The 144,179-nt window shown below is 45.6% G+C and overlaps 1 protein-coding gene across 14 annotated transcripts; it reads left to right on the top strand.

Annotated features, from left to right (window-relative positions):
* Nucleotides 1-39,163: 39,163 nt before the first annotated feature.
* On the top strand, nucleotides 39,164-131,799 carry TNC (tenascin C). 14 transcript variants are annotated; one of them, XM_064579907.1, is made up of 31 exons: nucleotides 39,164-39,447; nucleotides 40,936-41,142; nucleotides 66,546-67,139; nucleotides 69,720-71,129; nucleotides 72,410-72,673; nucleotides 74,093-74,208; nucleotides 74,922-75,078; nucleotides 78,494-78,763; nucleotides 79,774-79,959; nucleotides 80,211-80,300; nucleotides 82,723-82,986; nucleotides 91,048-91,320; nucleotides 91,894-92,166; nucleotides 92,766-93,038; nucleotides 95,674-95,946; nucleotides 98,491-98,763; nucleotides 99,936-100,208; nucleotides 102,681-102,956; nucleotides 106,226-106,498; nucleotides 108,039-108,311; nucleotides 113,754-113,876; nucleotides 114,760-114,903; nucleotides 116,984-117,103; nucleotides 118,892-119,035; nucleotides 119,782-119,912; nucleotides 123,149-123,281; nucleotides 124,892-125,043; nucleotides 125,960-126,056; nucleotides 126,975-127,136; nucleotides 129,109-129,272; nucleotides 131,058-131,799. In XM_064579907.1, the coding sequence occupies exons 3-31, from the start codon at nucleotides 66,683-66,685 to the stop codon at nucleotides 131,166-131,168; spliced, it is 7,155 nt and encodes a 2,384-aa protein (XP_064435977.1). In that variant the 5' UTR covers nucleotides 39,164-39,447; nucleotides 40,936-41,142; nucleotides 66,546-66,682; the 3' UTR covers nucleotides 131,169-131,799. The 14 variants fall into 14 exon arrangements, with proteins under 14 accessions (XP_064435977.1, XP_064435976.1, XP_064435978.1 ...); XM_064579906.1 differs by lacking the exon at nucleotides 40,936-41,142; XM_064579908.1 differs by lacking the exons at nucleotides 40,936-41,142; nucleotides 99,936-100,208 and having other exon boundaries at nucleotides 39,167-39,447.
* Nucleotides 131,800-144,179: the final 12,380 nt, after the last annotated feature.

Here is a 144,179-nt window from a genome sequence, read left to right as displayed (position 1 = left end):
ATGACTAGCCACTAGGAAGAGAGGTTAGGGGAGGTAGACCCGAAGGCACAGGGAGCACAGTTAGATACTGCCCCAGCCTGCTGTGGCACACAGTAGCACTCTTCACCCACCCTGTGCCTCTTGCATGGAGGACTGTTCACTCTCCCCCTATAAATTTTGGCAGAGTCATGTGACGTGTGTTTGGCCAAGGAAGCATGAACAGAAGCAACATGTGTCACTTCTAGGAAGAAGCTTGTAAGAGCCCAGGTGTGGCGACTGGGTTCTCTGTTCTCTATGTTAATGCTCCAGATAGAAACTGCTCACCCGGCTTGGGTCCCAGGCTGAGGTTAAAATGGAGCAAACCTCAGCTCAGCCAAAGGCCACATAGCCTGAGAGAGAAATAAACTCTGTGGTTGCACGGTGAGACTTAGGGGTCATTTGTTATCTGAGCATAACCTAAGCTACCCTGACTTTCTCTGACTCCCTTTTTGCTCTCCTTCTCCAACCCAATAAAGTGGGCCATGTGCTTCCTCTTCAGGTTTTCTGAAACAACACCTGTCCCCCATGTGTACTATACCTTAACATGTACTATAGCAAATTGGGATGTGGTTATGTGGGATATCTATCCACCAGCCCTCAGGTTCTATGTTGCTTGATCTGTACCTACACAGTTCCTAGCATATGGGCCTCACTTACTGAATGCCTATTGAAATGAACTGAATGTATTTATTCCTGAAATTCATACTTTATGTTATCCCTTCTTTGGGTATAACACTGTGCTCTACACTCCTATCAGTGGTGCTTTATAAAGCTCCCAGGAGAGCAGGGATGATATATGGAACACACTGTTGGTTGACTAAGCTACACACATTCCTGGTGACATTCTCCCTTACTCATCTCCTCTATAGAAGCTGGAAAAGCAAATAAAAGTGGCCATGTGGGCGCCTGGGTGGCTCAGTTGGTTGGGCGACTGCCTTCGGCTCAGGTCACGATCCTGGAGTCCCAGGATCAAGTTCCGCATCGGGCTCCCTGCTCAGCGGGGAGTCTGCTTCTCCCTCTGACCCTCCCCCCTCCCATGCTCTCTCTATCTCATTCTCTCTCAAATAAATGAATAAAATCTTTAAAAAAAAAAAGTGGCCACGTAATTTGGTTCTAGATAATAAAATGTAAGTGGAAATTTGCTGGGTATTCTAGGAAACTCTTGCTTTTCTGATAAAAGGATTGAGTGTAGATAATGTCACCCATCTCCTTTCTTCCTGACTTGAAGGTGGATGACATGCTGGGAACTGTTACTGCCAATATGTTGTTGTTATGGAGGAAAAAGTGCAGACCCCAGTCCCAACATCATTAGGGTGAGACATCTGATGGGTGAGAAAAGTAAACACAGAGTTGTTTTTCCCATTGTTAGGTTTTTTTGGTCACTGTCAACCAACTACATCCTAATTGGTAAAGGAAGTAAGTTGTTTATTTTTGAAACATCAACCTTTGCCACTTGCCTTCCTTGTCTAACTCCTACTGACCCTTCAAGACTCAGCTCAGTCACTATATCCCTCCTGAAGTCGAGTTTCTATATCAAAGCACAAACCCTACATTCATTCTTCCTGGATCACTGAAACAAGTTCATTTCTAAGTGGATCCTTTTGCCACATGAATTTTCTATAAAGAGCTATTTGCATTATGCCTATACTTCTTCTTAGTGACAAGTTCTGCTCAGATCTTTGATGTCTGCTAGGTGTCACCAGTGAATCCATTCTCTCCGGATTGCACATTGTAAGCTTTCCCCCAACAGAACTTAAGTATCTCTTCTGTAAACCGCAAGGGGTTTGGCTGTATCCTGGGGCCAACCTGGGACACCAGGTCAGCAGCAAGATCTTCTGCATCTATCACATACTCCAGGTTGCTGGTTATATTCAGTCTCCAGAGATGTCTGTGAGGATGGGTCTTAGTTGTTGTACACTACTGGCAAATTCCTGAATATTTCCCCAAGAATCATCTCTCTCCAGTTCTTCCTCTTGGTGCAGGCCTGGGACTAAATGTGCCCTCTGTGTGGCTTCTGCAAAGGCTGTAGACTACACTGCCTTCTACCCCAGCAAACCCTCCCCCAACTGAGTCATCCCAGAAAATAAACACACATCTCATTGTGTAAAATGGTCTTGGAGAGGACCTGGGCTCAAACCCTACCACAGTAGATATAGAACAAAGAAAGGAGTGGCACATCCAGAAGGGGGTAGGAGTATAAAGACATCTTCCAGATCCTTATGCACAGAGGTGATGGTATAACCCAGGGCTAATGGGAACTCTATGGACTCAGATAACCAGGACTTAAATGTTGACTCCACCACTCAATAGCTATGACCTTGGAGAAGTTAACCTCACTGTGCCTCAGCTGCTTATCTAAAAAGTGGGGATTATAACAGTACCTACCTCTTAGGTTGCAGTAAGAGGATCAGTTCAGCCAACACATGCAAAATGCTTCACACATTGTCTGGTGCATAGTAATTGCTCAATAAATTCTAGCTGACATTATTAAACTATAAAGGTAGAGGTAAATTGGTTGGTCTCCAGCATCAAAGCTGGCGGCTGCTGTGAACCTTCTGAACATGAAAAATGCATGCAAACAGACAACCAAGAAAAGCAATCAGGGAAGAAGAAACATAATATCAATAACAATTAGATCAGTCAGAAGACAATTCTGAAAGCCAGATTGTTAACTCATAGGAAATGTCTCTGGCAGGGGATCAAGTAACCCAATTTGGAGAAATAATTAGACGGCAGACCAGAAACAAAAATGACTAAAAGGAAAAGGGGGTGAGCTCACTGTCGTAGTTGAGAGAACTTCCTCATTACACAATGTGCCTTCCCTGGGATGAGCTCAGTTTGGGATTAAGAATTTGGTTCCCCCCACAAAGATGCTGAACAGCTGCAATGCATTTTCAATTCCTGTCAAAGCAGTTGGATGCAGGAAGCTGGGGCAGGAGTACAAGGATGCGACACTGATAGAGGCCATATTCACCAGGGGACCATGAAAATGAGGTAGATACAGAGGCATCCATGATTTCCAGACTGAAATGTGAATTAGGAAATCTTCAATGTGGTAAGATGAATGGCTCCAAGTATTCATTTTCTCTGCTCCAACTTGGAAATGGGTAAGGCGCATCATGGTTGGGTTGGCTAGATGTGTGGGTCTGATCCCAGGGCTGGGAGACTTCTCCCCCCAGCTAACTTGCTAAGTGACCTTGAGTAAATGCCTTCCCCTCTCTGGGCTTTCAGTTACCCCAACTGTAAAGGACATGAGTTGGATCATTCCAAATCTTCTTACAGCTTTATATGGACATGATATGCGGCCATAAAGAAACCAATAAATAACTGACTCTTGTTGCAGTTTTAAGAAGCCCAATAAATAATACTCCATCCCTCTCTCCAAACTCAGCACCCACTGCATAATTGAAATTAGAGTCATATTTAAACAAGAGAATCCAAATGCCAACTTTATTAGATAAAAGTTTGGTTGGAGAACATGGTGTAGGTGTGTGGAGTCATCAGCTTCCTAACACTGCACGTGAAATTAGCATACGGGAACCCTCAGTCATGGGCAACTCTGCTTAACTTCATGTCCTCCCCCCACCCCACTGGACAGACTCGGTTTTTTTTAACCAAACGGCAGAAAGCAGACCAGAATATAGCTCCTTTGCAGGCAGGCAGAGCCAAAGAGAGAAAGGTGAATTCAGCTAACTTGAGGTCAAGTTCGAGGAAACTTGAATGAGCATCACAGCCATTCAGTGGGCAGTGGGCTTGTTAATAGACAGATGGTTGGGCCCACTCCCAGAGTTTCTGGTTCAGGGGTGGGGGGGTGGAGCTGAGAATTTGTATTTTTAGTATGTTTTCTAATGATATTGATGCTGCTGGTCCTGGGACCATATTGAGAACACTGAGCTAAGCTAAGTGTGCTCAGTAACCTCTCCCAAACTCAACAATATGATCAACTAGCTTCCCCCAACACTGGGAGTCAGGGGGGAGGAGAGTCCCCAGGAGCTCTAGTGGATACTTCCCCACATGTAGTGAGGGATGAGTGCCCCCCAATACTAACTACTGAGTTTTTAGTGAGACCTATTCATGATGTAGTACTTACTGATTTACTGACAAAAATAAAGAAAAAAACAATTCTATTATAATTGTGCTTTATTATATTAACTATAAGAATTGACAATTCATTAGAAGACTGGCGTAATTCCTAAGAATAATTATATTACTCTTCCAATTAAAGTTAAGTAATTTTCAATGTGTTAGCCTACAATGGAATAGCATAATAAAGAGACCAGGAGGAGAATTTGTATAATTCTTGTCTTTGAGATTACAGCAATGTTGAATTAGATATTGCCCTGGACCTTACGCTTGTGTTATTGATTTAAAAGGTTGCAATCTTTGGGGCACCTGGGTGACTCAGTCGGTTAAGCATCTACCTTCGGCTCAGGTCATGATCCCGGAGTCTGGGGATGGAGCCGCTCATTGGGCTGCCCCCCTGGCAGGGAGTTGGCTTCTCCCTCCACCCCTCCCCCTGCTCGTACTTGCTCTCTCTCTGTCTCTCTCTCTCTCTGTCTCTCTCAAGTAAATAAATAAAAGTCTTTTAAAAAATAAACTAAAGGTTGCAATCTTTATTAAAGAAACATCAAGGGCTTATTATAATCTGGTATGCTGTGTGCAGGCAAAAATCATTGTACTAAAAATTACAAGATCAGGATTTATAGTACCACCTTGGCTACTATTTTAGTTGGGTGACTTTGGGCATGTCACATCTGCCTTCTGACCCTCTTCTTCATCTGTAAAAATCACAGATAATATCTGTAGACAACTGGAAGATCTGCATACTGTTAACTTTGTTCAGCCTTGAGTGCTTTCTATTTTTGTGTGACTTCAAATGTGTAACTTCTTTTGGTGCTTGTTGATTGAGAGCCCTTAAAATCAAGCAACTCATCTCATTCAGTAAAGCAAGAAAAAATTATAGATGCTTAGAGAGGTAGTATGCTAGCAAAATACAAGCTGTCAAGTTGGCCTTCTTTTCAGCCTAAATTGATTTGATTAAAGGAGAAGATAAGAGTTCTCTCACCCCCAGGTCTAGAGAAGAGCTCTTGATGCTAAATAGGCAGCTGGAGGGAGTTTAAACATTCCCCCAGCTTTAGAATTTCTCTCAAGGTTGAAAAAGCTAAATTAAATCAAAATGTGTCATCATCAAACTTCAAGAGGAATAATTTCCATCATGCAATTACTAGGAGAGCATGGTTTCTCTGCCTTCTTAAGGAAACAGCTACCAGGAGGATTTGGAAACAGGTAAAGAAGAACCAGTAGATGGGTCTACTTTTATCTAATGAGGCTGACATCAGGTTTCTCTTGTATAAATATGACTCTAATTTCAATTTTGCACTTGGTTCTGAATTTGGGGAGAGGGATGGGATGTTGTTCATTGGGCCTTTTAAAACCACAATAGTCATTTGTTTCTTTTGTTTTTTGTTTTTGTTTTTTTATGGTCATGTATCATCTCCATCTAAAGCTGGAAGGAAATTTGGAATGGTTTAATTCACTCACTTTACACTTGGGAGTATCTGAAGCCCAGGGAGGGGAGGGCATTTACTCAAGGTCACTTAGCAAGTTAGCTGGAGAGAGAAAGTTCCAGTCCTGGAATAAAAATAAGGAGGTACATCCTTATTTCACTTTGAAATCTCTTAATCAGATGAGAGTGTGGTTTGGCTAAAGCTTAGCATTCCAGGCCCACAGATAGGAGCCAGCTGTTAAGTCTGGGCAGAGCATAGAGGTGTGGAAGCTATTAGAGCCAAAGCCCAGGCATGGATGACAACATGGTGGCAAATGAGGATGGAGCTAGAGAGAGAAGAGTGCCAAAAACACACTCCATGGGAAGTCGAAAATTTAAGAGAAAGAATGGCCAGCATTGTTCAAGCAGAAGAGTGGTGCAAACAGATACCAAAAGGAGATGTATGTTTCAGGAAGGACCAATTAACCGGATCCAATCAATGAAGAGGTCTGGTAAAATAAGAACCAGAAAGAGGAGCACTGGGCTTGGTAATATGAAGACTGGATTGACCTCAGTGGGAGCAGACTCAGGGAAGGGGGGTGGAAGAAGGAGGCTGATTAAAATGAACTGACAAGTGACTATGGGATGAGAAGAGGTAGTGGGTATAGACTTTGCAGGGATACGTTTAACAGAGCCTGATGCACAGTATGTGATCAGAAATAGGGGAATAGAGAAGAAAGAGAAAGATACAAGAAAAAATAAAGAGGAATGTATATCCCAGGATGAGAAGAAAATGTCATGCAGGGCACAGCAGAATAACAAAGAGGCTAAGGTTTCTATGTAAAACTTTTAGGTTAATTGATAGTTATGTATTATTCAAGGATATGTATCCATGAGTTAAATTACAAGCCTGAAGAAAACAAAGAGAAGTCTCTTCTCCCTCTGGACAGATTCTTTGCATCTTTGGCACATTTTCTATTCAGTCTAAATATTTACTTTACTTAGAGTTGCACCATCTCCTTTAAGGGATGTTAGCAACATGACAAAGAACCAGAGAGAGAGAGAGAGAGATGATAAATGTAGGATGCATGGTGGGGTGGGTGGGGATGCTGGGGCCAGGGGTTCTGAGCTCTACATTTTCCAGAGAGATGTTTTGATGGAATCTGACCTATGGCAGGAATGTATTAGTCATAATCATAGGATGGGCACCAGAAGAATTCATTTGCTATTAGCTTTACCTTTCTCTGTGTTGATATCATGGCATTGTCAGTGATGCCTAGCAGGAAGGAAAAGATTGGAAAGCCCTTTTCCATTTGACCGCCATCCACTTACCTGTGACCTACACAGTCTGTGATCTGGTCCTTACCTACATCTCTATCCCCATCTCCTCTGACAGTAACCCTCACCAACTCCACTCTACCCATACTGGCTTTTGCTATTACCCAAATACACCAAATTGGTTCTGACTCAAGACATCTGTCCTGTTTTTCCCCTCTGCTTGAGAAGCAGTTGTCAAAGGTAACTGAAGTTCTTCTCCATTAGTTCTCCGATCAAAAGACATCTCTTGAAGAGGCCTTCCCTGGCCACTCTTTTTAAAATAAATCCCCCAGGGCACCTGGGTGGCTCAGTTGGTTAAGCGACTGCCTTCAGCTCAGATCATGATCCTGGAGTCCCAGGATCGAGTCCCACGTCGGGCTCCCTGCTCAGGAGGGAGTCTGCTTCTCCCTCTGACCCTCCCCCCTCTCATGTGCTCTCTCTCTCTAATAAATAAATAAGATCTTTTAAAAATTTTTTAAAAATAGGGGCGCCTGGGTGGCTCAGTTGGTTAAGCAACTGCCTTCGGCTCGGGTTATGATCCTGGAGTCCCGGGATCGAGTCCCGCATCGGGCTCCCTGCTCAGCGGGGAGTCTGCTTCTCCCTCTGACCCTCCCCCTCTCATGCTCTGTCTATCTCATTCTCTCTCTCAAATAAATAAATAAAATCTTTAAAAAAAAATAAAAAATAAATAAATAAATAAAATCCCCCAACCCTGTATCATTCTCTAAACCTTTGCCTTGTTATATTTTTCTTCATTACTGCTACTTTGAATATTTTGTTTATTTGTATGTCTCATCTCTCCCATTAGACAGAAAAATATTTTGACTTTCTTAGTGCTGTATCCCCTAATATCTGGAAGAGGACCCGACACAGAAGAGGTACCAAAAAATATTTCGTGAATGGGTGAAATCGTTAATCAATTTAATTCATTAATCCTCCAAGAAGACCCCTCTATTTTCCCAGACTGGGGAAGGTACCCCTCATCTCTGCTTCTATAACCCCAAGATGATGATATAATGTATTAAAATGAAATATTCTCATGTCTGGCTCTCCTGCTTGTTGGCAAGTTCCTGAAGCTCACAGCTGATTTTTCTTTGCCTCCCCAGTGTGTACAACAGTGTTGCTGTTCACTGGACTGAAGGGGAAAGATTTTATACATTAAGTGCTGATAACCACCCAGAAAAAGAAACGTGGGACAGAAGGTGGACTCTTGGGATTTAGCAAGGACTTGCCTAGAAGAAGGAGAGATTGTGCTTTCATGAATTACATTTTTTAAAACTCAACCAGCACTTACATAATAAGTGCCCATTCAGATTGATGTGCCTGATCAGAAGAGAGCATGTTTTTGGGGGTAATATATTTTTTTTTGATGTAGCGTTCCATGATTCATTGTTTGCGTATAACACCCAGTGCTCCATTCAATACGTACCCTCTTTAATATCCATCACCAGGCTAACCCACCCTCCCCACCCCCCTCCCCTCTAGAACCCTCAGTTTGTTTCTCAGAGTCCATAGTCTCTCATGGTTCGTCTCCCCCTCCAGTTTCCCCCCCTTCATTTTTCCCTTCCTACTATCTTCTTCTTCTTCTTTTTTTTTTTTAACATATAATGTATTATTTGTTTCAGAGGTATAGGTCTGTGATTCAACAGTCTACACAAGTCACAGCACTCACCATAGCACATACCCTCCCCAATGTCCATCACCAGCCACCCCATCCTTCCCACCACCCACCACTCCAGCAACCCTGTTTGTTTCCTGAGGTTAAAAATTGCTCATATCAGTGAGATCATATGATACATGTCTTTCTCTGATTGACTTATTTCGCTTAGCGTAATATCCTCTAGTTCCATCCACGTCGTTGCAAATGGCAAGATATCGTTTGTTTTATGGCTGCATAGTATTCCATTGTATATATATATACTACATCTTCTTTATCCATTTATCTGTTGATGGACATCTTGGCTCTTTCCATAGTTTGGCTATTGTGGATATTGCTGCTATAAACATTGGGGTGCATGTACCCCTTCGGTTCCCTACATTGGTATCTTTGGGGTAAATACCCAGTAGTGCAATTGCTGGGTCATACGGTAGCTCTATTTTCAACTTTTTGAGGAACCTCCATACTGTTTTCCAGAGTGGCTGCACCAGCTTGCATTCCCACCAACAGTGTAGGAGGGTTCCCCTTTCTCCGCATTCCTCACCAACATCTGTCATTTCCTGACTTGTTAATTTTAGCCATTCTGACTGGTGTGAGGTGGTATCTCATTGAGGTTTTGATTTGGATTTCCCTGATGCCAAGTGATGTTGAGCGTTTTTTCATGTGTCTGTTGGCCGTTTGGATGTCTTCTTTGGAAAAATGTCTGTTCATGTCTTCTGCCCATTTCTTGATTGGATCATTTGTTCTTTGCGTGTTGAGTTTGATGAGTTCTTTATAGATTTTGGATACTAGCCCTTTATCTCATATGTCATTTGCAAATATCTTCTCCCATTCTATGGGTTGTCTTTTGGTTTTGTTGACTGTTTCCTTTGCTGTGCAAAAGCTTTTTATCTTGATGAAGTCCCAATAGTTCATTTTTGCCCTTGCTTCCCTTGCCTTTGGTGATGTTTCTAGGAAGAAGTTGCTGCAGCTGAGGTTGAAGAGGTTGCTGCCTGTGTTCTCCTCTAGGATTTTGACAGACTCCTGTCTCACATTTAGGTCTTTCACCCATTTTAAAAGAGAGCATTTTGAACTGAGAGTCAGGCAGCCTCTATTCTGGCTGTGACCTTTATGTGAGGATGAGTAGGGATGATACCCTTTCCCCTCTGGGCCCATTACTATCTTTACCGTGAGAAGATTAGACCATGGGATGTCTAAAAGTGCTTCTAATCTTGATGTTCCAGGATTCTACATACCTAGGACAGTGAATATTGCACTCAAGTAAAAAAAAATATGTAGAATGCCTAACCCTGCCCTCAGGAAAGGCAACCATGCACAGTTTGGAGTCAAATACACTTGAGTTTGAACTCTGACTCTGAAACTTACAAAGTTGGTGAATTTAGGAAATTTTAAACATCAGTCTAAACCTCTATAAAATTGAAATAGTAATTCCTAGTTTACACTCAGTAGACTGTAGCTGGCTTTGTATTTCTTCATAGATCCCACAACTAGTCTTTTAAGTGGAGCTGATTTAAGAATCAGACGATTTTTATTTATTTATTTATTTTAAATAAACACCATCCTAGCAGGTTGGGTATCTCAAGCACTACTACAGCTTCAGCTCACCCCAGCACTAGAGTAGACAACCTCCATCACAAGGCTAAAGTTTTCCAGATCCCCTTTGGGGCCTCTGAGCAGACTCCGTTTGTGTACCCAGAAGTTTCTCGAGCCATTTCTTTTGCTAGAATTCCATGGTAAACATTCTTACAGATGATTTACCAGCAGTCACAACACTGCAGTTCCCTTTCCAGAAAGAATTCTTACAGAATGAGGTCAATCACTTACTAACCATGACTTCCATTTTTTTTTTTTGCTCCTTTTGGTCTTGCTGTTAAGATGCTGAGCAACTCCTCTGACTACATCAGTGGGTCTCTTCCAACCGCTGTGGGAGCAAAATGTTCTAGCAGTGTAAGACAGACTCTGGGTCTGCTGGGGGAAATTCCAAGTTAGTAGATCCAATAATTGTGAAGTAGAGTTAATGAGAAGTTCTTAAGTATGCTTCTAGAGGATTTGGAAATGGGGAACATGTGAAGGTATTTGTCCTTCCATAGGCATACTTCATTCATCAATGGCCCCATAATGCCAGGGATGATGTTTCTTCTTATACTGTGCTTCAGAAATGTTGGAGACCCTTTAAAGAATTGAGCTAAGCACACTGTAGAGTGCATGGAACTCCTTGCTTAGCAGTGTCAGCAACTCCCTCTCCCCAGGCATGTCGGAGCACAGGCCAAGGTCCTTCAGGTAAACATCTCCCACTACTCTCTTTAAGAGGAGCATGAATGTCTCAGGGAACATCAGAATGTGGGCACAGGCATATGCTCACCCTCATGCACTCATATTGCTGAATTATGAATAAATTTAATAAAATACTTAATCTTTTATCTCACATAGTTAATGCTTATGCATGATGGGTGCAGAGGTAAGTGTTGAATAGATTGAAATAGAGACTCTTGGCCAATATAATTTAGGAAACTTCTATTTCTATCTCTAGTGGATGATAATTTCCCTATGACTTCTGATTAAAATAACATTTCAGAAACAGCAACAGAGGAACCCAATTTCATTTGATCAGTCTTCTGTTCAGTCATTCAACAGACCTTTACAGAGCCCCTAGGAGAAACATAGGCTCTGAAGCTGTGTTAAGCTGAATTTCGGCCCCAGCCTCTTGAGCTAGTTACTTAATCTCTCTGAGCCTCAGTTTTCTATATCGCAAAATGGAAATAATAAAAGAACCTATCTCCTTGTCCAGAAGAGTGAGTCAGTCACGTAAAGTACTGCTTGACATTGACCAGGACCTCAGCAGGGATTAGCTATGGTTTCTGGGAGTAGAAGTAGTAGTATAGGAGTAGTGGTTGTAAAAACACAAAGTCAGCAGAGAACATCATGTATTGAGGGCTTTAGCGTTCTCAAATGGTTGGAGGAAAATGGATCTGTGTGGGTTTGAGTAGGGAGATGGCAAGGGGAGAATCAGAGATGAATTTCAAATGTCCCTCTGGTCCACTGGAAAGAATCCTGGAGGGAGAGGAAGAGGACCGGCATTCAAGCCCAAATTCTGACAGTAACTCTTCAGGGGATCACATGCGGGTCATCTCATTTTTCTTGACCTTAGTTTTCTCACCTCTGTAATATGGGCTGTGCACTAGATAGGGAATGAGATGAGAACAGTGATGCCAGGAGGGAAGAGCTGTCGAAGAGGGACTCACAAGGTAGGTGTGGCTAGCAAGAAATGCTTTGCAGACCACAATACTCAGTCGGCCAGTATCAGAGACCATGAGCTCCCAAGAAAGGGATTCTATTTTATTTACTACGAGGCTCTTCATACTCAGCACCATGTCTAACACGGAGTAAGTACTTAATTAGAATTTGTCAAATGATTGCTTGAATGAACAAACAATGAATAAAGAACTCTTTGGAGGAAACTCCTCCCTTTTTTAAGGGTTTCTATCATTTCAGATGACCATTTCATCTCCAAATACTGCAAGTACCTCTTTGGGGCTGACTTTCTCCAAAACACAATCTTTTTCTTTTTTTCTTTTTTTTTTTTTTTAGATTTTATTTATTTGACAGAGGGAGAGACAGTCAGAGAGGGAACACAAGCAGGGGGAGCAGGACAGGGAGAAGCAGGCTCCCCGACGAGCAGGGAGCCCGATGCAGGCTCGATCCCAGGATTCTGGGATCATGACCTGAGCCAAAGGCAGACACTTAATGACTGAGCCACCCAGGCACCCCCAAAACACAATCTATAAGGCTTTTTTCTTTTTTTTCTTTTTTTAATTTAATTTTATTTTTTTTAATTTTATTTTATTATGTTAATCACCATACATTACATCATTAGTTTTTGATACAGTGTTCCATGATTCATTGTTTGCGTATAACACCCAGTGCTCCATTCAATACATGCCCTCTTTAATACCCATCACCAGGCTAACCCCTCCCCCCACCCCCTCCCCTCTAGAACCCTCAGTTTGTTTCTCAGAGTCCATAGTCTCTCATGGTTCATCTCCCCCTCCGATTTCCCCCCCCTTCATTTTTCCCTTCCTAATATCTTTTTTTTTTTAACATATAATGTATTATTTGTTTCAGAGGTACAGGTCTGTGATTCATCAGTCTTACACAAGTCATAGCACATACCCTCCCCAATGTCTATCACCCAGCCACCCCATCCCTCCCACCCCCCACCACTCCAGCAACCCTCAGTTTGATATTAAGAATTGCTCATATCAGTGAGATCATATGATACATGTCTTTCTCTGATCGACTTATTTCGCTTAGCATAATACCCTCCAGTTCCATCCACATCATTGCAAATGGCAAGATTTCATTTTGTTTTTTTTTATGGCTGCATAATATTCCATTATATATATATACTACATCTTCTTTATCCATTTATCTGTTGATGGACATCTTGGCTCTTTCCATAGTTTGACTATTGTGGATATTGCTGCTATAAACATTGGGGTGTACGTACCCCTTCGGATCCCTACATTTGTATCTTTGGGGTAAATACCCAGTAGTGCAATTGCTGGGTCGAAGGGTAGCTCTATTTTCAACTTTTTGAGGAACCTCCATACTGTTTTCCAGAGTGGCTGAACCAGCTTGCATTCCCACCAACAGTGTAGGAGGGTTCCCCTTTCTCCGCATTCCTCGCCAACATCTGTCATTTCCTGACTTGTTAATTTTAGCCATTCTGACTGGTGTGAGGTGGTATCTCATTGAGGTTTTGATTTGGATTTCCCTGATGCCAAGTGATGTTGAGCACTTTTTCATGTATCTGTAGGCCATTTGGATGTCTTCTTTGAAAAATGTCTGTTCATGTCTTCTGCCCATTTCTTGATTGGATCATTTGTTCTTTGGGTGTTGAGTTTGATAAGTTCTTTATAGATTTTGGATACTAGCCCTTTATCTCATATGTCATTTGCAAATATCTTCTCCCATTCTGTAGGTTGTCTTTTGGTTTTGTTGACTGTTTCCTTTGCTGTGCAAAAGCTTTTTGTCTTGATGAAGTCCCAATAGTTCATTTTTGCCCTTGCTTCCCTTGCCTTTGGTGATGTTTCTAGGAAAAAGTTGCTGCGGCTGAGGTCGAAGAGGTTGCTGCCTGTGTTCTCCTTTAGGATTCTGATGGACTCCTGTCTCACATTTAGGTCTTTCAATAATTTTGAGTCTATTTTTGTGTGTGGTGTAAGGAAATGGTCCAGTTTCATTCTTCTGCATGTGGCTGTCCAATTTTCCCAACAATGTTTGTTGAAGAGACTGTCTTTTCTCCATTGGACATTTTTTCCTGCTTTGTCAAAGATTAGTTGACCATAGAGTTGAGGGTCCATTTCTGGACTCTCTATTCTGTTCCATTGATCGATGTGTTTGTTTTTGTGCCAGTACCATGCTGTCTTGATGATGACAGCTTTGTAATAGAGCTGGAAGTCCGGAATTGTGATGCCGCCATCTTTGCTTTTCTTTTTCAACATTCCTCTGGCTATTCGGGGTCTTTTCTGGTTCCATACAAATTTTAGGATTATTTGTTCCATTTCTTTGAAAAAAGTTGGTGGTATTTTGATATGGATTGCATTAAATATATAGATTGCTCTAGGTAGCATTGACATCTTCACAATATTTGTTCTTCCAATCCATGAGCATGGAATGTTTTTCCATTTCTTTGTGTCTTCCTCAATTTCTTTCATGAGTATTTTATAGTTTTCTGAGTACAGATTCTTTGCCTCTTTGGTTAGATTTATTCGTAGGTATCTTATGGTTTTGGGTGCAATTGTAAGTGGGATCGACTCCTTAATTTCTCTTTCTTCTGTCTTATAAGGCTTTTTTCTAAGGACTTTTACAAAGATTCTCAGTTTCATGGAGTCAGACTGGGGACATGTGTTTGGCACTTTATAGATGGGAAGGGGGGAAAGGCAAATTCTGGAGAATCATCAAGCTGAGCCCAAGTGATAAGAGAAATGGCTAGAGAAGGAACAACATTAAAAGGAACTTTTTGAAACTACAAGTACATAAATCATCCCATTGCCATGCTGTCCTGATTAAAAACCCAAAATAGAAAAAAAAAGGCATTTTCTTCTGTGCTAATATTTCATTATAACTGCCAGCTCAAGACCCCTGGGAGCCTAGAGTTTGTGGATCTTTGAGTCGGGAGCTGAAAGAACTGATCTCAGAGCATTACCTTAGAGCCAGCTCTCAAAAGGAACCACAGCACTGAGTATGGGCTTCCAGAACCCTTGTGGAGATCTCTCATTCCAGCACAGCGTTTCAAGGAGAAGACAGAGCTCCCTCAGGGGGCTGGCCAACAAAAGGAACAGTTAAAGGATAAAGTCATACCAGGCATGATGCCAAACCTCAAGTAGCCCTGGGGGTCACTGGCTGAGGACCAGGCTGTCAGGGGCCTACCAACCGGTCATTTATGCAGCACCCTCTGTGCCTATGACTGTACTTAGTCAACTAAGACCACAGTCCCTGCCCAACACTCAGGGGCATGGTGAGGAGAAAGAGAAGAGGCTCTGGAGATAGAAAGCTGTAGATTCAAATGTTGGTCCTACCATTAAGTATCACTTACCCAACCTAAATCTCCAAATTCTGATGAAATAAAGAAAGAGAAAGAGGAAGGGGGGAAGGAAAGAAAGAAGGAGGGAAGGAAGGAAGGGAGAAAGAGAGAAAGTAAAGTGGCTGTTATGAGAACTAAATGAAATCACATATTTAAAGCATGATTCCTTGCACACGACATGACTTTTTTAAAATATTAGTGCCCTTCCTTACAGCGACTCACTGTTAACATAGGATCCCTTTGTTACTCAATTCAGAAGTCCCAAATTTGTGCAAATTCACATAAATTAGTGCTACTGTTGTCCCCAAATGAATATAGATTTAATAAACACTTAACATGTTAGGAGTTGCTCACCATGGTGAGGGCAATGAGGAGTATCTTCTCCTGTTGAACACATCATGTTCACCTGCAACTGTCTTTGATGACCATGTCCCTCATTGCTTGCAAAAGCCTTTAATATTTTTGACTTTAAACTTTCAAAAATCAGAATCCTAGTGGCCTAGAAGATAGGTTTTCGGTCAGTCAGGCCTAAATGAAAATCTTGGTTCTACCAGTTACCAGTTGTGAAGTGTTAGTTTATCTCGAGACCCAAACTCCTTAGCCATAAATGAAAATATCTATACCTTATGAAGTTTAAATATTAAACGATATCACATACATGAAATGATCCAACACAGGAGGTACTCATTAGCTTCATTCATTCATTCATTCAACAAATATGTATCAAGCACTTTCGGTGGGCCATGAGGTACTCTGGGGACAGATGATACAGTTGTGCACTGAACAATGCCTTGCCCTCCTGGAGCTTTTACTCTAGTAGGGGAGCAGGCAGTAAAAAGATAAACAAATAGGTTTCTCCCAGATGGAACAAGTGCTGTGGAAAAAAAGCAGCAGAGTAATAGGATGAACAGTGATAAGATGGTGATGCTAGAAATAAACATGAGATTCTTTCCCCTTTTGCTCACATGGTTCTTCTCTTTTTGAATCCCAAAGTCTCCCACCCTCTGACCACAGGCATCCAGGAAGGATAGACAAGAGGTTATAGTCTGTTGAATGGAGTCATCTGACATCTTTTAAGTAAAGTTGTGGACACCAATAGAAGAGTCCGTGGTCAACAGGATGGACAGTTTGGGGGTCGCTTTGGAGACCCTGGGAGACTCGTAGCTATGCTATCTCTGGGCTTGTCATGGTTGACACTACAGAGGCAATTCTTGGGGAATGACACTTCCCCCAAAGGAGGCCGTCCTCAATAATGCCATCTTTGTTGCAGCAGAACCTCAGTGACCTTGTTCTGAGCTGGGTCCAAGCTGAAGGGAAAGAAGGGAACGGCCAGCTGTGAAAAGATCAATTTGTTTCTAATCCGCTCTTTCTTACCGTCAGAGCGGCTGGCTCCCCACATTGGCTGGGTCTGTCAGGGACAGATGCCAAGTAGGGCACAGACTGAAGAAACACCCCCTGTTCCCACTGAAGCAGGAGCATTCAGCCTTCTGAGCAGAATCTGTGGCATTAGCCATCACCCAGCTGTCTTGCTTTGGGGACACCCAGACTGGGGCAGCCAGGAGGGAGGCTTCAAGTCTAAGTCAAAACTCTGACTATTCAATTCCTGTTATTCACATTTGAAAATACCTAGGGTTGGCTGGATATGAGAGATTCAGCACTCCCATATACTATAGTTTGGAGTGTTAATAGGTGTAACCTCTTCAGAGACCCATGTGACAATATAAATGGGAATTGAAAGCTTTGTTGCAACCAGTCCACTTCTAGGAATTTATCCTTCAAATAAACTCTCAGAAGTACACCAAGATGAAGTCACAGGGATGTTTACTGCAGCATTGTTTGCACTAGCAAAAGCCTGGAATCAACTAAATGTTATGTTATAGCTAAAAAGAATGAGGCACATGTAGATTTATGTAGAAAAGGGTCCAAAAGAAAAAAAGAGTAAGGCAATATGGATGGTAAAATCCATTTGTTATATATGAAGTTAATCCCTCCATCAGTGTATATGTTCTGTTGTATCTCTGCTTATACTTCTGTGTAATTCCACTCCAATCCTAGGATCTGATAATATTCATGTGGCAAAAGGACTCATGTAGGGTGCTATGAGTGTGTGGGATGCTGGGGATGAGTGGAAACCAGCAGTAGATATAACAGTACAGTAAGAGGCCTTGCAAGCCTCTGCTAACTCCACTCTGCATCTGTTTTCCTGGGCCAGGGTGACATAGAATCCAGAGCCAAGCAAGTAGAGGGTTGCTTATATGGTTTTGGCTTTTCCTGAGCTCCTTCTGGATGGGCAACTAAGACCACCCAGTATTTTCAGCATCCTCATAATGGTTGACCCATTTCCTTCTCTCAGCAAAGAGCACAGAGAACAAATGTGAAGGAACCTAAAAGCTCCCTAAAAGAAAGAAAAGTCCATATTTGCACAATAAGAATTTTCTCCCTTCCAGCTTTAAAATATCCAGACACTTTCCAGTTGCAAAAATGACCAAACTTATAATGCGCACCAAAAGTTGAAGAACAAATAATTCTTCCCACCCTGCCACCAATCAGCTGTGGAATTTTGATCAAGCTTCCTGCTCTCACTGGGCTTCAGTTCTCCCTGTGGTCCCCGTGACATGCCAGGCATGGCTTATACAGAGCACCCACACCAATTCTCGCCCTGCTTTCACTGACAGGCATGACTAATCAATCACAGCATTCTCTCCTACAGATCCCAGAGGATTCTTGTGAATCCTTCCTGATACAGAACTCCAAACAGACATGAACGATTAATCCAAGCTGATATTAAAGATAACGTTTCGTTGCTTTCTCCAGACTAGATGATCTCTAAACTTTACTCCAGATTTAACATTCTGTTTCCATAATTCAAGGATTTATATGAATCCAAGCTTGTTCACGAAGTCAAGCCAGATTGCAGAAACACAAGTTAGTTTTTCTCACTTCTGAGTTATAGAATCTGGTCCATGTAAAGTCAGTATGAACTTGACTTCTGGCTGCTTTGCATTGTTATCTCATTGTTATTACCTGTACAACCTTGCTGCCTCTCTGGGGAGACTTAATTTAATTATCAAAAGGGTATCTCATATAACAATTTCCAAACTCCAGTATGCTGTACCCACAGAGGTACTCAAGGATTTTCCAAGGTCCCCGGTTGGCAGATTTAAGGGAATTTTTAGATTCTCAACTTTCATTTGCACTTCTTTCTCAAGAATCTGAAGATAGGGATAATCTCCTTTTCATAAATGCCTATCACCCACTTTACAAAAGGAAGCCATACCTCTCACTCATCTTGAGTTGCCTGGGGCTATAAATTTATCTGGGAGACCAAACAAAAGTACAATTCAAAGTTCTATGTAACTGTTGAGAAAGTGAATCACTGATGATCTAGGAGCAAATCATTTTGCAAGTCAGATGACTTCCAGTGCTTTGGTTACAACAAAACTAAAGGGGAACTTAATTAAAATGTCAGTTAAAATTCATTAAAAATGCTTTTTAATGATTATTCCTATGTGATTTTTGGCATACAATGTGGTAAAAGATTATAACACTGCTATAACAAAAGTCCTTCTTTTCTCATCTATTTATTTCTGTGAATGGGTTGCTCAGTGCTTACAACCAAAGTGAAAACTAGGAATGAAATTTATATAATACCATCTCATGCTAGTAATAATGTATATTCCTTAACAGATATATGATCTAATTGAAGAAAATCCGTATCATTCAGAAAGCATTTCCAAGGGCACATGGGTGGCTCAGTCAGTTAAGCATCCAACTCTTGATTTTGGCCCAGGTCGTGATCTCGAGGTATGGGATCAATCCCTGCATTGGGCTCCACACTGGGCATGGAGACTGCTTGGGATTCTTTCTCTCTCTCCCTCTGCCCCTCCCCTGCCTGAAAGAAAGAAAGAAAGAAAGAAAGAAAGAAAGAAAGAAAGAGAGAGAGAGAGAGAGAGAGAGAGGAAGGAAGGAAGGAAGGAAGGAAGGAAGGAAGGAAGGAAGGAAGGAAGGAAGGAAGGGAGAAAGAAAGAAAGAAAGAAAGAAAGAAAGAAAGAAAGAAAGAAAGAAAGAAAGAAAGAAAGAAAGAAAGAAAGAAAGAAAGAAAGAAAGAGAAAGAAAGAAAGAAAGAAAGAAAGAAAGAAAGAAAGAAAGAAAGAAAGAAAGAAAAGAAAGAAAAGAAAGAAAGAGAAAGAAAGAAAGAAAGAAAGAAAAGAAAGAAAAGAAAGAAAAGAAAGAAAGAAAGAAAGAAAGAAAGAAGGAAAGAAAGAAAGAAAGAAAGAAAGAGAAAAGAACGAACTTCCAATAAAACTTTGTTTCATGTCATAAATATTTATCAAAATTTTACTAAGTATATAGTGGATTTATCAGTTAAGTACTTTGAATAATTGTTATGATAGTTCAATCTAGAAGAAATTGTCTTGTGCTAGAACCTTATACTTACAGAACATAAAAAAATAATATCAATTTATATACATCTTTTGTTTTAGAGGAATAGGATAACATGATCAATGAAAGACTTTAAAGTATAAAAATACCCTACATATGATAAACTCCTGTGGAGGAAATGAAATGGAAATACACATTTAAAGAGGAAAAGAAAGAATGTAAGTTTTCAACTGTTAAGAAAGATCTTATTCATGTATTTCTTAATGGGTAAAAAGTACCAAATCAGTATGGAATTTAGATTTTGTGAAATCTATTTGAAAGAGTTTTATTTTTAAATGGTATATATTTTTTAATATCCTTGAAGTTATATCCTTTGCAACTACTTAAACATACAATAAAAGCATTTGTCAACTTAAAAGGGAAATGGTTTTCCAAGATCATTTTAGGGTACAAAGCAAACTCTTGAAAACTACTGTATTTACCACTGGAAAATTTACTGTATTTACCACTACTGTGTTTTGCGATCTCTTCAATAATTATAAGAGGGCAGATCAAATGGTAAGTGTTTAAAGGGACCCTATTTGCTGATAAACTTTCTGTGTAAAGGTGGTGAGGATGACACATTTTCTAAGTATAAATGTTGCCTGTCACGTTGGGCTGAGATTGGACTAGATCTGGGCCTTTTTGTCAATCCCAGTCCAGTGTTCCTGTCCCTGAACCCATGCTACCCTTTGTAACTGGCACCATAGCTTGCATTAGGAAATTGAAATTTTAAACCCTGGGTTTTTGTTGAGAGATTAAAAAAAAAAATCTCTTTAATTACAAAATATAATACTGGCACCTTGGAATCAATGCCTTATCTGCCTTTGCTTATAAGCAAAGCAATATATATTTTTTGAAGATTTTACTTACTTGTTTGTTTGTTTGTTTGTTTGTTTGTTTGTTTATTTGTCAGAGAGACAGAGAGAGAGCACAAGCAAGGGAAGCAACGGGCAGAGGGATAAGCAGGCTCCCCACTGAGCAGGGAGCCCGATGCAGGATTTGATCCCAGGACCCTCGGATCATGACCTGAGCTGAAGGCAGACACTTAACCAACTGAGCCACCCAGGTGTCCCAGCAATAAATATTTTTATATCATTTTTTAGGATGTTCTTTCCTTCTTTGGTCAATTCCAGATGCTTTCCTTTCTGGGCAGATTGCTAAACTGAAGTGAAGGCAAGTTAAGGAGGTGGAAGGAGGAAAAAATGCATATTGTCTATCTACTGTTGCTTCAGTTTTAAGTGGGATTTATTTATCCATTGACTCATTCAATAAGCCCTACCTAAGCACCCAGTCTGTGCCAACTTCTGGAACTTCCAAGGCCAGAAAGATGCAGGTTCTGCCCTGAAGAGCTCAGAGTTTACTAATAAGGGAAAGGTAAACTCATGGACAAATAATTAAGATACTCTGTAGTAAGCATTTTATTAGAAGACCCATCAAGGTGCAAGGGATCAGAGAAGAGTGGAGAGACCTATCCTGTAAGAGCTGGTGATGTTTGGGCAGGTTTTAAATAAGGGAGAAGTGAAAGCAGTTCTAGTAGGAGACACAGCACATACCTTGACACGGCAGAATATACCATCATGACATTTGAAGAATGGAAAACATATTGCGGCTAATGCAGTGGGTAGAATCAGTGTGTAGGAGGTGGGGACAGGAGATAAAGCTCAAGAAGGAAGTTGGGAATAGGTCACAAAGAACCCTGAAAGCCTTATTGAGACTTGATCCTTTGAGCAATGGGAAGAAGCATGACTAGATCAGGATTCTAGGATGATGATTCTGGGTGTTCATGGGCTCAAAGATGTTAAAAAAAAATGTGTAGCCCAGCACTGGATGCAAACAGATTCTCCAAAAACCCTTAGCTGACCTCTCAACAATGTTTTCTCCCTCAAAAAAAAGGTGGGGGGGGGGGGTCCTGAATCCATGGCATTCAGTGCATCCAGTCAATGTTTTATACGAAGAGGAGGAGGGAAGGAACCAAGAAGAAGATAGCTTTTCATTTGTTTTATCAATATTTATCAGGTGCCTTCTCCCTTAGATGTGGTTCTATACATTTTTTCCTCTCTACAATTTTGTCAAGTGGAACTATGATCCCCACCTTCCTAATGTCTACCCCACCTTCCTAATGTCCACCCTACCCATTGACCTGGCTGAGTAATTTGGCCAAGGTGACACTGCAGTAAGAATTAGATTATTTGCAAACCCAGGCAGCCTGGCTTACATGAACTATTTCACTGTGCTGGACTGGGACAATAAAAACACATCAAACCAGTGAGGAGAGCCCTTTGAGGGATGAATTTGGCCTATCCTTGGCTCCATTGCAAGTGAGGGGGTTCTATGTATATGAGCTCACAGGCCAAGTCTGGAGATGAGTGGAACATGGGCACTACGTCCTGCTGAGGCCAGGGTCACAGAGAAGTCTTTTCACAGCTATGGCTTCTGTTCCTGAGCTGCAACTTCCAGGTCCAAATGGTGGTGGTCATCCTCATTCTTCTCTTAATCCCACTTCAGTAAATAGCATCACCATCTGCTGGGCCCCCACCTCCAGGATGCTGCTTCTCTCTATTTCATTCCCCATATCTGATCGATCACCAAACCCTGGCAAGCTTATCTTTAATACTAAAACCTTCCACTTCCTTCCATTCCCACAGTTCCAACCCTGGCCCAAACCACCATCATCTCTTGCTAAAATGACTCTGATGGCCTCTCAGTGGTCTCCCTGACTCTAATTTGCCTTCTTTTTAACTCTACTTCATTCTGCAGCCAGGATATTTCTACAGCATGAATCTACCCTTGTCCTACCTTGCTGACATCCTGAAATGGCCTCCCATCACCTAGCTGTAGGAGAGATCAAAATCCTTCACATGGCTTTCAAGGCCTGCATGAGAACCTACCAACCTTGCCCTTCTCACCAGCCCAACCTCAGTGATCCCTCTGCCCCCCTGCCAGCATTTCTAGCATATACAATGCTGTTTTTCATCTCCACACACTGAAAAGGCAGATCCCTCTGCCCCTTTCCAGCTTCCTTCCTTCTTTCCTTCCCCCTCCTCTGTAACTCTAAATCATGTCCAAGACTCTGTTCGGGTGTAACGCTCTCCAGCAAGCTTCACCCCCACTCCCACCCACAAATGTCTTCTACCCACTCTTCCAAGGCACTCATCACATCAGGTCAGAACTGTCCCTTTACTTGTCTGTCTTCTCCCTGGGCTATAAGCCTTTTCAGGGCAAACCCTGTGGTTCATCTAAATTCCTCACTGCCCAGAACAATGCTGAATATAGAACAAGTGATCAGAATATATGTATTAGATAAAGAAATATACTCATTTTTATCTTCACCTCATAATGGATACTATACATTCTCATGGTAGATGCTGTGTTTGCAAACAGGGTGATTGCAAAAGTTAAATGAGCTTGAACTTTGTCATTAGCTCATTAGGGCTACCCCTAGCCTCCCTCTCCTGGGGTTGGTTAAGATGGCTTCATCATCTCTGTGAGATCATGTTCCCTTAGCAGGGGAACCAACTCATTCAGCTAATTGGAAACAGAGGCTAACAAATGCTTTCTCCACAATTTTAAAAGTCTGAGCAGACCTTCTGACCATGGATGAGAACATAATGGATGTTTCACACCTGCTCTTCCAAAAACAGAAAGGAATCCACTCCAAGCTCTGCAAAAGAAGAGCTCTTATAACATTTCCTTTTTTGGGGAAATATTCCGATACTGTGGGCCCCAGACTACTGAGTGGAAACCAGTTCCTCACTTTTGCCTCCTTCCCAACACACACTCGCGCGCGCACGTGTATGTGCACACGCGCGCACACACACACACACAGACTGAAGCAGGTGTTTGAAGATTTCCCTTAACCAGGGATTGACCCAAGGAAGGGTTGTGTCTCGCAAGCTCTTTAAAGGGAAAGGCACCCTGGGCTTGCTAAAGGTCAAGAAAGAAGATGAAAAAGGGCAGGACACAGGGTGGTCCAGATGCCAAAGCCCTTTCTACACTGTGACACACAGTTGTTTTGGAGTTTTGCAAATCTGATCCTAAAATATATCGTGACGTCACTGAACATTCTTCGTATCATGATGAAGCACAGAACAATACATGTCCTATGGTAAATGCCTGTGGCAGAAGGCCAAGGTTTAGTGCTTTGACTCCTTGGTTACACCACTGTTGAGCTTTCCTAGTATTTGTTTTCTAATATAAAACAAGCCTTGGATGGATATTGCATTACTTGGGTAGGGAAAAGAAGAATTCCAAGGATATTTGTTCCTACCACTTTCAGAACTGTTATGACATATCAATGTAGCATGCAGAACAAGATAAAGGTGTACATTTTTTTTAATTTTATTATGTTAGTCACCATACAATACATCATTAGTTTTTGATGTAGTGATCCACAATTCATTGTTTTCATATAACACCCAGTGCTCCATGCAGTACGTGCCCTCAAAGGCGTACATTTTTAAACCCTCCAGAGCTTACCATCTAGGAACTTCCATCTACTCACTTTTAATATGGAACTAGTAACATCTGCCCACAGTCAATTTGAGAAGATTCCATGAAAAAAAAAATGTGTAAAATAATTATCCCAGTGCCTGGCACATGCAGGCTCATAATAAATGTTACCTTATTTTATAATCTCATGAGAGGCACATATGGAAGGAATTATTTATGATCCTGGCAAAGGGAGTAGTCAAGGAACAGAGACACAAGTAAAATATAGAGAGGCGTTCTGAGTGGAATATCGAGGAATGACTTACAGAGCAGGTGGCACTCGGGCTGAGCATTGGAAGATGAAATGGCATTTTAGATAAGATGACAAGGCTGTCTTCCCAGAAGTCTGTGTAACTGAAGCACATCACTTGAGTGAGGGAAGAAACATTTCCTGGCTCAGCTAGTTACTATTGTGTCATTTGTTAACATTATCAAATCTCTTCCATGTGTTTCTGCTTCCTATCCAAAAATAGATTACAAACGATAAACTGAGATTCTAGTTCCCAGTGCATCCTCATAATTTGTCTCTTTCATGAATGCCAGTGACTACAGGGTGTTATGTTGCTGCAGAGTGATGATATGATGACTCAATCTTTTTCTCTGGAGACTAGAAACAGCCATCAGTCCCCTGGGGATGGAGGGAGGAAGGACATCATTTTATGGGTGAGTCCTTGGGAAAACCAAGCATGGTAACCAAGTGGGTAGAGAATCAGTGCCCTCTCTGGCACACATAATTGCTATAAGAGGCTAGAAGGTGTAGCAGAGATTGTGTGTGGACTACAGCTGCAAGGGGACATGACAAGAGGAAGTCCCTAGCCTAGTGAGGTGCACATGGTATGCTGATGGTGCCCAAGTCATTATGGACAAGCAGCAGGGTCTCACCAGAGCCAGCCATGGGCAGTTCCACTGTGTTCCATGAAACTCCCTATTCCCCAGTGGACACTGTCCTTTCCAGAAGGTCAGGAAAGCTGAATAAATGCATCCTCCTCTGCTGGGCACATGGTACTCATCATGATCTAGTCCAACCATGTCTCTCCCTCATGGATCCTGTATCCATCCCTCCAGAACTATTCACTGCTCCTGAATGTTCTTCCGTGCCTCCTTACCTTTGCACATGCTGTGTCTTCTACCGTCTTCTACCAAAACATCCTTTCCCAATTGCTTTGCTCTGAAGATGTTTTAAGACTCAGTGTAGAAGTAAATCAGCTAATCCTCTATCCAGCCTGGGTTAGATGATCCTCATCTAGCTTGTACCTATCTCTGCCACAGGACTCATTCTGCTAGATTGTAACAGCCCCATTCCTCATCTTTTCTACACTTGAATGTAAGCTCCCCAGTAGCAGAGGCTGGTTGTTTAAGTCCCCACTGCCTAGCATTATACATAGTATGCTCAAATGAATGTGGAATAAATGAGTCAATGAATTAATTACAATATGGGTAGACTCACATGGAACAGAGAGATAAGAGGGCCCCATTGATCCTTCTTCCCAAAGAGTTCTATTTTCATCCTATAAATTGGTCCGACCCCCAGGGGAGTATTGTTCACTGCCTTGTCCCTGTCACCACCCAGGAGAAAGGTCTATACATAGAAAGAACTAGTCATCAACTTAAAGGTGAGATCTGAGGGGCATGGCCAGATCTGTTACCTACCAGAATTTCTTCTAAATCCCCAACCATCTCTTCCAAATTCAGGAACAAGTTCATTGATCCCTACTGTGGCAGGGATGGTCTAGCTCTTCATAAAATTTGTTTCCTCACTTTCCTAAGACCCCTAGATAAACTTGCAGTTAAGTGCAGTCCTGTGATTAGGTTCTAGCCAATGGAATGTCACTACTGTGTCTGTTCCATAATCCCACCCATGCAATCCTCCTTGTTCTTTCTACTTCTGCTGGCTTACTGCAAGTAAGCACGATCTCCATGGAAGTCAAGGTTGTACACCCATAGATGGAAATATTCTGGTATGACTGCTTGGTGGAGAGTCAGCCCCCTAGCAGGGCTCTGCCTGAGCAAGATACAAATTTCCATTGTGTTAAGCCACAGAAATTGTGCAAGTTGTTGTCGTTGTTGTTGTTTCTGTACAACAACTCTTTTACTTCTACCTGCAGATGTGTCATCATTGAGCCTATGATGCTATTCATCAGATAAATATAAGAGCAAGGAATCTGGGAGCATGGGCTACAAAGAGGACAGAAAACACCCAAAGCTTGAGACAGAAGGCAGCAGCAGCATGGCCAGGTGAGAAATGTGTGCCCAGGGGAGACATAGGACTTAACTGCACCTGTTCTACCTGTTTGCTAGAGAGCAGTGCCAAGAGGAGTCCTAGATCCTTCCGTCACTCCTCAGTGGCTGGGATCCTTCCATCACTCCTCATGTAACTCCTCTTGGTTTAGCCAGGCTTTCTGCACTAGTGAGGGGCATCTAGCTTGATGGTGAAAACTCAGGCCTTGAAGGAAGTGAGATCTAGGTTGGAATCCTGGCTTTGTCACTTAGCAGCTCTGTGCCTATGGGTCAGCCAGCTTCACTCGCCCTGTATTCTAACAGCTGTCAAGTGGAGATGCTAATCTACACATCACTGTTTCAGAGTTACATGAAATAATAGTTGTTAAACACATAACAGTATCTGGAATATTATAACCACTCAAGAATTAGCACCCATTCTTACTCTTTCCTATGAAATACAAACTCCTGCAAGATTTCTATCACTTACATGTTTTTCTTTTTTTTAAATTACAGACTACTTGCCACCTGGTGTGGTAAGCACGAGAAATACACACAGAGAAACACCCAGTCTCTGCCCTCAGAAAAGGATACCAGCATCCTTTGGCTTTTTTCTATTTCCCACCTTTCTCTCCTTTGATAGATAGAGCTGCAAACAAACCCCTCTCCTTGCCTGTCTTGGGATATGTTTGCGTTTGGAAGGTCATAGGCCAGCCCAGAGAGCACCAGGCAACTGTGGGTCTCTTAGAGCCAGAGCTGCTGTGGATGTAATCTGATCTGACCACAGAGAATGTGACTAAGTAAAACCCCATCTGCTACAAGGCTTCCGATGTTCCCAGGAGGGATCAGAGCAGGATATGAGGCGGCGGCGGTGATCCCGAGGTGAGGGGTCTGTGCGGAAATGGTGAGATTCCCCCATGTGTAATGTGTCTCACCACAGGCCTGTGTGGGTCTCCCCCAGTAGGACATCATCCTGGAGCTCACCAGGACTCAGATCCACACACTGTTCCTTCCATGTGCACAGGGGACTTGGGGTGCACATAAGTGTGAGCATGTCTGTGTGCAGTGTGTGGTGTGTGTGTGTACGTGCGTGTGTGTGAGGTGCTAGAGGGGATAAACCAGGGCACCTCAATCTTAGCACTATTGATGTGTTTTACCGCCTAAGCCTTTGGTTTGGGGGTGGGGGGCCGTCCCGTGCATTACAGGATATTCAACAGCATCCCTGGACTCTATCCGCTAGTTGCCAGTGGCGCTCCCACCCAAGCTGTGACAGCCAAAAATATCTTCAGTCATTTCCAAATGCCCCATGGGGAGGAAAATCCCTTCCCTCCCAGGTCAGAGCCACTGCCATAAACCAAAGAGTGAAACAAATTGGACTCCTTTATATCAAAGCAGGGGAAAGAATTCAAGAGGAAAATAAAATACGGTAAGTCCCAGCTCCTTATCTAGTTTTAGAGATGAAGTAAAAGCTATAAGGAAGTTTTGTTCAGATGATATTTGTTCAATAAAGGGAAAATCTGGAAGCAATAATAATTACCAACTGTTTAGCACTTCCTGTGTCCTAAGCATGGTACTGAGAGCTTTATCTCACTGAATGTAGCGGTTCTTACCTGCATTTCATGGAGGAAAACACAGAGGCTCGGGGAGGTGACCAGTCTTGCCCAGGAGCATGCAGCTCAAAAATAACAGAGCTGGGATTTGAACCTGGGTCCGCATAATGTAAAACCCAAACTCAGAACCAGTGGGTTATCTTAGTGCATTATTTTGGAGTGTGTATGCAACATCTTAAAAATTTCAAAGTCTATGATTTAAACCAGTGAGTATTTAATGAGAACTTCTACATACAGCATCAGCCTAGACAGAGGTGGGTGGATTTGAGTGGAAGAATCAGACTTCCTGTGCTCTTACTGAGACAAGACTAACCAACTCATGTTTATAAATCAACATGAGATAGCACATAATTAACCCCTAAGGGGTGGTACATTTTAAGGCATATAAAGTAAAGAGTAGGCTGAAGAGAAAGCATGTTTCAGTGGCTGTGTTTCTAAGATTCTGTCCCTGAATGGGGTGGCCCATATGCCATGAGCCTCCTAAGTGATGACATAGACCTGAAGGCTTGTACTTGGCTTTGGACGGTGCCAGGATCTAATTCCAGCTCTGACACTTATCAGCTATGTGGCTTTGGGCAAAGCACTTTATAACAGGGAGCCTCAGCTAACTCCTCAGCAAAATAGAGATTAAAATACTCAGTTCTCATGCCATTTAGACGGGCACATGTCGTAGTTCATTTGCCTTGGTAATTCCTCAAGGCGTAGCAGTGTAGTGGTTATAAGTAGGGACTCTGGGGGCCAGAGAGGCTGGATTTGAGTCCTGGCTCTGCCATTTATTGGTTGAACCACCCTAGACATGTTATCTAACCTCTCTGAGTTCCTGACCTATTTCCTTAACTGTAGTGGGAATAATAGTGATGATAATAATACCTCTCCGCGGGGTAGACGAACCATGAGAGACGATGGACTCTGAAAAACAAACAGGGTTCTAGAGGGGAGGGGGGTGGGAGGATGGGTTAGCCTGGTGATGGGTATTGAGGAGGGCACGTTCTGCATGGAGCACTGGGTGTTATGCACAAACAATGAATCATGGAACACCTCATCTAAAACTAATGGTGTAATGTATGGGGATTAACATAAAAATAAAAAAAATAATAAAATAAATAAATAAAAAATAATACCTCTCCGCTAGGTTATGAGGATTAAATGAGCTTACCACCTGTGACCCACTTAAGTCCATAGCACAAAACAAATATTATATAAATATGTTTTAAATGAGTAAAGTAAAAATTCACATCCCCATTGTGCAAATTGCAAAGGAAACCAATATCATTGATAAAGAAAAAAATAGCTTGTTATTTTTTTCTATCAATAGCAAGGTATTTTTAAATGGCTAAGTATTTTCTGCAGAAATTAGTTTTGTCTACAAAGAGCGACTAAATTATTTTTTAAAAAATACAAATTTTAAAAAATACTCCTCAGGATCGAACTAAGTCCAAGAAATGGGAACCAATGTAGAGCATCAATAGTTCTGTACTAGATTAAATTGGCTGTTTTTATAAAGAAAAAGCATGAGCCAGATTTTTCACATCCAAGCTTGTGTTTCAAAGATAATTAGATTCAAATATTCATAAAACAAATATCTACAGAGTGCTTACTGTGGGCCAGTCACTCTTCAAGGTGCTGGTTAAATCTAATTGGATCATTCGAGACCTAGAGAATGATTTTGCTGTTAGGCATTCTTCTCAGCTACCCAAAGGAAACCAGATGTTTGGGTTAGAGAGAACAAAAGGACTCAGAATTCTGAGAGACAAACTGTCCATCCTCTGACCTCAGCACCTTTGGAGAAGGGAACAGCTGATGCACAAAGAAAATAGTTATTAGGGCGCCTGGGTGGCTCAGTTGGTTAAGCGACTGGCTTCGGCTCAGGTCATGATCCTGGAGTCCCTGGATCGAGTCCCACATCAGGCTCCCTGCTCAGCAGGGAGTCTGCTTCTCCCCTGACCCTCCCCACTCTCATGCTCTCTCTATCTCATTCTCTCTCTCAAATAAATAAATAAAATCTTAAAAAAAAATAGTTATTAAGTCACAGATACTTCCTAACCAGAAGGTAGCCTCCAAAGCAGGTGTCTGGGCATTGAGAAGTCTGGCAGACTTCTAGGTCTCATCTCTCCAACCATCATGTAACTCCGCTGAACAGCAGCTTCCTTCATTACTTCATTTGTGATTGTTCTCCATGGGAAGGAAGAAGGAAATTGGCATTTTCTGTGGCTGACCATAAGCTGGTAGCTTTATGTCTATAGCCCTGGAGTAGATCTAATACTCTGCAACATTGGTGCATAAGAAACACGGCATTTCGGGGCGCCTGGGTGGCTCAGTCGTTAAGCGTCTGCCTTCGGCTCAGGTCATGATTCCAGGTCCTGGGATCGAGCCCCGCATCGGGCTCCCTGCTCCACGGGAAGCCTGCTTCTCCCTCTCCCACTCCCCCTGCTTGTATTCCCTCTCTCACTGTGTCTCTCTCTCTGTCAAATAAATAAATAAAATCTTAAAAAAAAAAAAAAGAAAAAGAAAAAGAAACACGGCATTTCTTTATTTCTCTTCATTTCTCTCAACCCTGCCTTTCTGCTCTATGTCCTCACCCAAGTAACTGGTAAAATGAAAATAATAATAATAATAATAATAAAAGTCACCAAGTATCTGGTAAAATTCAGTCTCAGCTCTGGTGGGGAGTTGTTCCTGGTTCATTCAAGTGTCCAGGGGTCTTACATGTCCCAGATTATCTGGGAACCACTGCACGCCTCCTTCGGCTCTGGGCATGGCAGATATCCTCACTGGGCCAGCCTGCATCCCTAGAATTGAGTGGCTGTGCTCCGTGCACACCCAGCTGTGGTGCTGGGATCTTAGCAAAGCCTGAGTTCACTAGCTGAACTAATATGTAAGTGCCATCTTTGTAGGTCAAAGGTAGTCGAATACCAGCAGTTTCACATAAATCATCTGTGAGATTCACTGTGTGCAAACAAGACTGCAACTTGCTGAAGAGCCAAAGTACTCCCACTTCCTTTACAAGCATCCATTCACTACTGATTTCTGCTCATTAAACCAGGCTCCCAGAAGATCTCTCATTGGCAACACTATACTAACTCCCGACGAGATACTGGCAGAACATACTTCCAAGTAAGCACCCCTCTGCTGGTCTTCTACAATGCAGCTGTCGCACTGATTCATTCTGGCCCCCACCCCCTCCTGTCCATGGGGATTATCAAGGCTTCGCCATAACTTCCTTATAAAGTATTTCCAGGGAGGAAGTCTTCTATCATCTACTTCAAACAGTGAGTCATGTATCTGTACTTATTCTAGCGCACTCCCCATGTGCCATCCTTTTGCGAGTCAGGATCATTCCTGGCCTGGGCAGGTAGGTGTTCTGAAGAATTTAGAAAGGCTTTGAACTTCCCCTACAGAGGCGGGTCTCTGAGATGGTGTCCAAGAGACTGGCTTGGCATCTCACTATGGGCTCCTTTGGTCCCCAGATATCACAGCTCCATCTGATATGGTCACTGAGTGAATTGGAAACCTGAGGGAATCAGATGAGAGAGGACTTGTGGATTGTGCATGGAAGCAGGGAAGCAGAGCCGTGCCTGGCCAGTGACCCTTGCTCTTCTCAGCCACCTTCTTACCTCTTTTCTTTCTAAGTAGAAGAAGCTCTGTGTGGGCGCCTGGGTGGCTCAGTCGGTGAAGCGTCTGCCTTCGGCTCAGGTCATGATCCCAGGGTCCTGGGATCGAGCCCCACATCGGGCTCCCTGCTCGGCGGGGAGTCTGCTTCTCCCTCTGCCTTTGCCTGTCGCTCCCGCTGCTTGTGTGCTCTCTCTCTCTCATGCTCGCTCTCATGCTCTCTCTCTCTCTCAAATAAATAAATAAAATCTTTTTTCTTCTTTTTTTAAAGAAGCAGCTCTGTGTGAAGAGTTTTCTAAGAAATAAATTCCTCTGGCTTCTGTGAGTCTTAGAGAAATCTGGACAAGTTGCTTCCTCCATATGAAACATTGCTCTGAGAATCAGCAGAGCTGGATTTTAGCCTCAGCTGACACAATTCACAGTGTGTGGGCAAAGCAGACCACTGCTCGGAGCCTCCTTTTCTTATCTCTTCTTTGAGTACGCTGATCTCTTAGCTCTTTCAGCTTGACAAAGTATGCTGCAGATGAGTCCTCGGAGTTATAGATGAGCAGATACCGAGATAAGCCTGACACTTATGAGGGTCAGGCTGACTCTGGAATGATAAGGATGTGATGTGTAAGTCCAGTTTTACCCCTGTGTCTGGACTAACTCACTCAACACTGCAAAACTCCCACATCAAGAGGCCACTTCAAAACTGTCAGGCGAATGGGGGAGGTTGAGCTCCCTCCAGCTTCCATTGCTTTCCCTGTCTTCCAGACAGTACCTAAAAAGTCATATCCAAGGAGCTGCTATAAGAAGATACTTGAAAATCCAGTGATATGGAATGACCGTTTTTAAGGCCCTGCTGTGCACCAGGCAGAGACATCATCCCATTGAGTCCTTGTATTCGCTTCCTATGGCTACTATAACAAATCAGCACCAATTTAGCGGCTTAAAAGAACAAGAATTTATTCTCTTACAGTTTTGGAGGGCAGAGTCTAAAATGAGTTTTATTGGGCTAAAATCAAGTTGTCCGCAGGGCTGGTTCCTTCCGGAGGCTCCAGGGGAGAATCTGTTCCTTGCTTCTTTCAACTTCTGGGAGGGGCCAGCATTCCTTGGCATGGGGCCACATCATTTCAATCTCTGTTCCGTGGTCACTCTGCCTTCTCCTGTCCCGCAGTCAAATCTCCCTCTGCATCCCTTTTATAAGGTCACTTGTGATTGCATCTAGGATAATCTTATGACACCATCCTTAATTTAATCACATCTGCAAAGTCCCTTTTGCCATATAAGGTAACATTTATAGGTCCTGGGGAATTAGGTTGTGGCCATCTTTGGTGGGGGAATCAGCCCACTATAGTCCTCCTGTCCACTGGATGAAGTGAGTATTCTCACCCCCCATTTTACAGGCAACAACCCAGATGGGGCTCACAGCAGTGAAGGCATTTGAAACACTTCACACGCTAATAAATGGCAGAACTGGGATTAAACCCAAGTCTGTACAATTTCAAGTGATGGGCTTCTTCTGTTATGCCTCTGTACCTCATAAACCTGATGAAATAATACTCCATATAGATGGTTTCCACAGTGGAAACCAAGGAGCCCAGTATTTTGCCTGGGGAGACCCTCTGTCAACCCACGCACTGGTTATGTGACTTTAAGCAAATCTCTTGACCTCTCCTCACCTCAGTCCCCCCCCCGAATTGTGTCAGCTGAGGCTAAAATTTAATGCTTTGTAATATTATTAGCAAATATAAGTGGGTGTATTTGCCACTGCTCCTGCTGTTGGGAGGCTGTGGCATAGGGAAGGACTAGAGGTGAGACTGCCCAGGCAAGACAAAGGCCAGCCCACAGGTGCTCCCCATGGAGGAGAGTGACCCCATACCCCATACTAGTCCATCAACCTCTAGGCCCTGCCAAGGGAGCTTCCAGCTCTGAGGCAAGTGATACCATCCAGCTGACTCCAAATAGGGGAGAGTTTTCCAGCATCACTGAGGAAACAGAATGCGCAAAGACTTGGAAAGCCATGGCAGAACAGGGGCCTTAAAGCCCACTACAGAAGGGATAGGCAAATGTAGTTCCACTACTCAAAGGAAGTTAACACTGTTTCTTCCAGATAATCTCTCAAACCAACACTAAGCATCCCTTCAGGAAAATACTCCGTGAGCTTCTGTGTGTGTGTGTTTTGCATGTGCCTAGCAGGGTGGAGGGGAAACCTATGTGGGCTGTTTGAGTAAATAAAGTAACCAGTGCACTCAGTTTGGTCAACCCAGGAGTTTCAAGGTATATCTCAATCTCTATACACTCTTTTTGTGAACCCTTTTTATTTTAGGACATGGCTCTGAGATGATCTTTTCTATCATTTAAAGATGAGAAAGTAAAGGCTCAGAGTAGAGTAAATGACTTGTCTGTAATAACCGATGACCACCATTTTGAGATTACTCAGAGTGTAGCAAGCATAAATATTTGACTAAGTGTATTTCCTTTAATCCTGAGAGTGACTCTAAGAAGTATCAGTTCTTATTGTGCCCAAATGAGGGACCTATAACACACAAGTTACGTAATATGGCCCAGGACCCACTTCTTTTCATAGCTGGTTAGTGGTTGAATTAGGATGGAAACCAAATCCATGCCATCCCTTTGTAGGGAATCCACAACTTTAGACCTTCCAACTTAGCATGGGCCAATGCTAATCTTTTGAACCCTCCCTCTTCCCCTTGGGCCTCCAGCTAAGAAGCCCTCTTTAGAAAGTGTTAGAAGACAAGACAGCACCAGGTGGCTTTAACTCCCTTTTCTCCCCTGTTAACCCTGGAGAAATACTTGAGATAGAACGTGGGATTCATGCTTCCATAAGTGCAATTCAGTGATGCAAAGTGTGAGCTTTTGATTGGGATTTTAGGGGGAAAAATCATTCATTATCCCCCAAATCTGTCTAAATCATCACAGTTTCTCTTCCACTCTCTTCCTTCATCTTTAAACCAACGCTGGGAGGTACTAGGGATAGGAATTTTATCTGTCTCACTAATGGGGAATCTGAGTTTCAAAGAAGGGACATGATTTCCTCAAGGTAATTCACCTTGTAAATGGTCAAGCTGGTGAAAACCCAAATTACCAGTGTTATGCCTTTTCCATCATCTAGTGAATCAGTTTAGTCAGTCATTTTATGGGAACATTAACTGACTTCCCAGTGCTTTGGGATGGAAAGCTGAGTTCTTGTCCCGAAGGAGCTCTCACAGTCTCAGTGGGGGAATAGATGAGTAAATCAGTGATAATAATAAAGTCTCCAATCATCAAGTAAATCATTCCAAGAAACTTGGGGTTTTTTGTTGTATACCTCCTATATCTACTGTGGGTCTGTGCCATTCTAAGAACCATGATGTGCAGGAATGATATTCACAATAATTAGCAAGTGACATGGCATTAAGAACCAACCATGAACAGATCTGTTAATAAGCAGAGGAAAGACATCGTACGTACCCTCAAAGTGTTCATGGTCTAATGGGGTAAAGTGTATAATGTGCTAAAAATGAAAAATGAAAGTCTGAATGAGAATAGAAAGGGGCCCTTCTCTCTTAATGGAAGGTCATGGAAATGTTCTTGGAAGTACTACAGAGTAAATCTTGAGAAATAATAGAGGAATTTGCCATGTGGACAAAGTGGGAGGAAGATTGTTCTAGGGACAGGGAATTGAATGTGCAAAGTCTCAGAGCCCTCTAAATTATTTCTTTGAGTATTTTACTAAAAATTTTTAAGTTGCTAAGATCCTTAGGGTGGCTCGTTTGCTAACCAGGACACTGAGAGCTAAGGCAAGGAAGGGATTTGCCCAAAGTCACACAGTAAGTTGATGTGCATCAGGACTCGAAACCCACTCTAGGGGCGCCTGGGTGGCTCAGTTGGTTAAGCGACTGCCTTCGGCTCAGGTCATGATCCTGGAGTCCCTGGATCGAGTCCCGCATCGGGCTCCCTGCTCGGCGGGGAGTCTGCTTTGCCCTCTGACCCTATCCCCTTTCATGTGTTCTCTCTCATTCTCTCTCTCTCAAAATAAATAAATAAAATTAAAAAAAAAAAAAAAAAAACGAAACCCACTCTAAGCCAAAGCTCCATCCCTTCTGCAATGCTGACCAGACAATCTACCTACTGATTGATTATGCCCTATCCCGTCAAGCAGGAAAGCTCTGCTCTAGCTTGAGACTCATTCAATGATGTCTTTGAGCTTTTTTGTCCTTTGTTGTCTTAGGAAAAATGAGAAGAGATGGCAAAGATCACTGAACAAAGACTTGCAGACAGCAAGTTGGGGAACCTTGACTCTAAACAAATGCATCTAATTGAATGACTAGCCCATTGTGTTGGGTCAGAGCTCCTTCGTTGCTTTGGGAGAGATTTCTGGCAATTGTAGAGTCACATGGGATTTCTGGGCAGGAGTTAGCACACTAGATGAATTCCAAGAAGAGGAGAAGGTTGGAAACAGTGATGGAGTGGCTAAGCAGGTGGGAAGCAAAGGGTCCTGTGGGAAGGGGGTGCCAGACTTCTCAAGGAAATAGATGCCTGACTGCTTCAGATAATGCTAGTCCTGGCCGACATTGCACTCACTGGCTGATCTATCTGGGAAAAAAAAAATTACGTTTCACAGACCTTCAAAGAAATGAGAATGATCTCAACTGAGGCAAACCCTTATGCTTCCTCTGGCCTCCAAACCACAGCCTCCACTAGCAGCCGGTGAGGGAGGATTACAAACAAGCAACAACAGCATCAGTCTTTGGCGGAGGACTCCATGCAGAGGTGTTTACAAGCTCTCACTCCACTCTCTCACAGGGAAGAAAGCGCTTACAGTACTGAGAAGGACAAGACCGGACAAGACCGTAAGAGCTGGATGCCAAGAGGTGTGGCTCTGCCCAACAGGAGGATGAATGGGTATTAATTCTAGAAACACCCTCTGCTGTGATGTCTAGGGTGGAAAGCAAGTCATTTGGGCAAGTCATTTCTGGAATCCCCTTTCCTCATCTGTGCAATGGGTATGTTGGACACGATCATCTAGTTTCCCTCTCATGTTCTAGGAATGAAAAAGGATGATTTTAAAATGATAAAACACAGCATGTCAGACATTCACTTGTTCCTCCATTACTGTATTCATTCAATAAACTGTATTTCCTGAGTGTCTGCAATACCCAAGGCTCTGTACTAACCACAGAAAAAGCAGGCGTGATCCATGTCTTCTGGAAGCCTAGAGTGTAAGGGGGAAAAAACTAGACCTCCATCTACCATGTACAGATAATGAATGTCCTAATGGAATTCCCACATGCTACGGTGCTTGGAAGCACTTCTTGTGGACAAAATTTAGAAAGCTCTATGGTGAAGTTGGATCAGAACTGGATGATAAGCCGATGTGAGGAGGCGGAGGTGAGGATTCTAGGTAGAGTACAGAATTAGCCAAGGTTCAGCTATGGGAGAGCATATGCAGACCCATGTGCCTGGAACGGAGGCAGCAAAAGGCCCAGGGATGGAAAATGGAAAGGAGTCCTTGTCTGCCCCCCTCACTTACTCAAAAGCCAGGGTGTGGCTCAAGATACCACATGGGTTTTGGAGAAACTTCCTAAAATTCCTATCTCTTCTAAAGATACATAAATAAAGCTAGCCATCTCTTTTCTATGTTGTCAGAATATGCTTCCATGATAGTAACTTAATGCGTAGTCGTATTCTTATGTGTTTGCTCCACTGGCCTATTCCTGCCTTGAGGACCAGTCTGGTGATATTTGGCTTTGTTTTCCCTCTGATTGTCTAAGCCACCTGTAGTTGATCCCTAGTCAATGGCTGTGGAATAGTGGTGGTGGGGGGGGATCGGTTTTGGACGTTCCCAGAAGTCATATTTATTACCCAGTTTTCTAGCATGCTTATCGCAGTTAAATACGCACACAATCGCAAATATATATTGATTACGTGCTGTATGTAAATATAGCCTATATGCCATGTGAAATGTATTATATACTGTTCTAATGTTTTATTCCCTAACCCCGGGAGATAAACTTGGTCGAATCTGGGAAACCAAGAGGCAAGGAAGCATTCACTACGAGTTGAAAGACACAGCCTCGTGCTACTGCAACATACTTTGGCTAAAACGCAGAATTAAAAACTTACGAAACAACCAACATTTGAATCAGCCGAAATGTTCAAAAGTTCAAATGAGCTGTTTTATGACATGACTATTTATGGGCTTTCTTGCTGTCCGGGAGGGTCACTTAAGCAGAGAAACCAGAATGCCAGAGCCATAGCAACCATGGGGATGACCGAACCTCGTGCCGCTTTTTCCAGATGGTTAAACTGAGGCCCACAGCAATAATAACAAGTATGGGAATTATATCCTTCATTATTAAAAACAGGCAGATGATTGAAGTCACCATTATTAGTAATGAACCAAAAAAAAAAAAAAACCCACAAGGATCTCCCCTTTAGCTCTTATGGAACAAAGAAATATATTTTCCATATTTAAATATGGCAGTGATTTTTGTACAAGCAGTGTTATAATTCAGTAGGGCATAAAACATTTCAATATCATCTGACAATGTTCCTGGACAGTGGTGCACAGTAGAAAGAACTATGGAGTCCGGTGTTGTCATCTAAACCCTTCCCAGGTGTATTCCCTAAGTGGACTTACATTACTTCTCTGAACCTCCATTTCTTCGCCTGTCAACAGGGCTCAACACCTGCTTGGTGTGAGTAAGCCTGTAATGAAATAATATCCATCAAGTACCTCGTGGAGCAGCTACTATAGACTTAAGAAGAGTGGGTCCAATGATAGCCACAGGTTACATGATTTGTCCTTTCCCTCCACTATCCCCAAACTGCTGTGTGTTGTGACAAACTGAAACGTGGGTGCCGTCCGTGCCCTCGCTGCTTCCCCACTGCCTCAGATGCCTGTGTGTGCCCTGCGGATCCTCAGTGCATGCTAACCACCAAACGAATGGATGACTCAGAGCTTGGAAAGAATCCACAGCAGGCTGGAGAGCAAAGGCACAGCTCATGTCTCAAAGATTAAGTTGTTACCTTTTTTTTTTTTTTTTTTTGCTTTGTGCTGGACACCTTTCCGCACTGAGCACGGAGAAGAAAACTTGAGAGAGCTTTCCCCAGGAGGTGCTGCTTAGAAGATAAGCCCACTCACAGGGCATGGGCATTGTCCAAAAAGCTGCCCCTGGTAGGGCACTGGGGCAGGGACGGTGAAGCCTCTGGGCAGCTGGGCATGGCTCCCTCCCCGAGAAGACCAAGCCCGGCAGATCTGCGCTCCCCGCACGCCCCACCTGCTGAGAACTAATCCTGGGTTATCTCTCCGCCTGCCCAGCGAAACCCAAACCCCCAGGCTTCTGAAGGGCTTTATCTCCTCTTTCCAGGAACTGGGCTCGGCCCCTTTCCTCTCGGAGGTGACGCTGGGCAGCTGCTGCCCAGAGCCCAGGCGAGCCGTGGCTCGCGTTTCCAGCCCGCCTGAGTAGGAGAGCCAAGGGCTGCCGATCCTGCTCCCCCTCGCTCCCTGGGCTTCTGTCTCACAGTTAGAAAATCCGTTCGGGGAGCAAAGCAAAAATCACACCTAGCTAACAGCTGCTCTGGGTCTGGGTCGGGGGTGGAGAAAGGGAGGCGGCAGAAGGCAGGGGGAGGTGGAATTCCTACTTTCGCCGTAAATTGTATGCAAATGGGTTCCTTTCCTGGCAGGCAGCAGGGAGTGAGTGCGTCTTTCATGAGCTAACCCTGTTCCGCTGGGAGGGCTGTTCCTTTAATTCACCAACTGAAAAAGTAGGAAAGGATGTCTGGAGGCGAGGCGTCCCATTACAGAGGAAGGAGTTGCTATATAAGCCAGCCAAAGCTGGCTTCGCTGGCCACAGCCTGCCTACTGTCACACGCTCTCCCGCGAGCCGAGCGCAGACACACACCGGCCGGCCTCTCTTCCGCACAAAGACTGTGCGGCTGGGGGTGACCCTAGGGGCAGCGCACGTGGGAGCCCCGCTGCTCACAGCCAGGTACTGACTCCATGCAGCCGGTTCATTCAAGGATCTAGGTCCTTCCCAACTCCGGAAAGGTAAGTGGGTTTCACCCCCATCACCAAAGATCATTATGGCACACTGTTTGCATTCCTGGTACCAAAGGAGTTGTGGGTTCATAATTGTTAAACTTTCGCTGTGTCTTCGCTGCTGGCAAAATGGGGTATTTGTGACGATCAGATGCACGTTGACTGTCTTCTACTTACCCCTTCCAGTCTTGTAGATCTGGGGGGTTTGTTTGAGTTCTGCGAACAGTCGCACGTGGAAGGAACTTTCTGTAAAGTTTTTATCTCTGCGTTCTCCAGAGGAAAAGTAAGAATCTTCTCTTAACTCCCTGCCTGGCTGATTCACCTGTGAATATTTTTGTTTTAGGGGGAGAGAGGTAGAATTTGAAGGTGGAGATCGTTCATGGCCTTTCTCTGGGATAGGTTAAGGGAAGGTTGATAGAGGATGATGGAGAGAACGATAAAACTGTCTATCTAAACAGCGCTCACCTTGCAGTTTACAAAAGTTTTGTATCCATCCCTCATCCCACCACATCCTCCCTGTGGTAAGACACAGAAAGGATGAGGGCTGGAGGACAGAAGGGAGGAAGGGACTCCTAGGGCCAGACTACAAGGTGGGAGGGGTGGACACCAGCTTCCATTCTGAAGGGCAGGGGGACTCCCCGTGGGTATCTCGCGATTCAATGATCCTTGGGCTGGGTACCTGTGCATGTCTGGGGGTGCTTGGGGCCAGCAGTACCGCGAGTCTTTCTAGAATCGCCTCCCCCCTCCTCGCCTCTCATCACAGAAAGCCCTGAGAAACCCCTTGCCCCAGGGTTGGGAAGCTCTACCTGGCAGACTCTGAGAAGGGCACAGGGGCTCCTCTCTTTCTTCATCGTCGTAAGGGGATTCAGAGCTCGGGTTTTGAAGGCAAGGGTCAGTCATTTTGGTGTCCCCACCACCACCATCAAAGATGAGAATCTGCAACCTCTATGAGCCTCAGTGTCCACTTATCTAAAATGGGGACAATAACTTCTGTTGTCATTATGAGGAGGAAATGGGGCATAACGCATTTGGGAGAGTGAGTGCTCAGTAACCGGAAGTTGGGATAATCATTGTCATTTGTCAAACACTGCCATCACCTTGGAAGTTAAAAGAGGCGATCTTGGATTGTTTCTCATGTGTTCCTCATCCTCTACCCCAAATCCCCTTCTTTCTATCTCACTGGTCTGAGGGTGTCTCAGTGGGCTGACAGGTCGGAGACTTGGCCGTATTTTATAAGCAGGAGGTTGTTTTGACACAAGTTAAGGGGAAGGGAGCAGCCCAGGGCTGGATGTAAATGTCGAGTTCTGACTCGAGAATGCACAAGGTTTTGAGTTTGGGCGTTTGCAGATTCTAAAGCTGTCAGCTATGAAGTACGGTGCTGCCGGGGACTCCTTGGAAATGCTTTCCGTCCAGAGTGAGAGCGGGACAGGGAGCCCCACTTGAAGAATGAATGCCTCTTTTTCATGTTTTGTGGACCTTTTCCCCTTTTTTATGCAGCTTTCCCATATGTGCTTTAGAAATAAAACCTGCTACCCACCCCAGCCAGCTTTCTGCCTTGTCCTTCAATATGGTAAGCCCAACTGAGGACTGGGGAGAGGAACTTTAGGTTCAGCGCTAAAGAAATCTCTGGAAAGTTTGCTGGCATCGTGTGCATCTGAGCCCACTGCCGTAGATGTGATTGTGCTTTGACCATACGTGTTTCAGGTAGGTGATGGCGTTTTGGGGAAGAAACGTGCAATATGAATAATCTCTGGTTTGCTCAGAACAGTGTGCATCAGATAAGGATTAAAAGGGGTATTACCAACTCTACAGTCTTTAAAGATTTTTTTTTTTTTTTGTCTGTGCTTTGTTTGAAAAACCTAGCTTCCCTATCTCTTCTTCTAGCTGCTTGTCTCCTCCCCGCCAAGGAAGTTACTGATCTTCCAGCCCTCGGTATTGTTGTCCATATAAAGAGAATGACAATCTCTATCTCTCAGGACTCTTGTGACATCCAAATGAGATAATATATGGCAGACTCAGTACCTGACACATAGTAGGGGCTCAGTAAATGGAGATTTTTCTTAGTTTTCTTGCTTCTCAATTTATAAGGACTTATCTGAAATTCATGTTCTCAGACAGTGGTTTTCAAACTTATATTTAGCCATGGAAATATTCATTAAATGAAATTGATGGCAGGACTCCAGTATGACCAGTAGATGTGGGGCTACTTTGGTTGAAGCGGGAGGGGAGGGTCTGAAACTCACCCCATGGTTCTCAGCCCTTGGGACATTTCCACAGAACCTTGAATGACACAAATGCAGTTAAAAATCATGAAGCAAGGCAGTGTACATTCAGGCCGCAATCTTGCACTTCAGTGGGGATGTTTGCCCCTCCAGGGCCCACCTGGAACAGGAATCAATACTATTCCCCGAGTAGGACAGTAGACACGAATGTGGGAAGTATAAAATGCTTAACAAAGGACGCTTATTTTAATTAATTTTAATGATACCAATAGCCAAAATATATGGAGAGTCTACTCTTGTGTATGTCAACTCACTAAACATCCACAGCCCATCTCTGAGAAACGGGCCATGCCTATTGGGCAAAGACATAGGTTGAAGAGTAGAGAAGACGAATAACGTTTCTGGAGTCCTAGAACGCAGGGTGATGGAGCCAGTTTTGAGACCCAGGTCCCGATGACCCCCAAATCAGAAGCACATTTCACCGTGTTCCTTCTGAATGCTTCTGCTTCTTGCGCTCGCTGCCTGTAGAAGGAAAAAAACTTCCTTTCTGACTAAATCTATCCCTCCAGCCAGACTGTGGCCACCCATAAATACAGCAGTAGCCTGATCATATAACCAGAATGGAATTTGGAAAGGGAATTCAAGCTGACAGAATGAAAAACATATCCCCCTTAATCCTACCCTTTCTGAGGCTCACAATGAACTAAGAATACCTATTCCCTCCTTCCCCTGGGTTTCTATAGACACACAGCCATGTTTTGTTACAGGGAACACTATCTAGCTGGTGTAAAGCACAAGGCCCTCCACACTGAAGTCACTTTAGTTTGAAAAGTAGAAAGTAGGCACCAGACATTTAGCTCACCCCAAATACACAATTCCTTGTGGTGAGGATAAAACACATACACACGGTAATTAACATTGAGGGCTAACTGTGTATCACATGCATGATAGGAGGGTTTGTCTGTCGTTCCTCATCTAATTCTCACTCTAACACTGCAAATTATAAATCACTCACTCCATTTTATGGACAGAGAGCAAAAGCCCCAAGAAGGTAAGTGGCTCACATGAGGGCTTTCCGTAAGTGAGGAGCAGGGTTGGCTTTGAACCCAAACTCTCTGACTAAAACTCTACTGTTCTTTCCACTGTGTTGCATTGCTTCCCGAAGTCAGGCAGGGCTGACCCCATGTAGAACCTTGAATGATCTCTTTCAGTGATTGGCCAGACTGTAGAGATGCCCCCGACTGGCCTTGGTATCTGTTGACCTTACAGAATAGCCCTGCATATATCATTTTCCCTGGTGCTCAGAAAAGGTCAGCTTATAGTGGTGCAGTTCTCTGCCTGGAAACAGAAAAGTTCGAATTTCAGCCCCGAGAGAGAGAGAGAGAGAGAAAGAACGACACTAAAGGAGGCGGTCAGGTCATTACTGTTGGTTTTCATCCCAGGAAAGGAGGCACAGACTTTGCTGTGCTCTGCAAGCTGGAACTCTGCTTGGAGAAGCAGCACCGTCCCTGCACCCGCACCCTCTCCGAGAGCCAGGTGAACCGAGCACCTGGTGTAAAAGGGCTGATGGGGGGACAGAGCGAGATCAGTGTGCCCGGCCCTGGGGCAGTGAACCTCAGGACGATCAGGAAATAAAGGGTTGTAGGCTCCAAGCCCCAAATTCCCCTGAAGTCTTAGAGATGAGGGTGATGGTTCAATCACTTCTCGCTTTGAGAAGATCACAGGGGATTCCCGTGCATCTAAACCCGGCCAATTTGAAGATCTTCAACATGTGGGAAACATGAAACAAAGGCTCCCTTCCAAGGGGGAAAACCCCATCAAAATCCTGCCATCTCCAGGCCGTAATCCCATCCAAACAAAAGGCAGCAGTGGCCTTACCTACCGTAAAGGGGCTGCACATTCCGTGTGGCTTCTTGGTAGAGGGGAAGAGTCTGTGTGCCTACCTGATTCTAACCCTGGTGACCAGACTTTTCTTTCAGTAATGCCCTTAAGCCTAGAATTGTTTTTCTGTTTCCTTCTGCCTTGTCTCATATTTCTGGCCTCTATTTAGCAGCAACCTCATTCGGCACTATCATTGCATCCTCTGACCCTCCATCAAGGAATAAAAGCAAAATGCCCACACTGAAAGCACCCTATGTGAGGAAAAGCCCTTTCACGTGCATTTCTAGTCTATTTGTGAATGGAAATGAAAAAAAAAATCATGCCAAATTGTCTCAGATTTTTTGAAATTTCCTGAAATTCACAGGTTCTTAATTATGTAGCCATGGTAACTTGAATAGTTTTGGTTGGTCCTTTAACATCCACCCCCACCCCCCAAACACCCTATGTCAGGAGCCAGAGAGATTTTGTAAGCTCTGAAAGTCGATAGCTTTGCTTCAGAACTAACCAGTGGTTAACTCTTGCCCTGGAGGAGATCAGTTGGCTGCTATGAACTTCTACATGAACAGGTCCAAAAAGGTCTTCTAGCTGGGGTTTTGGGGTGACTGTAATAGCTAACATTTCCCAACAACTCTCCAGGCATTTTGCCTTTGAATCATCAACCATTCAGCCAGTGTAACTGCCCCCCCGCCATTCAAACATGGGGAACCTGATGCTAAAAACATTTAAGTAGCTTCCCCCAACCACACAGAGAGTAAATGTCGGAGCCAGAACTCAAACCCAGCTCCAAGTCCTGAACACGTGGTTATAAACATTAGGATACGCAGGTCACGCTCCGCACCTTAATTCTATTTCATCTTCTGACAACAGAGAGGGCTGGACACCACAAAGCTAAGAAAGAATCAAAAGCTCGTCTTTCAGACCCCCGTGTTCTTCTCTTCGGCATGGCAGCCGCTGGTGGTATCTCTGACTTCCCCCTTCAGAGAGGCCGCAACTGTGTCTTGCTGGTACTCATTTTCCCCAAGGAGTCTAGCCACCTGCTGACAGGTACCAGGCCCTCAGTAAGTTATTGTTGAAACTCTCTGCCGTCCCAAAGGAAATGGATCAACAGCACAGCGCTGCCTTACTTCGGGACTGTGTTCCATGGCTTATGAAGCATTTTCCTCTGCTGGGTCAGTTTTTAACAAAGTAGGATGCACAGAAGTTTATAAATGTATAAAATGACTTTTCCGTGCCTCACTCTCAGATTGTCCCAGCAACTATAGATAACCTTACAGGTGGGTAAACTGAGGCCTAGAAAGGTTGTCATTTGCAAAAGTGAAAGAGGTGGCGCGCCCATCTCCCGCAACTGCGCCTCTTTCCTGTGCCATTTAGCCCTTCAGATCTTCTTCCCATTGTTCAGATAAGGAGGTTAAAGACAGCAGGCTACTTTCCAGAGGAATATTTACATTTTTAAAGGGTAGCTCAGTAGAGAGGGCAATGCTTAACGGATAAGAGAATTGCCAAAGGTGGATTTCAGGCAAGGGGATCCTTGGGAGGAGTAGGAGAACTCAAATTTTATCACCCAGGGATGTGTTCAGGGGTAAAACCATACTTGACAGAAAGAAAGATGGTGGGGACTGAGTATTGAGCGCAAGTCAGTATATTTTTGTTCAGAACTCTAAGCCTACATGTGCAGCATAAGGCACTCCTGGCTCATAGCAGTGCACTGGGGAACTTTCTAGGCATGCGGTCCAGCAGGAACGCATGTGGCCTCCCTGCAGAAGTGACACACGAGAGCCAGAACAAGAGAGCCTAAAGCAGCCCTGGACTCTCTGCCAGGCAGAACCTCTCCCAAACACTGCATCCAGTCTAGGCACCAAGATACAAAATAACAGCAACAACAGCAATACCAATAAAGCATGGGAATGCATCCAGACAGGAAAGCCATAACTTCCCACTTAGGGAAGAAACAGTCTGGGAGAGGCAAGTACACAAGGAGCGGGAGAGAACCCACCTGCTGGGGAGCTCAGGGAAGTAAAAATCAGCTCATGCTGGGCACTTGCACCTTTGCTGCTGCCCCCAAGGGAAGCTGGCTGCTCTCTGGGAAACTTGTGCCCTGGGTCCTGGGATGGTCATACAGAGGTGGCTTGATACAGAGATGTCACAGTAGAGTGTTCTAACTTATAGGTAGTTTGTTAAAAAATTTTTTTCCTGAGAACCTATAGAATGTTGAAATTGAAAGAGCTCTTCAGCAGCTTCTAAGCAAGGGGCTTGGAGACCGGATTGAAAAGACTCCTCCAAGGTGATTTGGGGGCTGCCGTGGAGAGAGGGGGAGGCCACCCAGGGGCTCCATTCAATCTTATTTTAATTTAAGCCCCTTCACTTTTATCTGTTTTGTGCACAGAGCTTCCTCATGAAATGTCATTTGATGAAAGAGTTCTGAGGCAAAAAAAAAAATTAAAGTTTTTGCAAATTGCTGGCCTGGTTTAACTCCTCTTATTTGGAAGATGGTAAAACTGAGACTCAGAGGAGGAAAAAGTCCTTCTAAGATCTCACGCCAGTTGGCAACAGGGTCAGGTCTCAGTCCGAGGTCTTCTGACTCTTGCTCTTGGAAGCCAGGGACAATATTAAAAAAAAATGTCAGAGTTAATATATTATTTAAGAAGGGAAAATTAGCAGAGTCTTATTTTCTGAACATCTTTAGCACACAGGGGTTGAGGCAAGCGTCCACTATATTTGTTATCTCTTGCATAACAAATTGCCATGAAATTTGGTGGTTTAAAATAACACCCATTTATTATCTTACAATTTCTGTAGGTCAGGAATCTGAGCATAGCTTAGTTGGACGTTTTATTTTTTTATTTATTTATTTTTTATTTATTTTTTTTTAGAGAGCAAGCGAGAGAGAAACAGCATCAGAGGGGAGAGGGTCAGAGAGAGAAGCAGGCTCCCCGCTGAGCCCGGAGCCCGATGCGGGACTTGATCCCAGGACCCTGGGATCATGACCTGAGCCGAAGGCAGATGCTTAACCATCTGAGCCACCCAGGCGTCCCTAGTTGGACGTTTTAGGTCATGGTCTCTCTTGAGGCTACACTCACAGTGTTGGCCAGAATTGAGGTCTCATCTGAAGGTTCAACTGGGGAATTATTAGCTTCCAGGCTCACTTACGTGGTTGTTGGCTACATTCAGTTTCTTGAGGTCTGTTGGCCCAAGACCACTCTCAGCTCCTTGCCACACGGACTTCTCCAACATGGCCATTTGTTTCATCAAAGCCAATGAGAGAGAGAGCCTGCAGGCAAACAGACATCACAGTTTTGTACAGCTTAACTGTGGAAGTGATATACCCATCACCTTAGCCATATTTTGTTGGTTAGAAATAAGCCACTAGGCCATCCCACACTCAAGGGAAGAGAATTGCACAAAGATGTGAATAGGAGGGGCAGTATCATTGGGGCCCATCTCAGAGCTTCTCTGCCATTCCAGCACTCCAATGCCACCTATTTCTGACAACTTCTTATCAATAACAAGTTCACCCAACCCACACCTGCACTTCTGTTGATGGGCAATCAACAATTATGGCAGCCACTAGAGTGGGCTGTATTTTATTTAAGCTTTCCATCATTTATAAGGTGGAGCCAGGTGTTTTGCATTAGATGTCCTAGTTCATTGGGGAGGCATGATTCCCTTGAATATCTCAGGACAGGATCATCCAAGGCAATGGCTTCAAATATATTTCATTCAAAGGCAAGACATTCGAAGTGACAGAATCTGAAACTCATCCATTGTCTCCCCTCCCCAACCTATTTCTCTTTTAGCAGATATAATGAAGACTAAAATTTAGGATTAATTCTTTCTCCCTTTCCACTTTGTCCTTACTGCACCATCCTATTCCAAACTTGTGGATTCTGTTGCCTTAACCAGTAAATCAGTTCACTGCCTCCCCACCCCCTCCCTCATCATCCTAGTTCAGGTCGTGCATCTCACAGATGGACCATAGCAGTAGTTTTCCCACTGGTTCCCATCCCACCAGCTTTTCCTTTCAATCTATCCCTCAACCTGGGTTGTAGGTCAACATTCCCAGGCTTAAAGATTTCCAAATGATTCTCTTCTGGCCACAGGAAAAATTCAGATCTCCAACGTGGAATTCAGTTTCTTTCATGGTCTGGCTTCTGGCCTCCAAACAGACCTTGTACTTCAGCTGTAATCCATGCGCTCAACACCAACTATTTCATGCTTTTTATACCCTGGCAAATGCCACTCCCTCTTTCCTAGAATATCCTTCCCTGTGTTTTTCATCTACTCATAATCTTTTAAAATTCAATTCAGGAACCACCTCCCTCCTCCGGGTAGATGAATTGTCCCTTTATTGTCATCCCATTCTACCCCATATCTTTTTGTGTCATCACCCTTATCATTCTGGAACTGCCTGTCTGCTCATAGTTCAACTGCTCCTGCCAATGAAGTTCTTGAAAGGAGAATTTATATCTGGTTCATCTGAAGTTGAGCACAATTGGAATAAAATTAATCTTCAACCACAGACAGGAGTTATTGCTGGGTCCCAGATTTGGACTTCTCCTTCCTCACTAGAGTTTATTTAGAAAGCCCAGAACTTGAAGTTGTTTTCATGTCTTGGCCTCTGGGCTTTCAACTGTGCAGAGTGATGTCATGACTTATGACAGCAGGAAGCCAGCCCTGTTCTGGGACAGGAAACCATCTCAGGACACAGACTTCAAGGAATGGCCTTGCTTTCAGAGGAGGCTTCTGGGATCAAAGCATGCCCTGCCTGGGATTTGGAAAAACCAGTACCAAGGACAGAGGAGACCTGTCTAGGGATTTGAGGCTGAGTCACAAGAGATCCTAGTATCTGAAGGTTATAACAAGGATCAGTCTACAAACAGAAAGGGAAGGACTCAAGGGAGGGATGGAGACAAAGAGCTCTCTATCTTAGGACATGGAGAAATTCACAGCACAGGGGGAGGATCGGCTAATGGTTCAGAGTATGGCTTTGGCATTAGTTCTGGGTTCAAGTGCTTGCTCTTATCAACGTGATCTTGGCCAAGTTACTCAACTTCTCTAACCCTCATTTTCATCCATAGTAAAGGTAAAATAGTAGCACCTACTCCAGAAGGTTATTGTGATGATTAAATGGTATAAGGGTGAGTGCATTGCTTAGCACAAAACTGACACTTCGGTATAAATGTTTTAACATATTTTATTATTTATTTATTTTATTAACATATAATGTATTATTTGTTTCAGGGGTACAGGTCTGTGATTCATGAGTCTTACACAATTCACAGCGCTCACCATAGCACATGCCCTCCCCAGTGTCCATCACCCAGCCACCCGTCCCTCCCATCCACCTCCACTCCAGCAACCCTCAGTTTGTTTCCTGAGATTAAGAGTCTCTTATGGTTTGTCTCCCTCTCTGGTTTCATCTTGTTTCATTTTTCCCTCACTTCCCCTATGATCCTCTGCCTTATTTCTCAAATTCCACATATCAGTGAGATCATCTGATAATTTTCTTTCTCTGATTGACTTATTTTGCTTAGCATAACACCCTCTGGTTCCATCCACATCGTTGCAGATGGCAAGATTTCATTTTTTGATGGCTGCACAATATTCCATTGTATATATGGGTATAAATGTTTTACTGTCGTTGTTGCTACCTGTTACTGAAATGGTCATGGGTAATAAGGTTCCATTAGACAAACAGTTCCCGAAACTATGGCCTGTGGAGCAGCATTCCTGCGAGATGCAACTATAAAAGTGTCCTGTGGACAAAGGGGTTTAGGAGACCCTTGGCACTGTGTCCTGTTCTTGGGAATTCTTAGCTCATATTCCAAGGGTGGAGATAAAGTAGATAAGAGGACATGCAAGATCCTTTTAAGCTCCTCATGGAGCTTATATTAGGGTGGAAGAAGATAGATGATAACAAGGAATCAAATAAACTTGTGAGTACAATTTCAGGCAAGTATTTGCTAAGAAGAAACATAAAACACAGTAAGGGAGCAGACAATGAGATGGTGGTAAGTGGGGTGCTCTTTTAAATAGGGTGAGACATGGAGATGACATTTAAGCAGAAATCTGAATAAAACAGAGAAATTAGCTCTGTAGGTAGTGGCTAGGAGTTTAGATTTTATTCTGAGTGTGATTAGAAGCTAATGGGAGATTTGGGGGAGAAGAGTACATGATCTAAGAAATCCTGTAGCAGTTAACCTATCCAGCTTCATTTAACCCAGTGTCCCCCAAGTTATTTGACCATAAATGCCATTTTTCACAGGACATGTACCTAAAAACATCTTGGAATGTAATCTGGTAAATTCTACACTGGAGCACAAGGCTTCATAGATTTTTAAAAGGACTATAAATTTGCTCTCACTCATCTAGACCTATGGTAAAAAGCCCAGCAAACCACTCGGGCTGAAACAGGCATGCCCGGAGCAAGAAGACCTAGCTCTAGAGGTAAAGAGAAGCAGGGTGTCACCCTAATTAGCAACTCTTTTTGGCTGAGATGATCAATGAGCACAGCCAGGCTGCAGCAGACTCTGGAATCCCATCTCAGGCCAAAGGAAACTTGCCAACATCTGCCTAAAAACTAATCAGTGTTTGCAAACAGTACACCTTGGCTTAAGCATTCTCCAGAGGGGAAGTGTACAAAACTTGAGGTCCAGCCAGAGGCTCTGGGAGACAGAGGTCAAATATTTCGGTGCTTACACACAGACAGCCACCAGATTGCTGCTAAAGATCTAGGAAATGGAAGGTGAAGGTGTCTACTCGGGCTCTGATCTCTCTCTTTATTGAGCAGCGCTGATTTAAATTTTCACCTTAAAATGAACTACAGGAAGTTGCTTGATGAATCAGCCCAAGGTAGTAGTTGAGAGCACATATTTTATAGTCACAAGTTCGGGTCCAAATGCTGGCTGTCCCTCTAAACCCATCACTGAATCTCCCGGAGTCTCGATTTGACTTCCAGGTGTGCATAGTAATACCTATCTCACCAGGTTGTCATGACAAATGACAAGATAAACGGTAGCATGTATAAACAGCTTCTAGCATAAGGTATGGCACAAAACGATATATAGTAGGCTCTCAACAAAATGTTAGTTTCCTTCTCGTCCAGTTCAATCTGTATTTGGTTTTACTACTATATTCCAGCAAGGGTCAGGAAACCCAGGTGGCAGCCTATTTTTATAAATAAAGTTTTATTGGAATACAGCAATGCTCATTTGACCTTTATGCCACGACAATGGCTACTTTCTCTGCAATTGTAGAGTTGAGTCTTTGCGACAGATCATCTAGCTGCAAAACCTAAAATATTTACTGTCACTTAGAAATAAATTTACTACCCCTGCCAGTGTGCTAAATTTAGATACGTAATTGCCAATCACCACAACCTACCAAGGTATATATTATTATACTTATACATATAAAGAGATTGAAACAGAAATAAAGGCTCATCTAGTAAGTCCCCCTCCAAAAACATAATGCTGAAAGAAACTTCGAAGAATGACAGAAGAGTTATTCATTTATATGATTCATCCTCGATTTCCCCTGGAACCCCCTCTGCCTTTTATCTCTCTCAGGCTGAATTTCTTGACTTCCCTGCCATATGCTGAATTAAATGTTGTTGTCCAGAAGGGACTCCCCCCCACACGCAATTTTCCTTATTTATTTATTTGTTCATATAAGTCCGTTCTTTCAAAAATGAAAGTTGTAATTTCTAGACCCTCTGAAAGACTCACGCCTTGACTGATTTTTTGGAAACAATACTCTTTTTTTTTTAGTTGTACATAGCATGAGGACCAGTTTTCCAGAAAGAAGAGATTTGTTAAGCTCCTCTGTCTGCTACTTCTCACTTTATCTTCCTCTCACTTACTCACTTTCTGTCCAGGCCAGACTCAAAGAGAGTAGGCTCTTTCCAGGGGCTTTAAAGATTTGCCTGAGACAGAAATATTATAGCACATTTGGCTCTGTGCCTCCGCTCAAGTTCAAAACTACGTAAAATGGCTATGTGCACTCCAGCTCCCCAGCCCCACCCTCCTAAGGGGCCCCGTTTTAGGGATCCAACAATTCTACTTGCATGAGTGATATTGGGTATCCCTCTGATATTTGTTGCATAAATTTTAATTGTCTAAACTGAAAAAATGAATCTTGCTTCAAAAGATAACTTGGTATAGCAGAAAGAGCATAGGATTTAGAATTATAGGACTGAGTTCTTAATTTTAAATCAAATAATTACTGGCTGGGCAAGTTATTTCACCTTCCGAAGCTTTCAGCTCTCATTAACAGTAAAATACGAACAGCACTTCCTAACTCCTGAGGTTGCCATCACAATTAAAGGGCATCTGCAGGGGCCCCTGGGTGGCACAGTCAGTTAAGCGTCTGACTCTTGGTTTTGGCTCAGGTTGTGATCTCAGGTTCATGAGATTGAGCCCCACTCAGCACCGAGTCTGCTTGAGATTCTCTCTCCCTCTCCCTCTGACCCTCCTGCTCATGTTCTCTCTGTCTCTTAAATAAATAAACCTTAAAATAAAAAGGGCATCTGTAAAGTTCCAGGCACAGAATACATGTGACACTGTCTGTCTCACTCATGGTTTACATTGGTGGACATTGAGTGCCACCAAACCGAATCCCGTGACATACTTCAAACACAAAATAATCACATAGGTTTGGAAAACACTATAAACTCTCCCCCTCTTGGAAATTTCTGATGAACACAAACCCATTAAAGACCCTGGAAAACCCTGAAGTAAACAAAGCTGTATAATTTGTTTGGTTTAAAACAGCATTTTTCAAACACGTTTAACTAGGAAAACTTTGTGTCCCTTGCATTAATACCTGCCAACATGTTGTAGATTACACTTTACAAAAGGCCCCCTCAATCTCTTCTCCGCCTTTTGGCTAAGGTCAAGTGCAAAATGCCCCCTCACGTTATGCAGCTAATTAAACCCAAGTCAGGGGTTGGAAATCTCTCTATTTTTCAGGCTCATGTGCAGCTTCCCCTACTCTCTCTGGAAGTAAAGGTCTTTCATTGTCAATAGTTACTCTGGACCCTGACCACACTTGGACAACAGTCAAGGATGACCCCAAAGCCGAGGATAGGAATGGGCTCTCTGACACTTGAGTCAGTCCATCTGAATTAAATCCCTGCTGCCCCTTTCGAGCCCAGTGAGCTGGAGCTGGGGGAGCTTCAGTTTCCTCATCCCTAAACTGAAAAATAAATAAACAAACAGACAAAGATATAAATAAATAAAGGTAGCTACTTCATCGGTCTTGGAGAAGATTCAACAAAATAACCCAAGTAAGACAGGTAGTGAAATTCCTGGCACAGGTGTGTTCACTCAGTGTTAGCTACTATTGAAGCATTGAAATGGCCCCATTTGAGAAAGAGAGAACAGACAATGAAAGTATGTTTCCTTGTGTGGGTATCACACAAATTAATTGCTGGAGCAGTGTTAGTTTTCCCTGAGAGTCCGGTTTCCTGCTTCGAATCTTAGAGGCATTGTTTCATTTCAGGAGTCAACTTCTATCAAAATGCATCAAACTTTACTGCACTTGATTCATACAGGCTTTTATATTGTCAGAGACTCCATCTGGTTCCCTCTGACTCAGGCCTCAAATGGCATTCCATTCATGCGAATATCAGCACGTTGGCTTGGAAAAGATTACCAAAGCCATCTAGTCTTGCTATGCCAAATATTTGGCACACATAGCAATAATCCCTCACTTTGGGACCCATGGTGCTAAGCCATCACAGCACTTTTTCCCCGAGTCCAAACGAGGCCATGGTGCCAGGTGGCCGTATCAGCTCACTGAGGTTGATGCGTAAGCGGAAACTCCGTTGCTGTCCCAAACCAGTTCAACCTCTCAGTCAATGTTTCAACCACCTCTACAATATTACTGTCTATTTTTTAGTATGTCCGATGTTTTGGAGTTCCCTAATAAGGGAAGCCACAGAGGAAGAGGAGAGAAAAGCAGAACAGATGCTAACATTGGGGGGGGGGTATATATAACTCTATCATTCTATTCTCTGTCTCCAACAACCCTGGAAATATCCTGATTTTACAGCTGAAGAAGACACAATTCAGAAACGTTACAGAATTTATTTATAGAATTTTATAGAATTTGATCTCCTGCTCTAAAGGCTATGTTCTTCTCTATCTTATCACAGTGCCTCCTTAAAAATTTTCAGAGTCTTTCAAGGCTACATCTCTGGCATTGGGTAGCTTACAACAGCTTCACAGGGGTCACCATGTCCCAGTGCCCTTTTAAAAGGTCTCTTATTTAACATTGAGGTATGAGTCAGTCTGTAACCCATCCTTCCTAGACAAATCTCTGATCTCTTCATTTTGGCTGAAGAGCTCAAGAACCTACTTGCAGTAGAGTCAACTAGATTTCCTGGAATTGGATGAAGACCAGAGGAGGTCATTGTTCCAATAGGAAATGAACTGAAATTTACATTTGAAACAATTTTCCAGAACTTTACAAGAACTATATTGTTGCCACTTGGTCAGACCCTCTTTTTATTTTCCTTTCTGTCTAGGCAAGAAAGAGGAGAGAGAAAACAAGTGCTCTGCAGAATTTTTATTTCAAAAATTGAAACCAGACCACACCAGGGCAGTTTGTGGTCTGAATGTATCAATGGATCTAGTCATATTTCATCTGAGCTTTTCTTAGGTATACTAAACCACAAATATGAATCTCATTATTGTGTCTGAATGGAAATATTTTATGGATTAAGATTTGTGAGCTTAATTGTGTTGGTAAGGAAACTTCTGTTTGGGGGATGGCAAGAAGGAAGCCACAAAGCACCACCAGCCCTTCAGCCAAACAACTAAAGAAAGAAACATAATCTGGGGAGCAGGGGGCTATCCTTAATATTGGCTACTTGACATGGGTCTAAAATGAAGTCCAAATTTAAGTTCAGCAGAAATATTGCCAAATTAGCAATGGATCACGGGTCCCTAGAACCCAAGAGTCAAGGACTGGGGACACACACTCTTGCTTATTTGACGGGAGAGTTGGTGGGACCTACCCAAGGTCCCACAGAGAGTGGTTGGCAGGACTGTGCCTCAGAGCTCATCTTCTAGCCCTTTGATCTACTGCACTCCCCACTGCACGGTCTCAGGAGAGCCTCAGATCTCTGGGAGCTGAGAAATAAGTAGTGAAAAGTCAAAATTCAAAAGGAGAGAGAGTGACCTAACTCCAACAACAAATGCCGCAGTGACATGGGGAGACTAATAACCCAGGAGGCCTCATTCACATGGAAACCAGAATTTTACACTGAGGACATCACAGTCCTGGTCGAGTTCACCTCCTGCCAACGGTCTAGTTGAGTTTACTGTGATGCTATGGAAGATCTATCTCAAAGCGGACAGTACTGGGCTCTCAAGAACCCTTGAGGTGTTGCCTGGAATCTCATGGGAAGGAGCCCAGTGTGTCTTGGCCATCTTGTAACCCCTGGGCTTAGTGTGGTCTCTGGCACATAGTAGGTACTCACTGAACAGCTGAGTGAATAAAAATGAACTAATGCTGGGAGTGCAGCTATGATGAATTCCTTGATACATCTTGTCTTAGAAGAGATCACTGGAGAACTAATTACCTTAGAGCTATCAGGAAAATAAGAGTATTTGTTCATTCAGTCATTCCATGCATACGAGACCCTGCTATGTGTAAGTTCAAATCAAGAAATATATTTAGCTTTATTTCACATAAGTATAAACATATTGTGCCTTCACTGTTGTAGACGCTGAGCTTGGTGTTGGGTATTAGATGAATGGCTCAGATGTAGTTCCTGCCTTCATGGAGCTGACATAGTCCATACAATGACCTTACAGTCCAATATAAATACAAGATAGAACGGGCTTATGCTCGAAAAGAGGAAGATGTACATACATAATAAAGTCACTCAAAATCAATTTTAGAATGACACGTGATGGAAATCATATCAAATCAAGAACTTGGAGAATTCAGAGGGAAAAAATTACCCGAGAAAATGTCTAATAATAGATGATTTTTTTAGCTCTGTCTTGAAGGACAAATAGATTTGTCCATTCAGAGATGGCAAAGGGGCTCTCGAGCAGCCTTCGAGGCTTCTGGTACCCTCTCTCATTGACAACTGAGATATGGCAGCATCTCCAAAGATCTTCCCCTTTGAGCCGGGTGTTTGAAAGTTATGGAGATAGAGCTTGGGACTGGTCTTGAACCATAACTTTTTTCCTTGGCCCTCCAGCCCAAAAGGCTGTAGAAGACCGTGGTTCAGGGCACTTAACTTTGGACTCAGATGGACTTGTGTTCAGATCCTGACTCCACTACTTAATAAATATCTGAACTTACATAAGCCACATAATTATTCTCTGCTTCAGTTTCCTCGTCTTCAAAATAATAAAGATACTGCCTCATATCATTTTGTGAGGATTTTAAAATTGGAAACGTAAGATGCTTAACTGGCAAAATAAGCACACAGGGAATGGCATAGATGACATTTTTATTACTTTTATTATCACTTTTATTATCACTATTATGATTTCAAGCTCTTCTTTATCTTCCAAGGCCTTTTCAATCAATATTTGGTAGTTCTAAGAATTTCCTCCTCCCGGAAGCCCTCTGGGAACTTCCATGCTCAGACTGACACTTTCTTCAATTCCTTCATTCAGACCAGCACTGCTACTGAACCTTGCTATGTATATTCTAGTTTCTGAGATTTCTGGAAACAGAGAGTAAGTCCTTCCCCTGCCTAGTCTCCCTAGCACACTGCATACTGTGCAGCCCATTGTAAGTAAAGAGAAAGCAGCCCTTAAAAGAATCTTAACACTTATAATCTTGCTATCAGCCTGAGAGTCTGCGCCATGTTCCCAATCTGCAGTGACACACACACACACACAATAAAAATAAAAGAATATCACAGATATTAAATCCATAGTACATGGACTTAAAATCAAATACATTTGTGGGTGCCTGGGTGGCTCAGTTGGTAGAGCATCCGACTCCTGATTTCAGCTCAGGTCAGGATCTCAGGATTGTGAGATTGAGCCCCGAGTCAGGCTCCCATCTGTTCATCAATGGACGTGGAGCCTGCTTGAGATTCTCTCTCTCCCTCTGCCCCCCTACCCCGCATGCTCTCTCTCTCTCTCTCTTTTGAAATAAAAAATAATAAAATAGTAAACTGCATTTGTGAACTTTTAGGAGGAAATTGTAGGCTTTATGATTAGAACATGCTGATCTTCTTCATTGTTGTATCCTTCATGGTTAACTCAAGGCTTGGCAGATGGTAGGTATTTAATAAATATGTACTGAAAAGATGGATGGGTAGAAGGATGGATGGATGGATGGATGGACGGACAAATGGATGGATGGGTGGGTGGATGGATGGAAAACTGAAGAAACCTTACAGGACCAAGAAACTTGGAAATCTCTTAACACAGAGTCTCTCCAAGATCCTATTGCTGATACGTCTTTCTGGGGACCTTTACAATGACCTCAGACTAAGAATTACCAGAAGCCTTTCATATGCCCTTACTTTTGAAGGGCTCTCGGTAGCCTGGGGGGAGAGAGAAACCTCAATCAAATTCATTGACCAAGAGGGAGGATCTCTGGGTTTTAATATCAACTTTACCACTAATTAGCTACAGACCTTCTCTGATGTTTCAGTTCAGTAATTCCCTTTCAAGGCATGTACTACCTGTCCTGATTCAGATGTGGCTGCTTGGAGCGATGTATTCATACCAGTTCTGAAGTGGGGCTCTGTGGAAATGTATCAGTGCTGATTAGAAATGCCTGCCACGTATACTAGAAGGATGTGTTCTGGTGCCACAGATTTGCCACCCCCCGACTCAGTGGTTTTCTACAGTTGCTTCTAAGCCCTGCGCAACTCTGATTTTCACCCTATCATCTCATGTCTGTCTGTGTCTGTGGAAAGTGCCGAGAAGCTGAGCCAAACGTTTCCCGTCAGGAGCAATGTCTTAAAAGACTACACCACAAGCAGCCTCTTCTGGAGAAATCCCTGGCAGAGCAGCATGGACATCCATCCCAGAAGGAGCACTGCCTCTTGGCCGGGGTACTGACCTCCCAGAAAAGAGCCCCACCCTAGCCTCACAGATTTGCCTTTTCTTGCTACTGAACAAAAACAGATAAACCAGGAGGGAAACCAGGGCTGTAGCCTCAGCCTCCTCACTCCCCTGTGGATTTCAGAGTATCCCTGTCACTTGACAAACTGAAGCACTAACAATGATACACTTCCAAGGAAAAGGCGGCAAGAGGGGGCTCCCCTGCCCTCCCTTATGAATCTCTCATCCTTCAGAGACTGGCCTTCCAATAACTGCCTCCTCTAAACCAAGGACACAAGCCATCACACAGTGACAACACACACAGGTTACTGAGGTCTCTGTCCTATTAGGCGCTATCCTCAATATTTTCATATATTATCTCATTTAATCTCATTTTCTCCCACTTGCAGTTGAAAGAACTTTATTGTGGGGTTGCTACTAATATTACCATTTTACAAACAAGAAAGGTGAGGCTCAGAGAGGGAATGTTACATATCGAAGGTCACCGCTACTAGATGGAACCATATGAAGTTGCCTTCTATCCAACCATTTTTGACCTACAAAAATGGCAATTCCATTGAGGTCAAACTGAGAGCAAGTGGCAGAACCAGGGTTCAATAGTACTTGCCTGATTCTAGAACAGATATTCTCCAACATTGCACAGACTCTCCCTGGATAACTGTCCATTTTAACATTTATCATTCCTCCCTGTAGTTATTTGTTGATATGTCTGTTTCCTCTATTGGCCCATGAATTTAATGAGAACAAGAATGATCCATCACAGGTCTCTGAAACACCTCAGTATCCCCTGGGCTATCTTAGCACTCACTCGATTCATCTGTGTTGAATGCAAAAATGAGTAATTTTTCAAATGAATTCATTCTCAGGCCTCTGGGATGGATGATTGCTGGCTCCAGTAGCATCCAAATTGGGCACCAGCTAAGTCACCATGCTACATGAATGGATAAATGCTTTTCAGTGCTGGATTTCAAACACCTAGGGCTTGGTGGTGCTTTGGTTTGGCAGTCAAAGGTTCTCTTAATTCTTTCAAGACAGGTTGTGCTGGCCCCACTAACTGTTAAGGATCAGATGTCCTCGGAAAAAATCCACACTTAAGGTTGTTTCCTGGCCCCTCTCTCTCCCTGACACATTCCAAGAAGGAATTTATGGATGTTGGGAAGGACAAGGGGTGAAGAATTTCTAGAACCTTTAAGAACGCCCATGCGTAATGACTGTGTTCGATAAAATTCTTCTCTTGCCTGTAAGCAAGAAGAAAAATTTGGTGTGAGCTGCCTCATGCGTTGCCAAAATGCGTTGGAAAGAGATTCATCTGCATTTCTAAACAGTAGGAATCTTCCTCACTGCCCCCAACCTAGGATATTTCATGTGCTTGCCTAAGTCAACAAGATAGATATATTCTGGGAGCCACTAAAAATGAAGTCATAAGTAATTCTGAAATACGATTCTAGCCAGTTGGAAGTTTTATCTTTATCTAAAAATGAAATTGTTTATTCTCCAGGAGCGGAGAATAGTCTTCCACAGGCTTCCTGTGACTAGGAAAAACTTCAAAGATTGTTGATTCCTTCATCCAGCAATGGTCTTTGTCCTGTGGCGAGGTTCCTAAAAATAACGGATAGTTTACGTTATGCTGCTTCCAAAAGGTTAGCCACCAAACAGCTCTTCGTGGAGATGGGGTGGGGGCAGAGCTGATAACCAGACAAGAGGCGCCTGAAAGTACAAAATTATCAGCTAGAAAGCCCTTGGAAAACGGCTGCCACGGTACCGACCATACTCTCCTCACCTGTTAAATGAAGTGTTACCTCAGAGTCATGTTCTGAATAAAAATCTATAATGCCAAGATCTGGAAAATGATCCTACACTGGCATCATCTAATGCCGGAGAAGATGAACGAAGAACTAATTTTTATCTTGCAACGGTAATGAAGTCCTAACAGTTTAACACCCTCCCCCACTTAAAAAAAAAAAATAGGCTTCAGGACCATTATTTTAATCTCTTTAAATTTGGAGGGGGGAACCCTAAATATGCCAGGTATTTGGAGACCAAGGACTGCAGACAGACGCCTCAACAGAGGACGCTGAGCAATTAGACACCTATCCTTAGAGAGATACAACGTTGCTTCCTGGGCTCAGTGCCAGCTCTTCAAGTTGACCTTGCATGTCCTCCTCCTATTCCTTACCATGGTTCTACCAACTCTGTGTGCTCCCTCCTTTCTGCTCCCCTGCATGTCTTTGACACCCCAGGAGAACCAACCTTCAGTATTCCATCCACATTACCCCCACCTCTGCCTCTAGCAGGGAGCTGCAAAGGGATGCATGTGTCATCTTCTTTATTCTCCTTATCAACCCTGCACTCCAAGTCCCTTGCCTTTTCTCCGCTCCTTTTCTAGTCTTCCACAGGCTTCGAATTCTGCCCATCTATTGCAGTTGTATCCATCCACTTCTCAAAACTGCCACCCATCCTTCAGGTCCATCTCAGAGGGTACCTCTTTCAATGTGTTTTTCCTAAGCCCCCCAGAAGAATGCAGCCTCCCTCCACTTTAAACATCGTATAGACTTAGGTTGACCAGTCTCTGTTGTTATCTGTTATATTGTTGTTATAATCATGATGTATCTCCCTGATTCTCCCATCCCTTCTAGATGCAAAGTTTTCTTTCTGATCCATTCTCTATTTGACCAGTGTTATTATTGCTTCTATATTAATATTAGCCACCATATATAAAGCACCTACTGTATGCCAGACGCTGTGCTAGTAGCTTAACATATATCTCACTTCATTCCATTCTCCTGAAACACCATGAAATAGAGGTAGGTATGGCCACGTAGGGGATCCAGGCAAGTGAGACTCAGGGGGTGAATGAATGGCCACAAGAAGCAGCTACTAAGTGGAAAAGCTGGATTCGAACATAGGTCTGTTTCTGTCCAATGATCAGGCTCTTCCTCTCACACCCAGCTGCTTCATCAACAGAATGGTTTATATTGCTGAAGGGAAGAGACTGAGTCCTCTCAAAAACTCTGGAGAAAAGTAGTGTATGGGTCGACAGAAGGAAAGCCATAAGTTATCTTTGACAAGTTCTACCAGCTTCCAAGAGAAGGGTGAAGCAGAGCAGAATAAGATGTTAGGCGTGGCCAGAGTGGTCCCTGGAATAGCTTATCTTTGATTTGATTTGAGGAGAAGAAACTCATGGAGAACTTGGGGCTCTAAAGACGAAAGAAAGAAAAAGAAAAAGAAAGAAAGAAAGAAAAGAAAGAAAAAAAGAAGAAAAGAAAGAAAAAAAGAAAAGAAGGAAGGAAGGAAGAAGGAAAGAAAAAGAAAAAAGAAAAGGAAGGAAAGAAGGAAGGAAGGGAAAAAGAAAGGGAGAAAAAGAAAAAGGCAGGAAGGAAAGAGAAAGAAAGAAAAAGGAAAGAGAAAGAAAAAGAAAGGGAAAAAGAAAGAGAAAAAGAAAAGGAAGGAAAGAAGGAAGGGAAAAAGAAAGGCAGGAAGGAAGAAAAAGAAAGAAAAAGGAAAGAGAGAGAGAGAAAGAGAAAGAAAGAAAGAAAAAAAGGGAAGAAAACGTTTCCTATCCCAAGGGTAGGATGGGGAGCAGGGGGGAAATATGCTGGCCTGGGGCAAGGTGGATGTCCCTTCAGAGTTGAAGGGGACAATAGCCATAAAGGTTATTTCTCACTTGTACCTGGATATGTTTGAACATGTAAGGTCCAAAAACATAACGGAGATTATCCTGCACGCACACATTTGCTTATGTTTCGCTGAGTTACCACATAACAGCATCTTCTTACACTAGTCCCCTGCCATCTGTACCTGAGGTACTCACCTCATTTTCATGAGACAGGACACTTAGCAACATCATACGGACTCTCTTTGACCTCTCTGAGCTTCAGTTTCCTCATCTGTACCATGGATTTAAGATCACTAAGCCGTCCTCTAAACCAATCCTGCTCAACAGTACTTCCTGCAACAGTGGAACTGTTCTTTAGCTGCACTGATATTGTAGTCATTAGCCACATGCCACTGTAAAACACTTGACTGTGAATAGTACAACTGAGGATGGAAATTTTCATTGTTTTCCATTTTAATTCATTTTCATTTTAATAACCACTTGTGACTAGTGGCTGCCATATTGCACACTGCATCTCTAGACCAATGAATTCAAAGTTTTCTACCTCTTCTTGAACCTTCTACCTCATGGGGAAATGTTTACAGTATTTTTTTTTCCTCTCCAGATTAATTTTGTTTTGAGAAACTAACAGGAATGGAGGGACCTAAAGAGTCTCACAAAAAAATAAAAACAAAGCACAGCAGTTCATTTGGACCTAAAAATTGCTTTTGATAAAGATACAAAGCAAAGTCTGCTCTGCACTACTCTTCTGCACCCAGAATATATGCTGAGACAGGATAAAGAGCAGGGCAACATGCAAAGCTTGGAAACAGCCCTTTTGTCCTAAACGTGTAACCCCAGCGATCTATGTTGAGCCAGTACAAAGGCTGTGTCTCTTCCTGCTGTTCTCTTTTACAAACCCTGATACTCAACTAGATCCTTTAATCTTATCATAAAACACAGGCAGACCTGGATCTATATCTACATCCATATCTTCCAAAGCATATTTGTCTGGGAACTCTGAAAGAGAACTCTCTACTTCACTGCAGAACTTTCATCCTTGCTTAAAAAGCAGATCTGTATATGCCAAGGTAGATTTCAAGAGTTGGAAGAAAGAAAATTCTAGAAATTGAAGGCCATACTTATCACTACAAAAGCTTCCCTTTGATGAGCTCCTTCTGCTAAGGCTGTGCCGTCCCTATGACCCACATTATCTCGTGCACTTTTCACAACAATTTTCTGAGAACCCCTATATCACATTTTAATGATGACGTGACTCTGGTTTAAGATGGTAGATAATATTTTACCCAAGAAAGAGAAAGTTGAACAGTGACTCAAACCCAAGACAGTGTGTCTACAGAAGCCGTGTTCTTCAACACTAGTCTACATTCCAGTGCCTTGGACCGTGCTATAAAGGGCTCAAAAAAGCCCTTTCTGTTGGAGAGTTCCAAGTAGAAAAATATTTCTCCTCTTGTGCTGAAATTTGGCTTCTTGTAACCAACCCTCCTCCCCACCCCCAACATAAACACGCATCAGCCCTTGTTCTGTCCTTTGAGGACACAAGGGACTAGCCAGCTCCCGCTTCCCTAGGATTTATACATGGTCATCCTGTCCCTCTCAACCCTGGCTTTTTCAGCTACAGGATAATCACACAGTCCACACTCATTCCTCCTACAAGATAGTTTCCAGACCTTCTATTGCCTGATCACTTCTTATAAAGATAAGAATCTGCCTGTCCTTTTTAAGGAGTCTTTCTAGAATAAGTCGTTAATTCTGAAATTTTAAAAGCCCTACTGTCAGAACATGACCCTTCATGTTTAACCTAAATTGTCATAAACTACAATCCAAAATAATTATCCTTAGGTCTATCCTCAAGGGAGACATTAACCAGCCAGTTGCCTGCATGAGAATACTTCACATTTTTAAAGGTTATTATTTGCTCCCTTTTTCCTCTCTGGCATAAATATTTCCAGTTCTAGAAAATTTATCTTCATAAGGTTTACCTCCTCCCCCATCAGTAATTTCTACAGTGCCTCTTTCATCTAGATCCAGGTTGCTACAGAATTTAAGACAGGATTCAATGCGGAGGTCAAGCTCAAGCTTAAGCAAAGGGAAGCTATTGGCCTGGGCTCATGGCTACGTTTTGTTGTTAGGATTGCAACAAAATAGCAGCTACTTTTTAATGTGTGCCTACTATGGGCCTGTCACTGTGCTGGGTGCTTTCTGTAATGATTTCTAATCCACGATTCCCTTTGGAAAGACTTCGACTCACATTTTACAAATAAGGTCACGGTTAGAGAAGATAAGTCACTTGTCAAAGTCACAGAGCCGGTGAGTGGCATTGAACCCAGGTATGTCTAATTCTAAAGCCTGGGCACTTTCCTCCACACAGAAGATGTAATGGGTCTTTTCCAAAGTACAGAAAATATCCACCTGCCCTCAGACCACCATGAGCCAATGGGAAATACACAACCCTAAAGAATCACATGTCCTTCCACCAAACAATGCAGCATTTGGCTGTGCCAGTGTAAGTCTCTTACATACGGCAATGCAAAACCCTCACTTAACCCATACTCTGGTCATTATTACCCTAGACTCATTGCCTCAGCATCTCAACCAGCAGCTCTAATGGCCTTTTAGATGGAAATTTAAGTCATTTAGCAACACACAAAAAAGTGTTGGATAAAAGTCCAAAAGCATTTCAAGCTTGGCCCATGGCCCTTGCTCATAAAAAAAAAAAAGAAAGAAAAGAAAAAGCTAAGAATTGATGGAAAGAGGGTGGAAGGAAGGACTTTGTGGAAGGCAAAGAGAGTTAAAGTGATTGCAATAGAGTGTGCAATTAATGAATATTTGTCCAGTAAACAAATAAGATGGGCTATGCTGGTTTAAAAGAAAAGAACTTACCAAGTTTCTCTTCTTCATAATCATTTTTATTCAATGCGCTGGCCTACATTGCAGATTCACACATTCTTATTTAGGAAACTAATTTGAATAAAAAAGCATACTCAAAAGAAGTGTTTGTTTCCTTTTTTTGTTGTTGCTGTTGTTTTGGGGTTTTGTTTGTTTTTGCCTAACCAGGGAGTAGATGCCCTATGTAGCTGTTACATGGATAGTTGGTAAAATATCAAGTATGAATATAATTAGGATGTGATGGGGATGTGTGGATAGGAAGTTCTTGATTAAATACATAGCCAGTGCTTTCTAGGTCCCCAGACCTGTGCTCAGTCCTACAGAAATGTTTCTCAGTTCAGTGTTCCCTGCCATAATCCCTCTCCAGATTTCGCAAAGACTTTCTGTTCTCATGCAGGAGGCAATCACATGGGATCATGTTGATGCATTTGATCGTTGGGCTAAAATCTTTCTGGGAAAAAAAAAAGTTAGAGAACCTCTATAGGATAAGTATTCTAAATACTGAATCTAATTGACATACGTAGCTAACTCTGAAGGAGAAAGTATAAGAATAGCATGGGCATAGGAAAATGCCAATTTGCAAAGTGACTGATTAAAAACCAAATACCTCTCAACTATTTTCTTGAACTATATTCTGGTGTATTTTCTAACTAAAGAGTGGTATGAATGACTTCATTCCCTGTATATATCATTCCCACATGCATCCAGAGCATATTAGGTCAATATTATAATCATCTAAGGTTTAACCATGTCTTCTTATCTACTCAAAAATTTCTCAACCACCTTTGACAACAGCCCTTGCCTCTGTTGCCTTGATTGTCCATACTGATAAATAGTCATAAGAGAGATGACTAAGACAATTTAGCCAAGTAAGAACTGCCTCACAATAGCATAATCTCCTCCATATACTGTTGGTATCTAATCCTTTCACTCTTTAAGGCTCAGCTTGAATTCTGTCCTTTCCAACTACCACTCTTTGACAATTCTTTTCATTTTTTTTTCAAATTCCATACCACAAAATCAGTAATTTGCATTCCTTCCTGCTTTGTTCCTTAAGTATTGAATGTGTGATTCCATTTTATTTATAATTCTATTGTTAAGGCCTCTGAGGGTAGGCACTTAGTCTTATGTTTATTTCTATCTCCACAGAACTCTGATTATTGTGGAAAACTCAGTGTATTAGTCTGTTCAGGCTATTATAGAATCACAGACTGTTATTTTAGCTTAAACAACAAAAACTTATTTTCTTACATGTTCTACAGGATAGAATTCCACCACCCAAGGTGCTGGAAAATTCAGTTCTTGTGAGGCCTCTCTTCTTAGCTTGCAGATGGCTGCCTTCTCACTGTATCCTCACATGACCTCTCCTCTGTGCAGGAGCAGAGAGGGAGGGAGAGGGAGAGTTCTGTCTCATGGTGATCCTCTTCTTCTAAGGACACTAGCACAAAGATATTCGGGACTCACTCTTATGACCTCATTTAAACTTAATTACCTCTCTAAAGGCCCTATCACCAAATACAGTCCCATGGGAGGTTAGGGCTTCAATATATGAATTTGGGGGGAAGAGAGGACAGGATTTAGTCCATAACACTCAGTGAGAATAGTGTAAGTACTTGTAGATTGGAGAAGACCTCAGAGGCTCATGGACATTCTCCTGCCCTTGATCATAGTTTGGACAACTGGTTTAGAAACATTCTTTCAGATTCTCCAAAAAACTTGACTTTTTAAGGTTTTAGAAATAAGGAGAAGAGAAACTGGGACTCAAAGAGGTAGAGTATTGTTCCAATGGCCACACAACAATTAAGAAGCTGGGCTGGAATTAAAACTCGCCTTGCCTTCTAGCACGTTCATCATTTGAACCTCTGTCTCCCAGAGTGGAGGGAAACCAGCAGATGCTGCTAAATATGGACTGGAGGACCAGTAATAAGAGGCAGGAGTTACTGAACACATCTACTGCGACTATGGCCTCATAGCATTACAATGACTCACTCAGTGGGCTCGAGTAAATACTGAAGGGATTCGTAAATCTATGAAAGATTTCTACTTATGTTTTTACTTATATCATTATTTTAACCCCAACATTAGCCATTCACTATACAGAAAGAGAAATAGGACAAAGAAGGGTTATATGACTTACCCAAAGGCACAGAGTTAGAGCTGAGATCCAAATCCAGGTCTGGTCTATACTATTCCAAAGTTTTGCCCTTTTCTGTATTCCCTGCCATCTCCCTGTATTTCTGGAAGTTGAAAAGTGAGTGAAATCATTCCTTCAAGATGGCAATATTCTTCTAGAGACTAGTTGGTATCAACACCACAGTGAATACTGAAGGAGTATCAGAAGAGCTTCAAACGCAGGAGATAGAACATCAAAATTCACTTGGAATGATGATACTCAATAGAGTCGATTAGCAGTGGATACTAACAGGCTTGCTTTCCCTCCTTTCCTTGCAGAAGAGAATTCCTTCGGGAAGATCAGGAACACACTGATCTGGATTCTCCTCTGTGCTTCCACATCCTCACTTCTGCCTGAGACTGAGACACCCTAGGAGTGAGTGCACAGAAACGCCCCAGCCAAACCCACCTCCGCCATGGGGGCCGTGACCCGGCTGTTGGCCGGCATCCTCCTAGCCTCACTCACCCTCACTACCGAAGGTGGGGTCCTCAAGAAAGTCATCCGGCACAAGCGACAGAGCGGGGTCAATGTCACTCTGCCGGAGGACCAGCAGCCGGTGGTGTTCAACCACGTCTACAACATCAAGCTGCCCATCGGGTCCCAGTGCTCCGTGGATCTGGAATCAGCCAGTGGGGAAAAGGACCTGGTCCCGCCATCAGAGCCCAGCGAGAGCTTCCAGGAGCGCACGGGCGACGGGGAAAACCAGATCATCTTCACACACCGCATCAACATCCCTCGCCGGGCCTGCGGTTGCGCCGCGGCTCCTGACGTCAAGGAGCTTCTGAGCAGACTGGAGGATCTGGAGAATCTGGTGTCTTCCCTGCGGGAGCAATGCACCACAGGAGCTGGCTGTTGTCTCCAGCCCGCGGAAGGTACGCCCAGCCTCTCACTGTCCAGATGCGAGAAATGATGAGCACGGCCAGATCCGCCACTTTGTTTCCAAAACAGGTTCCCCGGGGAGCTGGCCTCACAAAGTGTTCACTGAGAAGAGATTTTATGGTCAAATAAATGTGCAGAATGTAAACCATCTCTGTTCTGCTCTTGGAGAGTCTTGGTGACGAATGTTTCTCAGAGGAGTTTCTAGACCTCTGAGAAGCCTTGCTTGGAAAAACCTTGTTTCACCTTAATGACCAGTTTCTAACATTTATTTGACCGTGAGATCTACACATTCTCTACCCCAAAACCTATGAACCGTATCATGAGATTCCTGACCCAAGATCACTCTCTGAAAGGTGCTAATATGGCCTCATCACATCACTGTCCAGGCTGGAAAACTAAGGCCCAGAAGGAGGGTGGGATTCCTCACGGTCCTGCCACAAGTGATCGAGTGAGGATTTGAACCACAGTATCTCACACCCTGGCTGTTCTCACAAAGACACAGCGCTGCCTGTGGTAATACAAAGTCTGGGAACTGGGAAAAACGTTCCAGTTTATGGCAGCAACAACCATCATCACAATATACATTGAGCCCTCTTTCATGCATCAGGCACTGTAATTCATTACCTGATTGAACCCTTCCAACAACCCTTTGAGATAAGGTTTAATACTCCCATTCTACAGATCTAACTGCTGAGACTCAAAGAAGTTAACCAATTGGCACAAATAAGAGTAATAAGAGAAAGAGTAATAAGAGAAAGGATCTCTGAGTGGGCTTGTGGTCTCCAGAGCTCACGCTCCCCCACCCCCACCCCCACCCCGTGATAACCTGTATCCTGTGCATCTTTTTCTCAGGGATTTTGCCACTTTAGAATTGTCTTCATCTTCGCTGCCTAGACTTGACAGGGCTATAGGAGTTTTGGCAACTTCAAATCAGAGCTGAACATCTTTATTTCTGCCACCCTGACCAAATGACCAGAAAGCACTTTGATAAGTTATTTCAAGAGTAGACCTAATCATTGTAGGTGGAGAGGACTATAGGACATGCTCTAGGTGTCCAAGGGGGGAGAAAATGTTTTCTTTAGGCACAAATTACTTTATCTTCCATTTCCATCAACTTCCTGGCAAAATGCAGATGGGAGTTACACAATAGAATTAATGCTGAAGAATGGGTTGAAATAGTTGTTGAATGCAGTCCTGTCCAGGAGAAATATAACGTGAGCCAGATATGTATTCTTAACTCTTCCAATAGTCACATTAAAGAAATGAAAAAGGAACAGGTGAAAATAGTTTTAATCAATTATTTTATTTAACTTAGTGTAACCAAATTATCCACTTTTCACCATGGGATCAACACAAAACTTATTAATGGATATTTTATATTCCTTTCTTTAAACTAAGTCTTTGAAATCCCGTATGTATTTGACATTTATAGCAAATCTCAATTCAGACTAACCACAATCCAATTGTTTAGTAGCCACATGTGTCTGGTGGCCACCATACATGAAAACGTATGAGTCTCACCTTTCAAACTATTTGTTTTAATTGCCTTCTTCCCTGCTGTTAGGAAGGAGATAAAACATAGTAATACAACTGTATTTGGGTACAGAAAACGGAGTGAGCTTTGTTTCTTCTCCTTGGCTCCATGGAGACTACACCAGTCACTCCTGCAAGCTGAGCCAACACACGATGTAGACTTCAAAGAGATGGAGTCATGTCAGCCCTGACCATGTCTTCCTCAGATTCACCCACCCCTGCAGCCTTCTGGATGGGGAGGGAAAAAGCTAGACGCACATGAGTGTTGTGGGGGTGAAGCCACATTATAAGCTGTACCGACAGAATTAGAAAGCCGTTCCTATCCTGCCTCATTTCAATAATGGAAAATCAGAAAGTTCGGTCACGTAAACCCACATACCGACTTGAGTCAACCCAAAAAACTGCAAGAGAAGATCACAATGAGAACAACAGTAGGTCTGTAATGTCCTCACTTAACCCCGATACACCCCAGGGAAGCAGGCGATTGGTCCCACCTGACCAATGAAGAAACGGATCTCTGAAGCATCTAACTCCCTTTCCAAATGCAGCACAGCTACTGAGCCAGGATCAGAATTGAGTTCAGTTCAACAAATATTTCTTGTGTGAAATAATGACTCTCTTATGTGCCTGACCTTGGCGAGGTACAAGAGAAACTATGTAGCCCAGCATAATACATTCCACAAGGCAATGATTTGTAATCACGGGGGTCATGGGAATACTTGAAAATTCGATAAAAACTATGGATCCTCTCCCAGGAGGGGTTGGGGGTGGGTGGAAAACACACACACACACACACACACACACAGCTACACATGGAAGTACACGCTCTTTACATTTGAGAGGACAGGTTAAGAATTCGCACCTACTCTAATGGGATGTCAGTTGCCTCTGATTTCACACATGAAGCCACTAGTTTTCAAGCCAGATGGGAGCTGAGGGTGCCACCATCTTGCGGCTGCATTGGAATCTGGGTCGGGCAGGTGGTAACAGAGAAAGCAGCCGCTTAGGCTCAGGGGTCAGCCTCTGCGCTCTCGTTGCAGGCCGCCTGGACACCAGGCCCTTCTGCAGCGGCCACGGGAACTTCAGCGCGGAAGGATGCGGCTGTGTGTGCGAACCCGGCTGGAAAGGCCCCAACTGCTCAGAGCCCGAATGTCCTGGCAACTGTCACCTGCGAGGCCAGTGCCTGGACGGGCAGTGTGTCTGCGACGAGGGCTTCACGGGGGAGGACTGCGGCCAGCTGGCCTGCCCCGGCGACTGCAACGACCAGGGCAAGTGCGTGAGCGGGGTCTGCGTGTGTTTCGAAGGCTACACGGGGGCCGACTGCAGCCGGGAGGTGTGCCCGGTGGCGTGCAGCGAGGAGCACGGCAGGTGCGTGGACGGCCGCTGCGTGTGCCAGGACGGCTTCGCGGGCGACGACTGCGCCGAGCCGCTGTGCCTCAACAACTGCCACGGCCGCGGGCGCTGCGTGGAGAACGAGTGCGTGTGCGACGCCGGCTTCACGGGCGAGGACTGCGGCGAGCTCATCTGCCCCAACGACTGCTTCGACCGCGGCCGCTGCGTCAACGGCACCTGCTACTGCGAGCAGGGCTTCACGGGCGAGGACTGCGGCGAGCTCAGCTGCCCGAACGCCTGCTCGGGCCACGGCCGCTGCCGGCAGGGCCAGTGCGTGTGCGAGGCGGCCTTCGCCGGTCCCGACTGCAGCGAGAAGAGGTGTCCCGCCGACTGCCACCAGCACGGCCGCTGCACGGACGGGCGGTGTGAGTGCGACGCCGGCTTCGCGGGAACCGACTGCGGCGAGCTCCAGTGTCCCAGCGGCTGCAGCGGCCACGGCCGCTGCGTCAACGGGCAGTGCGTGTGCGACGAGGGCCGCACCGGGGAGGACTGCGGCCAGCTGCGGTGCCCCAACGATTGTCACAGCCGGGGCCGCTGCGTCCAGGGCAAGTGCGCGTGCGAGCCGGGCTTCCAGGGCTACGACTGCAGTGACATGAGCTGCCCCAGCGACTGCCACCAGCACGGCCGCTGCGTGAACGGCATGTGCGTCTGTGACGACGGCTACGCCGGGGAGGACTGCCGGGACCTGCGCTGCCCCGGGGACTGCAGCAGCCGCGGCCGCTGCGCGGACGGCCGGTGCGAGTGTGAGCACGGCTTCACCGGCCCCGACTGCGCGGAACTCGCGTGCCCCGGCGACTGCCATGGCCAAGGCCGCTGTGTGAACGGGCAGTGCGTGTGCCACGAGGGCTTCATGGGCGCCGCGTGCAAGGAGCGGAGGTGCCCCGGCGACTGTCACGGCCGGGGCCGCTGCGAGGATGGGCAGTGCGTCTGCCGGGAGGGCTTCGCGGGCCCCGACTGCAGGCTGCGCTCCTGCCCCAACGACTGCAGCGGCTGGGGCCAGTGCGTGGAGGGCCGATGCATCTGCAGCGAGGGCCACGCCGGGGACGACTGCTCCGACGGTGAGTCCACTGACCATTGGTTCAGGAGCGGGCCCTGGTGCGGGTTGGAGAGCTAGGTGTCCTCTTACCCCTGCCCACGTGCGCCGCGCACACACACACCTTAGCAGGGGCCCTTGGTTATTCACCTGTCACAGGGCTACCTGTTGAAGGCTGGGAGGCTCAGGGGGGTCATAGAATTGTCCCAGGAACACTTAGCTCGTACATTCTAGAGCTGTTATTGAGTCTACCCATCTGGTTACCGAGTGTAATACCCAGTAACACCCGTGGTGAGGTAGATGAAATGAAGACAGCCTTTTTGCTAAATATGAGCCCTCTCATCTCCTCCCCACTGACACGGAACCAAAAATAACCTAAATCTCTCTATTTGGAGGGAAGCAAAAATTCAGCTCAATTGAATGGACAGTGAGATTACCTAAAACAAACTGTTTTACATGCACACTCAGAGAGTAAATGCTAATTAATCACTTACGAGGTGGACCCATCTCTTAACTCATTATTCGTAACTGTCTTCGATCCCGAGGATTATGAGCTCCTTCAAGGAGCGCTAATCTGACAGCACAAGGCACAGTATACAGTAAGTGCTCAATAAACATGGATTGAGTGAAAATACAACAAAGAACGATAATGCTCATGTTCACTGAGGGTCTTCTTTGTACTCCTCTCATCCATCCAGACTTATACCTGTTGTAATAGAGAATTTCTGCCCCGATTGAAGGTATCATTGATATGAATAAATAAATGTGTTTAATGGGCCCAAGGCAGGGAAGCCTGGTTGGAAAGAACACCAGGCTGGCAGGGAGGAGGTGTAAGTCCCAAATTTGATGAGATAAGCAAAGTTGGGCCAGTCCCTCTGCCCCTCTCACATCTAGAAAATGAAAGAATGGGACCAAATGAGCCCCAGATACCTTTCCAGCACTAACAATGTATGACCTCAAGTTCAGAGCAGGGAGCCAAGTTCAGGCTTCCTGTGCCCATGCAAATGGCCTGAATCTGAACTAAGGTCCAGGGAGTAGAGAAGTCGGAGAGGTCAGGTCACAAAGAAGCCTGACGGCCACACTGCACACTCAGCACTTTAGCCTGAAGGTCACCAAAGGTTTTCAAGTTGGATCATAGCAGAAGGTCCTTGATGAGTTTTTCATTTTAAGAAATGGAAGCTGGATTTTAGGGCTCTGTGACTGGTAATGGAGGGGACAAGTGAAGGGAAGCAGCCTAGAGAGAGAATTTATAGAGGACCTTACTGACACCACCTGACCCAAGCTGTCCTTTCGTCCTCCTGCCAGTGTCCCCTCCCAAAGACCTCATCGTGACAGAAGTGACGGAAGAGACCGTAAACCTGGCCTGGGACAACGAGATGCGGGTCACGGAGTACCTGGTCATGTACACACCCACCCACGAGGACGGCCTGGAAATGCAGTTCCGCGTGCCTGGGGACCAGACGTCCACCACCATCCGGGAGCTGGAGCCTGGTGTGGAGTACTTTATCCGCGTCTTTGCCATCCTGGAAAACAAGAAGAGCATTCCCGTCAGCGCCAGGGTGGCCACGTGTGAGTGCCCAAAACCCATCCCCACCCCCACAGCCTCTACTGCCCTTGGCTTGCCCAGTGCATGACCTGCCCCCACGGGTCACTGCCTCACCTTTACCCCCATAGCTGCATAGCTGTCCTTTCATCGTTGCACCAATTAAGACCCCGGGATCCAGTTAAGCCCACTGAACTTTTTTAAAAGAAACCCCTCATCTAGTAATTCATTTAACCCACCGTAACTCTATGAGATAGGGACAATTATTAACCCATTTTACAGATGAGAAAACTGAGACTAAATGGTCAGCAGCTCCTCCCAAATCAGACTCAATAAGTTGTGGAGATGAGATTTTAACCCTGGAAGTCTGGTTGCAGGTTTATGCTCTTACCCATTCTATTCTACTATTTCCTTTCTATGGAGCTCATTGTCCACATATTTAAAAAAAAAAAAAAAAAAGTAGAAACATTAGGGTTCAAGTTATTCCTTTAAGAGTCCAACAACAGTGGGGCGCCTGGGTGGCTCAGATGGTTAAGCGTCTGCCTTCGGCTCAGGTCATGATCCCGGCATCCTGGGATCGAGTCCCGCATCGGGCTCCCTGCTCCTTGGGAGCCTGCTTCTCCCTCTGCCTCTCTCTCTCTCTCTGTCTCTCATGAATAAATAAATAAAATCTTAAAAAAAAAAAAAAAAAAAAGAATCCAACAACAGTATAATTCCCTTCATACCTAAAAAGCAAGTTGTGGCTAGAAATTGGTCCTTATTTTTGCTTAGCAAATATAACATTGGCTGCCATGTATTTTTTTTTTAAGATTTTATTTATTTATTTGACAGAGACATAGAGAGCACAGATAGGCAGAGCGGCAGGCAGAGGGAGAGGGAGAAGCAGGCTCTCCGCGGACCAGGGAGCCAGATGCAGGGCCCAGTCCCAGGACCCTGGGATCATGACCTGAGCCGAAGGCAGCCGCTTAACCGACTGAGCCACCAGGTGCCCCTGGCTGCCACGTATTGAAATGCACAATGAGCCAGGAACCGTGCCCAGCGGTCGACATGCAACATATCACTCAGTCCTCAAAACATTCCCAGGAACAGGCATACTTACCTCTTCCTCCCGAGTGAAGAAGCTGAGGCTTGGGGCACTTTGTGCAACTTGCCCATGCACACAAAACTTGTAATGTGGAGCTTGGATTTGAGCCCAAGGTCCATCTGATTCCAAACCCTGGGTTCATATGGCTTCACCAGATGAAATTGCCAGGATTTAATCGTATGGTGGGTCCTAATACTAATTGTCACACTGCCTCGCAGTAAACAGCATCCCACAAGTAGTCGGAAATAGAATCCAGCTCTGATGGGGGTGGGGCACCCACCGGTGGGGTCTAGGGGAATCACCGCTGTGTCCACCGCCCCCCCCAACATGCAGCCATCCTTTCCTCTGCTCTTCCTGACAGACTTGCCTGCACCTGAAGGCCTAAAGTTCAAGTCTATCAAGGAGACATCTGTGGAAGTGGAGTGGGATCCTCTGGACATCGCTTTTGAAACGTGGGAGATCATCTTCCGGAATATGGTAAGGAGCACAGAGGAGCGGGCATATTTGACCTCAAGGATCTAAATGACGGTCCGAGGGCTCTACAGACTTTTATATCAACTTTATTTCCTTAGCTTCTGGTGGGGAACAGGGCTGTGGTTAGTTGGCCCCGACATGTTTGCATATATATTCTAAGTGATTTTAATAAGTCCGTAAGCATAGCCCTTAGGGCTGTGAGCTCAAATAGATGCTGAGCCGTCCCCTTGTTCCTCATAGTCTGGCAAATCTCTATTCAGAAGAGAACAAATGAGCTCTGTCTCCAGATGCCTCCAGGCATATCTGAGATGGAGTATCCCTTCTATCTGGGCCTTAGAGCTTATAAGAGGCAGGGAATTAGGTTCCGAGCCCAGGCACTGTCACTAACTAGCTGGGTGCCAATGGGGCAGGCACCCAACCTCTCTGATGCTCGCTTCTTGGTCTATCAAAGGAAGGATTGAATCTGTGGCTCTAGACTGCTTTGGCTCTCACATTCTGGCCCTTGACTTGAGTGTCCAAGGAGTGAATAGAGAGGTTTAAAGAGGGAGAAGCCAACTCAAGAAATGTCCTTATCCTCTGTGCGTCCTCAGCACCTGCCATGCTGATCTGCCGCCAAGGGAGAGCTTAGCGAAGGAGTGGATGCAGAAGGAGCGAGCCACAGAGAAGAAGAGGCTGGAACCTCCTTTAGGTCTTACCAAGGTGCTCCTATCTTTCAGAATAAAGAAGATGAGGGAGAGATCACCAAAAGCCTGAGGAGGCCAGAGACCACATACCGGCAGACTGGCCTTGCTCCTGGGCAAGAATATGAGATCTCGCTGCACATTGTGAAAAACAATACCCGCGGCCCGGGCCTGAAGAGGGTGACCACCACCCGTGAGTATCACCTTCAATAGCACGGACCCTCTGATAAAGCTGAGTGCACCCCATAGCGCCTCTGCTTGAAGATATTTCCTCTTCTATCGCTTCTGCATCAACTAGATTTTGCTACGTAAAAAACAAGCCCCAAACTTAGTGGCTTAAAACTATAGTTCTGCACATTGGTGATTTGGGGTTGGGCTCAGCTGGGCAATTCTGTTCTTGAGTGGGCTCGCTGATGCATCTGTGTGGGCTGGGGGCTGGCTGGCCTCAGGTGGCCTCAGTATGCTAACCTGGGCCTGATCACATGGCAGCTGAGCACTGTATCGCTCTGTCAAAGCACATCTCAAGGCCAGTCCAGATTTAAGGGGTGGGGAAACAGATCCAGCCCTTGATGAAAGGAGCCTCAAAGTAACATCTCAAAGGGGCACAGATACAGGAAGATCAATAAGAGAGACCATTATAAATAACCTACCACATCATCTAATCTGATACACCAGTCTTGTGAAAGAGGGTGGGAAAATACTATTGTTATTACTTTTCCAAGAGTAAAAACTGAGGCTTAGGGAAGTGAAATCAGTTTAACAAACATCACGTGGTGAACACTTGGGCCTCCACAGGGCCACAATTATCAGCGAGGATCCAGTTTTATAACTTTCACCCCCTTTACCACTAGCATTGACGAGGAACTGGTCTCTGTAGAATGTTCATCCTGTATCTCCAATAGGAACATAAATTAAATGTCATTCAATAATAAAGATGTCAGAACTTCTTGGGGGTAGAATAGAATTTGTCACTACTAGATCCTTTGGTGAGGGGGACAAAGAAAATCTGGATTTGGAGTTGTTCTACCAAGAAGCAAAATTTTAAACATCAATAAATAAATAAAATTATTTTGCATTGCCATTTGGGAAAACCTTTTTATCTTCTTCAAGATAGCATCTGTGCCAACTGTTTAAGGAATTGATTCTTTTTGGCAGGAGATTGTTGGAAAAGTTAAGTCTGTTGACTAATGACAAGAAAGAACATCTTGCATTTAAATATTTGCACATTTTGCCTAGCTCAGAGCCAACTCCTAGATTGTCTCCCCTATAGGCAAGTGTTTTCCATCATTCTGACACCATCCCTCTGTGGTAGGTAGAGAGCAGGTATCGACAGGAAAAAATCATTAGATCACCAGAAAGGCATAGAAAAGATCCAGCAAATGCTTACCTGCTATAGAGAAGGCACACCAAAACTACAAAATAAAATTTATCTACCCCTTGCTTTTTAATCTAATTCTGGGGATTAGCTGCTTTATTCTTCTTGCAGGACAAACATCCCAACACCTAAAGTTCCCTAATCACATAAATATCAACACTGAGAGGCAGACATTTACGTGTTCATTTTGCTGATAGCCAAACTTTATCCAGGTTTAAAGGACCTTAAAGTTTGGGTGAGAAAGCATTTTTGGCCCCTTCCCACTGGCATCTGTCTCTATCAGGCTGTATTACCAACCATTTCTGGCACCTGGATGCTTTTGAGAGGCGTTCACATTTACTGGAGCAGGAGTATGGGCTTTGGACCCAAACAGACCTGAGTGTGAATTCCAGCTTCACCGCTCACCATCACCTTGTGAAGTTCTACTTCTCTAAGCCTATTACCTACTATCAGGAACATGGGTTTATGGTGTCCTTGCCGGGTTGTCATGAGAGTTAAGACATGCATGACAGAGCACTGTGCTTGGCATGTTAGGAAGCCATGGCAGCACTTGCCTCCTCTATTCAAGGGTCCCAAATCTGGGGAGGGGGAAGAATCAGTGAGCTTGACTCAATCCCAACTTCTTAGGAAAGAGCTGCTTAAGGACAGTAGCAGGTGTGGTTTGGGTGCTTGCTGGCACCTGTAAGAACACGGAACAGGCAGCTGCACTGTTGAACTCTAGCTTTGTTTTCATTGTGAATTCTATGCGTTCATTGTCCGTCAGCTGAGACTGATGGGTTAACACTTAGAATTCAAAGAAAAGACTCTGCAGGTTTCTCATAGTCAGATAGGACTTATTCCTCCTTCCTGTTCCGTATATAACACTGAAGTTCCTTTCATTTGATATTGTCTCCTCAACCAAAGCTGAAAACACAAACTTAGCTATTTTTAAATTGAAGAAATAAACATTGGCTAAATGCCTTAATATCTTAATTTTAGGCATTTGCCAAATTCTTGGTCTGTTTTAATGTTTGCATTAAAATTGTTTTTATAATTAGAAAAAAAGAATTCAGACATAAATGACAAAGTCTGACGCTCTGCTGGAGATTAAAAGGGGTCAAAGACCCACTCTAAATAAATGAATTGAGACCTTATCTAAGTTGAATAACACAAACTGTAGAGAAATATATTACAGAACAGTGAAGAAAGTGCAAGGATTCTCTTATTTTTAATTGTGCTAAGACCACTTAGAATGAATTCTATCTACTCTTTCAATGAGTATAATTACCTATAGGCACTGTGTTGTCCAACACATCTCTAGAACTTACTCATCTTACATAAACTGAAACTTTATACTTGTTGGGGAGGGTGTATGTGTTCACCTGATTATAACAAGGGTCAAAGAGGACTCTCATTAGGAAGTGATATGTAAGTGGGGTTTTGAGGGATGAATAGGAGATTTTTTTAGAGGGGGAGGGGCAATCTCAGGAGGAAGACACAAAGGAAGAGCTAGTGCAGGGGCCAAGAGGTGAGAAATAGCATGCCATGCTTCCTGTCACAAAACAACAACACAACACACACGCACAACACGACAACACAAGGGGTGTGGGTGGGGCAGGAGGAGGACTGAGATGAAGGCACAAAGATGGCAAGGCTTGGAACAAGCTATGACTTTCTTCCTGAATTCTTGCCTCACAAGTAACTCTCTATACCTGGCCAAGCCAGGGGTGGCCTCACTTTTGGGCTCCATAATTCTGATGGAAAAGTTATCCATCCAGGGAGTTTTGCCTAATAAAAAGCCAGAGAGCCTAAACCAATATTTTTTATTTTTTATTTTTTTGTTTAAATTCAGTTAGCCAATTTATAGTACCTCATTAGTTTCAGATATAAATCAATGTTTTTTAAATGAAAAAGGCCCTAAGCATGTTTCTTCAACTCATGAGAACTGTAGTGATAATAATAACAGGGCAATGACCATTTATCATGTAACTGCCACGCTCCAGGCTCTGCGCTAGGTGCTTTGCAAGCATTCTCCTTTCATGTTCGAAAAAACAACAAACCCTGCAAGGTAGTTGTCATCATCCCTATCTAGAGCTTGTCAGATGGGAAATGGAGACACAGACAAAAGAAGTTCAGATGGTTAGTAGACACTGAACTATCCACACCTGGAACTAGATGGCTGTAAGCCCCTGTCTGCTCAGCCCCTGGCCCCGGCCCCAATCTCTGAAACCACTCTGCCGTCTGCCCGTCACAGGCTTGGACGCCCCGAGCCAGATCGAGGTGAAAGATGTCACGGACACCACGGCCCTGATCACTTGGTTCAAGCCCCTGGCCGAGATTGATGGCATTGAGCTTTCCTATGGAATCAAAGACGTGCCCGGCGACCGCACAACCATCGATCTCACACATGATGAGAACCAGTACTCCATTGGGAACCTGAAGCCAGACACCGAGTATGAGGTGTCCCTCATCTCCCGCAGGGGTGACATGTCCAGCAACCCAGCCAAGGAGACCTTCACAACAGGTAATGGGCCTTCCCCTGTGAACAGCCAGGAAAGATTGGCTGTGAGGCTTCCATCTCACTCCGAGCTGCCTGGTATCTTCCAGGCTCCTTTGACAGTAGGAAAGTAGAAAGGGAAATTTCATTCCTTTCAATGTTTATTTAAAAATATTGTAGCAATTGATTAACTTTTTAAAGAAAACTATATCCAAATAAGCTTCTAAAAAAAAAAACAAAAACATAAGCTGCTGGTCTGATAATCTCAGACAAAAAATGTTCTGATTAAAATAAGATTCAAATAAATATTTTCATGATAAAATACAGTTTATGGAAAGCATGGATGACAAAGATGCCCATAACCTCTTAGCCTGTGGCATTCTTTTTTTTTTTTTTAAGATTTTATTTATTTGAGAGAGAGTGCAAGCAAGGGTAGGGGCAGAGGGAGAGGGAGAGAGAGAACCCTCAAGCTGACTCCCTGCTGAGCTCAGAGCCCAACATGGGGCTCCATCCCAGGACCCTGAGGTCATGACCTGAACTGAAAACAGATGCTTAACTGACTGAGCCACCCAGGCACCCCTGTGGCATTCTCTTAAAAGTCCCAAAGTGTCCATCAATCTTTGAGTCAATGAATATTTTTTCAGAGCACATTATGAAGCACCGTATGAATTATTAGAAATACAGTGATGGGCACAACAGACCTGTTCTTACACTCACAGACCTTATTTGTAAGTTTCTGTATAGTTTTTTTAGGCATAAAATCTGAGGAGCGTGTGAATGACTAAAATAGCGCACATATTAATAATGGGGAAAGGAAAAAAATGAAATAAAATAAAATAAGACAAAATAATGGGGAAAGGTGCCCGATAATGCACTATTTATTTAGATCTGTGCATCAGGTATTGAGATGGGTTGGGGGGAGATGTCATTTTTCTCCAATGGCAGGTGCCTTTCGTGTCTCAACTTAGAACTGTCTGACTCCCAGTCTCCTAGCACCTGGTGTTTTCGATGCACATGTCCCCTCGTCTTCCAAACAGGCCTGGATGCTCCTAGGAATCTCCGTCGCATCTCCCAGACAGACAACAGCATTACCCTGGAATGGAAGAACGGCAAGGCGGCCGTTGACAGTTACAGAATTAAGTATGCACCCATCTCCGGAGGTGCCCATGCTGAGGTCGAAGTCCCAAGGAGCCAGCAAGCCACCACCAAAACCACGCTCACAGGTAAGCTCTGCATCCCAGACCCAGCCCGCCCGCGGGGGGGGGGGGGGTGTCCCCATTTTGCAGCCGTCCACGTAGAGAAAAAGTGCAGTTCCCAGCAATTCTCACTTGGACTTCAGCAAGGCAGTCTGTACAACATACCAGACACTGAGAAATCATAGCCTCCAGCGACAGGCAGCTCAGGGCTATTTTGATGATCCTCTGAACATCATCTCAGTTTGGGGCTAAATATCCACCTGCACATTTCCCCTTAGGTCTGAGGCCAGGAACTGAGTATGGGATCGGAGTGTCTGCTGTGAAGGCTGACAAGGAGAGCGATCCAGCCACCATCAACGCAGCCACAGGTGAGATACCCCTGGATCCCCACCACCGCTGGGTTGGCGCTGACAGAGTGCTGGGGCCCAGAAGGCAGAAAACCTATTTTGAAAGAAACAGTAGATGCACAGAGAAGAAAGGGGCCTCTAGGATCATCTAGCCCAGATGTCTAATTCAAAAGTAACATAAGCACGCCACATCTAAATGATCCTTAAGGGGAATGAGATTTTTTTTTAAGAGAAATTGGAACCAGATTTTATAAGAAATCTGCAAACTTAAGTTGGTAATCAGTTCCATTTCATATATATATACATATGTATAAACCTTGGACTAATCAGAACACATCTGGGAGGTTTTCTTTTAGAAAACACCTGACGTTTATAGTATAGTTTTGTCCTACAGAGGGTAAGTAGCAGAAACATAGTTTCAGACAGACTTTGCTCTTACCCATGAAGCTCCAGTCTCTGGATGAGAGTGATGAGGAGCCGTATGATTTGAATTGATTCTTTCCTCAAGTTTCCCCCATCCCTGGAAAATGTGTTAAAGCAAAGAAAACTCGGGCACCTGGGTGGCTCAGTCGGTTGGGCGACTGCCTTCGGCTCAGGTCATGATCCTGGAGTCCCGGGATCGAGTCCCGCATCGGGCTCCCTGCTCGGCAGGGAGTCTGCTTCTCCCTCTGACCCTCCCCCCTCTCATATGCGCTCTCTCTCTCTAATAAATAAATAAGATCTTTAAAAAAATTTTTAAAAATAGGGGCGCCTGGGTGGCTCAGTCGGTTAAGCGACCGCCTTCGGCTCAGGTCATGATCCTGGAGTCCCTGGATCGAGTCCCCCGTCGGGCTCCCTGCTCGGCAGGGAGTCTGCTTCTCCCTCTGACCCTCCCCCCTCTCATGCTCTCTCTATCTCATTCTCTCTCTCAAATAAATAAATAAAATCTTTAAAAAAAAAAAAAAGGAAATGTATTAAATACTGATTGTGGTGGTGGTTACATAGATATAAATGTCAAAACTCATCAAACTGTACCCTTGGTACATTTTGCTGTATATAAACTATAACCTTAATGTAATTGATTTTTAAAAATATTTTTTGGGGCGCCCGGGTGGCTCAGTTGGTTAAGCGACTGCCTTCGGCTCAGGTCATGATCCTGGAGTCCCGGGATCGAGTCCCGCATCGGGCTCCCTGCTCGGCGGGGAGTCTGCTTCTCCCTCTGATCCTCCCCCCTCTCATGTGCTCTCTCTCATTCTCTCTCTCTCAAATAAATAAATAAAATCTTTAAAAAAAAAATATTAAGAAAAAAAAAAAGAAAAGAAAACTCTTCCCTCTATTTCTCCACTAATCTCCTCCTTACTTTCCCCAGGCACCATGAAGAAAAGGGGTCTGGTGTGCAAAGAGGATGTAGATCATGCCTCATGGGTCCTCATTATGCAGGACCCAATGCTGAGCACTTGCACACACACACTTTTTTTTTTTTAAGATTTTATTTATTTATTTGACAGAGAGAGAGAGAGAGATCACAAGTAGGCAGAGCGGCAGGCAGAGGGAGAAGGAGAAGCAGACTCCCAACGAGCAGGAAGCCTAATGCGGGCATGATCCCAGGACCCTGAGATCATGACCTGAGCCAAAGGCAGATGCTTAACCGACGGAGCCACCCAGGTGCCCCACACACACCCTTTTTTATCTTTTTATTTTGAGGTAATTGTCAGTTCACATGCTGTTGTGAGAAATAATACAGAGAGATCCCCCTAAACCCTTTGCCCAGTTTCCTCCAATGGTTAATAATTGTGTAACCATTGAACAATATCACAACCAGGAAACTGACATTGATACAATCTATCAACTTTATGCACATTTCACCAGTGGTACATGCAACTCATTTTTGTATGTGTGTGTATTTAGTCCTACGCCGTTTTTTCCCAAGCAGCTTTTTTCACCCACTGGTACAGTTAAGACACAGAATACTTCCATCACTAAGGTCGCTTTTGTCCCTTTTTTTTATAGCCACAGGCACTTCCCTCCCTCCCCCTCTCCCTAACCCTGGGCAACCCCTAATCTTCATCTCTGTAATGTTGTTATTTCAAGAATGCTGTATCTAAGGAATCATACAGAGAAGGCAGCCTGCAGAGATAGGATTTTTCACTCAGTGTAATTCTCTTGAGGTCTACTCAGATTGTTTCTGTGTCAACAGTCGGTTCTTTTTAGATGCTTTTAATTGGGTAGTATTTCATGGTATGGATATATACCACTATATTCTTTTTAATCTTCCAAAACTCCAATGCGGCACTGTCCCACGGCATCTTAGAGAGGTGAAAACAGACCCAGACGGGAAAGTCACCTGCAGTCACACAGCCCCTGTAGGGCAGAGCTGGAATGCTAGCCCAGAGCTGCCTATCAGCCCCAAAAGCAGCCCTGCCTCCCAGCCCGAGACCCGTTCATCTCTCTGCTTTCCTCCCAGACATGGACGCACCCAAGGACCTGCGGGTTTCTGAAACCACGGAGACCAGCCTGACCCTGCTCTGGAGGAGGCCTTCGGCCAAGTTTGACCATTACCGCCTCAACTACAGCCTGCCCTCGGGCCAGCCAGTGGAGGTGAAGCTTCCGAGAGACACCACCTCCTATGTCTTGAGAGGCCTGGAACCCGGGACGGAATACAGCATCCTCCTCACCGTGGAGAAGGGAAGGCACAAGAGCAAACCCGCACGAGTAAAGGCATCCACAGGTGAGGTCAGCCTCTGAGCTCCCTCCAGACTCTCTGTTGATTCTGAGGTTTGCAGACCCGTAAGTCAGGCTGTCTCCATAAGGGAAAACCAGGTGGGAATACGCACAACTTTCTCTGCATAGCACTTTGAAGGAGCTACTTACTTCTCTTTTCCTCTGTCAGCTGATTCAGCAAAGTCTTTTTGTTGGGAAATCACTGGCGTTTTTAAAATATTTCTTCCTAGGAGAACTTAAAGCATCAGGGTTTGCATTTGTCTTTGGTTCTTTTTTTTAATTAATTTTGTGCATTTTACAGAGTCTTTTAAATGGTTTATTTTTTGTCCTCTCTCTTTAGCCTAACAATTAATTTACTTTTTTTTTTTCCAAGATTACCAAGATGTTGGTAATAATTCTTTGGTTATTTCCTACTAAATGTTTTTTAAGTTTATTTATCATTATTATTATTATTATTTTAGTAATCTCTACACCTAATATGGGGCTTGAACTCATGACCTCAAGATCAAGAGTCACGTGTTCCACCGACTGAGCCAGCCAGGCACCCATCCCACTAAATGTTTTTATTCCAGGTCTTTTGCTTCCCTCTAAGGTTACCTGAAAAGTTGCATATGATCCTTTGAGCCTTGCACAGCGCCCTCCTCATTTTCTCTTTTCTCCTAGACTTTAAGAGGCGAACGTGGTTTTTCCGTGACAGCTAAATCCTGATCTCCGGTGTTCCTTCTAGCCCAAATATCCTGTTCCTCATACCTGCTGCCACAGTTCCTCAGTGGCTAAGTTGAAAAAATAATTAAAAAAAAAATCCATTTTTCCGATATGAAAAATATGTGCATAGAATTGTGGCCCCAAACTATTCAAGAGGTATCGGTGAAAAATGTTACTTCTTCAGGGCTTGACAAGTAATAGTCTTTAGTCTCAATTTAATTAGTCTTTATTGAGAACCCACTGACTACATAGTGTGCTGATATTTGAGGGGAAAGTGGGTCACGTATTTAGCATTGTTATTTTCACTCACGTGCTCCTGCTCACTGTCCGTGGGGAAGACTAGATATCAGAATGTTAGATGGAATGCCATCAAGGAAAGGGGGTGATTGGGAGAATCAAGGGCAGCCAGAGAAAGTGTCATGGCAGAGATGTTAGTCCAACTCCATCTCGATAAGCAGAAAAGGGGTCGTGGTGATGGGCAAATCTGGAGATACCTTGAAGACTCTGTCATTTATGAGTACCTTTCCCTGCAAATAACAGGAGAACTCAAAAAACAGTCACTTCAACAAAATGGAAGTTGGTTTCTTGTCATAAGGTAAACCTGAGGCTAGGTGGTTCAGGCCTGGCGTAGCAGTTTCAAGTTATTAGGGACTTGGGCTCCTTCTCTTTTTCTGTTCCACCATTCTTAGTCCTTGGCTCCATTCCCAAAGTCACTTCCTTGTCACAATGTGGCTGCCACAGTACAGCCTTCACATCTGTGTTCTAGGCAGCCTGAAGGAGGAAGAACCAAAACTAAGAAGGAGTACCTCCTAGATGAGTCTTTCTGGAAACCTCACCACTGACTTCTACTCCTATTTCATGGGCCACTCCACACTATAAGCAAGTCTAGGAAAGGTAGTCTACTGGCTCAGCTTGTTGCTGCCCACATAAAATTGTGGTTGTTTATAAGAGAGAGAGAAGAGATATTTGGTAGACAAAGAGCAGCCTCTTCAGAGTCTGAAGTGAGCTCAAGTGGTCAATGTGATTGCCTCTGTGCATGTACTGCTTCCCACCCAGCTATGAGGTGAGCATCAAGGGTGCTCTGGAGGGACAGTTCAATCCTAGATAAGGGAGGGGCAAAACAGAATCCAGAAGAAATAAATCTATGGTAGAGATTTGAATGTTTCCGCCTTATAAACATGAGTTTATCATAAGGTGTCAAGGAACAGCAAATGAATCTGAAAAACACGAGAGAAGACATTTCTTTCTCTTCTTTCTTTCTACTTCTCCTCCTCCTCTTCCTTCTCTCTCTCTCTCTCTCCACGTTTCCCTGAGTTTGACATATGCTATATCAAGGAGTTTCCTATTTCTACTCATTTTACCCTCTGGCTGTAGCTAGGTTATCTCCTATCTCCAGTGGGGAAGCCCCAGGCCTCAGCAGCCCAGGAAGATGAAAGCTTTCAAGTGAACCACAGGCTGGAATTACTTTGTCTCTGACTAAGAGCCCAGTTTTGGCATCCCAAAGACTCAGTGGTTTCATTTCCCCAGCCACACGTCCTTAATACGGTTTCCAAATAAATCATGTTGTCTATTTAAAGACGTCCTTCATTTCAGGAAAAATATGCAGACTCCCTTTAATTGGCTCTTCCCCCATAGTCTCCAGAATATTTTACCCTAGGGCTTTCTCCATAGGACAGTTTTATTTCATTAGAAGTGAGGTGGACATCTCTTTCTGTCTCTCGAATTCTATCTTTTCAAGTCTTCTACATTACTTAACCAGTAATGTTTACAGCTGAGCTCCATGCGCTAAGTTCTGTGGACACTAGATCAGTCAGGACAGATCTGTGCTGCCAGGAAACTTGCTGATACGCAGACTGACAGACAACAACACTACACTCCGCTTGCTAGAGCTGTGGGTACAGAGGGTGCAGCAGGAGCACAGGATGATTTCTGAGCATCAGGAAAGGCTTAAAATGGGCAGAAGCTTTTGCACAAACACATAAAGGCAAACAGGACTGTGTTGTGGATTATGGAAATAAGTACACGTATAGGCACTTGGCCTTGTACATATGGAAAGAAAAAAGAAACAGATCACATGGGAGCTCTTGGGCAAGTGTACCATGTGGTTTTGAGTCCTGAGATGTCAACCCAAAGGGCCTGAGGTTTGAGATGTTCAAACCTCAGAAGAAGGGGACTCCCTGTTCTGCATCACTAGATTCTTTTTTTTATCATTTCTTTTTTTTAAAGATTTATTTATTTGAGAGAGAGAGAGTATGAGCAAGAGGGGTAGAGGGAGACAGAGAGGGAGAGAGAATCTCAAGCAGACTCCATGCTGAGCACAGAGCCTGAAGCGGGGCTGGATCCCACAATCTTGAGATCATGACCCGAGCTAAAACCAAGAGTTGGACGCTCAGTCGACAGTGCCACCCAGGTGGCCCCATCACTAGATTCTTAATGGCAGAATCTGCACAGTGCTGCTCATTATCTGTGGGTCTTATGGAGAAGATGTGGAATTGGCTGCCCCCAAAGCATTTTTTCCCTAGGGAATTCCAGAGCTCTAGCCATGGAATTGAGCCAACGGGTAAACTTTTTCCCTGATGCAGAATCAAATTAAGAGTATGCGTAAGCCAGCTGCCCATCACACCTGAAATGAAATCCAAAGACCCTACCACAGCCTACATGGCCCTACAGAATCTGACCCTTCCAATCTCTCTGACCTCACTCCCACCATTCGTCCCCTTGTTCATTTCACCCAGGTCACTCTGGCCTTCCTGCTATTCCTTGAGTATGCCAAGCCTGCTCCTACCTCAGGGCATTTGCACATGCTATTCCTGCTATCTAAATACCACTTCTCTCCCAGTTACTCATTGGCATCTCCCTCATTTTATTCTGCTCGAGTGATTTCTCAGTAGACTTCTCTGGCCACCAGTCTGAAATGGTGTTTCCATCCCGATTTACCCCTTCATGCTGCTGCAGAGTTCCTCATGACACTTATCTGGCCTGATATTATTCAGTAGTTGGTTTATTTACCTATGACCTGCCTCCTACTACTGATCAGAATATAAAGACTCTGTCTCCTTTATTCAGTGCTGCATCATCCCCAGTGCCTTAGACACAGCCAAGCACAAGATATGTGCTTCATGAGGATTTGGGAACCCCAGCTACTCCAGAGTGGTATTGTTTCCATTGAATCTCATGGTCTTTTCCTTCTACTTCTGCATTAACAGCCCAAATTCTCTCTGTTTAGGATTAAGGGAAGGGAAGTTACTCTGTTGTCTTAAGTTAAGCTTACTCTAGATAGAAAAGGAAGGAAGGAAAGGAGGGAAGGAGAAAGGAAAGGGGGGATAAAGAGAGGGAGGGAGGGAGGGAGAAGGAAAGCGAGAGAAAGGTAGAATCCCATTAAAGTTGAGGAAAATTAGTGTGTGCCAGGCATCTCCCCTATGCCCCACCCCCTGCATTTATATTTTGATAAACTCAATGAAACCCTGCTTAAAGTGGAGGCCATGAATTTGCTGTGAGCAGTAGGGACATAAAGCAGAGAGAATATGTAAAACACAAGGCCAATAAAGCATCTTTCCATACCAGCATAAGACTCAACAGTGATACCCCAGTAATTCTCATGAGTTTGGGAAGCAGAAAGGTGTAATTTTGCTTATAGTCACAGCTGCAAGTAATAGGGAACATTCTGCTGTGATGCCATTTTGATTTATTCATGGAGCAAACCGAATTTATTCAAATATTTAACCATCCAACAAATATTTATTACTTAACTGCTGTGGGTCAGGCAGTGCTGGTGTCTGTATAGAACAGGAAGGCACACAATGATGCACATTGCAATGAGAAAGAGAGAACCAAAACCAAAATTATAAGAATATAACTAGTCTGTTTTAGAGGGAAGTTTGGGAAGCTATGAGAGCAGAAACAAGGACCCATTCCAGACCTGAGCAAAGGGAAAGAAGGATATCAGAGAAGGCTTTTTGGAAGGCATGACACTTGGCTGAATCCTCAAAGAGGAAAAGAAGAAAGGAAGTACAGAGCAGGTAATGACATTTCCAGCAGGAGGAACAGCATGTGAGATGCTCCCAGGCATGAGCAACTTCCTATTAGTGAAACACAAGCTGTCCAGTCCTGCTCTGTGATGGAGTGGGAGAACAGCAAGGTACGGGGTTGGAGACATCACCAGAGGGCAGTGAATATCGTGCTAAGGGGCTTGGACTCCATTCTTGACAGTGATAAAGAGTCACTGAAAAGTTTTAAGGCAGGCAAGGCTTTTAATTTTAATTATCTTGACTTTACAAGATGAGATCAAAGCAATTAAATCTACCCTGTAGGGTCCTCAGGCTTGAATTTGGCCATCCACCTGCTGTCGGAGAATCCCTCTCTTCCATCAGTGAACACTGAAAGTGAATTCCTAATCAGCTAGCGCTTGGTAACTACCATCTACAAGATGGAAGATTTAAAGTTAGCATATCTGAAAGTTTAAAGTTGGCACAGCCAGAAATTCCTCCAGGCCAGCTGGTCAACCCCCCATGAGCGTAGAAATGGGATTTCGAAATTCTGATTTTCCAGGCCCACTGACATTGTTCAGAGGGTAGATGCCAGTGCACAGCTGTAAGAAAAAGACAACAGCCTTTTCATAAAGAAATGCCAAGAAATGCAGCATGGAACTATACAGCGGAAACACTGGGCTTCTGGACAGTAAGGCTACCAGTGTGTCATTTGCTGTTGAAATGTAGACTCTGCATTTGAGTGAAACTTCTTAGTCCCCACCTCTGCTATTGTCCACTGTACTTTTATTCATATCATTCCCTCTAATTTCATAATTATCTCTTTTCCTTCAATTTATCTATCAATTCCATTCATTTAAGTTACACCTTTTACTTATTTGACTAGCATTTGTTTAGTGAAAGGATGGGCGGGGGGGGGGGGGCACCAACAGCACCCATGACAGAAACAGTCACAGCACGGTTCCCTCAAGATAAACTAATACTCTTTCTTGACCTGCTTATCAAAAAAAAAAAATAGAAGAATAGTCAAAGGTTTTGGTAGAAATATCACCCTGATTATTACTGTTTATGAGCAACATGACGTTATATGAAAATCACTCTGTGAAAAGAACGGAAGAAGCAGGGCACGAGGGGTGTGTCATATCAGTGTCCGCGGCATATAAAAAAAAAAGCCGATCCAAAGAGAAAAGATGGTTCTCCTCAGGAAGACGTAGTTCCCACTGCGCATCCCCTCCTGTTCTCTCTCCGTCTCTCTTTACTGCAAGAGCTTTCAGAAACCATCCATAACCCACTCCTCCCTGCCCCAGGTAGGTAACTCTCCTCACCTCACCTGCAACAGTGGTTCTTGACATTCTTTTCATGGGGGAAAAAAAAAGGCTTTATGTCTGAATTAGAGAGACAGCTTAAAAAGCAGTTAGCTGAGAAGGAAAGACAAGGACTTAATTCACATAAAGAGGAAGATTGTCAATGCCATCCAAGTTCCTGACAAGCAGTTTTGACAGCAGGAGGAGAAAAAAAGAGGAAAGTGGGATGAGTCATAGGGGGCATTTGTGGATAATAGGATTAATTTCCCTAACCTTAAAGAGTTGCTTAGATTGGTTTTTGTCCTATATCTCTTCATGCATGAGGACTACTAGAATATTTGAAAAGGACACACTCCTGATTTTAGTTGTGCTTAAATCCTAAGGTCAAGGATGACAACTGTTCTATCTGGAGCACTGCTCTTGGCCTCCAAGGGCCAGTGGGTTTAAGGATGGCTGACTCTCCCTTTCTTTCCCCCAAATGAGATGTATTGGGTCCTCTCTTTCTCATCACAGTCACATTTATGTGGTTAAGACCTGCTTCAGGTGAGCTTCAGGGCATGAATTTGGGTTATATGAGGAGCCCGTAGAATGTAGTTCAAGATGAGGTATGGCCAACATTTTCTGTAAAGGGCCAGAGAGCAAATATTTTAGACTTTTCAGGCCATAAGCTTTCTGTCACAACTATTCAAGGGTGCCTTTAGCATAAAAGCAGCCATCAACAACACGTGAATGAACAAGCATGGCTATGTTCCAATAAAACTTTATTTACACACCAAAATTTGGATTTCATTTGTATTTTCATATATCATGAAACATTCTTCTGTTTGGATTTTTGCCCCAACCATTAAAAAATATAAAAACTGTTGTTAGCAGTTCATTACCAAAATAGGGAGCAGGCCAGATTTGACCCTCAGATCGTAGTTCGCAGACCCCTGTTCCGGGTCAAACAAGATTTGCAGGACTGCAAACTTTGTCAATATGAAACATTAAGGAAGAGCTTTTCCCAGAACTTGGAAAAGTCTGAATTAAATAGATTCTTGGAAAGATTTTTCCCTCAGAAAGGATATCTTCAATCCAATCAAGCTAGGATTTTCAGGTTAGGAGCGTGCTTTAATGCGCACATGGGGCTCTTTTGAAAGTAGTAGCCAATGGGAGGCATAAAGAGAGGAACATTTGTTCTTTTAAATGAGCTCGAGGCAGTTCTTGCTGTGTTTACAGGATCCATTTCCAGAGAAAAATCCTTTCTTCCTAGGTCACGCAAAGCCCACTTAAGCTGAGCCCTGGGCAAATTATCACCTGGAAGGCATATTCAGACAGGTGTGTTGTTGCTGTACTTTGTGTGTTCAGGAGATGAATGAAGATGACACCTTCGGGTTTAATTGAGCTTGATAAGCTCTGTTTGTCCCAGGCCTCAGTCTTTCTCTCCAGTAAGGGACGGTTTTGCAAAGACTCCTCCCCTTCCTCAGTACAGCCTTACTTGGACTGTGTTAATTTATCTCTGATCTTCCTGAAGTGGTTTTATGTAAACTGACTTGAGCCCCGGCAACTGACAAAAATTTCAGCATAGAGACTATAAAACAAACCTCCCAGACGAGATGGAGATTGAGGAAGCATGAAAAGGAAGGGAATTAAGAGGAACCAATTTTCTCAAAAGACAGAAGGCTGAGCAGCTCAGACCAAAAATCCTGAGAAGAGCTGGAGGCTGTTCCTTATGATGTCATCCTTATGATGAGAGACACTTTCCAAAATGGAAACCGAAGCCTAGAGCACTACTAACATGGATGTGTAGAGTTTTCTAGATCCACAGGACACTGGTCGGTAGGAAAATACCATTTCCAAAAGACATACCCAAAGAGGCCACAGGGCAAAATAAGTATTATATGGAGTTTTCTGTTGATGTTTTGATGTTGACAGCCGCGCTAGGGGATGCAGTGAGAGAAACATGGCGCTCAGCCCTGCCCCGGCCCCCACCACAGGCCTTTCAGCACTGGTAACGGGTTTGCCATTTCTGGGTTCCCAGAAGGAAAGGGGTTTGAGGAACAGTTTAACTGACCCATCTCTGTCATTATTCAGGCCATGCCCCTGAACTGGAAAACCTCACCGTGACCGAGGTTGGCTGGGATGGCCTTAAACTCAACTGGACCGCAGCTGACCAGGCCTATGAGCACTTTGTCATTCAGGTGCAGGAGACCAACAGGATGGAGGCAGCTCAGAACCTCACGGTTCCCGGCAGCCTGCGGGCTGTGGACGTCCCGGGCCTCAAGGCGGCCACCCCTTATAGAGTCACCATCTACGGGGTGATCCGGGGCCATAGGACACCAGTGCTCTCTGCCGAGGCTTCCACAGGTATCTCTCTCTCACCCTTCCGTTTCTAGCTTCTGTTGTCCCTAACAGGAAACTACCCACGGATCATCAGACACAACTCACTTTTGAATGGACTTCTTCGGCCCCAAGTTACAGCGCTGTGGTGTCTAATAAAGGGGAGCCGTCAGGCTGTACGACTCCAGGGGCACCTTTGACATCGCACCCCCTGTGAACAACACCCTTTGGGGCTGTGCAGAGCCCTGCCTGGGGGCTCTCCACACAGCCCCAGTGGCAGGGCTCTTTAGCTTCACAAACAGACTCCCTCCTGGTAAGGGATGTGAAGGCATTCTATTTAAAAGGAAAAGAAAAATCAGAAAATTAATCTCCCTGCCCACTGAAGGTTGGGGCAATTCTTGAATAAAATAAGATGACAAATATTTTTCTATACCTCATGTTCTTTGCTCTATTTCTCGAATTCTAGGAAGGTGCATGATGCATGTTTATCTAAAGACAGTCCTGTATTTTTAAGTAATCTAAAGCCTACTCTGGTGTCCATGATTCCCTGAATCTTGCTGTGTGATTTGATCATTAAACTCATTCTTTGTCCTTCTCCAGGGGAACCTCCCAGTTTGGGAGAGGTCACGGTGTCCAAGGTGGGCTGGGATGCCCTCAAACTCAACTGGACTGCTCCGGAAGGAGCCTATGAACAGTTTTTCATTCAGGTGCAGGAGACTGACGCGGAAGAGGCAGCCCAGAACCTCACAGTCCCGGGAGGACTGAGGTCCGTGGACCTGCCTGGGCTCAAAGCAGCCACTCATTATAGCGTCACCATCCGTGGGGTCACGCAGGACTTCAGCACGACTCCTCTCTCTGTTGAAGTCTTGACAGGTATTCCAGACTAGCTCATTACTCTGCTTCCTCCCTGTGTCTCTGCTTGGGACGGATCAAACTCTTCCTGCTCTAAGCTGGCTCAGCCCCAGCTCCACTGGGGAACACCGGTGAATCATCCCTGCTTCCCTCCAAATGTCATATCCCTTATTTGGCCAAGTCCTAGTCTAGCATGGTAGCCAATTCCATGGAAAATTCCACCTACTCTCCCCTTACAAAAGTGAGAGGTGACTTTTCTTTCAAAGCAAGTTTCAGTCATAATAGCCGAGGAGTTGGAAAGCGCAGTTTGCAAGTGGAAAAAAAGTGGTCTGAGCTCATTTTAAGAACACACCAAGATTCCCCAAAGCCCCATTTATATGTTAAGAATGGAAGTTATGAACAATTCCTAGAACTATCTTTCATTCCCAGAGACTGAAGAGAAAAACCCTGGCTTTTAGTGCCAACAGTCAGAGTGTGCTTGACACCTGCTATAGATCACGCATCTGTAATCAACACTAACCAGACAACTCGTCCCAACCCCAGCCAAAGTGTCATCTTACCTGAACCCCGGCATGCAATTACCTTTTTTAGTAACTCAGCTACTCTGTGTCCTCATGCAGAGGAGGTTCCAGATCTGGGAAACCTCACAGTGACCGCGGTCCACTGGGATGGCCTCAGTCTGGACTGGACCGCCCCCGATGGGATCTATGAGCAGTTTATCATTGAGATCCAGGAGGCTGACCAGGCCAAGGAAGCTCACAGTCTCACGGTTCCTGGCAGCCTGCGCTCTGTGGACATCCCGGGCCTCAGGGCCGGAACTCCTTACACGGCCACCCTGCATGGCCAGGTCAGAGGCCGCAGCACTCGACCCCTTGTTGTGGAGGCCGTCACAGGTATAGGACCCTCCTCCCACACCAGGGACGTGACTGAGCCAACCTCTCTTTGGAATCGAGAACATTCCCCATGCGTCCGAGTTTTATCCCAATATTCCTGACAGGCCATGCGAAAGCAAGTTGGGTTGGAATTTCACTTTCCTGGCTGGATGTTCTTGGGTCTGTCGTTTGACATTTCTTTTGACATTTGAGTCTTCTTTTCTCACCTTCAGTTAGGAGATAATACCCCACCTCAGAACATTGTCCTGAGCAGTGAATGAAACCATGACCAAAAGTGCTTAGCAAAGCTCCCATCCTGTGGTAAATACTGAACAGCAAATAGGTAAATATATCAGGTAGCAACGTATCCTAATGAAAATAGCAGAAACAGTAGGGCTGTGGCACAAGAATAAGGTCAGAACTTTCTAGAGAAATCTTATCACAAGTGGCCTCAGAGTCACTGACTGCCGTCCAACTTGTAGTACATCACTATGGAATAAGCTCTGAAGCAATCTGGCCATCTTCGGCCGAAACTGTCCAAGTCTCTCTCCCCTTAACAGATACTCAGGGCAGCAAGCACATTTCCAAGAAAGAACAGCCACATTTGACTTCAATGTTTTTCATTCAGTTTGGGGAGGAAAAACAATTTATCCCAATTTGTCCCCTGGAAATAATGCTGTTCCATCTGTTATAGGAAATGCTATGCTGTTTGTGAGGTGTTTAGAAACAGCCTTAAAAAGGGCAAATGGGCCAAATTTTTGGTAGGGTTTTTATGCTGGGCCCTCAGTCCATGCCCTTCTCTATACATCCTGTGTTTTGATAATACCATCCAAATAACCTAATTCAAATAAATTGTTGTTCTTGCTTGCATATACCAAGTAAATTTGGTCCTTGCTAGAAACTACACACAATTCCAAAAATGAGAAAAGCGATGTTGCAATCCACCAAAGCAAAAGGGGCTTTTGAGGCCCATGTGATCTGGATGTGGGATGCTATGGGTCTCTACCTATGGGATGTAAACTTTTGTTTTGAGCAACAGAACTCCTTTTGCCCCACTCCATGACAGGTAAATGGACAGCTCTTCTTGGTGAGCTAGGGAGGCAGAGGGGACTTACTGCACTGATACGCCCAAAAGCACCAAAGTCATGTGGTACAGCTTGAATCAGCTCCTCTAACAGGCTGAGTTTGCTCAGACTCTCACAGTACACTGAGTCCTGAAATACCTGAGAATAAGTACCTCGGGCGCACTTTTTTTGTGGCTGAAGTCCCTTCAGATACTTCCTTTTCTAACTTCGAATCCATGGCCCCTTCAGCCTGTTAAAAGAGAAAAGTCTGAGATTGCATTTAATCCTGAGAGGTGTTCCACTAAGCAGTGGGTTTTGCCATGTTCAGAATCCAGACTTCTTAAATCAGCAAAAAGAACTTCGTTAAATTTCCTTCCTACGTGGTAGAAAGATAAACAGTGGGCCCTGCTCTGCATCATTTACCGAGCAAAACATAATCACTTTTAATTAAAAGTGGGCACTCATCTTGTACAAATGGCTTTGCTTCATGGTACAGACATTCTTCATCCAGGCACAGAGTACTTGCAGAAGGTGGGAGGGAAAGAACCGAGCCAAGAATCCAGCACAGAACATTTGATCCCTGAAAGCAGAGTAAAGTCCAGAGATAAAACAGCAGACTTGTCCAGACTGAGACAGCGTACACTTTATTTTTTTTTTTTAAAGATTTTATTTATTTATTTGAAACAGAGAGAATGAGAGAGAGAGAGAGCACATGAGAGGGGGGAGGGTCAGAGGCAGAAGCAGGCTCCCTGCCGAGCAGGGAGCCCGATGCGGGACTCGATCCAGGGACTCCAGGATCATGACCTGAGCCGAAGGCAGTCGCTTAACCAACTGAGCCACCCAGGCGCCCCCAGCGTACACTTTATAAAGCCAGTCCGATAGTAGGTGGCCAGCAATAAGACAGTCCCTCCAACGTGAAGTCATGAAAGAGGCAGATAATTGTCTCCAATATGGCTGAGAAGTGCCAAGGGGAAGCATCTAAACAATGATGTATTTGTTGGGCTGCCACTTACTGGGCACTCACTGTGGGACAGGTATGACGCTCCAGGGTTCATAAATGGTATTTAGCCATCACCCGGTCCAATGATAGGGCACTGTCAGCTCCCTATATAGGTGAGGAGAGTGAGACTCGGGAACGAGCTGGGTGATAGGTTCAAGACTACCCGGGTGATAAATATTGTTGGAATTCCAACCAAGGCCCAGCTGCCTGCAAAGCCTGCACTTTTAACCGTCCCTACCCCCCTTACCCTGACCCACAATCCCACTTTTCCAGCTGCCCTTTAGGTTCTGGCCATGCATGCCCAGAGACCTCCCACGTGGGCTATTCAGTGGTCCGCCAGATAGCATTGCCATCTCAAGGATGAACCATGAGGATCTTCCCCTTTCTGACCATTTTCAACTCCTGAAGAAAGCTGTGGCCAGGTCACAGCCATTCAAGCTGGAAATAAATGCCCAGAGACCAAGAAGGACCACACATGCCCACGAAAATTCTCACGCCTCTTTCTGTCTTCCCTAGAGCTGGGCTGTGGGACGTTTGGTTTCCTCCTTTAGTGGTTTGCAGAACTGACAAATACCTCTCTGTCCTTCTTCAGAGGAGCTCCCTCAGCTGGGGGACTTAACCGTGACCGAGGCTGGCTGGGATGGCCTTAAACTCAACTGGACCACAACTGACCAGGCCTATGAGCACTTTGTCATTCAGGTGCAGGAAGCCAACTGGGTAGAGGCAGCTCAGAACCTCACGGTTCCCGGCAGCCTGCGGGCTGTGGACGTCCCGGGCCTCAAGGCGGCCACCCCTTATAGAGTCACCATCTACGGGGTGATCCGGGGCTATAGGACACCGGTGCTCTCTGCCGAGGCCTCCACAGGTACCCTCCTCCCTACTGCCGATGCCCCTCCCCAAGCCGCCCTGCTTCCTCTCCAAGAGACTGTGCAGAAAGTCAGCTTTTCTCTATGTCTGAGTCCTTCCCTTCTGTTGCTTAGTGGCTGGCGTGCATGCTCAGAGACGTCCCTGTGAACTGTGCCTTGGTCTACGAGCCTCTGCCATTTCGAAAATGAATGATAGAGATGTTGCCTTTTCTGACCTCCAGCCTTCAGCCTCTCTCAGCCTTTACCTAGTCCTACCACCCCTCTCTTTCTGAATGATGGCTTTCTGTTCCAGGAGACAGCCGGATGGTTTTAATTCTCTTCTCCAGGGGTGGAATATAACTAAAAGCCGCCCCTTGCCACGTGTGAGTTCTGGTTGAGCACAGATTATTTACTTTAGAGAGTCCTTTTGCTAGTTGGAAATGGTGCTTTACTATCCCAAATCCCTCAAGGGTATGTATGGGCACTGTGGTTCTTGCATTTAAAAGAAATGTTTTAATTTAAATGTTTCTTTAAAATGCGCTGAGTATAATGAGAGAACTGAATTACCCTCCTCTGGGCAATTCTCTCAGATACTGAGTCATTGTTAGAACATCAAATTAGCAAATAGCTAGACCAAAAAGGAAAAAAAAAAAAAAATCGCACAATTATGACTGGAGACAGTACCAAAGAAGAAACCATTCATTAGAAGTCCACACAGCAGCATTTGAAGTAAGGAATGTCCCAGGCTATGAATGTCAAATCTCTGATGCCCTTTTTGCTCTTTTAATCAAGAGGTGCTCCCTGGGGCGCCTGGGTGGCTCAGTTGGTTGAGCGACTGCCTTCGGCTCAGGTCATGATCCTGGAGTCCCGGAATCGAGTCCCGCATCGGGCTCCCTGCTCAGCGAGGAGCCTGCTTCTCCCTCTGACCCTCCCCCCTCTCATGTACTCTCTCTCATTCTCGCTCTCTCAAATGAATAAATAAATCTTTAAAAAAAAAAAAAAGAGGTGCTCCCTGGAGGGTTGGCCTTGGCGTGGCACACTCCCAGCGCCAACCCAGGACCGTGCGTTAAACTTGACCTGTCCCTCGGCTCCAGCGGCAAGGCATTCAGAACCCCCAGGAGCCTGCTACAGTGAGCAGCCTTCCCCAGCGCTGTTTCCCATTTCTTCCCTTCCTACACGCCTCCCCAGGGTGGACGCTCAGCAGAGCTGTCGTGTTTGGTTCTGCAGGGGCCTGCCCCACTTTTAGATGATTACTACAACTAAACTTCCATACAAACCCATACAACAACCTCCTTGATCCTAGCAAAAGCATAGCTCTGCATTTTAGCCTTGATCATTTCAATCATTCTGGCCGAGATAAACATAATACGGACAGCCACTGTATGAATGATGACCTTGAAATGCCCAGAAATTGCAACTGAGGTGCCCTGGATGGACCCAGGGCCCTTTGATCTGACATAGGGATCATAAATCATCCCTTCCCAGAAGGCAAGAGAAATCACCTGCCATTTCCGATCTTTCCTGCAGATCTTGTGGTTTGGGTGCCCTTAGTACTTGTGTGTGTGTGTGTGTGTGTGTGTTTCTTTTTAATGATAGCAACAGTCTTGTTTCTGATGAACTGGTAGGAGGGGAGAAGGGTCGTGGTTCCATCTGATCTGTGTCTCACTACATCTGATGGGATGGGAAGGCCTTCTCCTTCCCTGCTAGAGAAGCAATACTAGCTCTTCCCACGCTGCTTCTGCTTGCCTTCTGCCTGTTTTATTCCTGCTGCATGACAAAGTGCTTGTGCACTGGTAGGACCGTCTCCCAGACAGAATGCTATCTCTTGGCCGAACAGGGTGACCTGAATGCCTTGCATCGGCTCAGCTCTCCTGGTTAGCCATGCAGTGGTGGATTTCTTGGCCCACGTAGAAGCAGTTAAGAGAGGACGAGCTATTCCAACAGAATATGAAAACAGCCAGCCCTTGTCAGGAGTATGAAGACAATACCAAGAACCACACTGAGTTGCCAGTTGCCTTTAAGTCACAAAGGCAGAAGCCCCGAGGTACCACCTTGGGAGGGTAATGGCATCAGAGTTACTTAGTCCTCATTTAAATAGATGGGAGCTCCCTCAAAGCAAAGGATGACCCCAGGAGGGAGCCAACTTGGGGTCTCTTGAGTGCAATTCAAGAGACTGGGAGCTGCCAGAATGCCTATCTTTTGAGCAATGGCCAGCATCCCTGCGGTGGGGCTCCCTGGAGCATCTGAGCTTAGGCACCACAGTTCCTGCTGACATCATTTAGACGGCTTCTCACACGCAGGATCTCAGCCAGCCTGATCATGTAAGGCAGCTCCAGAGCAGGGAAATCCAACTGCGCAACCTTCCTCTTGGTCTTCTCCTGTTAACAAACGCCCCTCTTTCTTTCCCATCGGCACCGCTGGGTAACACCTGCTGCATTTCACCGTAACACTGAACCGGCAGATCCTTCTACCTAGCCGTGGTTCTATTAACAACCTCAGTCTTAAAACACAAGCCAAATCATTAACCCCCGATTTTTTTTCTTCTCTCCTACCCCCTTTTTCAGCCACAGGACCTGAAATTGGAAACTTAACTGTTTCTGACATAACTCCTGAGAGCTTCAATCTCTCCTGGACAGCCACCGATGGGGCCTTCGAGACCTTTACCATTGAAATTGTTGATTCCAATAGGTTCTTGGAGACGATGGAATATAATATCTCTGGTGCTGAACGAACTGCCCACATCTCAGGGCTACACCCTAATAATCATTTTGTTATCTACCTCTCGGGACTCGCTCCCAGCATCCGGACCCAAGTCATCAGTGCCACTGCCACCACAGGTACATCTGCTTTCTCCCATGTCTGACACCCTCTCTCCAGGTCTCCAGAATCTTCTTTGCAAGGCGAAGCTGCTCCTTCTCGCCCACTGAGGCACAAACCATAACGCATTGAACTCCTCCAGGATGCGAGGCTGGAGCACTGCTTAACATAACTCTCTTCCAACAGCAGCCCAAATGGTGGATTTCCATGAAGCCCCTTGCCTGATCTATTACTGGCCAGGACATGTGCAGCCTTAAACGTAGTCTGGTCCAGATTGCCATATGGAATCTGGAGAAAAAAATTCTGCCCTTCCGTACCTAAAAAGCCAGAGTTGTCCTTGATCTGGAAAGATGTCTGCATCAGTCAAAGAGGTCTTAAAAATTATATTTTGTGTTACCCTAGTATCTGTGGCCTCTAAATACCCAAGGATCCCAGTGATTTAATGAAATCGTGTTGGTGCTTTTTTTTTTTGTCAACTGCGAAAATGTTAAAAGAAAAAAAAAAAAAGCAGATTACTAATTGGATGGGTGCCCAAGGAAGTGGTACCATTCGGAACGCCCAGATTCCATCACGACCTCTGGGAGCAAAGACCTGAGCATGCTGTCTTGCCCCCAGAGAGTGAATGGTTGATTTCAAAAAGAGAAGTAGTCATGTTTAAATAAGGAACTTGGTCAACCAAAGCATAAGCTGCTCTTACTTAAATGTGTAGTGTCTGTGGTATACATACTACACGAGATGCTCTCTGGCATGCAGCAAAAGAGAATTCTCTATCTGAATTTAGAAAGGAGAAGCTTATCCATTCAAAATAGCATTCTTAGCACATTTTGGACAGTGAATCAGTGAATCCAAGAAGAGTTCCCATCATAGCGTCAAAATCATCTATCACTTAAGCCACCCATGGCTGAGGGAGGGTCTGTCCTCGTTCTACGTGAGACTACAAATTGTCAGCCGGGTGATGGAGCGGTTGCCCCCGCCAGATTCAGTACACCGAGACCTAGGGAAGAAAACCACCAACCTCATCCATTCGTTTCTCTTGGTTCAAACTGGGCTTCAACACAGGACCAGTGCCTTTATCAAAGGATGAAGTCTAAAACTTTATGGATTTAATCTTACGTGTTTTGGTTTTTGACTCTGTAACCGTGTTTTAAACTGACGCGCTTTCATTATTATTTTTTTTTTCTGCTTGCTTTAGTAGCCGAACCTCTCCTTAGCCACCTCACTATCTCAAATGTGACCTGGGCCAGTGTGTCCCTCTCGTGGAAAGCCCAGGAGGCTACCTTTGATAGCTTTCTTATAGAAGTTAGGAATTCTGACCCCCGCCAGGAGACGGTGGTGCATTCTGTGCCCGCAGCATCTCGCAGCTCTGTCATCACCAACCTCAAAGCTTCTTCTAATTACACTGCCCACCTTCACGGGCTGATGGGCGGGCACCGTGTTCAGACTCTGATGGCCCAGGCAACCACAGGTATTTCCCACGACGGCTTCTTCTCTCTCCATTAAACTTTCTCTGAGGATCATTCCAAAAAAAAAAAAAAAGAAAAATCACTCACTACCCATTTTTCATCCTCCTAGTTCCTCCAGATCGTTCTCAAATTTGATAGAGCCCCCCAAATCAGAGCCTTAAAACATAAAAAAAAAAAAAGCTCTCACCCCAAATTAAGGAACTTCAACGTCAACCTCTTTTTCCTAAATAGGCACTCACATCAGGAGTTGCTATGTGTTTGTATAGAGTTAACCTGACTTGCTTTGGTTGAATTTCTAAATCATCCTTCCATCTGATCTTGAATAATCGTTTCCAGTTCCACCCATTATCATCTGCCTGTGGTCTAATCAAAGTTTGCCTATGTCATATTCAAAGAGGTGCGTGCATGCCACTTTTCGTCCCCTGATCAGAATGTTCTACATCCTCTTTCTCTCCCCCAAGATTCTAAACAGCAGTGCCAGGAGCATGCAGAGAAAAAACCCTAACACACGTGAGAGGACCCGGTGGTCTCATCATGTTCTTGAGACTTCTATTTGCTTTCCTTCCCTACAAACAGACCGTTCTCCTTTGACATTTACCCTATGAAGCATGCTTTGTCATCTACTGACACCTATCACGAAATGTCAGTCTTCTTTCATCTGTCATCTTGTCCAAATCTTGGTGCATGTGGTGAACATTCAGAGCATTAAATTTCTGAAAAGATCTGTGTTTCCTGGAAGTAGACAGCATGTCCAGGAATTGTTTTGAAGGGTCAGAACTGGGGAGGGAAAGATGTCCCAGCTTGCATGGAACACTGCTCCTACCTTCCCTCTCTGTCTCTCTGAGGTTCTTCTTGCTCCTCACTTTTCAGCTTGGCTGCAGCCTTTGGGAGACAGCTGGAGGTCAAGCTGGCCATGAGAATCCAGGTCTTACTCTGCATGGTGAATGTGTTCCCACTGCCAGTCTCTGTCCAGGGGCATGAGAAGAGTCCTAACATGCATCCTTACTTGGAGAGATTGCTCCCACAGCAAAATACAGGGAAAGAGCAAACAGAGGCCTATTTGGAGGGTGCTACCTTTAGTGTGGTTGAAGTAATTTGCCAACGTTGTGGCTAAAAATTATAGCATCATTAGCTTCTCAAATGAGTTGCTAAGGAGGAGATCCCGGGCTGTCCCTTACAGCTATATTCTGCTTCTGAGCCAGATCCGTGTTGCCCTTGGAGACTTTGTGGCATCGAGTTATACTGTGCAATTGTCCAGTTAAAGTTTCTCCAGGTGAGCCCCTTCTTTCCTCCTAACCCTGGACATCCAGGCACACAACTCCCAAGTCCCTGGAGGAAATAGTCTGCTTCTCTTCCTAACCCTAAAGGCTGGCCCTGGTACCTCAAGCCTCCAGGACTGCTGCCTCTTTCTAAAATACAGTCGGAATTGAGCTTATTTTAGTGGTAGTATTACTTGATAAGTGTGCATTGAGGAGGTCAGACCATCTACATTCCAGCTGAAACTAGTGGTGCAGGCCCCCTACATTAAAAATGAGTTCCCTTCATCACTGATCTCCTAGTCCCTAAGGGAGAAGAGAAACTTAACCTCCAGGGGAGGTTAGCTATCTTTGCTAATTAGCTATCTTTGCTAATTATCCAGTAAGTGAATTTCCTAGGCAGAAAATGCAACACCTAGCTAAATTTTCTTTTAACTTTTGCATACACCAGGAATGATTTCATGAAAGCCATTTTACCTTTGCTGTATTTAGGGTAGGATACAGATTTCCCTATGGTGTATAAGAAACCTTTAGATTTCTAAATACTATGGAGAATTTCTCTTGTATGGATATCAGCCTTTAATTTGTACAATCCAAACAGATCAAAAGAAGACTAAATAAGGAAACTTCAAAGTAACATTTTCTAAGCTGTGCTCAGTGGAGCACCAGCTCCTTGAGATGTTCAAAGAATATTTCTCAGAACGGGTATCCATTGATCAGAAAGTTTGTGAAATTCTGGCTACACAAAATTAAGTAGGTTTCTTTATAGAACCAGCATTTCAGAGGCTATAAAATGCTAACATGCTTTGTAAATCTCCAGGGTGAGATAGAATATCCATAAATACTTCACTATAAAGCTGTTTTTCTTAGAACATCTTACGGAGCTAATGGCCCACCGCAAACCTTAGAAATGCACCCTTAATATTCTATGTTACTCCTATCTACCATTTTAATGGCTTGTTCACTTGTCTTCATACATGGCCAGCAAATGGTCATGTCTGTCCTTGTAAAGAATGCACATCCATGCCTGCAGAGAAAGCAATGTATTCTCTAGCATTATAGTCAAGCAGCTGTAGCCACAGCCTGATACACTACGTTTCTGCAAATATTTGGAGGGATTGGCACTTTCATGTCCTATGGCTACATTCTGGGAAAATCCACTGCTTCCTCTAATCATGTCTCTCTCCTTCTCTTTCGCCCATGTCCCTTTCCCTTCAGAGCCAGAGCCACAGTTGGGCACGCTAATCCTTAGCAATGTTACTCCTGACAGCTTCAACGTGTCCTGGACCGCTCGAGCCGGGCCTTTTGCAAAGATTGTTGTCAATGTTAGCGATTCTCACTCGCTGTATGAGCCCCAGCAATTCACGGTCTCAGGAGACACACAGCACGCTCACGTCACGGGCTTGGTGGAGAACACTGGCTATGACGTTAGTGTGGCAGGGACCACCTCGGCTGGGGACCCCACCAGGCCCCTCACTGCCTTTGTCATGACAGGTACTCATTTAGAGGTTCTTGCTTGTCTGTTTAGAATTCTGAGATGGGGAGCAGGGGAAAGGTGACAGACATTCTAAAGGGAAATTCAACCCCAAATACAGTCTTCACCCCGGATGTAAATGTCTAAGTGAAGGGAGAGCAGATCCTATGGCAGAGATGGGTATTTCACAGCCCTTTGTGGGAAATGGAGACCGTGTGTTCGACAGCTCCATGAAATCTCCAGGGATTTCCCTGCCTAGCTTTACGGGCTGATCCATATTGTAGCGATTCTGGCTGAAGAGTGAGTTCTAAGTAACAGCCAAGAGCAGGAATTTTGTCCATAAATCATGCTATGTAAGGCAGTTTATAAACTACCTGCCCCAGAAATGCAGTAATTTATCTTTTTCTTTAAAAAAAAAAAAAAACTTTGTCTTAAATCAACATCTACAACAGATTACTGAAGGTTTGACCTAGGATAGCAGATAAATCCAAACTTAATTAAAGTTTACCCATTTATTGAATGTGACCTCTAACCTCTCTTTGAATTACGTAAGAATTGCATAAAGATGTGGCCTTCCATTCTCTTGCCTGAGATTATCCCAAATCAATGGCAAAGACTGCAAATGGTGTCGATTTACCAAATCTCTAGCCTGACAAACCTCAGGAAATATTTAGAAGTCTCTTGCCTTCCACTAATGATAATTTTCAGGAGACTGACTTTGCCTGCTGATTCTCACATTAAACCAGGCCTCTCCCAGCATCTAAACTGCTGCCAGTAAGATATGTTAATACGTTCAATTAAATATTTAATTGGAGGCAGCCGTGATGACCTCGAAGCGTGAGGGTTTTGATATCAGGCCTGAGTGGTTTCTGATCTTCTCCCACATCTTTTTAGCTGCATAACCTTAGCTGGTGTTTAACTGCTCTGAATTCCAATTTCCTTATGAATGAAGAAAGGACACCCACAGCTACTTGGGGCAGCCCTTGTCTCAGGAATTAAATGGATACAATGAACTTTAATGGCCTGGCATCCAGCAGGCATCTTACAGATACTGGGTTCTTTCCATTTCCTAGCAATAGGAGGGGAGCTGTGTTCTGAAAAATAAGCCACAAGTCTAGACAGAAACTCAGCAACTGTTGTTATGAAACTATGACTTTCTTACGATTTTTAAGAGAACACGTACATGTTTTAATGGGAGACCAGAAAGTGGTTATATTTTCTGTCCCGTTGCCTACTGTGAATTCAGTCGTTCAGACAAGTCTTCAAATGCAGAACATGCTCATTTCTGTGTGGGGCGGGGGAGGGAGCGGTGGGGACTTCCATTCTGTCCTGTCCCAAGCCATGAGATGAGCAGGAGGGGAGGAATGGCTCCTGGTCAGTCAGGCCCTTACTTGTCGCCTTACCTCCAGCGGGACCTCCCACAGAACAGAGAGGAGAGAGGCAGGCTGGGAGTGCTGGTCTTGGGAATCCTAGATCTGGTTACAGCATTGTCTCAGCTAATCCTTGAAGTGAAAAGACCCTGAGTTTTAAAAGAAGCATATTTTTTAAAAAGGAAAAGAAAAAAAAAAAAGCTGAACATGAATGACTATAAATAACAAGCCCTTGATTGACTAATTAGCCTGAACGCCCTCCTTTTCATTGGAATCCACCGCTTTGATGGGGTGGTGGTGCAAAAGGGCTAGCTACCGGAGAGAGGCACCATTTATCCAAACAAAACTCAGCAACAGAACTTGAGACCCTTGTCTTGCAGACAGAGAAGCCTCTTTGCACAGGATATGCGATTTCATCTCTGCCTTTGATAGAGTTACAATTTGGGAGAGAGCCTTACATGGTAAAAAAAAAAAAAAAAAAAAGCCTCAAAACACAGCAAGTGTGTTAAATAAGTGCAGGTCCAAGCTACAACAAAATTTAAATCTCTGCTTCAGGAATGAGGGCATTCATTCACTTGTTCATTCAATCACCAAAATATTTTTTTTAAACATTTTTCTTTACATCCCGTGGATTAGGCTCCGGGTATCAGTGTAAGGTCATTTATCTCTTTGAACGTTTCTATTTAGAAGCAATGGAAAAGGCGCCTCTAAATGAGGTGGGGCTAAAGAAACCTTGGTCATGGAGTTCCCAGCCCCACGCCGCCTCCAGTGAAAACCAGTCACCAATACCATGTTTTGTTCTGCTAGAGGCACTGGGCCTTCTACACCAATCCTACTTAAGCCTCCAGACTTGCCAGCCCTGATGGAGTCGACTAATTAGACGTTGGCTCAGGGTGTGGAAAGAGCATTGAGCTTGGAATCAGATGGCCTGGGTGGGAGGCCAGCTTAGCCATCCAGTAGATGTGTGATCCTGGATAAGTTATTGACCTCCGTTTCCTGAGATGTCATGGGGGTGAGGGGACAGGTAACAATAGCTACTTCACAGTGTCATTTATATAGGAAAACGGATGTGAAGCCTAGTCAGTTGGGAAGTAATGGCACTTAGAAACTTAAGTGATATAAGCTCAGTCCTTTTGGAAATCCCAGTGTGTGAAGACCCCTTGGCACCTAAGAAATAAGAGTGCCTCGGACACAGATGTTTGGTAAATGAATGAATAGATGACAACAGAACTTGCTAAAGATCCAGACATGTCTTTATCTCCTGACTTTATCCAGGAAAACAAACAGCCAAAGAATTAACAAATCCTAGTATTCCTTACTAGGCCACGACCATGATTTGTTAATTCTGACACATGAAAAAAATCTTACCCCCTCCCTCTAGTTCAGCTTATGAGGATATATGTCACTAATGGGCCTCATCAACTTGATTCAAAATGCGAACCAGAAGTGGGATAAACATATGAGGTATACCAAAAAGAAAGTACATATAAGTATATTTGGGAGGAAAAAAAGTTGATTTCCTTCAAGACCTTCAGAAGAAAGTGGGAGAGAGAAAGGGATCCAAAACCAACATAAGCTATCCAATTTTATAGGGAAAAATTCATGGCCTTTGGAGTAAGACCCAGCTAAAAACCTTGCTCTGTCACATCCTAGCTCTGTGACTTTGGCCAAACCAATCAACCTCTTTGAAACTCAGGGTGTTTTGCCAGCATAATGGGAGTAACGTCTATCGCACAGGCCTGTTGAGAGACTGACATGAGATATCATCTGGCGCCCAATAAGCTTTTACTAAATATTCATTTTCTCAGAATTTAACACATTTAGTGATTGGGTATCTGTCGGTATTCGTGGAGACGTGTGCTATCTCAGCAGGGTCAGTGCTGCTAACCTGAGTTATTTTCACTCCTCCCTTCTTTCAGAGGCCCTGCCCCTTCTGGAAAACCTAACCATTTCCGACATTAATCCCTACGGGTTCACAGTTTCCTGGATGGCATCGAAGAATGCCTTTGACAGCTTCCTAGTAACGGTGGTGGATTCTGGGAAGCTGCTGGACCCCCAGGAATTCACACTTTCAGGAACCCAGAGGAAGCTGGAGCTTAGAGGCCTCATAACTGGCATTGGCTATGAGGTTATGGTCTCTGGCTTCACCCAAGGGCACCAAACCAAGCCCTTGAGGGCTGAGATTGTTACAGGTATTTGGATTCAAGTGAGCCATTTTCTCACCTCCTTGGTTCTCTTCCGTGTAATCCATCTACCACATCACCATGGTTTTAACATCCTTGTCCATTTTCTCTATGTAACCCATAGATGTGGCCTGCTCTTTTGTGTTTCCCCCCACACTCTCCCTTGTCTTGTGTCTCTACTGAGCACTCCTCTTCTCCCACTCCAGAAATGAGAAGGTCGAAATGTTTGCCACGTGGCATCCCAAATCTTTCAGACCATGTCTTGTCCATAGTTGTTGTGTGCTTACTCCACATCATTCTCTTCCGTATACATCCTGGCTGGTCCTCAGCTATGTTTCAGCCTTCTCAAAAGAAATATACCAATGAGTATATTTCAGAAACTTATTTTTTGCAACATTTGCCATCTCAACATCTCAACTGTGGATCTTGATAAACTTACCAGGTGGGCTCGTTATTGGAAACCCAGCTGCAAACTTACTTTGTTGGTCAACACTAATGTCATAGAGATTCTTTGACACAGACTAAATCCATAATTTTCTCAAGACTAATAATAATTCCTTCAGACATACAGCATTAACAACTTTAACAGTTAAAAATCTGTGTTTCCCAAAGTCTTTCCAGATTTTACTAGTTCCGTAGGATATCCAAAGGTCCTGCTTGGTGAAGAAGTTCCATGTTCAAATAAGTTTGGAAACACAGTTTGATACGATCCTTGACAAAAGGCTTTACAGAATATCCCAATGTGCATGTGTCTCTCCTGAGAGGGGCTCACCCAGGCAGTATTTCCCAAACTTATTTGACACCAGATACCTTTTAAGGAAGAAGAACAAACAGGAATAGTTTGCTCTGAGTACACTTTGGGAAACTCAGCTCTAAATTCACCTTGACAATGAGTTTTGTCTAGTGAAGGCAATCCAAGATCATATACCTTGAGTCCAAAGTATGGAGCATAAGAGGTTCCAAGCCTCAGTTCTACCCTCTGGACTCAACAAAGTCAAGAGTAGGAGCCTTCTTGAGTACAACAGTTCCAAGAAAAACGCAAGAAGACCATAACATTTGTAACATTTTAAAAGCCATTTTGCTCAGGATCAAGGGAAATATAATCAGCAGTATCATCATGGGCAACTCTACAGATTGTTAATAGTGGTTTATTTGTCTTTTCAAAAAGAAAAGAAAAAGGTCTCACAGAGGATGGGCACTCAGCCATTGGAAGACAGCAAATGTAAACAAGTTACTGGCTTTGAACTTTGTTTAATAATGCATGGGAGGGGCCAAAGCGGAGTCCAGATGTGGATTTATAGAATTGCTTTTAGACAAAACTCACATATGCAAGCATCCATTTGGCTTGTATTGGATGTGTGAATTCCATCTTTCCCTTCTCCTGGACCTACTTGTTTATGTTGAATGATTTTATTTTTGGGATCTCAGGACACTTCTGTCCTTGAGAGCCAGGGCCACTGCATACTGATAACCCCCCCTGCAGAAGAAGACTGCACGGGCTGGGAAATGATGTTCTCTCTCCTCCTCCCACCATGTTCTCCTCCTCTAGAAGCCGAGCCAGAGGTGGACAACCTTCTGGTTTCAGATGCCACCCCAGATGGTTTCCGTCTGTCCTGGACAGCTGATGAAGGGGTCTTCGACAATTTTGTTCTCAAAATCAGAGATACCAAAAAGCAGTCTGAGCCACTGGAAATAACCCTACTTGCCCCCGAACGAACCAGGGACATAACTGGTCTCAGAGAGGCCACTGAGTATGAAATTGAACTCTATGGAATAAGCAGTGGAAAGCGATCCCAACCAGTCCGAGCCCTAGCAACCACAGGTACCGTACATAAACAGGAGAGAACCAAGAAAAGTCCTTGACTTGGGGGTCTTCTCTCACAGGGCTGGGAAATTGCAAGAGCTTTGAATGCAGCCAAGCTCTTTCAATTATAGACAGTGTGAGTGTGGATAATTTGGCTGAGTCTTTATGCCAGAGGACCCTGATGCCATTTATTTAATGGAGTTGTGAGGATTGAATGAGATAATTCATGGCAAGCCCATAGCAGAGGATCTGGTGCATAGCAAGGGCTTGGCAAATAAAAACTATTTAGAGTTGCATTATTTTCATTAATACATGATCATCATTACAGTTAGTGCAATTTTTAAATTCCAAAGACCCTTCTTTCGGCCTATTATCTTATCTTTTTTTTTTTTATGCAAAAGTACCTCTGGGCAAATGTTTGACCTTACAGTGTGCAGGGGATAATGGAGAAGTGGCACCTCCACCTAGAAAGATGAATATTTATCAGCTGCTACGTGTGAATAATCAGTACCATGCTCAGGAAGGATCGAAGGAGGGGGCTGGCAAGGTCAAGGGCTGCTCTTCATAAAGCTCATGATTTTATACGATAGACATTCATAACAACTCTAAAAAGCACTGGAGGGGGAAGTGCAAACCCTTTTCCATATGAGTTGTTTCAAGGAGAAAAAAAAATTGATTGGTAATAGGACTCTTTAGAGGCAAAGACCTCTAACAGGTGTGGTGAATTCCTTCCTGAAACTAAGGGACAAGGAGAAACACAGCATTCCCTAGAGACAAACTGCTTCAAAGAGAAATCAGAAGAAAGAATCAAAGGTACAGGGAGAGGTAAAAGGGATTAAGAAAGGGTGTAGCCCAGCCTCCTCCGCTCGTGCAGGAAGAAGCTGAGGTCAGGTCCACAAAGATGTGATTTGCCTCCTGTCGCACGGCCAGGTTTGGTATAGAACCCAAATGTGGTTATTTTAATACTTATTTTAATACTATTTTATTATTTTAATACTTATTTTAATACTATTAAATGTAAGCAGGCTGGATGACAGATAACCAGTGAATGTACGTACTTGCCGTCTCTGACGGGCATAGAGCACGTTAGCCAAAACCTTCTCTTTGTGCAGAGATGGGTATATTATCATGTCAAGTTGCAGGACACTGAGCTCAGAGAAGCCACCTACAGAAACCGTAATCAATGTCTGTGGGCGTGGAGGAAACGCTGAAGTGCAGAGGGCAATCCAGTCAGAGGAAAAACCCTGTTTCTTATTAACTTGGACACCCTACCCCTGGGATGCGGGTCCTTGTCTCCTCCTCCCTGTGGCTGCCCATAAAACAACTTCAGATCACAGACAGAGCCTGATTTTGACCTTGGTTTATAAACACTGCCTTTCAAAGTTTACTTCTGATCACTGATTTTGTTTTGCCAATCTTTTTTGCCAGAGGCCCTGCAGTTCTAAAGCAAAAAAACAATGAATAATCAAGAGCCTTTTTTTTTTTTTTTTGTAAAAACAGAAAGGAAGGAAGGAAGGAAAAAAGAAAGAAAGAAAAAGAGAAAGGAAAGAAAAGAAAGAAAGACCCTGCTCTTTCAGCCTTTTCTTTGATTTCTTGTTTTGGGGCTTTGTATTTCACAGCCAGAGAGAAGCAAGAGTGTGTGTGTGTGCGCGTGCGCGCTTGCAGGTGCATGTATGTGCACATGCGTGTGCACACGTGTGCCTGCACCCCTTGCTCAGGTACTTGGAGAGGACAGGACAGGTGACTCCATTAGACAGCATATGTCTAATTCCACCGTCACCTCGTCAGTCTTATAAAGTTTCCCTCTTGTTTTTCCAACCTTCCTCCTCTTTCCTTCCCTGCACAGTTGTAAACCCTTCTCTGAGATGTTCTGTTCCTCTTTATCCTCATAAAAGCTGCTGCAGGGTCTCCTTCACTCCCTGAGCACAGGCTGCCTGCCCTGAGGTGCCCAGGGCAGAGAGGCCAGTTAAGGGCAGTGCACCTGGTTGGTCTGGAGCCTCTGGGTAGACCCCTGGGAGTCCACGAGCCTTGTTCTACCAGCTGAGCAGCCTTGGGCAATTCTCCTTTCCTCTCTGAGCCTCAGTCCCCTCATCTGGCAAGTAGAATTTAACTCAGAATTCAGCCACGAGGTTTAAATAAGATAATGAATGTCAAGTACTTTGTTTCCTTGCCCATTGTAACAATATTAATTGTTACTATGTTTGGGTGTAAATTTTATTTTTTAATGGGCCACTCAGTTCAAAATTCAAAAATTAAAAAAAGACATATAGCAAAGTCTCTATTCAACTCTCTCCCTGCTCCCTAGTTGCTCTGTATACAGGTAGTCAATATTACCAGTTTCTTGTCTGTACGAATAGACAAAATTAGACTTAACATCTATACTCTTTTTAAATTTTTTTTGCGGGGAGCATTCTTCCACACTCTGGTATGTGTGTTTCTTGCTTATTAGATCTGAGAGATAATCCCATATGCCTTATTTACTTCACCAGTCCCCTACTGATGGATACTTAGGTTGATCCCTGTTTTTGCAATGGCTCCTCTTCCTTCTGTGGTCTGAGCCACTTCCCAATAGTCATGGTCCCTCTTTGGAAAGCCCAGAGTTGCCAGGAGCATCTTTTGCCTCTGGGGAGCTAAACGCCAATGTGCCTCTGTGCACCAAATGGAGGGGCCCCGGAATAGACAGAAAATAGTTAAAAATCCAACCACAGAGAATGATGACTTTGTCTTTCTCTTCTGGAGTTTATAGTGCTTAGGGAGGAGCCTGAAATGCTTCCTTAACCTGTCCCCGTCACCACCCCCAGACGCACAGCCTCGGTACTCCCTTCCACCCCGGAGGCCCGTGGGGGTAGTCAGTGCCCCTGCTCCCAACTCCCATAAGGTGCCCCCCTCCCATCCCACCAGTCCTTTCCCAGCCAGACAACCTCGCAACTCCCCTGCCCAGTTCCAGCTCAGAATGCACTCGAAACCACAAACCACCGAGTTGCAAGGGCACTGTGTCCGGGGGCCTGACTCTGCAGCTCTGCAGAGACCTTGCTTGGCAGTCTTCCCTTCTATATGAACCAGGCCCTTTATGCTCGGTGCCTCTGGCTCCGACTCCCGTGAGGCCTAAAGACAGTGACCACCATTTATAAAGCATGCGCTCCATGCCACGTGAGCAGGGCCACTGACACCCTTTTATCTCCGTCAGTCACCATGACACAGCCAGACCAGGGGAGCGCCGCATTCAGCCCCATTTCACAGATGTGGAAACTGAGACCTAAGGGGGTAAGGTGTTTTTAGTTAGGAAGGCCAGAATGGAATCCAAACCCAGGTCAGTCTAACCCCCAAATCCTTGCTCTTAAACCATACTGGCCCCAGTAGCTGTCCCTGGAGCCTCATACGGGACCTGGGACATATGAAGTATTCAATAAAAACATGTTGAAGGGAGAATACATTTTTTAAAATGACTGTCCGTGGCCATATAATTAAAGCCATGGACATTGGCTCCAGATTTGGGGTGGCAACTTTTTATGCAAATTGCAGATCGAAGCCCTCTTCAACCTCCTTGGGAGTTTTTAGCAAATCCAAATGTTTCCCTAATGGAGTTTTTATTGAAAACCAAGTGTCCACTTGGGAAAAGAGATAGAGGCATCGCCTTGCTTGTGTCTCTCAACTTTTCAATAGTATGATTTAGTTGCCGTGTGAGGCTCTATCTGCAGGTTCCCGTTGACCATCTCCTGTACTGTGGAGCTAGAGACTTATGGGCACTATATTTATGGCAGAAGGAGATACGCTAAAATAATAAATAGTCTGCCACATGGAGGAAGGCCTATCATCCAAAAATAGCACAGCACTGAGCCTGGACGCCCATTACTACTGGGCCATTCCGTCAGGTTATTATGCATAGCTTTTTCCCTGCTGCCATTCTGACCAAGCATGGCCCTCAGGCGCGCACGATATATGACGCTACTAATTCTTACGGCTTCTAAGACAGGGCAGATGATATTGCCGTTTTGTAGATGAGAAAACCTGGCATCTAGAAAAAAAAGCTGTGGCCACAAAGATATATTTAAATGTGCTGAGGTCTGCAGTCAGAGTGAAGGGCAGCGTGGACCAGGCTAGCCACGGGAGAGCCACAGTGCCTGCATTTACACACCTCACTGGGTTTTATTTTCAGCCAACCTTATCTAGCCCTTTCCCGGGAGTTACTGCAAAATCCAGGGTAGCCCATGGGAAAAAGAGTTCTATGGGGAAGGAAATAAAGAGAGAACAATCACGTTTACTGAATTCTTACTATCTGCCAGATTCTGTTAAGGGTTTTACACCCACTAGCTCTGCTAATCCTGAAAATATTCCTGTAGGTGGGCATCACTTTTCCCACTGGGGCTCACAGAAGTGAAGGGATCTTCCAGGCTCCAGAGCCCTTGTGGTTTCCAAAGCTTGGTTCTAAGGAGAGGGCAGAACCCCCGTCAGCCACAGAGTCTGACTACCAGGAGGAAAGGCTACAGGAGAAAGCCAAAAGAGGAGAGAAACAGAAATGGAGACGGGGAAAAACATCTCCCCCCAAGTGGGCTGTGGGTTTTAAAACTTAATGATCAGCGTGGGTTGGAGAGGGAAAAGATGAGAAATGAGCTCCCTGGAGACCTGAAAATTGTTTCCTGATGTCTCTGGTTAAACATGGTCAGCTGAAGAGGGCAAAGAAAGAAGCCAAAAAATACACAGAGAAAAGCCAACGGAACCTGGGTTTGGGGGGATGGTATTTATGTAGCAGGAACTGTCCCATGGGCATGGTTCTCCCTGCAGGTAGACCCAGTGCACAGGACGTGTTCATTTTTCTTGCTCTCCCGGCTCTGGACCTCCATCCAGTTCTGGGAATGGGTTCGTCGAGGTCAGTTTCCATGTCAGTGTCATGTCCAGGATCCCTCGGCTGGGCTGGCTCTGCTGCCCCGTCCTGGGCCCAGAAAGGTCACACCACAACAATATGCCTTGGAGAACCAAGCCTCAGTTTCCTCCTCTATAAAATGGCTACCACACTTTCTTCTCAGGGGTTTCTAAATGAGGATTAATCCTTATCAGTTACAAAGAACCGTACAATGGTCAAGTCTTGGTATCATTTAATAAAAGGAACTAGAAAGCAAAGGTTTGGAAAAAATGCTAAAACTGAAAAATTATAGGATGGCATATTCCAAGCTGTGAAACCACCAGCCTCACTTCCTCAGATATCAGCTGTGGTGTTAACATTCTACTTGAGTGAAACCTAATGGCAGCTCCATGGCCCTGGGCCCTGTACCTGAATGCGAGAACAATCGTCTCTATCAAGTCACAACTTGACCACAGATCACCACATTCTCCATCCTAAAGGCTTGGCTCAGACACGAACTCTAGAAGCTGAGTTTTCCTAGATAAGGAATCCAGGAAAAATTACTGATGAGCAAGATAGTTGACTATTTCTGGGTTTCTCCTGTGCTTTCTCCTTGACAGCCATGGGCTCTCCAAAGGAGATCAGTTTCTCAGACATCACTGAGGATTCGGCCACTGTCAGCTGGATGGCGCCCTCTGCCCAGGTGGAGAGCTTCCGGATTACCTACGTGCCCATTGCAGGAGGTAGGGCACTGGAAGGAGGGGTTGGAAGGAGCAGCCTGGAGGGTTTGAGTGGGGTAGTGAAGAGACTCTGATAACTCCCATCCTCCCAAATATGACCAAAGAAAATTACTTCCTTCTGTTGGAGACCATATCTGTAGGTTTCATTTGTAAAGTGCTGTAAGATCCTTGGAAGAACTGCCTTGCGAAGGGTCATTTTATGAAGACCCTCTTCCAGCCTTGAAACCCTCGACTCCTATAAGAAATGGACCCCAGTGTTGTTTTCACACAATGGCAGAGACTCTAAATACACTGGTCCTTTTCTCTTTGAGCACACTCATCTGAAAGCTGATCCTGACCTGGCTGTATGTGAGGTTTTATCCTTTGGTCCTCAAATCTGTCTGTCTCAGTAGAGATGGGGAGTTGTGACTTTGCTAGTAGAAGTGGGAGTTCTAGTTCAATGCACAGGGACCACAACAAAGACCGTGGTGGGGGCAGGGGGGATGCACCGTCAGATCTGCTTAACCCAAACCTAAGACAATGGGTTAAATAGACCAGATATACATTACATAGTGAGCTTTTCATATTCTCTGTGGGATAAATAAATAAATAAAAACATGCCAGCTCTCTACTGAATGGAAACTTGCCATTTTTAGCACATTGTGACTTCATGTTTCTTCCCCTCCTGGCTTGGTTTTTGGCATCTGCACGGGTGGAAAAAAAGCATTATACAAAAAGTAAGACCTCTTCTCTTATGCCAGAGGATAGGAGCAAATGAGAGGAAGTCAAGAAAATGGTACTGGATCAAGATATAATTTCATTTCCAAATCGGATACACCCATTCTTGGGGCAACAGTAAGTTTCAGTGAGGTTCACCATTCCCGATCTTGCTTTTGCCATGTTCCAGGGACACCGTCAGTGGTAACTGTGGATGGAACCAAGACTCAGACCAGGCTGCTGAGGCTCTTACCTGGAGCAGAGTACCTTGTCAGCGTCATCGCCATGAAGGGCTTCGAGGAAAGCGAACCAGTCTCAGGCTCGTTCAGCACAGGTGTTTTTCTCACCTTCCGCACTATTGCTCATGACTCAGCAACTGGAAAAAATTTCTTTTATTTGGGAAATCCTAGTGGAAAATGGACTGAATTTGGACCACCAGAGATCTCATTTCTGGCCCGTCCCTGGCCTGTTATAGGCAGGGACCCTTGATTTCATCCTGAACTGCCCTGGGCCTTCATTTCTTGGGTTAGTGTGGAAGAAAGAACACACGTTTGGGAGTCATACTGCCCTGTCTACCACTTCTAGATACATGAGCTGTCAGTTACTTTCTTCAGGATCTAGTTTCCTTCTCTGTAAAATGGGTACAATTCTGCTTTCTTTGCAGGGTGCCATAAGAATCACATGACATGATTTATGTAAAACATCTGTAAATGGAAATGACTGTGCACGTTAATCCACCTCCTTCCCTCCCTGCCTATAGAGGAAACCCTCTGTAATGGTGATAGCTATAAAGTAGCTACTCCTGGCTGGGCTGCTACTGCATTCCAGGCACTGTCCCTAAACCCTTTGCATTTAAACCATGCAAATGCCTACGTCATTCCCATTTTACAGAGGAAACAACTGAGATCCAGGGAAATGAAATACCTTGGCCAAGGCCACCTAACTAGTAAAGTAAATGCTGAAGCAAATTTGAACTTAGGTCAGTCTCACTCCAAACCCTGTGTTCTTCTAAAATAGAGGATTGTTTTCCTATTACAACCTGATTTGTACAGCATACTGTAAGGAGGGGGAAATAATGAATTGCATTGAAGGAGAATGAAGTGGAAAATTTCTCTTCAGGCAGCCATGTCTCTGAACAATTTATCCTTTGATAGGCGAGCAATTATCCAGTCTAATCCATTAAGGGATCCAAAGAATGGGCCTCATAGGAAATTTTAAAAATATCCTAATAGTCGAAAAAAGTTGATTATATGCAATTATAACATCCCATCTGAACCCAGAGTCCTGTCCACCCTGCCACACAGGCCCTTATTTCCCCCATAGAAACCTTTCATTCATGGACTTTCCGGTTGCAAACGCTGGACGCACTCCCTCCTGAGGCCCATTGTCCTGGGCATTTAAAGGAGATTCTGTACAGACAGGCTGAAGCAGGAAGGAGCTTGGAGTTGACCATGTGGGCTCCCAAAAGTACTCTGCCTCCTTCTGCTTCTCTGGGCCGTCATCACATCTCTTGGGGCTCAGGAGCCTCATCTTTGAAATGAGCTGATGACAGCTGACCTCCAGCCTCCCAGGGCCGTTGTCCTGGAGTAATTGAGTCATAAATGCAAATGCAAGAGGATAATAGTCCTCTTTAGGTTAGTTTCTGAGAAAGGGCTGCTGGGTCATCACAGGGGTCGGTTAAACGGGCCAGCGCCCTTTGTCAGTACAAGTCACTTGGCAATCATATCGAAGACTCCAGTAACGTTAATAGTCATGTTACTAATAGCAGCCACCGTGAGTGAGCGCTGCCCCAGCACGTCTCACACACGCAAGGTCTCGTTCATCCATCTAGCAGCCGCCCTCTGACACCTGAAGAAATGAGGTTTGGAGAAGGGCACACAGACGCTAGGCAGAGAAGCCACGATAGAACCGGGGCCTGCCAGCCTCTGGGCCCTGGCTCCGTGTTGCCCACCAGCCCCCTAACCGGAGCTATCATTCAAAGCCCAGAAGAGCCTCGGGCAGCCTTGACTCTGGGAGGCTCCCTGTTTTTGTAAGTTCTTTCCCTGGGAACAGTGATGAACCATAATGATAACCCTCATCATACGTTCAGCCCTTTCCAGTTTATATAGCTCCTTTCCACCTATACTATCATGTGAGCATCAGAATAACCCTGAGGATAAATCCAGGCAGAATGAGGATCTCCATTGTACAAGTGGGGAAACAGAGACCCAAGAGAAGCCAGCCAGCAAGGGAAGAAACCATGACTCAAAGCCAGGGCGCCCTGGCTCCAGACTCAGGACGTGAACTGTGTGCGCACCAGGCGCCACGTTCCAACACCAGGAGTCCAGGAGCAGTGAGACAGCCGAGCAGCTGTGGGCTGGTGTCTGACCCCACCACTGCCTATCTCTTCAATATATCATCGTCTGTCTTTGCAGCTCTGGATGGCCCATCTGGCCTGGTGACAGCCAACATCAGCGACACAGAAGCCTTGGCCATGTGGCAGCCAGCCATTGCCCCCGTGGATAGTTATGTCATCTCCTACACAGGGGAGAAAGGTAAGGCCATGTCTAAGACCCTCCCCACCAGGAGGAGTGTCTGTCCTGCTGTTCCCCTCCTCCCTGTCACGTTTGGACCAGGAAAGCAAAAATACGTGGGAAGCTTGGAAAGGCCAGTGATGTTCTTGAGGCTCTCAGAAGAGACTAATGGGCTGAAGCCGGGGCTGGGCAGGTCGGTGTGGAGGGCCTGGCCAGCGGGGGGCAAGGGAGGCCTCACCCATCCTCCTCTGCTTGTTGACAAGTGAAGAGCATCAATGTTGTGGTTACACCAAGGAAGGCCGGTAGGCCATTTAAAGGAAAACAAAGGGCACATTTCCAGCCTGCATGCGTTTCCCTAGCCTGTCCCCCCCTCTCCTGCGAGTCTCCCTGCCTGTCACCGTGAGCCTCCCTCTCTAGGCAGCAGCTCCCATCTCTTACAAAGAATGAGTTCAAAATCTAGAGTCTTAAACAGGCTATTCCAGGAGGCACTGGGGAGGCTGGGCCTCTTAGAGGCTACAGAGGAGTTAACAGATGCAATTGAGAAATCAGAAATTATTTCTCCTTGTCCTTGCAGACATCTGTGCTGATTAATATACTTATTTAGCCGACTAAACACTTGTTTGGGGCACCAACACATCACGGCCACCAAAACGTAAGATCAAATACAAGTAAGAGAGAGGAGAAAGAGATTGTTTTTCAGTGAATGAATTCATGCTTTTGTAATGAGCTACCCTAGAAAAAGACTTTACTATCTGAATCCCAAAGCACGTGTAAGTTTCCTATTTTATGGTTTAGGATTGTTTTACTTGCAGTGACAACGTGAAGGGATGCCATAACCTGTGCCTGGGGCCTCTGAAAATCTGCATTCCCCCCCTGGACCACTACCTAAGAGAGTTCTTTATGAGCATAGAGCAAGTTGGAGAGTGAGGGAAGAGAGATTTCGGGGTTTATTCTTTTTACTCCTCTATTCATTCATCTCTTCAGTTCTTAAATATTCCCCATGAGCGAACTCCTCCGAGTCAAGGAAGCTGGTGATGTTGTATCTACAGTAAACCAGAGCATAGTTCACAGGGATTATGGGATTAGTAGATGCAGACCTAGAAAGGGGCCTGGTCCAGGAGATGGGGTCTCATGGATGATAAACAGGATGATCAACTGATCCCAGGATACCCAGGACTTTCCCAATTCCAGCACTGAAAGTCCCACACCCTGGGAAATCTCTCAGTCCCTGGCCAGCCAAGGTGGTCGGTCACCTGTGATCAGGAAATAAACACACGCACCTGGCGCCATGTTCTGGTTTCCACCACTGGACTTGACCCAGTGGGTCTGCGAGGCACTAACCAGGCTCTAGAGCATCTGCAGCTGCCCAGTTTTTGTGGTTCTCCAGCCTCGTGATTTAACAACATTTGTCAGATTATAAAAGGACATGAGAGTAAGTGAAAAAGAGGGGAAAGCAAGTGACGAGACACATTAAATCTGGGCAGCCCGAGGCTTGGAGACGTTAGCTGCAGCTCTCGTTCCTGCACCTCCGCTGCAAAGCTCCCCCCGGCCAGCACCATGTGGAAACACCTCCTGACCCCCAGGCCCCCTTCCTCCTGATTTGGTGCCTGGAAAAATCCAGTCTCCATATGATAAATCCTTTGTGCATGAGGTGAGTGCTCAAGAGAGAGAACAGGGTGTGAGTCATTTCAGAAATCAGACCTGCTTTTCTACAGGGTCACTGAAAGTTTGTGTTAGAAGTAGGTGTGTGTGCCATGTGCCAAGCGTGCTGACGGCTAGCGGTCACCGCTCGGTGTGTTTCTTGTTTAGTGCCAGAAATTACACGCACAGTGTCCGGGAACACGGTGGAGTACGCTCTGACCGACCTCGAGCCTGCCACGGAGTACACGCTGAGGATCTTTGCAGAGAAAGGGCCCCAGAAGAGCTCAGTCATCACTACCAAGTTCACAACAGGTATGAAGACGCCCACCCACGGCCTCCGTCTTAAACTCCAACCCCTTCCTTCTCAAGTCAGGTCCTTGCAATGTGATGACATCCACATCAGCTAAGTTCACCAGTGCCCACTCAATCGGGACCTTAAGAAACACACCGTTTCCTTTTGAACTGAAATGACCTTGTTCTCCCCCCGGACTAAGAAACGGTTTTAAGAGGAGGGCTTTTTTAAAGTGGAAAACCAGTCCCTACTGGCCCTCAACCCAGTATTTAATGATCCCTGTTCTAGGCAGGGAAATATTTTTAAGAGAAGGATTTTTCAGGCACGTTTTCCTAGATGTCCATTGGGTTTTTATACATTGAGATCCTTTTACAAACTGTAGCAGGCAGGGAAAGAGAAGAAGCAGCCTCTCAGTAGGGATGAATGCCAATATCAGCATTCATCTATCCACTTATCGAGGAGCAAGAGAGGCTGGGAATTATGTTCACAGCTGTGTCTTTCTTCCCAAATCCACCCAAGGCCAATCAAGAGTGTGTTGGGCTCAGGAAAATCTGGCCCTTGGGATGAAACGAACCACAGAGAATTCTGCCTTTGGAGATCGCATGATTCAACCCCCTCGTCTACGGGGTGGGGAAGGTTCTGCCCAAGGTCATATAGGTCAATGGTAGGGAAAGGACTTGAAGCCAGGCTTCCTAAAAGCCCAGCCAAGGGAGTTTTGTCCTAGAGTTGCTGACACATTTGCTAACAAATGACTTATCCTCTGCAGACCTCGATTCTCCAAGAGACTTGACTGCCACTGAGGTTCAGTCAGAAACTGCCCTCCTCACCTGGAGACCCCCCCGGGCATCTGTCACCGGCTACCTATTGGTGTATGAATCCGTCGATGGTACAGTCAAGGTATCTTGAAGTATATAAACTCCCCGCTACTGTTTGAAACATGTACATGATCCTCAGCAGAGAGAAGAATCACCCCGGGGCTGTTTCTCCATCTCAGTGCAGCTAGAAAGCTGAAAATAAAAAAAAAAAATTAACAGGGACGGGATGCCATGCCAGACCTTCTGAATCATATGCTCCGGCCTCCCTGTCTCATTTTAACCAGACTCCAGTTTTGATGGCCCGCCAAGGTCAAGAACCACTGCTCACAAGATTTGAGGACATTTTAGGAGCTGGATGCTGGTCTTTTAATGTTTTATTGAGCAAAAGCCAGAGGCTTCTTGAGCATCTTTGCCATATATACAATCTCGCAGATGGCATCATTCCATTATATATTGAAACATACATCACCACGCTCCTAAGACAACAACTGTTAATGCTATTTACAGCAATTGTTACTGATATTCTCTACCCATGAACATCTTTTCTTTTACTTTCCAATTCAAAATAACTTTAACCCTTCCTTTCACACAAGTGAACTTGATCTCTAAACTTTATTTTCTGAACTTGTTATTGAACTTTTCGTTTTGGTCATCGCACTCTACATTTCTAAGATCTTTTCCTTATTCCCTGCTCATCCATCTTTCTCTAGCGTATTGTTTGTATTCCGCTTCTTCTCTTAATCTCTAAGATGGATGATATTTAATTCTACAACCTGCATAGTGTCTCTTCCAAGTTCCTTTTTTTTTTTTTCCTTTCTTTCTGTTTCACTGCTATTGTTTGGTTTGGGTCTTTATCTTTCATGTTGGAGACTTCCGCCCAATGTCCGATGGTCCTTTTGTACTTGAGCCAAGAATGAAACAGCTTATTGGGAGTTCCGATGGCAGACACAGGGCTTGTCAACTAATGAGGCTCACCGTAGAGTAAGCAAGTGCCCAGCAATTTTGTTGGGGGACTCACAAGTAGCAGTTCTGTAAGCCTTTTCTCTTGAGCTAATCCACCTCCCTAGAGGGTCCTCCAACCCCTTCAAACCAAGCTGCCAGGACCATAGCCCGAGGAAGAGCCTGGGCCCCCGCTGTGTACACACCTTCCCTTCTGTTTCCAGTGTAGCTCCACGGGGCCTGGTGGATTTGAATCCAGAGTCTTCTCTCTGGCTCAGTGTCTCCAGAGAGTACACCTCAGCCTTTCATCTGGACTGGGAAGGACAGTCATCCAGACTTGGTGTGGGGGAGGGGGGGATGGGAGAGCTTGGAATCTGTTCCTTATTTAAGCTGTTAAACAAACTTTTGTTCAGCCATGTCCCACACTGGCCTTCAAAGGCATCTTTGTTTTTGTACACATCCCATTCCTGAACTTGCTAGGCCCTGCAGCATTCATCAACCAGCTTCAGGATGGCCTCACCCACTCAGCCAACTATCCCCCAGCCTGCCCCCTCGCTTGTCACCCCACCGCATCCCTTCCCATCCGTCAGGATTCTGTGGACATCGCATGCCTCTGTCTGTCTCGTCTGTCATCTGCTTCATCCTCATGGACTTGTGCTGCCTATCCCTTCACTCTCATTTCAGGGGGTTTCAGAAGAAAATAGAGCTAAACTGGCATGTCTAATCCGCCATGTTTTACTAGAAGTGGACACACATTTCTAGTTACTCCCGTGGCCCTTCTTTGAGTTGGCATAACAACGAACTAACTCACTGCATGCATGGAGGCAAGTCCTTTACTTTCTCTGGGTGTCGTGTTCCCATCTGTAAAATGAGTGCATTGGACTCACCAGCCTTACAAGTTGCTTCCCGGCAGGCATTCTAGGACTGAGTTTACCTGAGTCCTGAGCCTCATTTCAGTCTACCCCGATTACCTAGAAAAGGACTTTGCACAGCAGCCTAGAGAGCTGAGCGGTAATTGTATCCCCAAGTAAGTCAACGAACCCAGCTTTATACCTGATCCTTCCCCAGGGACCAGACCTGGGGGCCACATAAAGGTCACCAGGTCACCGATGTCAGCCTACTGACTTACCTTCCTGCATGTCCAGTCCCCAACTGTGTATGTTTCACTCAAGAAAATAACCTGATGTAGGAGGAGAGAGTCCTGGACAGGATGTGGGGAGATAGGAGGTAGGACCAACCTCTGCCACCAACACATTATGGAGTGAGAGTGAGTCCCTCAGCTTTTCTGGAAGTCAGCCCCCCACCCCTCATGGGAAGCATCAGGATAACCTCACCTGCCCAGCGTGAGGATGCAAGAGAGCATTGCAGGGGCCTCCGCCCTGACTCACTATTGCCCACAGCTTGTCGGCCATGTTTGCAGGCAGCAGGCACCGCTGGGTTGGGTTTGCTAGCAGTGTAGGGTGAATTCCAATCCCAGACACCCAGGTCATCTGCTAAAAGGTGAATTTGCAGGCATGGGAAGCTAGAAAGAGGATTTGGAAAGGGGGAAGACCTCCTGGAAGCTGGAACTAATGTTCTCTGAACAGTAACACCGTGAGCAGTCACAAACTACGGGGGGGTGAGAGGAAGTCTGGCCGCAGAGGCGCACGCACGCCCCTCCTGGACATCTCTGTTCTAGAAAGAGACAAGCCGGGTCAGCTCAGGCTTCCACCGTGCCTGCTGAGCTACTGCAGTCATCCCCTGACTCAAGAGATCCCCACACTGACTGCATCCGAATCATTCGGGGAGCTTCTTTGATATGCACCTGGCAGAGCCCCACTTCTGGCTCCTACGATGCCGCCGGTCTGGGATGGCGCCCAGGCGTTGTATTATCTTAAAGCTTCCCAGAGGCCTGTGAAAAAGAGCCATATTAGGGACCACTGATATAACTGGTCTGAAAACCTAAACCTTTTGTCCTTTGTGTGGTTCCTCTTGCTACCATGTTAAGCTGGGTTCACTTCATTCACTTGTTCAAAAACCTTTTGGGAGTCCGCATTCCTTATCATGATAAACTTCGGATTCCATAGCTTGGCACTTAAGGCCCTTTATAATCTGGTCTTTGCCTACTTCTTCCACCACTCCAGCACCACCCAAAACCAAGTGTGGTTCAGGTCGGTCATTACCTCCTCCTCTGCCCCTTCTGGCCTCAGTGCCTTTTTTATGCTGCACTCCCCCCATCTCTGATGTCCCAGAAATGAGCATGGAGCCTGACATAGAGTGAGGCTCAGTGGATTCTTTTGAATGAAGAAATGAATGGATGGGTGAATGAATGAATGTGTCATCTGTACCCTGAGGATTTGGGTGGCAAAAAAACTGTAACATTCTTTCTTCTGCCCTTAGGAAGTCATTCTGGGTCCAGAAACCACCTCCTATAGCCTGGCGGAGCTGAGCCCCTCCACCCACTACACGGCCAAGATCCAGGCATTGAATGGGCCCCTGAGGAGCAAGCTGGTCCAGACAGTCTTTACCACAAGTAAGGGGCTCAGGGTGCAGCGGGGCCTTGAGATCGAACTTTGTGAGACAAGACGGACCCTCCACTTCTCTGACCATGACTGAATTTTTCCCTCAAATCTCTTAAAATGATCAGTGCCTGCCACTCCCTGAGAGCCCGAGGAATGTGGGTGCAGGAGGTTAAGGGCCTCGTGGTGAAAGGGAAGGAGGACCAGTAGTGAGACCTCTGGATGCAAGCCCCATCTCCACCACTTGCTCTGGGTGATTTAGGAAAGTTACTGCCACTCTGCAAGCCTCAGTTTCTTCATCTATACAGTGAGACTCACAGTAGCCCTTCCTCACAAGGACCCTGTGCAGTGTCTGAACTCCTAGCCCCAGTGTGTGGCCCATGGGCCGGGCTCATTGTAAGCCGGGTCCTGTGAACAAAGCCTGTCCGTAGTCGAAATCAAAACCAGTCCTCCCACCGAGCTGGTAGAATCATCGGGCCCCATTTTCTGCGGGGCAAGCAGAGGCTCCCAGAGACTCAGTGACTCCAGGCTCTAGCATGAGTGAGAGGCAGATCTGGGCTCAGGGATTCCGGGCCCTGGGAAGCACCCTGCGCCCTGCCACTGGGTGTCGTCCACAGATGGCCAATGTGTGAGGCCTTTCTCTGGTGAACTAAGAGGACGCACGCATTCCTGAGGAAGGGAGGAGTGGGCCTCTGGAAAGCCCTGAGCGCAGGATACCCGGCGTGCATCCCCGGCCGCCTCCTGCCCTTTGTGTCTGGCTCCAGTCACTGCACACTCTCCAGTCACTCTCCCTGCTGAGGGAGCTGCAGAAGCCAAAGCCCTTTGCCAGACCTCACAGCGGGGTGCTGGGAGCACAAACACATGAGTGTGCCCTAAAGATGCTCCCAGACCAGGGCCGGGACATAAACAAGGGCACAGCTCATGACGCAGCCTCAGGTGAAGGGGGTCAGGTCAGAACCACCAGCTCCCTGTCCCACCTGCTCAGCACAGCCCCAAGACCGTCCATTTCTGTCAAGTTTTACATTGTTTTTACATCACATTAGCGCACTTGGAGATTCTCCAGGCATTCTGTTGGGTCCCTCTAAGACTCCCAGGCTCAGAGCAGTTAAATGACTTCTCCAGTGTGCCGAGGCAAGAGAGTGCAAAGTCAAGACTAGAATTCTTGTCTTTGGCTCCCAAATCCTCTGAAGAAGTCAGGACGCATGGTTTTTAGATGCCCTGTCGAGTGCCCTGATCCACAGCGAGCCACCGACTGGTGCTAGAGACCCGGCCATCCTGCCAGTACCTGGGTCTTCAGCAGGTGCTGCCTGGCTGCTCGAGGTAGATCAAGGTCAGCCTGATACTCGCTCCTCACAGCGGCTCAGCTCTCCTCCCGCCGATATCATTGGCGACTTCCATGAGTGTAAGAGACTGAGCTGGGTGCCTTAGATCCATAACCTCAAAAGCCTCATCGCACCCCTGCGAAATAGGCTTTACCCCCATCTTGCACACAAGAGAACAGAGCTGCGGAGAGGTTAAGTTGCTTGCTCATAGGCATGCAGCCAGTACGCAGTGGAGCTGCAATCTGAAAGCTCCTACCAATGTTCCTGCTCGAAGAGGGCCACTCTTCCTTCTGATCCTGCAGGTGGACTCCTGTACCCATTCCCCAGGGACTGCTCCCAAGCAATGCTGAATGGAGACACGACCTCTGGCCTCTACACCATTTACCTGAATGGTGATAAGGCCCAGGCTCTGGAAGTCTTCTGCGACATGACCTCTGATGGGGGTGGATGGATCGTGAGTATCGCCAGCTCTCAGGCCTGGGGCCTGGGGCCTGGGGGCAGAGGGCACAGCCCGGGCTGCACTCACACACCAACGTCTGGAGGTTTTGCAAGATAGTGCCTGTCATCCAGAGACGCTCAGGAACCATCTCTGAAACAAAGGAATGGGGAAGAAGCCGGGGATAAAAACCAGGAGAAAATAATTTTCTTGTAATTGATCGGATCCTCAAACAGCTCTGTGATGCATAAAAATGATGGTGGTCGTGGAGCCCATTATGTGGATTAATTAGCATTTGCTATCTACCACGCACTGTGCTAAGAGTTTTATGTGAATTATTTCAATCCCAATACTGTTTGAGCTGGGTAGTATTTTTTTTTAATTAATAAACCTTCTTTTTTTTTTTTTTGAGAGAAAGAGCAAGAGCAGGCAGGAGGGCAGAGGGAGAGGGAGAAGCAGACTCCCTGCTGAGCAAGGAGCCCGATGCAGGACTCGATCCCAGGACCCTGGGATCATGACCTGAGCCGAAGGCGGACACTTAACCGACTAGGCCACCCAGGCGCCCCATAAACTTTATTTTTTAGAGCAGTTTTAGGTTCACAGCCAAAGTGAGCATAAAGTGCAGAGAGTGCCCACATACTCCCTGTCCCACGTGCATGGCCTCTCCCCCTATCAACATCCTACACCACAGTGGTGCATTTAGAACAAGTGATGAGCCGACCTTGACACATCATAATCACCCAAAGCTGGGTGGTATTTTTAATCCCTGTTTTTTAGGTGGAGGTGGCCTGCCCAGAGATACACAGCAAATTAGTGATGGACAGAGCTGGGGACTGGTGCTTTTCCCACAGTTCTGATGTTCTTCCTCTCAGAAAGATGCCTTCTCTTTCTTCCGATAGCTGAAGTGCGCCCTGATTCATTGGTTATGTTCCAGGTGTTCCTGAGACGCAAGAATGGACGTGAGGATTTCTATCGCAACTGGAAAGCCTATGCTGCTGGGTTTGGGGACCGCAGAGAAGAATTCTGGCTTGGTAATGCAGCCCTGCCTGTGTGTGTCCCAAGTGCCCATATCTGCCCTCCTTGTTCCTAACCCACAGCAACCCGTGGGAGAGAAGGCCTAGGAGGAAACAGTAGCTCTGGTAGTAGACATGGAATATCAACTCTTCCATAGAAAAGACTTTAAAGTCCCTAGGTCATTAAAAATAAAAATCTGGTTCAGAGAGAGACCGCAACCAGACCTGAAGAATGAGCCTAGCCTGAAGTCATTCACTGAACCACTTACAGACTCATCCTCACTGATACTATTAACTATTTCCGTCCTGGGCTCCAGGTGCTGAGATGGGCCTTATAGCCATAACCTTGAGCCCCCCAGCACCTATGGAAGGTAGAAAATTCCCTCCTTACACGTGGGAAAAGAGGGATGAAGTCATGTGCTCACAAGAATCTAGCCAATAAGCAGTAGAGCTGCCACTTGAAATCTCCCCAAGCAACACCACAAAGCCATCATCCATCCATCCGTCCGTCCGTCCGTCCGTCCATCTGTCTGTCCATCCATGTAGCTCGTACTTTCCCACAGTCTCCCTGCAGGGGTCACTGTTCCGCGCTCCGGTGCCTGCACTGGGGAATGTCCACCCCGTTAGCGTCCACTGCCTCTCTCCTGCAAGGAGCTGTGGAGGTTAAAAGTGCTTTCTCCACCTTACCTCCTTTGAGCTTCACAATGCCCTAGGAGGTGGGCAGGGCAAAGATGTCGCCCTGATTTTACCTGAGGCTCAGAAACGTCCTATATTTCGCCTGGTGTTGTGCCAACGAGAGCGCAAACGGCCAGACGCGGTCTATGCGAGGCGAGCCTCTTTACAGAGCCCAGCCGCTGCTCCTGCAGGGTGGATGCAGTAGAAGCATCGCCCTCAGTCACTTGTGCTGCTTCTTTAACCCTCGCCTGTCCTCCACAGGGCTGGACAACCTGCACAAAATCACAGCCCAAGGGCAGTACGAGCTGCGGGTGGACCTGCGCGACCACGGGAAGACCGCGTACGCCGTCTACGACAAGTTCAGTGTGGGGGACGCCAAGACCCGCTACAAGCTGAAGGTGGAGGGTTACAGTGGGACCGCAGGTAGGGGACAGCCACACTCCCTGCCTCCGAAACCACAAAAGCGTTCCTTGGGTTTTTAGCTCATTCCTCCCTCATTCCTTCCTTCTCGAATCCATCTGCTTATCAGATCAACAAATATCTGAATCCTTATTAGGTACTAATCCAGAGCTGCAACTGGGCAGAGGGGGGTAGATATTTTGGTCACCAAAACACAGAGTAGGGTTGGGAATCAGAACAATACGTCTTTTTCTTACCCATTTTTAGATATCAACTTTAGATGGATAAACAGTCTTTTGGGAGCCCGAAGACTCACCTAATCCAGTGCATCTAAATTATTTATTCGAATTTTTTGTGTACATATGACCCCCGGGGATCCTGTTAATGGGCTGGTGCAGACACACCAAGATTCTGCATTTCTTACGGGTTCCCTGGAGATGCCACTGTTGGGGATGCTGCTGGTCTGTGGACCACACTTTGAGTAGCAGGCAATCCACTCCATCCCCCAACTGCTTGCATCTTTTCAAAGACATTCCTGCCACGTGGTCATCCAGCCACAGCCCACATACCCCCATGACCAGAAGCTCACTACCTGCCAAGTGGCCCTTCCGGTCCTTGTCTGGTACATGACCTAGCTCAGATCCAGATCTTGCAGATGTCATTGCCTTGAAATGACCTCTGTGTGCTTTTCCGGCTCCACGTTAGAGGAGAAATTAATAAGGAAGCCACACGCATTTAGGCCTATGAGGGAGCATCTCCTTTTGGCGGATATTCCGCAAGCGTTACCCCCTTCCAGTTCTCACGGACACTGTTCCACTGTTGCTATAACACAGATGAGGAAACTGAGACCCAGAAAACCTGGGTGATTTGCCCGAGGTGGACCCAGGGGGCAGGCTTGGTGGCAGACAGGTGTGCTTGGTAACGAGGAGGGACCAGGTCTGACAGTACGACCACTCCTCCCTGCTTTGGGCTGGCGTCCAGTTATGTCTATGAAAACAGAAAAGACAGAAGCTATGGTACATTCCCAGCCTCTCTGAGCCCCGAGAGGAAACATCCATAATAGGGAGAGCCTCCAGAGAAAGATTGGCCATCTAAGCGGAGACCAGGCTCTTTGGAGATCAGTGTGGCTGTGGTGAAGAGAGAGAACCAGGGGCCAACATTGTTTTCATTCTTGCGTCCCGCAAAGAATTCTGACATTTTATTACCTGGCAATAAATATCTGTTTGAGTGAAGTGGCTTCAGGCAAGAAGGTTTTGGTTACCGGGGGTGGGGGTGGGGGGGATCCGGGGGGAGTCACTGAGCAGCGGGAATGCGGCCTCCACCGCCTCTCGGCACTGATTTCCAAAGCCCCCTTACTAAGGTGACCCTGGTAGAGCTGCATCCTCTGGTGGCAGCCAGCTCTCCACAGGAGGGCATCTTGTTTCGTCCATCCCTACCTGCTCTTGGTCACTTCCTCGTTAAAAAGGCATCTGAGACCCTTTGTACCTTGCTTCAAAATATCAGTCCTGCCTTTCCATCTCTGTGCTCCGTTATGTAAAGGAATGTAAAAAAAAAAAAAATGATAAAAGTAACAACAATCACAGCTATTATATAGCATACCCCTCTACCTTCATATCCATTGATGGTCCCAACAGCATACTGAGGTGGATGGGATCAATGTGCTAGTTCCATTTTCTAGAATAGAACAGTGAGGCTCAGCAAGAGGCCTGACGTGGGCCAGGTCACACTAGGGAGTGAAAGCTGGACCCTCAAAGCCACCCACAAGCCTCTTTCTACCACATTGTACTGTTTCCAGCAAAGAAGAGCCCTCGGGGGCGGGGGGATCTCTCATGACCACTCCAGTCCTGTGTTTGATACTAATCCTGGGCCCAGGGTTCAAGGGCAGCCCACCCTCCAGGATCTTTCAGTCGCCACCCCAGTTCTGTCCTTCCGAGCCCACGAGGAAACCGCCCCCCCCCTCACTGGGACTCCTCAGATCCGTATCTCCTCTCCGCAGGTGACTCCATGGCTTACCACAACGGCAGATCCTTCTCCACCTTCGACAAGGACACGGACTCAGCCATCACCAACTGCGCCCTGTCCTACAAGGGGGCTTTCTGGTACAAGAACTGTCACCGTGTCAACCTGATGGGGAGGTACGGGGACAACAACCACAGTCAGGTGAGCCAAGTGCGAGGGTCGGGGGCAGGGCTCAGGAAACCGGTCGCGGGTGACAGGCAGGCACCCCAGCCCGTCGGTCCTGGCTGAGACTAGGGGACAGCAGCCTCTGGGACCTGGTGTCACATCTGTTCCCAGCAAGGAGGAACCTCGGGGACACTGCAGGTCAGGTGAAATCCTCGAGACAGCACATGCTAACCCGTGAATGTCCCCGGGACACCACTGGTCAGGTGGATTCCAAACACAGAAAGCTCTCCTCAGACAGAGCCTTTGTCTGAACTCCAGAAGGAAAGCAGATTCAAGTGGAGGCGTCTAGGTGACGCAGGGATGTAAGTGGGGTGTCTTATGATGTTGCCCCCAGGACGCTTTCACTCTAGCATTACTGTACCACCTTTCTTTCCTCGTCCCCTGCCACCAGAGTGACACAAAGTCCTTCTGGAAAACAAACAAACAAAAACAAAAACTCATGCCCAAAAGGAAACTTCTTTTTCCATCCTCCTCCCCTCCAATGTGGGCGGATGTGAAAGGCCACGAAGGAGATATGGGAGCCCATCCGTGCTCCAGCTTTGCTCCGGCAGCCTTGTGGACTCGATGATGTCACTTTCCCTCTCCAGCCTCCGTCCCCAGCATAGAACAAGGAGGGCTGGCGTCCCACTGGGCGCCTCTGTCCGAGGGAGGATGGGGGGCAGAGGAAGGCAGTGCAGGGACCAAGTACTTCACCAGCACTGAGTAGTTACAGACACATTTGCCCATGGGGTGAGCCAGCCATTCTCACACCCCACCTGCCCGTCAGTCAGAGACTGCCTGCTATCGGTGCCCGCTGAACAATTCTAATAGTAAATCCTCATTTTACCAGCCATTAACTCCTGCATGTCCCCTCCCAGCCCCACGCCGCTTGAAGAGAAGAGGGGTCAGAGAGTGAGGTGGTGGCCTCCTAGGAGCTCTTGCAGAAGTGGACCCCCCTTGAGGCCCTGGTGGGGCAAAGGGCCTTGTCGTTTTCGACGGCAGACTCTACCATCTGTAGACTCTGTGGGAGAGTCAAACAGGGAATTAGGGGGCCCAGACCCAAATATAATCTTTTCTTGAGAAAAAAAAAAAAATCGTTTCCCTATTGGAGATGAGGGAAGTTGTATTTGCTTCACACCTACAATGTGCCCAGCACTATGATTACCCCTTTACAAATTCATTTAATCCTCATAGCATCCTTTCAAGGTTGGCATTATCAGACCCTGAAGGGTGGGGGGCTGGAAGATGGTGAAACTGAGGCCCAGAAAGGTTTGATGACTGGTTCAACACCATTTATGTCTCAAGTAAGAGCCTTAAGATTTAATCCTGTATGTCAGGTTGTAAGATTTGTGTTCTGCCTGTGTTCCTCCTGCCATTCCGGACAAACCCTTATTAAAACACTCCACAAGAATCCTGCGAATTAGAGACTCCCCTGCATCTAGCTAGTCAGTTCTGTAACCTCCAATCATGACCTGAATTCCTTCAGCACCTGTTCCTACTGATGGCAAGTTTCACTAGCCACCATATTGTTTCACGACGGCAGCTCAAAGCTCAATGCAAGTGTAGGTGGCTTCTGACTAAAATTTAAAAAATCGAGTCAGATTCAGCCAGCTCCTTTCCAAGTTCTCACTACACAGATCAACAGACAGATAGGCAAGAGACAGCTGTGAGCTACCAAATGGTCAGGTTCAAACAGAACTCCCTTTGTTCCCGTCGACCAAGCGGTGGTCAGTGAGCACTTTGCCTAGTGGGAACCTATCTGAGGTCTTCTCTTTTTCACAGGGCGTTAACTGGTTCCATTGGAAGGGCCACGAATATTCCATCCAGTTTGCTGAGATGAAGTTGAGACCCAGCAACTTCCGAAATCTCGAAGGCAGGCGCAAGCGGGCATAAATTCCAGGAACGACTAACTGGGTGGGAGAGGAGTAGGGCCCAGAGGAAGAAGCAAATTTTACCAAAGTCTCAGTACAAACCCATCCAACCATCAAGCCACACCCGGGCATTTGGCAGGAGCTAAAGCTGACCGTGGATCATCGGGGCGATGGCAGGAGCGCTGGCCCCACCTACTCTGCAAGTACGTCCTACGCACCAAAGACAACAGTCTCCACAGGTGTCTGCTTGTTGTTTGAATCAGCAAACATCTTCCAGTGATGGTGTCATGGTGGTTGTCCTTCTCTTGGGTGGCTCTGGGAATGGGAGAGGGGTAGGCTGTACAGTGGTAGTTTGTGTTAGAACCAGCTGTATTTTACACAAAGCTGTATGAGTATCATTATTTTTGTTCGCAATGATTCGGTGTGCATCATGGGAGGCCGTCCCCCGCCCCTTTTTTTACATTTCATGCAACAAAAACCAGAAAAGCAATACTGCTCGATTTTAAGGATACGATTAATATTATTAATATAATAAAAACGACGATGAAAACTAAGAATTTTTAAAGAGATCTTCCTTTCCAAAACACATCTGGACAGTACCTGATTGTATGTTGTTGTTGTTGTTTTTTAATAAAAGCACAAGTACTTTTAAATTCGGCTGTTGTTTTTGCCTTTCATTGTTGAGCCTGAATTCCACCAAAGGCAACGTATTTGAACAGAGGGAGGAATGCTGGAAAGGACCGGAAAGGAACAGCGAGGAGGAAGGGAAGAAGGGAGGGGGCGTACACGCTGGGAGAGAAGAAAGAACTTTTTTGAACAAGGCTGAACGAGGTTGGGAAAAAGTTCCCACTTGAGATTCAGCTTCTTGCTCATTATTTTTAAGACTAAGAGTGTGTGATTTCAAAGATGCCTTTGTACCCATCTTCTAGAAATTCCATGATATAGATGAGAAGACAGTTGTTATCCAGCAAGGATTAACATGCCCAGAGGCAGACTAGCTGAGTTCAAATCTTGGCTCCACCATCCCCTTGTTCCCTAATCTCTCTGTGCCTCAGTTTCCCAATCAATAAAGTGGGGATACTCGCACTTCTTAACTGCATAGCATTTCTGCAGAAAAAATAAATATCATCCAGATAAGGCCCTTAACATGGCTCCTGGGGTAGAGTAAGTGCCAATAAGTGTTCGCTGTCTCTACGATCGCTTTATATATGACAGACTGGGGTTCACAGAAGTGCAATGACTTGCCCGCAGGCTACCCACCCAATTAATCATAGAACTAGGATTTCAACTCCAGTCTCTGGCCCGAGTATTCTTGCTCTCCCTCGGGACCCTGATGAAAATCCCTCCTTCCCTGAGGAAATGTGTGCGGTGAGTTGCAGAATGATGGAGTGTGGGGAAGTCCTGCTGGATCCTTCCTACAACCCCAAGATCTTAGAACTAGAAAGAATGTCTGTTAGGAAGATCTCCCCCTCCCCCACTCAGAGCCCCCCTGTCGTGTCCCCCAGCCTCGGCCTGAATGCATCTAGTGGTGGAGGGAACTCACTGCCCAGCACGGCAGATCTGCTCGTACTCGGCAAATACCGAGTTAGAACCACATATTACACATTTGTCTTTGAAAACAGGGTGGGTTGGGGGTGGGGGGAGAGCAATTCCCAGTTAATTCTCTAGGGGATTTTCAGCAAAGGGACTTATTTAATGAAAATGTTTGGGCTGATAGGCCTCATTCAAATGGAATGTGATAGCTCAGACATGAGGATGAGAAGAATTTACGACTCAGGCCAGATCCTTCGCTGCTGAGTTTATCTTGCTTTAGTAAATGCTGTCACGTCATATACACAGTTGGCTGTTCCAGATCATAAGACTCACCCTCTGCAACTCCGCCATAGCAAACTCGCCTTGCTGTGTAAACCTGAGCAGACGTGCTCCTGCAACAACCAAGCCTCAAGTGGGAGGCTTAACCCGCTGCTGACGGTTCCCCTGGGAGGCCCTGCGCCCCGCTGCTGTCCCCTCCCCGCAAATGCAGTCATAACGAAGTGGGTGAGGTTCTTCCCAGAAGCCACACCAGAATCAAATTCCCCATCAAATAGGAGTCCTTAACCCAGGGCGCTGGGAAGGTTGCAGATGCCCCCATGTGGGGATGGGCAGCCAGAAGGACCCGAGCCAAGACGCTCAATGCTGCCCCCATCCTGGTCAAGGCATGAGCTCACAGTCCTCAAAGGAGTTCTTCAGTCGCTGGCTCTGGCTTTGTTCAAGCAACTTCCTCCCTCCTGAAAGGGCTCCTGGAAATTCTACTCCACTGCGGCCTCCCAGGAAGCGCTCCACTCAGAGTGAATTTCCAGGGAGTCTGGCCTTCCCTTTGTCCTTCCTCCATCTGCTCCCCTCCCTTCCCCCCTGCTTGTACCCTTCAAGGCCACCCTGCATGGATTATACCAATGGACCCCCAAGCCCTCAGGCTTCTGGTTGGCTATCAGAATGGGAAGTGCTGGGACAGTGGGGGATGGGGTGGGGGGGGCGGTCAAGGTCCTTATTTTCCAGCCCTACCTCTGTAGCATCACAGGGGGCTGACAGTTTCCCTCCCAGGAGAGGAACAGCGCCTGTCCATTGACCGTGCCCATTCAGCTCTCTGTCCAGGTGTCGGGTAACTGTCCCCCCTTGAGCCCTTCAGGCTCTCCTCCCTGCCTGCACCTTTGGAAACAGTCCCTCTTCTCCTGCCTCTCCCGGGGACCCTGACAGACAGGCCCACTCTCCGGGCACCCCTATTGTCCCTGCCTGCTGGCCTTACACCATTCTTTCCCCTCGGGCCTCCCACCATGGAAGCCACAGGGGAAAATACTCCCTCCTCCTCCCCGTGGGAGCCGGGGCACATACCTCGAGCCCTGCCCAATGGATACCTGCAGAGGGACTTCTAGCCTTGAACAAGGAATGAAAATCAAAGAGCCTAAGAGACTGGCTTCCCCACGGCCACCACAGTGTCTGCCCACACATCCCTGTCCTTCGGGACAATCCATCCCACCTTCTCCCTTTCTCAGCCTGCCCCTCCCATGCCATTCTTCTTCCCACCATTCCTTGCCAACTCCACATACAGGGTGGGGGCCCCTGTGGGCTGTGCTGATTGGCTCTCTTCTCCCCCAGGATTCTCTTTTCGCTTTCTGTTTAAAAGTCAGTGCTGAATGCCCCCCATATGCCCAGCACTAGATGAACAAAATAACCATGGGCCCTGGTCCCTCGAGCAGCTTCCATGCCAGGGGCAGGCTGGCAACAGCCACCACATCGGACAAGCCAACTGAGGGTATGCTTGGGAAGCAAAGCCGAGACACTACAAGAATATCTAACGAGGACCTGACCCTGACCGGGAAGGGTTCCCTGAGAAAGAACATCTGAATCGTGACCTAAACGATAAGTGAGCGTTAATTAGGGAAGAAGGCAGGGGAAGCAGAGGGCAGAGTATCTCTAGAGGCCCTGAGATGGCCCAGCTGTGCAGAAAGCCAGCCAGGAATCCCGTCCTGATGGTTCTTTTGGTCCAGGATAAGGATTTTGATCTTTTTCCCTAAATGCAATGGGAAGCTGCTAAGGAATTCTAAGCAGGGGAGGATTATGATCCTATCTTTTCTCTAAACCATCTTTGTGTTGCAGCCTGCAAGACAGGAGGTGCCACGGGGGCCCAGGGGAAAAGTGATGGGGTTTGAGTAGGTATGTTGTCATGGAGATGGGGCATACGGTTCTGAGAGATGTTTAGAAGGAAAAACCCATAGGACTTGGGGTCCCAGAGAGCTGCTCCACGTCCGCACCCCAGTTCCGGAACTGCTCTCAGCTTTTGCAGGGGGTGTCTTCTAGATGCGACTCCATTGTCTCAGTAGGGGTGTGCGGAGCTGGAGTCAAGGCTCCATGAGCCCCAGGAACCCAGAGGCCTGCAGGGTCCCATAGTACTAAGCATCGCTCCTTGGACTTTGGATGGGGGGGCGGCAATCAGGGAAGCTCCTTGGAGGTTACTGTGGTTAGAATGGGATTAATGCCAAGGCGAGGCTGTGGCAGAAGGCAAAGGGTAAAGGTGGTGGGGGGCCTTGCCCTGAAGGCTTTATGTCCTGTAAGTGCAGCTGAGAGGTGCTGATGGTGTTTAGGGCAGGAGTGACAAAATCAGCATTGCTCTTTGGAAGGCTCACTCCCATAGTAGAAAGGTATTTGCTCCTGCTAGCCTGTCCTCTGGCCTCAGTGGGGTGCTGGACGTCCTCACAGGTGCCCCCCACCACGATTCAGGCACATGTGGTATACTTGTGGCCAGCAGAGGGCTCCCTCCCCTTGTCCTCCTCCCTCCGTGGCCAGCACCGCAAGTGAATTTAAATCTCAGGAAGGAAGTCGGAAAAGGCTCTCCTCTTGAGAATCACTCCAGCCTCACCAAGACTGGAAAATAGATTCTACTGTGTTACAGAAAGAAACACACACAACACACTCAGTCAAAACGAGCAGCTCTGGCTTTAGCCCAGTACCTTTGCAGCTGCAGGTAAAGGAACTGTTTCAGAGCAGTGAAACGACTTCTCTGAGATTCACTTGATCTTGAAGTGCCAGAGCTAGGACTGAAATCTTAGATCTGACCCCTTAGGCCAAGTGCCTGGAGGAGCATCTCTTGGCATATTTATTCCTTTTATCCATTCTTCCATTCGGTACACGAGGAACACCCACCATAAGCTTGTTCCCTCATAACACTTTACAGTTTGCAAAGTCGATGTGAGTATAACTTTTTTTTAAAAAGGTTATTTATTTATTTGAGAGAGAGAATGAGATATAGAGAGCATGAGAGGGGGGAGGGTCAGAGGGAGAAGCAGAGTCCCTGCAGAGCAGGGAGCCCGATGCGGGACTCGATCCCGGGACTCCAGGATCATGACCTGAGCCGAAGGCAGTCGCTTAATCAACTGAGCCACCCAGGCGCCCTGATTATAACTTCTTTAAAGTAATCGTCTTTGCAGTCAGAGCTGAGCTTGAATCCCATTTTCCAATTACCGACTGATCTTGGTTGAGCGGCTTCATTTTTCTGAGTATCCTTAAACATTAGAAATAAGAAGATATACCCTGATGAGAAGTTGTGATGATCTGAAAGAGAAAAATGGACAGCACCTGGCCTGGAGAAAGTGCCAACCACACATTTCTCTCTCTAAAGTGGATAGACAGTAGTTCAAAGCTGAGCATCAGGGTAAAATACTCATGTCAGCCAGCAGATGGCAGTCTCCCCCGGCTTTAGGAGGGCACTCAAGGAAGTGCTCCTAGCGATGTGTTCAGGTGGCTGGAGACCCAGGCTCTTAGAAACCTCCAGGGAAACCTCCACCTTCACTCCAATCTCCTGCTCCATAAGAGGTTCAAATCCCATCCACGGGCAGCGGGGCATGGGGGGCTGTCTCTTCTGTTGTCTCCCCCTCGGCTGCACAAAACCTTACGTGAACAACCACAAACCCTCTTGCTTATCACCTCTTGCAAATGTACACCGGGGTGCAGGGAATAGGAATGTGGGGGACAGGGAGGCAAGGCTTCGGGCCCACATGTCCAATCCCCACACGGATTCCGCAGGACCACCACCCGTCTCCGGAATGTTCAACAGCTTCACTATAGTGATGTGTCCTCACTGACTTACTTTCCATTATGAATCCCTTGTTGTTGGGAGTGAAGGGCAAGCCCCCACAATTTCTACTGTCCTAGGCTGGTTCCTCTGGCTTGTCCCTGGCCCTTCAGCCTCAGGACTTCTCCTTTGTTACCGCTTAACGTTCCAGCACAGAGCGAGGCCCCTCTGGAAATGGGACCTACTTCCTATTATCATTGCTACTGTTTGACTTTCTCTCCTCAAAGCCTGGCTTAGACGGTGATCCTGCATCCCCAACGCTTAGCTCCCTGAGTCAGTCTACACCCTCAAAGAGGTGTAGAGCGATCCGTTAAAATGCTGAATCACGTCATTTCATTCCGCTGCCCCAAACCCTCCAAGCTTGCCTTCTGGCTTAGAGCAAAGCCCGAGAGTGACCGTGGCCTTGGAAGCCCGGAGGGATCTGTCCGTCAGTACTGCTCCGGATGCCAGCCCCGTTTCAGGACAGCCCGCCGGCCGTTCTTCAGACCCAGCGCTCTCCCACCACAGAGCCTTCCCCGGAATGCTCTTGCACACACGCACACAGCCCGCTTTCTCACTGCCTTCAGGCAACTTCCCAATGTCGTCCGCTCCATGAGAGCTCTCCCTCCCCACCCCACCTGAACACGCACACGCGTGCCCTCCACATGTGCAAACCGCTGCACACGCACACCAGCCCCCCCATCCCCCGTACTCTTCTCTTTCTCCAGAGCTCGTATTTCCACCTGACTCACTGCTGCTTTACTTACTTACGGGTATGATTTCTAGAAATTAAGCTCCGTGACAACAGGGACTTTCTATGTGTTTGCCCCCTGCTGTATCTCCAGCACCTCGCACGGAGCCCGTTCTGTGGTCTCCCGGTCCTTACGTGTTAACCGAATACATGACCAGACCTAGGAAGAGAGGCAAGCAGGCCCTATTCGCCTCACCTTATTCTCTGTTTAACTCATGGAGGGTTCGCTCTGTCCCCAGATCATCATTTTAAGAGGAAACAAACTCAGATAAGTGATTTTTCTCAAAGTTGTCCTGCAACCAGTATGGATTCAAATCCAGTCCCTGCTCACCCACATCATTACCACAGTAGGTCAGAACCTGGCGTGTGGCTTAAAGAAACAGCAGAGGAATTGCTCTATTGAGAGCCCCAGGCAGCAGCCTCTCCTAGGGAGGGACAGGCTAAGGGCTGAGACTGTCTCACAGCCAAGGAGGGAGAAATCCAGCAGGATATTTAAATGGAAAACACCATAAATATCAGGCATTTGAAAAGCAGAGCATCGTGCGTATCCAACCGAAGTTGCTTGTCCAGGGACTTTCCACACATGTGGTCTCTTAGAGGGTATCCTTTCAACTTTGGACAAAGGCTCTGCGCCCTCCCCTTCCACCACCACACTGAGAACCATCATTTCACAAGGGTTGATGGGAAGTGTGTAAAATTAGCGACTGTCGACCCTTTTATTTACATGAGTTTAAAGATTTACTGAAATAATAGGGAGAGAGAGAGAGGCAGAGAGAAAAAGGGAGAGAGAGAGAGACAGAGACAGAGAGACAGAGACAGAAAGAGACAGAGGCAGAGGCAGAGACAAAGACAAAGACAGAGACAGAGACAGAGTAGTTTTCCAGGGATGGTAGAAGCATCATAAACGAAATTCACCTAGTTGTGAGTTCAAGAGCTTCTCCAAAAAGAAGTATATCTATTTCCTGACAATCAAGGCCTTCTAAGCAGTGAGCAGAGGAGAGGGTGGAGCAGGCCCCAGGTGGGTGAGAGGGGTCTGGCCTACACAGTAGACCCAGCTCAGCAGAGGCTGAGGACTGCACTCCACCTGGATACCCTGCAAGGGAGCCTCAGAGTTTGGGGTTGAAAAAACATCTCCACCCAAAGGCCCAGTCCTAAGGCAGCACTCTCATCTGACTGCAGCACAGGGCTGGGTCCGGAGCAGGCTCTAAGCTGCACGAGAGCCTGGCTTGTTCTGCGGTGTCCAGCACCGAATCCACAGCACATGGCGCGGGAGCATCGTAGCTGCACAATCAAGACCTCTTCACTGAGATATCAATTCACAATAACTGCCTGCAAGTCCTTAGGAAGGGCTCTCAGGTCACAACCAGGCCCAGGATGAAAGAGAGTTGTCCTCACTTAATAGATGTCTTATTCATCTTATTCTATCCTTAGAATGGTGCTCACTTAGACAATCGGATTGTGAAGAGACTGAAAACACCGTATCTTTCGAGAGAAAACATGGGATAACGAGCAGGGACATCTCCTCGGGCTCGGGATCTCTGCAGGCACGTCCTGGATGAGAGAAAGCAGACTCATCCTATTGGGTGACTGAAGGAAGAACTAGGGTCCCCTGGTGAAATCTACACGGGGACAAATGGTACCCAAGTAAGAAAAGAGCTTGTCACTACCAAAACCATCCAGGGAACAGACAAGCCATCAGAGAAGCAGCGAGCTCCTAACCCTGGTCCTAGGTCTTGAGGTTCACATATTCAACAAAGTAGCGTTGTAATGTCCCTTCCAGCCCCAAAATGGACTTACTCTCCCCTCTGGCTCAGTTAGTTGTCTCATCCAAGCTGTCCAAAAGCTTCTGCTCCAGGTTTTCAGCCTCCAGCCTGAGTCTCAAATACAGCAAAAGGAATGCCCATCATGACAAAGTTAAGAGACCACAAAACACAGATTTATTGAAAGAAGGCAGCCCCTCGGGGAGACAGGAGATAAACACAGTGTTCACTGTTCTCCTCAAAGCCCTTCCTCTGCGGAATGCGCCAGGAAGGAGCCACACTTGCAAGTTGGCAAAACCCTAAATCTCCTAAAAATCCAAGGTTTAGAGAGTTTCTTGGAAGCAAGCTCCTTACAGAAAGAGAAACCTGAAGCTGCAACCATGAGCCACTCCCGGAGAATCTCACCGCCTCCTTGGCGGGGATATTGACCACAGGAGATTGCTTGGGGTCAGATTCCCCTCCCTAACTTCACTTAGGAAGTTCCAGGAGGCTCACACAAAGCGGCAGTCTCTGGGAAGGAGATTTTAAGTGTAAACAGGGATCTCATGTTAACATTTGGCCCCCAATATCACTCCCCCTTAACCCTTTCTTCCCACTTCATCTAAATGCTGAGAGCATTCAAGGGGGATGTAAGCGACTTCATGTACATCGTATGATACATGCGTTTCATGGTGAGGTTGGAGATTGATTATAACAAGACCGCTAGTCACGGAGGCGGGCGAGTGCCTCCCTGGCCAGACTCTGGGTATGCTGGAGCCAGAATCAGCTCTTAGCCAGCTCTGGAGCTGCAGCCCCTGGCGAGGAAGATAGCACTATGCTAAATCGATGAATGAATCAATCAATTGATTGATGGTTTCGATCTTTGGCTCTGCTACAGAACTAGTACTGGGAGCTTGGTGGAGCTGGGAAACTTCTCGGAGCTTGAAATGTTTTCATCTATAAATCAGAAATGATAGTAACTACCTTGTATGATTTCAATAAATGCCATGATGCGTATAATGTGTCCCAGAAAACAAACTGAGGGTTGCAGAAGGGGAGGTGGGTGAGGGGATGGGGGAGCCGGGTGATGGGCATTAAGGAGGGCATGTGATGTGAGGAGCACTGGGTGTTATGCGCAACTGATGAATCACTGAACACTACACCAGAAACTAATGAGGTACTCTATGTTGGCTAATGGAATTTAAATAAAAAAATAATAAAAGGTAAAATAAAATAAAAGAATAAAGTGTCCCAGAAAGTGTCTGGCATATAGTAGGCACTCAGCAAAATAGCATGCCCCTTCTACTCCCTAGGACCAACCTTCACACAAAGGAAATAATCAGTAAACATTTGCCTGGCTGATCAATACTTGGAACTAATATGAACTCAGTTAATGGAGGAGGAGGCACAGATAGGTGAGGTCATGTGCCTTGGGTCAGGCGGCTGCCCCATGGAAGAGTTTGGGGCAGAAGGAGAGAAGGAAACCCAAAATTAAGTATATCTCTGCTAATTGGGAGAGACAGCTAACACTCGCATTTGTCTTTCATTTACACCGTGATTTTGTCTTAGACATTCAGCTGCTAAAGGCAAAGTCCCCGGACCTTCTGGAGGATTCACAAGATTCACACCTTTAGCAGCTTCTCGTTAGTAAAGCTGGACATACAGACAAGGTAGACTGTACTCAAAGCCATTCAGCCTTAAAGGGCCCACGTAATAAATTCGTACTGCATCTAGTCCCCCTCGCTGCACCCAAGAATTTCTTTCTTTTTTTTTTTTAAAGATTTTATTTATTTATTTGAGAGAGAGAGAATGAGAGACAGAGAGCATGAGAGGGAGGAGGGTCAGAGGGAGAAGCAGACTCCCTGCCGAGCAGGGAGCCCGATGCGGGACTCGATCCCGGGACTCCAGGATCATGACCTGAGCCGAAGGCAGTCGCTCAACCAACTGAGCCACCCAGGCGCCCCCAAGAATTTATTTCTGCAAATGAATGTGTATTTGATGCTGCAATCAGGAAGTGAAATGCACGTCACCCGGTGTGTCCCCTCCCTGCCTTAGCTGCAAGCACAGTAAGGGCAAACTCATTGCCCACTTACTCCAATCATCGTGGCTCAGGTCTGTGGCGAATCTATTCCTTCTAGTTTCTTCCACCGGTTTCTGTTCTCTTTTTTGTCCCAACGGTCTGATCTTGCTTTCTGTTTAATCCACACGTCTTTCTGAAACAAACAAACAAACAAACAAAAAAGGGTAAGCGAGAAGAAGATCAAAGATATAAAAGGGCACACAGATTCCCAATTTGGACCTTCCTAGTCTGAAAACAGTACCTGAAATCCCATGAGGTAAGTGATATCGCTGTACCCATTACACAGAGGAGGAAACTGAGGCACGGGAAGGCTAGGAAACTTCAAAACCACACTGTTGTGCTTTATTGAAGGTGATCAGAATGAAAATGGAACGTTTAATTTAGAACCTCGTCATCTGGGAGCCAGGAAGACGACTGAATCTGATGAATACACTCCAGATGCTGGTGATGGAGTCAGATCACACACAGCGCCGGCACCAAGTGTCCGGATCAGGAGTAAATCCGATGTTCCTTCCACCTTTCACATTCCACTCTCAGGAGGGGCAGAACCCGATGGTAGAAACAAAGCAAGCCAAGAGGTTACTTATTGCTGTAACTGGGTTGGCAGGAGAAAAGACCCATTAAGGTAAAAGGGCACACACCCTAATGTTTTCTCTGCCTGCAAGGCAGACACATCATTCCACCAGCTCCCTCCAACCTAACGCCTTGCCCCCAGGGTGGAGAATGGAGACCGGGATCGTGAGAAGGGAGAACCTGCAGCCCCAGCTCCTGCCCACGGGCTGGAGGGTGACTCACACTGTGTGCAGCCGAGCCGGTCCTGCCGAGCTGGTCTCAGAGAGAAGTGGCTGCTCTCACCTGTGGCTTGGAAAACTGTGGTCCGCAGAAGGTACCGCCCAGCCGTTCCGCACTCCGGAGTCTCCAGAATCCCAGGGGCCACGGCAGGCTACACTGCCTTTGCACCAAACCCCAAAAAGAACCTCCCTCCAAGTCCCAGAATCCCATTGCCACCAGGGTTTTGGAGTGAACGGCAGCCGGTGGAAATGCATCCTCGTGGGGGTGTGCATGGAAGTCACCCCTTCTCCCAAACTTCAATGACGTCATCGGCGTGGCCACCGCGGGAGTGGAACCCACATACACGGCAGCACCCTTGAAATGGCCCAGCAGGACCAGGAGGGGAACCTCGTCCGTTCCCAGGAGAGTCTCCTGCCTGCACAATGCAGTTTGCAGAATCCAGGGCACCTGCTGCTTCCCCCGAAGCGCCCACGTCCCGCGGCCTGGTTCGCTCGGCTCACTGCCTGCCTTGCCTGCTGCATCTGACCCCGACACCTGACGAGCAACCAAAGCTTGAGCACGCCTGCGGTGCCCACTTCCCGGCCTGGCGTGGACACTTGACCCGCTTTCTCTGTAATGAGCCCCACCCTGGTCCCGCACGGGTCTTGTTTGAACTGATCCCAACACAAGGACACACGCACGAGCTGGGAGGCTTTACGCTACACTGGCCAGGCTGCCAGAGAAGGTTCATGGAAAGAAACATATCATGGGGTCATGGGAAGGAGGGAACACAGGGAGGCTCCTTCAGCTAGGAAGGTGACGTTGGCACCTCGCCCTTCGGGATGGCACAGGGCGACTGTTAGTGCAAAAAGGCCGGGAGTGGGAAACCGCTTGCTAAGGGACATGGCCTCAGCGGACATTCCAGGGCCTTCCCTGGTCCCTGACGTCAGCGCAGCTGCAGGCCATGGGCTCTCCTGCAAGCTTGCCTCTCAGCATCTCCCCTTCTCTGCCTTGGGCCTTTCCTTAGAGCCTGGGAAGCTACTCCCATCTCACACAAGGACATTTTCCAAGTGGGAGGTGGGGCAGGCCTGGGGACCCTCCACCAAGGAAGGACAGGAATGAATGACCGGATGAATGCCCCCGGGCCCTCTCCTTTCACAGAGGGACACACGTTCGGCATGCCTTCTCACGGGGGCCCCAGTGGGACTAAGCCACAGTTGTCCACAGCGGAAACCGAGCAGCAAAGCCCACGTTGGCCATCCCTCCTCCCTGTCTCACCCTGCTCTCGCCCTCACTCCTGCATCCGGGGGTCATCTCACAAGCTCTTGCCTCAGGCTCTGCTTTAGGCCTGATGGGCTGAGACAGAAACGCGTCATAGTTCCAGTGAGAATCGGAGTGCTGTGTAAGATCATGTCAGTGAGGTTAATATGAGCCAGAAGGTGAACAGGAAACGGAAAAGCTTTAGATTTCAGACTCCATTGTCTGCGCAGTCAAATGGTGGAGCCTAGCCTGGGAATCCTGCCAACGGGCCTTGCCATGGCGGTGGTGGCCGGGGATCTGGCCTCACCAGGGCCAGATGGAGTCTTTGGGCCTCTGCTAAGCCAGCGAAGATTCAGGGAAAGGATTGGGATGGGCAGGGACATTGATGCAGAAGGCCGCTCACCAAAACGGGGCCACCAGGGAAGCCACAAGGTGAAGGTCTGACTCAACCCTTCTGCCAGTGCCCAGAACATATCACTAGCACATTGGATTTGGCATGAAAATAACCACAGCTTTCCTGAGTGCTGCCTATTTTCAACCTGCTAAGCAGTTTTCATAATGAGCTCATTTTGTTCTTAAAACAACCATATAAGTCATTCTCCCCATTTTATAGATGAGGAAAGTGAACTCACTGGGCACTCAAACCAAGACTTGAATCCAGAGTTCTAGGATTCCAAATTGCAGGCCTCAGCCAACCAACTACCCTGCATAGATCCAACGGTACTGCAGTCCAGGCTCAAGGTCAACAACTGACCTTGCAGATGTAAGCTCGAGGACTGCAGGTGGGAGGAGCTGGGAGAGGCGTCAGAATGCATGCATAGCCTGGGTTCACCAGCATTGCCTGGGGA

Source organism: Mirounga angustirostris, unplaced genomic scaffold (assembly GCF_029215605.1).
Source record: "Mirounga angustirostris isolate CCGP_5_RB_7025 unplaced genomic scaffold, mMirAng1.0.hap1 SCAF_15, whole genome shotgun sequence".
NCBI classification, from domain to species: Eukaryota; Metazoa; Chordata; class Mammalia; order Carnivora; family Phocidae; genus Mirounga; species Mirounga angustirostris.
Note: the sequence above shows the minus strand (reverse complement) of the source record. Positions and strands in the feature narration are given on the sequence as shown.

Bases quoted from the DNA above. Each gene is read 5' to 3' on its own strand.
- TNC (XM_064579906.1), top strand. From the start codon at position 66,683: ATGGGGGCCGTGACCCGGCTGTTGGCCGGCATCCTCCTAGCCTCACTC. The intron at 78,764-79,773 runs GTAATGGGCCTT...TCTTCCAAACAG, and splicing joins CAAGGAGACCTTCACAACAG to GCCTGGATGCTCCTAGGAAT. The intron at 106,499-108,038 runs GTATTTGGATTC...CTCCTCCTCTAG, and splicing joins GAGGGCTGAGATTGTTACAG to AAGCCGAGCCAGAGGTGGAC.